The sequence below is a fragment of the Mustelus asterias genome, chromosome 16 (genome assembly GCF_964213995.1).
Source record: "Mustelus asterias chromosome 16, sMusAst1.hap1.1, whole genome shotgun sequence".
Classification (NCBI taxonomy): Eukaryota; Metazoa; Chordata; class Chondrichthyes; order Carcharhiniformes; family Triakidae; genus Mustelus; species Mustelus asterias.
Window position 1 is genome coordinate 50,291,758 of NC_135816.1, and position 144,179 is coordinate 50,435,936.

The 144,179-nt window shown below is 43.4% G+C and overlaps 2 protein-coding genes across 9 annotated transcripts; one reads left to right on the forward strand and one right to left on the reverse strand.

Moving 5' to 3' along the window:
• Positions 1–3,691: 3,691 nt before the first annotated feature.
• pde6a (phosphodiesterase 6A, cGMP-specific, rod, alpha) lies at positions 3,692–57,544 on the reverse strand. Its single transcript, XM_078231094.1, has 22 exons — positions 57,068–57,544; positions 49,074–49,226; positions 46,472–46,561; positions 41,039–41,179; positions 40,859–40,933; positions 40,704–40,768; positions 35,076–35,142; positions 34,885–34,932; positions 33,353–33,502; positions 33,128–33,271; positions 32,953–33,018; positions 31,806–31,952; positions 29,822–29,929; positions 26,424–26,533; positions 26,229–26,316; positions 19,710–19,810; positions 19,469–19,576; positions 19,125–19,188; positions 11,999–12,073; positions 11,702–11,785; positions 5,526–5,682; positions 3,692–4,636 (listed from the first exon to the last, which is right to left on the reverse strand). Exons 1-22 carry the CDS (start codon positions 57,542–57,544, stop codon positions 4,578–4,580), a joined length of 2,577 nt encoding a protein of 858 aa, XP_078087220.1. The 3' UTR covers positions 3,692–4,577.
• A 13,467-nt stretch (positions 57,545–71,011) lies between these two features.
• On the forward strand, positions 71,012–115,567 carry slc26a2 (solute carrier family 26 member 2). Of its 8 annotated transcripts, none has more exons than XM_078231098.1 (5): positions 84,797–84,926; positions 88,004–88,053; positions 88,725–88,800; positions 102,879–103,505; positions 105,642–115,567. In XM_078231098.1, exons 4-5 carry the CDS (start codon positions 102,891–102,893, stop codon positions 107,169–107,171), a joined length of 2,145 nt encoding a protein of 714 aa, XP_078087224.1. In that variant the 5' UTR covers positions 84,797–84,926; positions 88,004–88,053; positions 88,725–88,800; positions 102,879–102,890; the 3' UTR covers positions 107,172–115,567. The 8 variants fall into 8 exon arrangements, 7 of the variants coding, with proteins under 7 accessions (XP_078087221.1, XP_078087225.1, XP_078087224.1 ...); XM_078231097.1 differs by lacking the exon at positions 88,725–88,800 and adding an exon at positions 94,456–94,539; XR_013499786.1 differs by lacking the exons at positions 84,797–84,926; positions 88,004–88,053; positions 88,725–88,800 and adding an exon at positions 71,012–71,607 and having other exon boundaries at positions 105,642–107,523; positions 114,445–115,567.
• The last annotated feature ends 28,612 nt before the right edge of the window (positions 115,568–144,179 follow it).

Sequence of the window (144,179 nt, forward strand, 5' to 3'; positions counted from 1 at the left end):
AGGACTAATTACCAATGGATATTTAAATAAGCTGACCCTACAGTTTACAATGAGGTCAGCGTTGAAGCATTTGCAAATCCTGGCTCTGGGGGTCTGGGGGTGGAGGGGGGTGGTGTAGGCGGGGTGGGGGGGGGGCATACTTACAACACTGGAGTAAAGATGCCCATTAAACTCTTAAAATATTGAAAAGTCGATGATCTCATGGTCCGTATGCCAATCAATAGGCTACTGAAGCAAATCCACTATTCACCAATTAAGGATGGAATCTGACCTCAAGGAAGACTGAAATAAGATTTTAAAGACACTCTGAAGGATTCGTCGAAAAGGGGACAAACTGACATTGGCGCATGGGCGGACCTTCCCGCAAATCTTGCCGTGTGGCATCGCCTCATCCAGCAAGATGCAACACATTCCAAAACTGACCACATAAACTCTGGCCAGGATTTTCCAGCCCTTCCCATTAGTGGGATCTTCTACTCCCATTGAGGGTGACCTCCCACAGCCGGTTCCCCAGCAGCATGACTGGCGAGCAACTTAAATGGCCATTGACTTCGGCGGGACTGGAAAAGATTCTGCTGGCGGACAATGACGAGCTGCTCCTGTCACCAGGAAACACGCCACTGAGGGAGGGGTGGGGATGGAGGGGGCAAAATCCCCAGAGTCTGCTGCAGAGAAACAACAAAAGCAGAAGGAGAGAGAAGAGAAACTGGGCTTGAGAACGCCCATGCTGCAGGACAGCTCTTGCCCTCTCTGCACAATGACCTGTGGTTCCAGGGCTGGCCTGCAAGTTCGGCCAAGGGTTACACAAACTCTGAGGCCTGGCCAAAGTCATCATCATTTCAAAGGACTGATGAAGACGGCGACAACAATACAAGTTCCGTCTAACTGCACCTTTAACAGATATGGCACAGCTCAATCTTACCTTCTCAAAGAGGTTGACAATCTCCAAAACGAGTTCGAGCTCATATAAACCAATAAATAGCCCACAACTTATAAGTCTAAATTGTATTTATTACCACAGAAAGAAACAAATCCAAATCTGAATGTACATTAATCACATTTGTTGTATTAATTCATATATTAAGTTTTAAATTACCACAATGAGCAGAACATTAATCAATATTTTTAGAGATTTTCATTGGAATATAAATATGAAATCCTAATGGGTCAAAGTTCTTTACACCAATACCATCACCATTAGTTTCATGAGAATTAGAAATGCATCAGAACAACACTACAGGGAAGGTATTCTTTTCAAATACTTTCAATTTAATCAATAAACTATGGAGCCAATATTCCCCTTGTTTGCCCAGGGATGTTCAATACATCACAATACAGAGAAGGAAGAAAAGGAGAAATATTACACCTGGTCTCTACTCTTGCTGCAAGATTTCCTTACGCTCCCATGATAGTGGCAGGGAGGTTATGGGCAGAATTGTCCCCCAAAAAAGCTAAAGTGCCATGACGGCAAAAATACCGGAGCGATCCACGCCAGTCTGGCAGACATGCTCTGGACGGCAATCAGCCCACACTCAGTCACGTTTTAGAAAGTGGTAAGTTGCACACTAGTACTAAGGTGGGGGGCAGGGGGGTGATGGGGGGGGGGGGGGGGGGGGGGGGAGGTCAGGCCTAAACACACTGGTGAACCTGACTGCAGAGAGCTCAGGCACTGTAGCACAAGGGCGCTCCGATCTCATAGTGTACTGGCCTCCTGGCACTGCCCAATGGACAAAGTGGCAATGCCCAAGGGGCATCTTGGCAGTGCCAAGGGACAGGGCCTAATGGGGGTGGGGCATCTGGTGGGGTGCACAGAATGTGGGAGATTCATTTTGAAACTCCCACTGAATAAAACAGTGGGATTTACTCCAGTTTTTACGTGAATTCGATACTTAGAATTTATTTGGGAGAATCACCCCCTAGATCTTTGACATAACCTGAAAAAGAACACAAATTTTGTTTACTGACAGATTAAGTCAGTAAATATTATGACAAAAATTTACAGCACTGAAATAGGCCATTTGACCCAACAGGTCCATGCCCGCATTTATGCCACAGACAAGCCACCCCACCACCAACATCCCCCCCCCCTACTTATCAAACAATATTAGCATCCACAAGCTACACGATCTGGGGAGTTGATAAGAAATTCTTTAGTACTAGGATTGAAAACAACACAAATATGATACTATGTTCAGTGATAGATTTGATGGAAAGCATATAGAACAGCCCATGCTGCAAGGATACTCGAGTGAACTACATGATCTATAACATGTAGAAAATAGATGCCTTAAGAACCTCCTTACTGTCACAAGACAAAAATGGATTTGGTCAATCCTGCCATCTTGAGTTATATTCATCAGAAAAGGGTTTCACAAGAAGCTACAATGACTTTCTTTCTGGTATGAACTAACATGTCAGTATGACAAATTAGAAAACAATTTGGGCAAGATTTTCCAGTTGCACGCGCCCCAAGACTGGAAATTCCCGCCCGAGCTCAATGGACCATTGCATGTTCCACCAAAATTTCTGTCCCACCCACTACGATTCCCGTGGCGGGCGGGATAGGAAAATTCTGCCCTTGGTGTCTCATTTGATCCTTGACCTTTGGTACTCTGAACAAGAGAGAACAAAGACAACTGTTGGTTATGTTTGTCCAAACATATGTAACATGGGGGTTAAAATAAACTTCACAACAGAGCAATAATATACATACACAAGATAAATACACCAGTTCACAGGAAATAAATTTTCCTGTGGGATTTTTCAAGGAAAATGCATGATCAGGATGCTCCAGTTCTGGTCAATTTAAAAATGAAGATACCATGAAGATAAATTAGTAGAAGGGCAACTTTTTATCCAAAGATTAGAGGATTCAAAAACTTGCATAATTAAAATGCTCAAAATTCAGATTATTGGATAATTTGCATTAATTGATTGTGAATTAACAGTGGAGCATAACATTTTTTCTATCAGATGTCAGATCTGAATAGTTACTCAGATTAACTTAAACTGGAGAATTGAGCACATTTAACAACACAGGTGTGTTCAGCACCATCCCTGAACCACTTAGGGAGTGATTTAGATCTCTGCATGTAACTTGGCCCCGTAGTGCTTCCTCCAGAATGAGGAGAATCCGGTGAACAGCCAGCAGCTTGCAAAGAACACTATGCAGCAACCATTCACCACTCTCCCTGCCGCCAACCTGGAACAAACCAATAAATTTAAGCACACAACACAAATGTAGCTTATGATGTTGATAAAAAAGCACAGGATGAGGCACAGAGCACTGGTGTGCAAGGATCTATCAAAAGAACTGCAGTCGATGATTGAAGAACCCCCATGGAAATTCTGCTTCATGCACAATAAAACACTCCAACTGAGCGAAATTAATATATTTTTAATCCAAGTCACACAGTCTTTCATTATTTCATATTTCAGTCATAGAATCCTCAACAGTAGCATCCTACTCCTCTGCCAAGCCCAGATGGCTGACTTCATTGCAGTTGGTCTGCACTATAGATGATAGATTTTGCAAATTTGTGTCCCCACGACACTCTTTTCTCCTGTCCTAGTGAGACATAACCACCATTGGTATTGGGCAAGGTGCTATATACTATGTTGCAGGGCAGAAGACGGTTCTGTACTACTTACTTTTTTTTCATAGAATTCATAAAAACCCTACAGTGCAGAAATAGGCCATTGACCCCATCGAGTCTGCACCAACAACAATCCTACCCAAGTCCTATCCCTGTAACCCCACATATTTAGCCCGCTAATCCCGCTAACCTACACATCCCGGGATACTAAGGGGCAATTTAGCATGGCCAATGCACCTAACCCGCACGTCTTTGGAGTGTGGGAGGAAACCAGGGCACCCAGAGGAAACCCACACAGGACGTGCAAACTTCCCACAGACGGTGACCCAAGTCAGGAATCAAACCCAGGTCCCTGGAGCTGTGAGGCAGCAGTACTAACCACTGTGCCATCGTGTTGCCTTCCACTATCTCTCGCTTTTTTTTCCTTTCGTTTACCTCTGTTCCAAATATTTCACTGCAGCAATAACTTCAAGCCTCACCTGGACTAAGGTGCTCATTTTTAACCAGGATCATTGAAGAAAGATTGGACCTTCACTCTCATTTGTAAACACAGTAATGCAAGGACTAATTGAACACTGATTGTATCAATGCAACTATAGACTGAAGCTCCAAATTTCATCTCACATTGCTGCATATTCTAACGCCCTCAATATAAGATCAAAATAATTTATTTATCCATTTCTAAAACAGGTTTTTATTTTCTTTCTCACATTTAATTTTATACAATAATTCATAAGGTGAAATAATAAATTCTTCACAGTGGATGTTAACCTGATATTTCAAACTTTTTTTTCTAATATGTAACATGAGGCTCTTGTAACTAAGGAAGCTTAAAGGGTTTAATTTAACTGACATGCTTGCTTTTCTGACCTCAATTTTAAAGATGCAATTAACTTTGAAAAGTTGCCTATTTTTCTCCACGTCTGTATTACAATGCCAGTGACGATTCCAAAATTGTTATCGATTTCTTCTTGCTGTAGTTTATAAGAGCAAACATGTCTTAGACTGAGAACCTTGCGCTTTTTGTGAAACGTCATTAGCTGCAATTTGAAAGGAGAAAGAAAATGCACATTAAATGAAGTCAGGTTTGATTATAAAACTATTGATCTAATTCATATTATCATAGATTCACAGAATCACTACAATACAGAAGGAAGCCATTTGGCCCATTGAGTCTGTACTGACTCTCCGACAGAGCATTCCACCCCAGCCCTATCCCCCTAACTTACACATTTTGGGACACTAAGGGGCAATTTAGCATGGCCAATCCACCTAACCTGCACATCTTTGGATAATAAGGGACAGTTTAGCATGGCCAATTTGCCTAACCTGCACATCTTTGGACAATGAGGGGCAATTTAGCATAGCATAACCAGCACATCTTTGGACTGTCAGAAGAAACTGGAGCACAGGGAGGAAACCCACGCAGACATGGGGAAACAGTCATCCAAGGCTGGAATCAAACCTGGGTCCCTGGCGGTGTGTGACAGCCATGCTAACTAACCACTGTGTCACCATGCTGCATAATGTTTTAAATCATAGTCTATAAATTACTCCAAGCAGAAATTTATATATGGGTACATCAGCTCTTGGCAGGAGTCTAAATATCTTGATTGTTTCTTATTTTTAATTTACTTATATCTTTAACCTGTCATAGGATGAATTTTTGAGTGGTCTCACTTGACAGATATGCAGCAGTAACACCCCAGAAATGGCGAATAATGACCTAGTAAGGCTGTATAATAATTCATCAGGGATCTACTGCTAGTTTAAAATGTACATTTTAAGCAAAGACAGGTGAGTCCCCATCCCCACCCCCACCTGAGTTCTCCTCCTAGAATTCCATCCTGGACAGCTCTCAAACTCAAACCTCCTCCCGCCCTGTTTTTATTAGACGTATCCTTCTACTTTCATCCTCAGATGTCTAACCTTGTTTTGCTGCAAGTTCTTCCTCCTTTTTCTGCTTCTCTTCCTCAATTGCTTTCACTTTTGCCTCATGTTCATCAGCCAGTGCTTTCCACTCCTTTCTGTTGTTAAGAATGCCACTGAGCATAGGCTGAATTTCAGAATGAAATCTGGTGAATTCCTAATAGAACAGAAATATTATTGTTAGTGCAAAGGCATATTGACAACAATCAGATCTTCTCAATATAGATACATGTGAAGTGGTGCATGTTGGTGGGAAAAGTAAGGAGGCTGCTGCATTTGTTTTAGAATTTGAAGACCAGTCCTGTTCACAGTATTCTTAGCAGGGTCTAATCATGATTGTATACAAGTTTAACATAACTTTTTAACATTTAAATTAACCCTGGGCTTTATTTATGGCCTAGTAACCCGCACGCTACTTTGGTGATTTGTGCATCTGTATCCCCAGATCCCCTTGTTTCTCTACCTCATTTGAACACTTGTCTGCCAAGGGGTACATGGTCTCTTTACTATTCCTACTGCAACGCATCTTAACTCCTTACAATCACCCTTATCTTTGCACTATTTCACACTGATGTCTTTGTCATCTTCTGCACATTTTCATCCTTCCATCTCTCTGCATAATTCATTTTGCACATTCACAGCTTTTTCTTTCTCCTCCTAGAGTGGAAAACTTCAGGAGAGGCACAAAATGGGGGCAGAAACCTCCCATGACAAATACCATCCTCTGGCAATCTATCTCTATCTGGTCCATTGGGAAGGAGGTCTTGTGCTAAGAGCTGCAGGGGTCAGCAATGATCTGTTGTGAAAGCCTGAGTCCCATGATGCACTGGCACTCAGACATGTTGAGAGAGCTGATTGACTGCCAGTAGATGCTGTGTTGGAGCTCTCGCTTCCCTCAAGATGAATCTCCATGTCCATTTCTTCATCTTGTTCCTGAGAAGTCCAAAGTAGCCCTGCATTAGCTGCACCCACGCTGTAGTGAAGGATCACAGCAGGGAAGTGCAGATCAAGGTGGGTGAAGTCCAAGACAGATGATCTGACTTCCAAGAGATTAGAAACCATCCATCTAGCAGTGAAACCACTCAGGTGAAGTATTATGAACAGCAGCTGCTCAATTAGGCATGGCTGCAATTATTCAGTTCCATTCTTGGAAGGCTTCCCAATCTGTCCGTTTCACTGAAGAAGCTGTGTTGAATTCTCACATTTTGCCAAGTTCCACACAGCTTGGAAAAGCTGACTGTTAAATTCAAAATGCTAGGTTCAATCTTTAGTTAATTGAGTATTTAACTTACAGCCGCGCTGGGAGCGGGGAGGGGTGGGTGGTCCCATTCATCTTAAAACTGCAAGAGTTAAGCTGAGAAAACATATCATGTTTATCTACGCCTTAACTCGACATGTCCCTGACCCTGAGCCGCACGAAAATCCCTGTGCTGTATTCCATTGGCAAATGGAATCCTCTGATTGCCAGCATCTTTGATTATCTGACACCACCCATTCCACTCACTAACTCGATAAAGAATACTTTACAATTATACTTCTTCCCACTGGCACCTTAAAATCATTTCAAAATTACAAAAGTCAAGAAACCAAAATAGTTCTTGTAATCTTGGCCCATACATTATTGAAATTAGTTTTTAATGGAGGAAGATTACTCTGACTCCTTTGCTTGCCTCTGGCCTGATAGTGACATGGTAACAAGGAAGATAATGATACAATAACAAGGGAGCTAAGAGCACAGGACATAGCTGGTTTCTCCATTGCTTTTAACATTGGGCTGATTCAAAGAAGCTTATCTTCACAGGTAATCAGAACTATTAATCAAGGGTACATTTCAAAAGGCCTTTCAGAAGTCTGACAATCTGAAGCATGGCTTCAAGAAGAGACAATACCGCAATCCTTAAATCCCAGACGAGACAATTTTAAACATTGTAAATGCAAGGGGGTAAAAGTCTTGTAATCAGTATAAATTAGTTTAACTGATGGGCCAGTTTGTTATTTAGCACCCTCTGTTAGGCAATATTGTGATCAGCTCAATCCTAAATGCCACAAAGTATCTCCCAAAACAAGCAACTATTTTCTTTGAATGAAGAGTTGAGGCCACCCATAACTCTGCTGCCAATGTTCTAACTTGCACCTAGTACCAGTCACCTATCATCCCTATGTTCCCTGACCTACATTTATTTCTGGTTAAGCAGTAAAACAACACCTTGATTTAATAATTAAAATTCTCACCTTCATTTTCAAATCCCTCCAGGCCCTTCCCCCCCCTATCTCTGTAGTTTCCTCCAGCCCTACAACCTCCTGAGATAACTGCATCATATAATTCTGCCCTTCTGAGCCTCCCCAGTTACAGGGCTACCCACCACCATTGGTGGTCACACTTTATTGCTTTGGCCCTAAATTCTAGAATATTCTCCTTACATCTATGCATCCACCTACCTCTTTCCTCCTCTAAATCCTACCTCTTTGTCCAAGCTTTTAGTCATCTGACCAGTATTGCCTTATGTGGCTTGGTATAATTTTGCTTTATAACAAATCTGAAGCATCTTGAGACATTTACATAATGGCACTATACAAGATTATCTATTACAATGAGCATTTCCTTTTAAGAATTGAAGAGTATTTTGTGTTTTCTTTAATTTCTTTGGTTCAGGAAAACACAGCAACATCCTCAGAGACAATTTAAAAATTATCATAATATTGGCAAGCTATAAATTTTGTAAATCCCCTACTCAGTTGTTGGAGTAAACTCAAAATTAAAAGATACAAGATGGTTACCTGGCACAAAATGGACTCTGGGAAAAGACATTAAGATGTGCTGACTTGGGCACAGACATTGTACAACAAGTTAAAACCTGTTAGTGTCTAAATTACTGCAGGAAATAGATCAGACCTTGAGGCACCTTAGCTTGAGGTAAAGCAGAACCAAAACAATGAGTTTTGGTAACGAGATCAGTCATTGATGGGAGACATAAATGCATAAATGTATCTACTCTATGTATAACGATGTGCTAATGGCTAATGTCCATACTTGTCTATTATTTGAAAATGTATAAAAGATGCTCAACTGCCATTGTAAAGTTGAGAAGGTGACTGCGTGCACTGCGGAGAGTCCAGCGCTTCTCCCAAAGCTTTGTCCGATAAAACTGCGTGTTGAATCTTTAAGTCTGATTCCGAGTGGTGGTTTTCCCACAACATCAGTCAGCAGAGCCTTATATGCAAATTAATCATAAGCATATCATAGCATCATAAAATCCCTACAATGCAGAAGGAGGCCATTCAGCCCATCGAGCCTGCACCAACAACATTCACACCAAGGCCCTATTCCCATAACCCCACATATTTACCCTGCTAATCCCCTGACACTAAGGGTCAATTTAGCATGGCCTTTCAACCTAACCTGCACATATTTGGAATGTGGGAGGAAACCGGAGCACCCAGAGAAAACTGACACAAACATGGGGAAGATGTGTAAACTCCACACAGAACAGTCGCCCAAGGCTGCAACTGAACCCAGGTCCCTGGCTTGTGAGGCAGCAGTGCTACCATGCCGCCCAAATTGATTGAGAAAGAGGTACAATATAATATGTCTGTGATTATCCATATGTGCTGGCTCTCTGACTTCCCATCTGTAATTTAGTTTTGATTTATTGTGTAGTGATTCAATCTATCTGAAACGGAACCAATGGGTTTGTCACAATAATTGGGCTTTTGTGTCAGTAAGGATTGCAATAAACCATTTCTTTGGAGGGGAAGTGCTGTCAGTGAAAGTATTCTACCCAGAAAAGTTATGTAAAATGTCAAATGTTATAGGCTAGAGGAAATGTATTCCCATTTACCAGTGAAAAAGTAATCTTCAGCAAATATACCATTTTGGATTTTCTCGCCAGAAAAATTTTCTTGGGCGACATAGAATCATGGAATCATAGAAACCCTACAGTGCAGAAAGAGGCCATTTGGCCCATTGAGTCTGCACCAACCACAATCCCACCCAGGCCCTACCCCCATATCCCTACATATTTTACCCGCTAATCCCTCTAACCAACGCATCTCAGGACACTAAGGGGCAATTTTAGCACGGCCAATCAACGTAACGCGCACATCTTTGGACTGTGGGAGGAAACCGGAGCACCCGGAGGAAACCCACGCAGACACAAGGAGAATGTGCAAACTCCACACAGACAGTGACCCAAGCTGGGAATCGAACCCAGGTCCCTGGAGCTGTGAAGCAGCAGTGCTAACCACTGTGCTACCGTGCCATACCCAAAACAGTTCCTTTGACTTTTTTTCCATTAAGCTTTGCAGGATATGCAGCACTCCTCATTATGAAAAATTAATTCTAATATTCAATCTTAATAGTGTAGTTGGCAAGCTTTAGTCTACTTCAAAATGGCTAAGCAAAGAAAGGTCACCACCAAGGCCTGATGGGGAGTATGGCTAACTTCAGAAAATAATATGTTAACCCTAGGCTGAGTATTTGGACTGCTCTGTTTACTTGTGACAAATGTTTTTTGGTTTTATGATGGTTAATAAAGTCAGCAAGATATTGGATAATGGTTGTTTTCAAGGGAAAGTTTGACCATGACAAATCGGCAGGATAGAAACAACATAGTCTTGATAATAAGCTCATTCTAATTGAGCAAATGGACAGGAACCAGATACAAGATGTAGCCAGAAGACTGACTTTGAGTGCTAAGATAGCTGAGGACAATTGCCCTCAGGTCAGATAGCTGCAATAAACCAATTTAAATGATATGCCTATGGTCAGTGCCTAGTTTGGAAATGTATATGTTTCAGCCAGACTCAAAATGGTAAATATTGAAGTTTTGAAGAACAGAATTGGAAGAGAAGAACAGAAGCAAGACAGGAACTTTAAGCTGTAGACTTGATGAAGTCTGTCCCTTTCCATGCCTGACCAGCATGAGTGGGTAGAGATACCCCTACAGGTGCATTAGATAAGTATAGGTCATTGAAATCTATATTTGTCAAGATATTATAGTAGATTTATCGGGGAATAGGGGCATTTATTTGTGATACAGTTTAAAGGAATCAGTCTTGTAGCAGTGATAAGTATTTAAGGTTTTTTTTACATTTTCTTAATAAAGACGTGATTTGATTTAAAGATAAAGGCCGGAATTCTCTGGTCGTTCATGCCTCGCCACCACTGCCAGCGTGAACAGAGAATCTGGCACTCAGCCAAACCTACACTGCAGCAGGACCAGAGAATCCCAGCTGCAAGCGAGATCAGAGAACCTGGTCCAAATCTTTTGTATCTGTCAGTTAACTGGAGTAAGGGTCTCGGTTAACAATGCAATGTCAATGTTTATAATAGTTGTGCTTAACTGTTTACTGCACTAAAAAGTAGTTACAGTGCAGTTTGGGATGTATGCTTGTAAATGTCAAACTAGGTAAGCAACTAGTAAGATAATCTTACCACTTAAGACAGAGTGGTCAAAATAGACATGCATGTACACAAAAAAGTCAGAAAAGATCATCACACCAATCAGTATCATACTATTTGTTAAAAAGGTACAACATATTCATCACAATGCCCAATCACTAGTAATGTTAACTTCTGACAAAACAAATATACGGAAAACAAAGCACTTGGGCCAAGTTCAGGAAATAAATAGGAAATTTCCCTAACTCCGTTTAGCAAATGCTTCATGAGGCCATAATGGTACTATAATGCATCACTGGACATCTTTGACTGCCCTTCTCTCTTCCTCTATCACCCAAGTCCCAGGAAATGTTCATAAATTGTAAAGGTGCAGGGAAGGTCATTTCATTACACTGGCCCCAAATATCTCAGACATCTTTTCAAACCCCATTTCCCACATTCCCTGCCTTTTCCAATAATACTTTTCCATCACCCTTCTAAAACCTATACCTTCATTTCTACTGTCTTCTTAGATAACAATTCACAGAGTAACTACCCTCTGCATATAGAAGTTACATTTTTACTATGCATTCATTTAAATGTGAACATTTTTTGCCTTAATGTGGAGCTTAACATTCAATGTCTCTGGGGCCGGTGGAGAAGGGAAATAGGTCACAAAACCTGTTGCTTGGAGGGCATTTTCACACTTGCGTATAAATTAAATTCACATGTTCCAAACATTTCAGTAATCATATGGCAAAGCAGTCCTCAAATATTTTACTTCTTATATTCTTACCTTGTATACAAATGTGCACACAAAGTCAATGAAACCAACTTGAAGTTTTGGAAGTTCAGCAGCCTTGTTTCTGTCCATCATGGGCTAAAAGAGTCATGAAGAGACTAAGTAAAACTTCAAAATACCCAGAAACAGTGTGCAGTTCAAACTATATCAATTGACATTTGTCGCTCATTATTCTCAAGTTACTTATCGAATTACGATCTGTTAAATACATTGCAACAAAAAAGTACAGTTATTTTTAGGTTCAAGATATTATGTTCTAATTTTGCTTTAAGTCATTGTATCAGTACTTACTATAGGTTGCTGTTCTAATACAGTTCGTTCCAAGTCACCCTGTTCCCAGAATTCAGCTGCTACAGAAAGAGCTACCTTAAATAGAAGGAACAGATATCAGATCTGAGACAGTGTACCAGCAAAGAATTGGCTGCCATCAATTTTAATGTAGGGATACAGGGCTTCTCATAATTGTAACACATCCTGACAACATGCAAGAAATGTTGTTCAGTTTTTCTAAATTAATAATTGGTTATTATTGCAATAATTGAGTCACTGGGGGCAATAACCGACTTCATTCAGTCATTTCAAGGAAATGTCTGGTGAGAGTAGTTGATGATAACCATGGAGATATAGAACATAGAACATAGAACAGTACAGCACAGAACAGGCCCTTCGGCCCACGATGTTGTGCCGAGCTTTATCTGAAACCCAAATCAAGCTATTTCCTCCCTATCATCCTGAAGTACTCCATGTGCCTGTCGAATAGCTTCTTAAATGTTCCTAAAGTTTCTGACTCCACTATCCCTGCAGGCAGTCCATTCCACACCCCAACCACTCTCTGAGTAAAAAACTTACCTCGGACATCCTTCCTATATCTCCCACCATGAACCCTATAGTTATGCCCCCTAGTTACGGCAAACAAATGGGAAACATGTCTCCGGTAATTTAACAAACATTATTCAAAGTGCAGTTGGGGTACTGGATCACATTGGGTGGATTTCTCTTTATAGTTTTAGGATAACAATGATGGTGTAATGGAAATCCAGAGTCAAAGATCTGTGAAAATGGAGGAAATGGCCGTAGACAAGAAGTCCCACCCCCAAACATGGCATCTACCATTTTCACAGGGGTGGGAAAGGGCCTGGGTTGAGATTTGTGCATGCAGGTTTCATGGAGGCTGCAGCCCATATAAATAAGCAGCTGCCTCCAGTCATGTCTAATTTTGGTGACCCAGGTGTGTGAAACACGATATGTATAGATTAGACCTGGTACAAGTGGGTCTAAACTTTCTGGAGTCCTTTGGAGAGGTAGGATATCCTTTTGGACATGGTTTCAGGATACCTTTGGGAGCAGTCAGGTGCAGTTTGGGATCGTTAAAATAGGCATGTGTGTAAAAAGTACATAAAATCATTGGGCGGGATTTTCCAGCTGAGCTCCCCGCAAAACCAGAAAATCCCACCCAAGGTCAGTGGACCTTTGCATGGTCTGCCCCCTACAATTCCTGTGGCAGGCGGGATGGGAAAATTCCCCCCATTAACCGCCAAGTTCGTTTGAACTATTAAAAGGCAACTGTTAAAAACAACAGTCAAGCTGTGAAGGAAATTGCAACTCCTGCCCTTTAAATCTTTGAAGAGAAGTGTCAGAAGTGTTTTTAAAAATATATAATTGTCACTATTTAACTCAGTTTACATGAGCCTGAGGGCTACCAATACTAGGTGAGTGCTACATGGCCGATTTCACAACCTTCCATTATCACAGTAAGGTGTCTATCATTTCCCAATTTGATTGATGGTTCCACGTCGTTATTGATTCTGAAGTGGGAATATGATTTCCAATATTTGAGCTCATAAGGGATTATGTCGTTGAAGGAATGCAAATGCCATGAATGGGTTTTTATGAATGAGAGGATTTTTTTTTGAAAAGGTGGTGGACATAGGTTGGCAGACAGGTATAGGGTGGTATGCAGGGCCATGGGTGGGGTCATTGCATGAGGTGGCATGGTGGGAACATGGGTAATGTTTGGGGATGAGAGCTTCCTTTTAAACTAAAACCCAGTGCTCGAGTACAGAGGCAGGCCTTCTGCCCAGCCCCCCTCCATACTTGGCAGCTTCTGTATTCATTCCAGTCCAACTCCCAGAGAATCCTGCCACCCCGGGATGAAAATTCAAACTTCCAGGGCACTTATTCCCAGGAGAAACAGTGGAGCTGGAAAATGTCTGAACTCTGGGTTCCCAACACAGGAACCAAAATCCAGCCTTAATTACTGCAGCCTTTCACTTTTCTGATAGGGAAACTTTCAATGGAAGGTTGTTTGCTTTTAATGCTTTTCAGAGGAGAAAAGGAACAACAAAGATTTCTCTTGTGCTTTTTGCCTCTCCTTCCTGGCTGGACCATTTTTCTCAATTTCATCTAGCCTTGGCTGAATTTTGTTCGTCTTTTCCATTTTTCTTTCTAAACAAAAATATAATGTTCTCCCCTGACCTTTTTTTTCCTATATCAGCTGGTTTTAACATGGTATCTGACAAAGGAGGAGAGGATAAGTTACTAATTGTAGTGTATAAGTGTCATGAGGAAGCTTGTAAAGGGAAAATACTTTTAGAAACTATTAAGTTCATCAGATAAAATTTGTCATTTGTAAATTCATGCTGGCTGTTCTCAATTAATCCATGCCTTTCCAAGTGAGTATTAATTTTATCCTATTGTACAAATCTGAAAAGGTAATCAAGCCTAAATGGTCTGTAGTTAACTAGTTTCTCCCTTTCCTTTTTCTTTAAGAGGTGTTAGGCTGCTAATTCTCCAATTCTCCTGCATGATTTCCATCACTAAGAATACTTGAAAGATTGTATAGACTAGGATTCTCTGGTCTCACTGTTGTGAATGGAGATTTGGCTGACTGTCAAATTCTCCATTCTCGCTGGCTGCAGAAATGGGGCATTCCCAGTGAATTACAGCCAGTTCCTTGATTAACAAGGGAGCAAAAGGTTATTGGGGGTAGGCAGAAATGTGTTGTGTCTTTTTGTGGAGATGCCGGCATTGGACTGGGGTAAACACAGTAAGAAGTCTCACAACACCAGGTTAAAGTCCAACAGGTCTATTTGGTAGCAAACGCCACTAGTTTTTGGAGCGCGACTCCTTCGTCAGGTGAGTGGGAGATCTGCTAACAAACAGCAAACAGGGCATATAAAGACACAAACTCAAGTTACAGAATAATGAATAATGATTGGAATGTGAGTCTTTACAGCTAATCAAGTCTTAAAGGTACAGACAATGTGAGTGGAGAGAGCATTAAGCACAGGTTAAAGAGATGTGTATTGTCTCCAGACAGGACAGTCAATGAGATTTTGCAAGTCCAGGCAAGTTGTGGGGGTTACAGATAGTGTGACATGAACCCAAGATCCTAGTTGAGGCCATCCTCATGTGTGCAGAACCTGGCTATCAGTCTCTGCTCAGCGACTCTGCGCTGTCGTGTGTCGTGAAGGTCGCCTTGGAGAACGCTTACCTGAATATCAGAGGCCGAATGCCCGTGACCGCTGAAGTGCTCCCCAACAGGAAGAGAACAGTCTTGCCTGGTGATTGTCGAGCGGTGTTCATTCATCCGTTGTCGTAGCGTCTGCATGGTTTCCCCAATGCACCATGCCTCGGGACATCCTTTCCTGCAGCGTAGCAGGTAGACAACGTTGGCCGAGTTGCAAGAGTATGTACCGTGTACCTGGTGGATGGTGTTCTCACGTGAGATGATGGCATCCGTGTCGATGAACTGGCACGTCTTGCAGCAGTTGCTGTGGCAGGGTTGTGTGGTGTCGTGGTCACTGTTCTCCTGAAGGCTGGGTAGTTTGCTGCGGACAATGGTCTGTTTGAGGTTGTGCGGTTGTTTGAAGGCAAGAAGTGGGAGTGTGGGGATGGCCTTGGCGAGATGTTCGTCTTCATCAATGACATGTTGAAGGCTCCAGAGGAGATGTCGTAGCTTCTCCGCTCCAGGGAAGTACTGGACGACGAAGGGTACTCTGTCCACCGTGTCCCGTATCTGTCTTCTGAGGAGGTCGGTGCGGTTTTTCGCAGTGGCGCGTTGGAACTGTCGATCGATAAGTCGAGCACCATATCCTGTTCTTATGAGGGCATCTTTCAGCGTCTGGAGGTGTCTGTTGCGATCCTCCTCATCCGAGCAGATCCTGTGTATACGGAGGGCTTGTCCGTAGGGGATGGCTTCTTTAATGTGTTCAGGGTGGAAGCTGGAGAAGTGGAGCATCGTGAGGTTATCTGTGGGCTTGCGGTACAGTGAGGTGCTGAGGTGACCATCCTTAATGGAGATGCGTGTGTCCAAGAATGCAACCAATTCCGGAGAATAGTCCATGGTGAATCTGATGGTGGGATGGAACTTGTTGATATCATCATAGAGTTGTTTCAGTGACTGTTCACCCTGAGTCCAAAGGAAGAAAATGTCATCGATGTATCCACTGTGTAGCATGGGTTGAAGGTCCTGTGCGGTGAAGAAGTCTTGTTCGAACCTGTGCATGAAGATGTTGGCATATTGAGGTGCGAATTTGGTCCCCATGGCTGTTCCGTGTGTCTGGATGAAGAACTGGTTGTTGAAGGTGAAGACATTGTGGTCCAGGATGAAGTGGATGAGTTGTAAAATTGCATCTGGAAACTGGCCGTTGTTGGCGTTGAGTACTGAGGCAGTTGCAGCAATGCCATCATCGTGGGGGATGCTGGTGTAGAGTGCCAAGACATCCATTGTGACGAGGAGTGCTCCTGGTTCAACTGCTCCATGTGTGTTGAGTTTCTGTAGGAAGTCCGTAGTGTCACGACAAAAGCTGGGGGTTCTTTGTACAATGGGTTTCAGGATGCCCTCGACATAGCCGCAGAGGTTCTCGCACAGGGTTCCATTGCCCGATACGATGGGACAGCCGGGTGTGTTTGCCTTGTGTATCTTTGGGAGGCAGTAGAGATCTCCAACGCGGGGAGTATGTGGGATGAGAGCACGGAGGGTGTTCTGAAGATCCGGATCAAAGGTCTTGATCAGAGTGTTGAGTTGACGGTGTGTTCTTTGGTCGGATCTGCGGGTAACTGTCTGTAGTGTTCCTCGTTGTTCAGTTGTCAGTACACTTCTTTGCAGTAATCCATTCTGTTCAGTATGGCGATGGCCCCTCCTTTGTCTGCTGGTTTGATGACAATGTTGCGGTTGGTCTTGAGAGCGTAGATGGCATTGCGTTGTGCTTGGGTGATGTTCGGGGCTGACTTGTGAGTGCGGCTGATGAATTTGGTGTTGACACACCTTCATCGTCCAGTACTTCCCCGGAGTGGAGAAGCTACAACATCTCCCCCGGAGCCTTCAACATGTCATTGACGAAGACGAACATCTCGCCAAGGCCATCCCCACACCCCCACTTCTTGCCTTCAAACAACCGCACAACCTCAAACAGACCATTGTCCGCAGCAAACTACCCAGCCTTCAGGAGAACAGTGACCACGACACCACACAACCCTGCCACAGCAACTGCTGCAAGACGTGCCGGATCATCGACACGGATGCCATCATCTCACGTGAGAACACCCGGTATGCGGTACTTACTCTTGCAACTCGGCCAACGTTGTCTACCTGATACGCTGCAGGAAAGGATGTCCCGAGGCATGGTACATTGGGGAAACCATGCAGACGCTACGACAACGGATGAATGAACACTGCTCGACAATCACCAGGCAAGACTGTTCTCTTCCTGTTGGGGAGCACTTCAGCGGTCACGGGCATTCGGCCTCTGATATTCAGGTAAGCATTCTCCAAGGCGACCTTCACGACACACGACAGCGCAGAGTCGCTGAGCAGAGACTGATAGCCAGGTTCTGCACACATGAGGACGGCCTCAACTGGGATCTTGGGTTCATGTCACACTATCTGTAACCCCCACAACTTGCCTGGACTTGCAAAATCTCATTGGCTGTCCTGTCTGAAGACAATACACATCTCTTTAACCTGTGCTTAATGCTCTCTCCACTCACATTGTCTGTACCTTTAAGACTTGATTAGTTGTTACGACTCGCATTCCAATCATTATTCATTATTCTGTAACTTGAGCTTGTGTCTTTATATGCCTTGTTTGCTGTTTGTTAGCAGATCTCCCACTCACCTGACGAAGGAGCAGCGCTCCGAAAGCTAGTGCCGTTTGCTACCAAATAAACCTGTTGGACTTTAACCTGGTGTTGTTAGACTCCTTATTGTATCTTTTTGGCATTGACGGTTGAGCAGTCACATAATTATACATTACAGTCTGCTGTGTTAAAATGATGATTAGTGGCCATGGTGAGGTTACAATCAGATCAGCCATGAAATTATTAAATGGCGGAGCAGGCTCGAGGGACTGATGCGAGGGACAAATGTGAGGTAATGCATTTGGAAAGGTCTAATACAGATAGGAAATATACCGTAAATGGCAGAACCCTTCAGAGTATTGATAGGCAAAGGGATCTGGGTGTACAGGTACACAGGTCACTGAAAGTGCAATGCAGGTGGATAAGGTAGTCAAGAAAGCATACGGCATGCTTGCCTTCATCGGCCGGGGCATTGAGTTTAAAAATTGGCAAGTCATGTTCCAGCTTTATAGAACCTTAGTTAGGCCGCATTTGGAATATAATGTTCAATTCTGGTCACCACACTACCAGAAGGATGTGGAGGCTTTGGACAGGGTACAGAAAAGATTTACCAGAATGTTGCCTGGTATGGAGGGCACTAGCTATGAGGAGAGGTTGGAGAAACTTGGTTTGTTCTCACTGGAACGATGGAGTTTGAGGGGTGGCCTGATATAAGTCTACAAGATTATGAGAGGCATGGACAGAGTGGACAGTCAGAAAGTTTTTCCCAGGGTGGAAGAGTCAATTACTAGGGGGCACAGGTTTAAGGTGCGAGGGGTAAGGTTTAAAGGAGATGTACAAGGCAGATTTATTTACACAGAGTAGTGGCTGCCTGGAACTCGTTGCCAGGGGAGGTAGTGGAAGCGGATGCGGTAGTTAATTTTAAGGGACATCTTGACAAATACATGAATAGGATGGGAATAGAGGGATATGGTCCCCGGAAGGGTAGAGGATTTTAGTTAAGCCAGATAGCATGGTCGGTGCGGGCTTGGAGGGCCGAAGGGTCTGTTCCTGTGTTGTAATTTTCTTTGTTCTTTGACTGAGTGGCCTACACCTGTCCCGAATTCACAAACATGGAAACTAGAAGCAGGAGCAGGCCATTTGGCACTTGGAGCCTGAAAACTCAAATTACTGTAATTTTGCCCATTACTAAGTAAGGCAGATCAATAGAAATGGTCACAATAAATTAAATGGAGAATTATTCCAATTCATAATGATGCAATCAATCCCTCAGGCAACTGTTCACAGCAAGAAAACTAAAGCAGGAATAAAGCTGAAATTGACATAACATTTTTACCTTGCTCTGCACTTCCCATGGTTTTGTGATGGCAGATAAATCACATGCTGTCATCATCATGGCCCTAAATTAATAATGTTCAGGATTATATATAGATAAGATATTAAACTTTACGATAATCACACTGATAATTACTACCGTGATTACAAGTAACTATGGTATCAGAGCTGCAGCAAGCACCTTGAATGGAATCATAGCGTAAGTAATGTTGAACTGAACATTCTCAAGCTAAAAAACATTATGATTGTACAAGATAAAGTTAAGTTTCTGCAGCACATTGTAAAATCCAATTGCACACGTGAATTTCAAAGAGATTCCATTAAAATAATTGGAAGGGCACTTGCATGATAATTTCTTTCCTGGTTGTTTCCAGTATCATAAACTGCACCCATTCTTCATCACTTTCATATGTTTCTGACAGGTCCACTATCTTTTGGAACATTGTTCTTTTCCTGTCATGAAATAGAAATAATAATAGGATGCACCAGTTGAATAATAATCAGTTAACTGCAAACTTTATTGGCTTATATTTAATGTAAATTAGGTAAAACTCCAATCTGTGTTTAAGGAATTTGAAAAACATACTTGAAATAAAGTGCCAAATCTGTAGCAACGATGGCAATGTCCATCAGATGGAATACGTGTTCATACTGTCTTCTGTTGAGATTTTGGTAGATATTTAAGTCCTGTTTCAAAAGAAATCAAATAACACTCACTAGGCAAAAAGAAATCAGTCTAAAATCAGCTGCGTTAGAGTAAAAAACAAGAGAAGGAAAATATCTTGGAGCAAAGTATTAACAATTTTCAACATTCATTCTAATCTACCTTCATTTTTTCATAAGATTCTCCATTATTATCTTCACCATGGGGGCGATTGTCCCACCCTGCTGTGTTAGTTTTTTAGCAATGTGTGGTGGGAGAACCTTGCGTCCGGGTATGCATGCGATTCATGCATGTGTTCCCACCGCGCACACATTTCACAGAGCCATCAAATCTGCGCTAGAAACCAGCGGGAACACCAGGTAAATAATTTACATCCATTTTTAATGTCATTTTAATGTGATTGGCAGGCCCAGACTGAATTCTCCGGGCCCGCTTGCCTCTCCCACCCCACTAGAGTATTTCACTCTAGCGGGGTTTACAGTAGGTCCCCACTTTTGGGGAACTATCGGGACAACTCCGCTGAAGTGAGGGCAGGCAATCGGGGCCTCACAGGGGGTCGAGCGCTGTTGGGGGGGGGGGGATGGTGCCCCCTGGGCATGGGCACCCTGGCATGCCAGCCTGTGTCCCTGGCACTGCCCTAGGTGCAAAGTGCCAATGCCCAGAGGACACCTGGACACTGCCCATCAGGCATGGGGCAGTGCCAAGGGGGCAGGATTTATAACAACGGGGCCTGGTGGGGGAGGGGCTTTGGGACAATCAGTGGGGGTGCGGGGAGTCCTGCTGCCACTCTGCATGGGGATCGATGGGGGCGGGAGCGAGGCCAGCAATCGGTGGGGGGGTAGGTGGGGTGTCTGCCTTTGGTTGGTGGGGGGGGCGGGATGGTCAGCTTGGACGGAGTTGGAGATTGGGATGGGCCAGGACTGTGGGGGGACGGGGGGGGGGGAGTCAGGGCTGAGCCTGGAATGGTCGGAGGGGTACGATCAGACCGTGGGAGGGTTGGGGGGCAGCTCTGCAGGGGTCCAAAAGGGAGGCTGTCAGTTCGGGGCCACTGCGCATGTGCAGAGGCCCGCTAGTTTCAGCCTCTCCAACATGAATAGGCCCCAACCCCTGAAATCTAATGACATTTACACTGGTGGCCTCTGCATTGCATAGAGTGTGGGAGATTCTAGTCTGAATTCCCACTGAAAAAAAACAATGTGAATTACTCCAGTTCTCCTGCGAATTTGACACTTAAAAAATGTTTTGGGGAGAATCGCCTCCCTCCACATGTTTCCTGTGGCACTAGGGTAAGAAAATGATTTGATTCTGTGTGAAAGGATTAAAAATCACACAAGTTTAAAAATCACATAAGCTACAAGCTGAACCTCAGTCACACAGGGAAAGCTATGTGCAAATGACAGGTTTTGATTAAAGTAAGCCCAGATAAGGCTCAAGGACTCTAATCGAATGATGTGCAGCTGCAGTTCATGTCTACCCATTAGAACAAGGAACAATGGAAAGGGAGGTTAAGATACCATTGGACAGAGAAGTAGCTATCATTTCTTGGCGATATAACATGTACAAGTTTTAATTGGACATTACACCATTATGTATGTATGATGTAACCATAACTATTACTGGGTAGAGATAACTCCTATTCTGTTATTGGTATTTGCTAATTACTTGTAATCAAAGCCGAGTCTTTAATTGCCTTTGTATTCCTGAATTTTTCACTCTGAATGGACTTTCAAGGTCCTTTAGCTAGCTATAGTTGATTGAAATCATCTTGAAACCACTCCATTACTTTGTATGGCTACTTGAGGGGAACGATGGTTTTTAAATACAACAAGAAAACCATCGTAACAGCCCCTAACACTGTGCTTCAAAGGAAGCTGTTAATTGGATCCTGAACCAGGTGGTGAAATATAAAACCAAACAGCCCTTCCTTTGCCTTGATAATAAGTTTATTTACAGAATTCAGCATTACATATGTCTGCCCCGTTTACTAACACCCAATGTCCTAGCAATCACTATTTACATGTGCTCTATGTACTCAATTAAATGATGTCCTTCACCTTTGTCTCCTTAACCTTGGTAACATACAATTAATGAAAACAGAAAATGCTGGATAAACTCAGCAGGTCTGGCAGCATCCGTGGAGGGAATCAGAGTTAGCGGGTGGGACTTTACGGCCTTGCTCATCCCGAAACCGTAAAATCCCAACCGAGGTCAACGGACCTTCCCATTTTCCGCCCCTCGCCTGCTCTGATTCCTGCGGTGGGTGGGTTAGTAAAATTCCAGCCAACATTTTGAGTCTGAATGACCTTCCCACAGAACTGAAGAAAGATAGAAAAGTAAAGAATTTTATAGTTGGAAAGGGGTGGAAGATGTGGAGAAGAAGAGAAGAACAGGCCTCCATCATGGCGAGGGAGATATTGACAAATGTGTCATAGACATAAGGCAAAAGGGCATGTTAATGATGCCACTAAGTGTTGAAGAGTGCTAATAGTGGCAAAACGTGAGATAACAGAATGTGTTAATAGGAGCAATTGAACAGCAAAGGGTGGGTGACTGTGTGAGGGAGGGGTAGGGTTCAATTGGGGCAGGCCAGGGAACTGAAAAATAACTAACAACAAACTACAAAAGTGGGAGGGGAAGTTAAGATGAAGAGGGAAATTTACTGTCTAAAATTGTTGAAGTTAATGTTGAGTCCAGAAGGCTGTAACGTGCTAATCGGAAAATGAGGTTTTGTCCTTCCAGTTTGCATTGGGCTTCATTGAAACATTGCAACAGGCCTAAGACAGACATATGGGCACAACAAGAAAATGCTGAGTAGAAAATGCCAAGTAGAAATGGCACACAATCGGATGTTGGGGTCATGCTTGCAGACAGAGCAAAGGTGTTATGCAAAACTATTGCCCAGTTTGGTCTCCTCAGTGTAGAGGAGACCACATTGGGAGCAGCAAATACAGCCTACGCCTATCCCCATTCTTCTATTCTTCACCTTCTCTGCCCCCTTTCCAACTATAAAATTCTTTACATTTCTACTTTACTGCTGTTCTGTAGAAGGGTCATTAAGACTTTAGTTAATTCTGTTCATCTCCACAGATGCTGTCAGCTGAGTTTATCCAGCATATTCTGTATTTATTTCAGATTTCCAGTATTTTGCTTTTATTATACTATCAATAAAAGACTGTCTTAAACCATTTTGCAGTTTCATCCTGGTGAGCTGCACCCCTTGATTTTTCTTACCTTCCAATAAAAAATATCTACTCTCTGGTGACCACCTTCCCTCATAACATGACAGAATCGGATGTAGTTCCAGGTAGATGATTAAACATCTGCCCTGACAATCAATCAGGCTGTGAATTGGTGTTACAAAGAACTATGCCCCTTGACAATTATGTCCTTTCTAAAGATAAATATTTTGTTTATCAAGTTGAAAGATGTCAGTGCTGCATACCTCCTGAACTTTGTGGCCAACACTTAACATTCCCGGATGAGATATAACAAAAGATTACCTAAAATTGTGCCCAGGTTACACCAACCGATCACTAGCACTTAATTAATAATGATGGTGTTCATTTTAATTTAACTCTCAAAGTAGTAAACATTGACTGAATATTTTGCATCCTTCCCTATATCATTTTCCATTGTGAGAAATAAAATCAGATGGTGTATAAAATGGACAGCTAACCTGAACCCATCAGTTTTTTATTGAACTGAAATTGAAATGATCAATATTATCATTTCCAACATCAATCATTCCATTATTCTTCCTTAAACTCTTCCAGTGCCGTAACAACAATAATGAAACTAATATATCCGTCCTGCTAAAATCAAAAAGATAGAATTTCATAATGGGTGATGGAACAAAATGGGTGCCTGCTGTCTGCAATACCTGACATTCATTACAACCCATTAATGCTTTTGAAGTGTAATCACTATTGTAATCTAGGGAACCATGCTAATCAATTTCTACAACAGCAAAGTTCCACAAATAACAATGTGATGAAGGACCAAGTAATCTGTTGAAATGGTTTAGGTTGAGAAGTAAATATTAGGCTAGACAATTGGACAACTACATTATGATGGAATTTTTTTTGCATCCACCACAGAGGGCAGATGGAGTCTTTGTTTGCTAACTTATCAGAAAGTTCTGACAAAAAAATCTGACACTGCAGCACAGCCTCAGTGGCAGCACCATGGCACAGTGGTTAGCACTGCTGCCTCACAGTGCCAGAGACCCGGGTTCGATTCCCAGCTTGGGTCACTGTCTGTGCAGAGTTTGCATGTTCTCCCTGTGTCTGCGTGAGTTTCCTCCGGTTGCTCCAGTTTCCTCCCACAGTCTGAAATATATGTTGGTTAGGTGCATTGACCATGCTAAATTCTGCCTCAGTGTACCTGAACAGGCATGGAGTGTGGCGACTCGGGGATTTTCACAGCAACTTCATTGCAGTGTTAATGTAAGTCTACATGCGACACTAATAAATAAACTTTATTACATGGCAGTGTCAGCCTAAATTATGTGTCCAAGTTGTTAGGAATGGGTTAACTACTACTTTCCACTTGAGACCTAATTGGTATGCTAATTGTTTAATCATACTCACCGGGAAATATAAAGGGGTTACAGGTGGCATTGGAGGTTGGATGTGTGTGTGGAGTTGAAACATAAAATAAAGTGAGTTTGTGAAGAAGCAGGACTTGTGTTTCCTTTCCTGGACTGCGGCCGATCGGCTCAAACACAAGTATCCAGAATTATGCATAATACCACTAACCACCTGACTCTGAAGTCAAAGTACTACAATTGAACCAATGCTCACTCCTTAGTGCAGTCGTCATATTTCATAGGAGGCAAAAGAAGAGGGAATCCTTCAAACATTGATCTTCAGGGTCAGCTCGTGGATATGGAAACAATGAAGACTATTATACTGTTTAGACAGCTTCAACTACATAGACAATTGAAATTAAGATTGCTGGAGGATAGAAACTAAAAGGTTTCTGTGGGGAAATCTGGAATAAATGTGCAATGCTATGTTAATGATGGAGGTTAGAATCATACAAGGGTGCACTTATTTGTTTCTGACATCTTTGCTTAGATAATGATGATTGGCATGGCAATGATAAAGTAAGCTAATGGCGGGATTTTACTGCCTCGCTCGGGCGAGACCGGAAATTCCCGCCCGAGGTCAATGGAGATTTCTGTTGTTGGACCCTCGCCCACTCTGATTCCATGGTGGGTGAGGTGGTAGAGTTCTGGCCAATGTTTTTTCTGGGCAAAAACAAAAAAACAACCCCAAACGATTCCTACTTTTCTTAACTCTTTCATCAGATGTGGGTATCACTAACAATGCCAGCACTTATTTCCCAACCCTAATTGCCCTCGAAGGTGTTGGTGGTGAACTGCTGCAGTTCATCTGGTGCAGCAAAATCCAGAGTGCTGCTAGGAAATGCGTTCCAGGATTTTGTTCCAGCGACAGTGAAGGAACGGTGATATAGTCCCAAGTAGGTTGGTGTATGGCTTGAAGGAGAACTCTGCTGAGCTGACAAGGGGATTTATTATTATTTATTAGTGTCACAAGTAGGCTTACATCAACACTGCAATGAAGTTACTGTGAAAATTCACCACCCCAGTCTAAACAGAAAGTGGAGAAAGAACAGAGGAGGACTGTTACTTTAGCCAATACGCAACCATGTCCTTCAGGTAGTCTTGCTTACATCAAAGATTCCAAAATTAGGCTCAGCACAAAGGCAGTGAAAATAACGTGGCTTTGATGCCAAAATGTGTGGGCACAGTAGGAAGTTTCACAGGTTAAAGTCCAATAGGTTTATTTGGTATCATGAGCTTTTGGAGCACTGCTCCTTCATCAGGTGACTCACTGCTCCTTTACCAGGTGACTCACTGATGAAGGAGCAGCGCTCCGAAAGCTCGTGATTCCAAATAAACCTATTGGACTTTAACCTGGTGTTGTGAAACTTCTTACTGTGCCCACACATTTTGGCATCAAAGCCACGTTATTGGACTTTGGTGTTGTGAGACTTCTTACCATGCCCACCCCAGTCTAACACCGGCATCTCCACATCAAAATGTGTGGTGTTCTGAATGCATCAAGTGAGAAATAGCTTACACTGACGGTATAATTATAAGCAAACATAACAAGACTTTCCCTCTATTTTTGTGCATGCCACTGATTAGTATTGAAACTGTTAATGAAAATAACCAAAGAAATAACAGCTACCTAAAATCTTCATCAATTCATGTTCTTGCCATTTGTAAAATCGTATGTAATCTTATTCTCTGATCGCTTTTTCTACTGTTTTGATATACGAATCACTTAATATGCATACAATATCTTGAATTTGTAAAACATATTCAACTTCTTTGTTAGGACCACAATTTTCTTCTTCACAACTTCATGCCTTTCCGTTCGTTTTCCGAAGATGAACATAGTTGTGACATACCTCATCTTCGAGCAGGGTTTTGCTGAACTCCAAGTGATGACGTTCCATAATGGACGAGCCATGTAGTTTTGCCAATGGATCCTGTGACCTATTGGATTCATGGAATGTTATCAATAGGACTGTTTCTTAAAATAGTATCGTGGTCAAAATAAGTGCAACAACACATGACAACTGCTTTTAGTAATGGTCACTCACTTCATTTGATAGAGGTTGTTTGTCCCTCTATGATCAATGTCATGGCAAAATGCAGCCGTCACCATGGCTAAAGTCTCCAGATCTGTGTAGTAGCGCTTTAGGTTTCCAGTCTAAAAAGAAGTTCACAGGGTAGTGTTAATGGTCCAGAATTCTTTAGCACAGGACAGCTCGCGTCTTGCCCCATTAGTAAGATGTCTTTCCCCTCACACTTCAAGCTCAGAAAAATGTATTGCAAGGACAACAGAGCATCTATTAACTTGATGAATGAATGGACAAATAGTCTTTTCCCCAGATATTGAAGGATAGTGAAAGCAACAGAATGCAGAGGGAAATGTACTGAATTAAAGTCAAACTAGATACAGAAACAGAAACTAAGACAGGGAAAGAAAGATTGGATGAAGAGAGAGAGAGAGAAAAGAGACAAGGAAGGAAAATAAAAGCAATACTTTTTAAAAGTCTAGAACAATTTATTACCTGAAGGAATAACGTACCACAGCTTGATTGCTTCCCATTCTGGACCAAAGATATCATAGAGATAGGGGTGGCATGGTGGCACAGTGGTTAGCACTGCTGCCTCACAGCGCCAGGGACCCGGGTTCAATTCCCAGCTTGGGTCACTGTCTGTGTGGAGTTTGCACATTCTCCCCATGTCTGCGTGGGTTTCCTCCGGGTCCTCCGGTTTCCTCCCACAGTCCAAAAATGTGAGGGTTAGGTGGATTGGCAATGCTAAATTGTCCTTTAGTGTCAGGGGGACTAGCTAGGGTAAATGCATGGGCTTATGGGGATAGGGCCTGGGTGGGATTGTGGTCGGTGCAGACTAGATGGTCGAATGGCCTCCTTCTGCACTGTAGGATTCTGTGATTCTATGATAGAGCGCTTTGCGGGAACATTCATTTTTTCATGTGCCAGGCTGGCACTGCCCAGGGGGATCCCTCCTTACCCCTGACCTCCCGGGGGGGGGCCTCCATAGCCGCTGTTCCCTCCAGTGGGGTTGAGCCGCCTGTTCCCCATTCATGGGAGCAGTAGCAAAACCCCGCTGGAGTGGACCCCTCCTGGCAGGGTGGAGGGGGGCTGGATTCGAGTGGGCCCGGAGACTTCAGTCTCAGGCATGCTAATGGGATGTAAATTTAAATATTTAAATCAGCTCTGTGCCAATTTCCAGCACGGAACTGATGGCGCTAAATATCTTGGGCCAGGAGAATTGCGGAGGCCGTGACCCAGCAGGAAGCCCACGAAATGGCCTCTGCTAATGTCTCCCGGCCCATTACACTGCTATAGCTCCGCAGCCATCTGGGAGAATCACTCCCATTATTTTTTTTCATAACAACCAAACAATACTAATAAAAGATTGCACTAGGTAGCATCTGCATCACCACCACTGATACATATTTAAGGAAAATTTAGCTGAAAGTGAAAATGCTTTGTAATCAAAATCCTTCCCAGTGGTTTTAAATGGGTGCTTATTTGAGTACCAGCAATTTCACTTTGTTTATTCAATTATGGGACGTGGGTAATGCTGACAAAATCAGCACTTATTGCACAGAGGGTGGTGAATCTTTGGATTCTCTACCCCAGTAGGTTATAGGAACTCAAACATTGAGCAAGTTCCATCAGAAATCGATAGATTTTTGGATACAAATGACATCGAGGGTCATGGGGATCAGGCAGGAAAATTATATTGAAGTAGATGATCGGCCATGATCTAATTGAATGGCAGAATAGGCTCAATAGGCTGAATGGCCTACTCACGTTCCTGTGTTCCTACATCCTTAATTCCTCTCAATAGGATAGTGGTGAGTTGCCTCTTGAACTGCTGCAGGTACACCTACAACGCTATTTTGAAAAGGGAGCTCCAGAGTTTTGACCCAGAGAAAACAAAGGCATGGCAATATAGTTATGTTGGTGTGTGACTTGGGAGGTAGATGCCAGTCTCACAGCTATAATGCAGCAGCTTGGCGAGAGGCATGGCCAGTTCTGGAGCACTAGCCCATAGTACTGGAGCCAGAATGTTCATGGAGCCCATAGCCTTTGCTAATACTGTTTGCTGAGCTGTCACTTAAAATTGATGAAGGTAGGTTTCTGGGATGCCAGCGAGGAGGAGGCCAAGATGGATCATCCACTTGACACTTCAGTCTGAAAATGGTTCCAAATGATTCAGCCTTGTTATTTGCACTAGCATGTATATTCCACCATCATTGAGAGTAGGGGTGTTCAAGGAGCTTCTTCCTCCCAACTGATGTTTAATTGTCCATCACCATTCATGGCCAGATGTGGTTGGTTCATGAGGTCAACCTCCTGCTCCCTCAATCCTATTTCTCACCAAACTGTTAACCAATCAACATCTCCTTCTGGATCCTGTATTAGCAAATATTGTTAACACTTCCCTCTCTTCAGGTACTGTCTCTCCATCTCATCTACCAACATCCATCCAAACTCTTGACCCCAGATCCATGCAAACTACCATCCATTCTCCAATCTTCCATTCTTCCCCTTGAATGTGTTGTCAATTACCAAATGTATGCCAATATTTCATAGAACTCTCTCTTATCAATTCACAAATGACATGCAATGTGACTCTGATTAAAGATAACTTATTACTCCTTTTCTTTCTCAGACTGCCTGCAGCCTTTGACATAGTTGGCCGTACCATCCTCCTCCATTGTTGGCAGCGGTTGTAGGAGGTAATCAGCAGGAGGTTTCATCACTCATGTTTGAATGAGACTTTATGGGGTCCGGGGCCAATAATGAGGACTCTCACAGCCACTTGCTCTCAGCTGTGCCACAACCTCTGGTGGGTTAGGACATCCCCAGGGATGGCAATGGGATGTTGACTCCAACGTATGATTCACTGAGTAGCCAATAAAAGTGTATCAGGAAATAACTAATTTTACACAATTCTAGCATGGGCTATAAATGTAATTTTGTACTGACTATGCATAATGGGACATTAAATCCTGCCCATGTTCCATTTAACAGATGTGGGTCAAGGGGTAGGCAGCCAAATTACACTCAGGAGGTGAGTTGGCTTTTAAGTATTATACTCAGGCTGGGCACCCCCTGTTTTACAGATTTAACCCTGGTTAAACAGGTTTCCAGGCCTCTGGAAATATGGCAGCTTGAAGGAGGCAAGGACAGCTTTGGGGAAAGGTTTTGGGGTGGCACGGTGGCGAGCACTGCTGCCTCACAGCGCTAGGGTCCCAGGTTCTAGTCTGGCCTCAGGTCACTGTCTATATGGAGTTTGCACTTTCTCCCCATGTCTGTGTGGGTTTCCTCTGGGTGCTCATCTTTCAGATAGCCAGTACAGATACAAAAGGGTCAAATGGCCTCATTCTGTGCCGTAACCACTGTGTGATACTACAACTGATTTCATCTGGAAAAACAACAAAGCAAATTCTTACCGTGAGCAGTGTAAACATGGTGTGCCCAACATTGAACCCGTGCCGCCAGTTGTGATAGGTGATTTTTCTGTATCCTTTACTCAGAGAATACATGAAACGGACCAATACCTGTAGTGTGGCAGAAGATTTTATCAACACTTTATTTGTAATAAAATGTTTTTGAGATAAGTTGATCTCCAAACTCACATCAGCTCGGTAATGTTTGCCATTATTTGTGATCATTTGTCCAAAACAACCAAGTTATTTCCTATTGAATTGTGTTTTTCTAAAGCAGCCCTTACATTAGAACAGTGATTCCAGGCCAGATTTTCATTGTCTCCATCTGTGTCAGAACTAAGACAGAAGGGCTTTAAAAAAAAATGGGTGGGATCCAATTCCAGGATTCCTACCTCCCTTCCCATTTCCAGCAATTTTCACTGGTGGTGGTAAGGGTGCAGGTAGTGATCGCGCACGTAGCATTTCCAATGTTGTTGGCTCTATTCTGGGATACATCAGACTTCTGCAATTTTGATGGCGTCATCCTGGCTTTTTCAGATGCAGTTTATAGCTCCTCAGAGGAGTCATTAACCTGTACAGAACCAATGAGCCATAAAATAACAATGGCAAGTTTTTGAAATGTCCTTGAAATTTTTAAGAAATGAAATATGAAAATCTCTTTGAACAACATTATCCTACTTATATTCTCATAGAACTGTCAAAACACAGGCAGTGGAAGTTCCATTGAAGAAAAATTTAATTCTCTTAGCACCTCCTAATCATGCACAAATAAACAAATAAGCATTGAAAAAAAACTTCAAATAATTGGAAACTTATTACAAGCTGATAAAACTCAAACAAAGCTAGTAGTCCCCTTCAAATTGTGTAAGTTGTTTCTCCCTGTTTCTCGTCATGACCTCTGTCTATCCCCTACTAACTGTATGCCAATTCTGGCTAAGTTTCCTGAGGGGACCAATATGTAATCATGGTAGGTTCCCAACCGATTCTCACCAGTTAGCCCCAGGAAAATCTAGCTGGTACAGAGACAGGACCACCTGTACAGCAGTAGGCCTCACTGTTTGGTTTCCCTGTTGTTTTCCTTGAAACCTTGCCCGATCTAAGGTTCAGAATAAAAAAAGGAAAATCCAGATCCATAATTGAACATGCTAGAAAATGTTTGGAGAAATAAAAAAATTACATTTTATTGCCACAACATTTGAAGTATATGAAGTATACAGAGCCATTGCCATAACCTCCATATCTGCAGATATTTTGAACTTTTTCTACTAATCTAAATAGTTATTGGGTTCTCCAACTAATCTCAATATCCAATGACATTAACTGGAGAACAGCCAATGCTAAAGCTCACCCATTTTTTCTCAGATTGAAAGAATTTTTTAAAATGATGATGTTTTGTCTATAATGGTTGGAAACTTCTGCCTCTGCAGCAGGTGATGAAGGGGGCTGGTGGGGCCTGAGAATTTGGTGGGTTGACATCAGGACTGATACCCAATGCCTTCCTGCCTCCTCTGGAAGTAAGCTTTGGGGAGGAAAACTCATGGTCGGCCTTCTTGCCCCACCTCCACTTGAGCCCCTTAAGTGGTCGATTAACGGTCTTTGATTAATGATTGCAATCTTCTGAGCCCCTGGTGGGCCAGCCAACATGTGACTTGCATGATTGGCAAAACTGTTCATTCCAGCTGGTGGCAGGGTGAGGGGTGTGTGACATCATCCTCCCTCTGGCTGCTGGCTCCTGTGGCCCTCCTCTCCCTATGGCCACCCCATCCTGCAGACAGTGAGATGGACATCTACTAAGAAAGGAAGCTCCCACCCAATATTGAAGTGGGAAGTTAGAATTATAAACTGCTTAAACACACATTCTTACGGAATTCATTGATTGTTTCCACATCAAACAAAATCCATAAATTGCGTATTAAGCAGCAAGCTACAACTCTTTTTCATTATCACCTTCAATTGGCATGCAGTATAGGCATACAATATTACTCACCGCTTGTGGTATGTGGAACTTATCAACAACACCAAGCTCATAATACATCTGTATTGCACATTTCACAAGATCTAATGGGGACCACTCAAAATCACAAAAGTGAAATTCATAGAGTTCTGATTCCTCAGCATTTGGAAGTTCTTCGAGCTTAAAAATAAAGATAGAATGAAGAGGTGAACAATAATAGACAATGGAGTGGAATTTCGACCAGCTCCTACCCTGACCTCTTTATTAATATTTTTGCGGAAACCAAGGAGAGATGACAGACCTTTGTTGATCTACTACCAAAATTGTAGGGGGAACGCGCAGAGTTCCAGGTATGCATTGCTTGATAAGCAAAACGGGGGTGGAGGGGGGTTAGGAAAGAAGGTTGGAATGGTGCAATCTGAGGGACAAGTCACCTCAAACTCTCCCATAAACCTTCAAGTGGCAAATTTGCAACAAGACCGGTGGGATCTGAGAGTAGGGGCTCGATTTTCACGAAGTTAGAATGATTCTGTGGACGTTTAAAAGTAGCAGGCGGGGGACCTGATTGCAGAAGAACCACCCCCCTTTACAAAAGATCCAAGTTTTTCATAGGGAAAAGGAGGAAGAGTGCGAATTACACAGGAAGGAAATCCAAAATCAGCAGAGCCAGTTGAACCTCGTGCTGAAATCAAACAGATCTCATTTTGGGTTGTAGCCAGGGTCTTACACAGCAGTGTGAGTGTCATGAATCAATGGAGTGGGCAGATGTGCTCTTGGAGGGTGGCTAAGGCCTGTATAACTGTGCTTTTCAGTGAGGCAGGCCCTGCAAGTCAGGAAATTACCCCACTCGAGCTAGCTGTCTTGGTAGACAAAATCCAGTCCCAGGCAATCCAAACTTTGTATCATTATATGGGGCTGGCTGTGGCAATGGGTGAGTTCTCAGAAAGGGTAGGGAGAAAATGCCTTTTTTTAAAATAAAGTACAGATAATCACCTCAGTCCATTATTTTTAATAATTATTGCAATCAGTTTTATCGCTGCATTTTTGCTCTGAGTATTTTGTTCAGTCTTATTTAGTCATTGCAGTATATATAAAAAATATATATGTTAAGATGACATCTTAAAGCATAACAAAAATATGAAATTGTTGTACAATCTTGACTTCAACTTGATCTACTCACCAATATGTCTTGAAGATCTTCTTCCTCACATTCATCTGGTTCTCTGTCATAGATTTCTCTGGTTTTCTGATAAATGAAATTGTATTTATTTTCAGAACCATGAAATTGAAGGAAATTTAATTTCAATATCACATAATATTATTAAGCAAAGTTCTTCAAAATTGCTCCAACATACCAGGATGTCTTGTATTTCATCTTTAGAGCATTTAACATGATAGTTCACCATGTCTTGGGCAATGTCTTTCCTATTTTCAAGTTTGTTCATTTTGTCATATGTATCGGTGTTCAAAACGGACCACCCGAGGAACTGTGTCAAGGCCTGCAAAAGATAAGGAGCGGTCAGTATGTAACTTTCTGTGGTTTAGGTTGGGATTCTAAAAGATACCTGATTGAACCTTACTTCCATCAGAGTTTCATCCATTTCATCAAATGGCTTCCCATCCTTCCTGTTATAAAAGGTGGCAACTCCAACAATTTCCTCTTTCTTGTTTACTATTGGCATTGACAGCACGTTCTTAATTGTCCATCCCAAAGCATCAAGTGGCTCTTTCTGTGAACATTACAGAATTTGATTAAGAGAGACATAAGGATTTGTGGCTAATGCCATCATGTAATAATAATGTATCTGAGAAACTGTATCTTCATTTCGGATCTATCCATCCATGTAGGCACAAATATGTTTATAAGGGAACACTAGGTTGGAGTTAGTCTGACCGTCACGTCACCAGCTGGCAGGCTGGAAGTCAATAGGGATCTGGCACAGCTCCATGGTGGTCATCTGAATGCTGAATGCATGATGGCAAGCTCATGAATATGGTTGACATGGACTTGCCACTGGATTACATGGCAGCAGCAGCTCTGACAAATTGGAATCCCCTAATGGTTGTGCAAAGAACAAAGAACAATACAGCATAGGAACAGGCCTTTTGGTCTATCAAGCCTGCGCCGATACGCAGTTTCTATCCCTCTGTTCGTCTCCCGTTCATGTGTCTATCAAGATACACCTTGAACGTTGCTAACGTGCCTGCTTCCACTACCTCCAGTGGCAGTGCATTTCAACTGGCATTGTTAGATTTGGAAAGTGTCTTGCAAGCTTTGGAAGGGAGCTTTGCGGTTTAAATCTCCAGCATCTGAACTTCTGTTTCTCCAGTACAAAAAAGATGTTCCAAAGTTGAGGGAGAAGATTCCTCTCCCTCACACAATTTAATTCAGAGACATAGACTGGTTCAACTGAGGTTTAAGATATTGCAATCGAGTCAGCACAACCTCTTCAGCACTCGAGGATGAAGAAAGACAAGGCAGATGACTCCCGTGCTGCCACTATCTCTTCTTTTTCTTGCATGTAGTCTCCCAAGTGTCCTCCCCTGAGGGACTCAGATCTGTGTTGCCACTTTAAGGGTTGGCCACTTTGCATCTCAGCCATGCATTGCCCCTTTGAATTTTGGACACAGTACTTCTAGGATCTGAATTTCGTGCCTGAGGCTCTGCCGCTCAGAGTGTCAGTGCAGCTAGACTTTACAGAGAGAAAATGTCTCCAAGACAATCCAGTGCCCTGTGACACATTCTCCTGGGTGTTCAAAGTGTTCTCACAGTGTGTCAAGGAAGCCACATGTAAGTCACCAGCTTTCATTGGGTGGGTTACTGAAGGCATGACAGACATGTGTGAGTTTCACTAAATTGAGGATGCAGCATTAAATCGCACCAAGTTGCATTTATATCATAAGCAAGTAGCCAATTAAGCATATCAATGAGCTAATAGGCGAGTTTCCTGTTTTAATGCCTTCCTGTCACTGACTTAATCGCTTACAGTTCTACCACGAGAGACTGACACACAGCCTCCTGCCCAATTCTCCGTGCCTGCCCAACCATCTTGCCTGCTCAGGTGGGCTTCAGAAAATCCAACCCATGTTTTTATTCTTTGCTGTTTCTTACCTGAAATTGAAAGAATTCGTCAGCGGCGGCATGCATAATGTTGCATATCTGGGAAAACATGAAACGTAGAAATTATTTCCTAATTCATTCTCCTGTATTAGACAAACTGCTTTGTGACAACAACTTGCATTTATGTAACGCCAAAACACAGCAAAGTGCTGTCGCACCTGCTCTAGGATTAAAACACTTACAAGACTGGTTTCTGCAACGTACGTTGGCAATCCACTAACTAGTGCCCAATGGTCTGCTGGTGGGCTCCTGAAGAAAATAAATCACCTAAATTAGATGTGAAGGTCGAGCTTGAAATGGTAAATGCAGTTATTTTTTTGTAATTACAGGCAAGTAAAAATCAAATAGGTCCAATATTTAATAAGAAAAAGAAAAGAAATTCTGATTGCAGGGTATCGGAAACAAAAACAAAATACAGACAGCATCTGCAATGAAAATGCCTCAAAAACTGTAAATCCCATTTCAAATTGGTATTATCGCTAGACTATTAACCCAGAAACTCAGCTAATTTTCTGAATCCTGCTACGACAGATGGTGGAATTTGAATTCAATTTTTAAAAATCTGGAAATAAGAATCTACTGATGACCATGAAACCATTGCCGATTGTTGGAAAAACCCATCTGGTTCACTAATGTTCTTTAGGGAAGGAAATCTGCTATCCTTACCTGGGTCTGGCCTACATGTGATTCCAGAGCCGCAGCAATGTGGTTAACTCTCAACTGCCCTTGGCTGGCCAGCATTTAGTGTTCAACTAAGGATGTTAGCCAGCCAGTGACGCCCATGTTCCACAAATGAATAAAATAAATCATTCTTTAATTTGCAGCTTTGCTGGTCCCAGAATTTGGAGGAACAAAGCTGGGGAGAAAGACAGTCCAGTCTCCTATCATCACCCCTTTCCATTCCCATTCACTTAGGAGGGACTTGATTATAAATAACTGATGAACAAATGTTTGTTTTGTGTTCATTTTTCTTTTCATTGTTACTATTTTGAAAATGCTACTCTTTTGGTTCAAATAAGTGAATTAGTTCATCAACTGGAAAACATGGCAATTACCTCATACTGAAGACATTTAAACTATTTCAATTGCATTTTGTCACTGGCACCTGAATTAGACATCTTCCAATTTTCTGGTATGCAACAAGTTTAAGTTAGTTGAATTAATAATGATTCCTCCTGAATTATTGACTTAACTATTCTCATCCGGAGGCAAGAGTCACTGCCCCCAAAATTGTTTCCTTATGAAACCTCTCCCAGTTTCAGCTATCATCAAATTCCATTTTCACATCGCACACACTTCCAAGTAACCAAAATCTAAATCTTTGGGATGAATTTAATGCCCTCTTCCAAGGTGGGTTTGGAGGTGTGGGGGGCATTTAATTGGGATTGAAGATGTGCCTCCCTACCTCTGCCCGATTAAGTCCGAGTCGGTAAGACTCATGGACGGCCTTCCTGCCACAATGCCAATTGAGATCCTTGAGGGCCAAAGGGGCCTCATCCTGCCTCTATTGGTATTCAACTGCTGGTGGCTGGGCAGTCACCATGCAGGGAGCCCGAAAGCAAAAGCTTCTCAGGCACTTAAGTGCTTGATTGAGGGACCTGGCGTTGGGAAGGGTTGAGCCACTGCTGAGAGCCACCTCCTGCCCTTTCTTCCAAAATGTAAGAAAAAATTGATCAGATCCCCCCAATCCTGCATCACTCTTGCCCCCAATCTATAACTAACATCCTGCCCTCACTCACGTGTGGTCTGGGTCCCTCACTGATCCTATGTCTCTGGCGGGTGCCTTCTCTGCAGCTACCACCTCTTCCACAGTGGCACTGATGGCAATGAGAAGCTTCTGGCCTCTGATTACCTGCTAGGTCTTGGAGTGAGGCATGGGATTTCTACCCCGGGGAAGGTCCACTGCAGGCCATCTAATTAGAATTGGAACATATTACAGTGAGCCTCCCCCAAAGGAGGCTTGGCTCTTGCTGGCTCTCTAGCCAGTGGGCAAGACACCCCACCCCCCCAATCACCTGGATTAAATTCTGAGATATGGAAGGGAGAGATAGATTGTAAAAGACACAGGACAATGGAACTGATTGAAATGAAGGAAGAGGGGAAAGGAAATACTGACACAGATCAACATTCTGCTTCCATTCTGGACTTGAACATATTGCGATATTCCCGGCTGTTCTTTTATTTCCAAAGATGAAAATGAGAGGGATAGAAGCAAATGGAAAGCAATAAAGACAATGGTGAAGGGACAAATGGATGGAATGAAATAAAACCAAGAACTGAATATTTATATGACAATTTTTACATCCTCAGGACATTTCAAAGTGCTTCACCAACCAGTCACTGTTGCAATATGGAGAGACATGGCAGCTAATTTACACACAAAGCTCCATGCACCACAGTTAGAAACGTGGCAAGATTCCTTGTTTTAGTGATATTAGCGGAGGAATAAATGATAGGCAGAACAGCAGGAAAACTCTCATTCTTTGCTTTAAAATAGGATCTTTTACTTCACCTGAGATTATAGTTGGAATCTCATTTTAACATCTACTTGAAGGACAGCCCCTCTCTCTCTCTGTGTTGCACTGAAGCACACCAACTCCCAGGAGTGGGAGTGAACCCACAATTTTCTGACTAAAAGTAAGGATGCTACTATTGAGCCAAAGCTAACACTTAAAACATTGACGACGAAAGGGAGAGGTGAGGGAATGTATGGCTAAGGAGGAGAATTGATAATTTCCTGCAATGTGCCTATTAATTGCAAGATATTAACGTCACTTTTACTTAAAGTAAATAAAATGTCCTTTGAAATTGAGGAACACAGAAATTTTACAGTCAATCAGATAATGTGGAACAATAACATCTTGTGTGTTTGCTTCGCGCTCTTAATGATACAAAATGTTCTAAAGTGCTTAACAAGAGCATTATAAAGGAAAATCTAACCCCAGATCAGATAAGCAGATATTGATGACTAAAATTTTGGTTAAAGAGGTAAGTTTTAAAGGAGTGCCTTGAAGCTGGGAGGAGAGGTAGTGAGGCAGAGGTAATTATCGAGGGAATTTTAAACCTGTTGCTTTGGCAGCTAAAGAAGTGGCCACTAGCAGAGTAGCGATTAAAATGGGGCGTGTTCAAGAGGCCAGTGTTAGGGGAGTGCAGCTATCTTTGAGGATTGTGGGACTGGAGGAGAGTTTGGGGATAGAGGAGAGTGAAGCCTTGAAGGTTTTTGAAACAAGAATGCAAATTTTAAAATTGAGGCGTTGCTTAACCAGGTTTCAATGTCAGTTAGTGAGTACAGGAGTGCCAGGATTTCGTGCAAGTTATGAGACAAGAATCAGACTTTTGGATGACCTCAAGTTTATGGATGGTAGAACTTTGGGCGTTGGCCAGGCATAGTTAAGCCTAGAGGTAACAAAAGATAATGGTTTCAGTGACGAACTGAGGCAGTGGCGATATAAGGTGGTGTAAAAATAGATGCTGGAGTCACATGTAGAACACCAACTAGGAATGCTAAGTTTCCTTCCCTGAAGGACATCCATGAACCAGTTTTGTGTTACATTTCAGCAGCATTTGAGTCCTTTTTCCTCGTGCCAGTCCATAAAGTAACAGCTTTATTACATTCATTACCATACTGGCCAAGGTGGGATTGTGACAGGACCTCGAGTTTACTGGTCTAGTATATAACCGCTCTGCTACAAGCTTATTTGGAATGTTCACTAATCCTCCTGCAGCTCTGAAAGTAAAAGCATGGCATAGACAAAAAGACAAAGTGAATATAGTGATGATAAAGGCTGAGAATGGTGCTAAGAGTGTCCATTTAGAGATCAGAATGTCTTTTTGTCTATGCCATTCCTATTAATTACAGCACCCCACCACCCCATCCTTACAATTTAAACCATGTCCGATTTTCCTTGTCTCCAGTTCTGACGAAGAGTCATCCTGACTCGGAACGTTGGCTCTATTCTTTCTCCACAGATGCTGTCAGACCTGCTGAGATTTTCCAGCATTTTCTGTTTTTGTTTCAGATTCCAGCATCCGCAGTATTTTGCTCTTATGGAAGATGACTTTAGTATATTTTACACTTGACGATTATAACTTCATGCTATTCTGTATAACAGCAACACATAGCAACAATTAAATTAGTCACTAATAACAATGTTTGAAAGCTGGATTTTGGCTCGAATTGGAAAATTTCCCACTTGCCAGACCTGCCTTGATCAAAAAGTACCCCGCAATGGGGATAGGGCAAGGGAGGGGGCCTGGGTGAGATATTCTCTCAGAAACTCAGTGCAGACTCGATGGGCTGAATAGCCTCCTTCTGCACTGTAGGGATTCTATGATTCTCTGAATGTGTGATTTTTGCTGTGGAAGGGCAGGTGCAAAATGGGGTTGGGCCCACTGACCTTGGATATAGAGCATTGGCAGCCACAGGCGAACCAAGGTGGGCTGGTTAGAAAGCCCCACCTGAGTTCTCTGGGGCCTAATCTCAGCTGTTTAAAAAGTTGTTAGGTCCAGTATCCCTTGCATCTCATACCATCCTCACTCTTCACCCATCCATCATGGGCCTTAATACCATCCATGCCAATTCATGCCCCCTACCCCTCCCTATTCCTTCCATGTTACTTCCATCATCTCTTGGGTAATGGGAATACTAATGTGACCTAAGACTGACAAGTCTCCTGGATCTGATTGTCTGCATCCTCGGGTCTCAAAAGAAATGGTTGCAGAAATAGAGGAAGCATTGGTTGCAAAATTCGTTGGATTCTAGTAAGATCATTTATGGGATCCGGGTGATGCTGGCTAGACTCGCATTTATTGCTCATCCGTAGTTGCCCTTGAGAAGGTGGTGGTGAGCTGCCTTCTTAAACTGCTGCAGTCCCTGAGGTGTAGGTACTCCTACAGTGCTGTTAGGGAGGAGAGTGTTCGAGGATTTTGACCTAGCGACAGTGAAGGAATGGCAATATATTTCCAAGTCAAAATGGTGAGTGACTCGGGGAGGAACCTCCAGGTGGTTGTGTTCCCTGCTAACTGCTGCACTTGTCCATCTAGATCGTAGTGGTCATGTGTTTGGAAAGTGCTGCCTAAGGAATCTTGGTGAGTTCTGCAGTGCATCTTGTACATGGTACACACGGCTGCTACTGTTCATTGGTGGTGGAGGGATTGAATGTCAGTGGAAGGGGTGGCTATCAAACAAGCTGCTTTGTCCTGGATGGTGTCAAGCTCTTGAGTGTTGTTGGAGCTGTACTCATCTAGGCAAGTAGAGGGTATTCATTACACTTCTGACTTGTGCCTTGTGGACAGGCTTTGCGGAGTCAAGAGGTGAATTACTCACTACAGGATTTTTAGCCTTTGACCTGTTGTAGTAGCCACAGTATTTATATGGCTAGTCCAGTTCAGTTTCTGATCAATGGTAAGCCCCAGCATGTTGATTGTAGGGGATTTAGCAATGGTAATTGCATTGAATGTCAAGAGACGATGATTAGATCCTCTCTTCTTGGAGAGGGACAGAACTTGTGAGGTGTGAATGTTATTTGCCACTTGTCTGACCAAGCCTAGAAATTGTTCAGGTCTTGCTGTATTTGGACATGGACTACAATTGTCTTTCTACTTGCTGGGTGGGCAAACGCATGTTCCAAAAACTGAAGGAAAATTCTAAATAATATTCCATTCTAAATATCCACATAGTCACATCCCTTTCTCCCAATGCATTTCTTCCCTTCCTTTGTTGGTGAACCAAAATGTGGACCCGACAAATAAGTTGCATTAACTCAGAGAAGTGTATCACTTTCTCGATCTTTTATTGAACACAGACTTACGGGATGACTTTAATTTCCTCTTTTCCATGAAGAATGTAATCAATTATTTTGTAGAAGTTTATTTCCTGTGGATAAAAGAAAACAAAGAATGTAAGAATAAAAATGTTGAAACAAAAGCAGTAACATTTACTTACGAAACGATTTGTAAAGCATACCCTTCCATCTGGTGTTTTTGGACCATCATATGGTGGTACCTCACCCATTTGTACTGGCCAAAGATCAAAAAATTCCTACAGTAGAAAGAACAAAACAAAATGAGTAGGAAGTTAGTTGGACATATTTCAGTCAAGTCAATGCCACCATATTTCAAGTACGGATGCAGAAAAATATCAAACCTTCTCCTTTGTCATGTCCAGGAGTGCAACTGAGTATCTGTCACAGTTCAAAAAGGCGCGTACTGTATACAGGGCTTTGTGAAACTGACGCTCAATATCAGTCAGCTCTTCAAATACTTTGCTTGCAGACCATAAGAGGACCTGTGGAATAAATGCATGTAGATTTAATTCTAACTGCAGGAGTGTTGTATGAGGAGAGATTGACTAGGTTCGGATTGTTTTCGCTGGAGTTCAGACAAATGACAAATGAGGGGGGATCTCATAGAGACTTATAAAATTCTAACAGGACTAGACAGGGTAGGTGCAGGGAGGATATTCCCGATGGTGGGGGAGTCCAGAACCAGGAGTCACAGTCTGAGGATCCAGGGTAGATCATTTAGGATGGAGGTAAGGAGACATTTCTTCACCCAAAGAGTGGCGAGCCTGTGGAATTCATTACCACAGGAAATAGTTGATGCCAAAACATTGAATATATTCAAGAGGCGGCTAGATACTTGGGGCAAATGGGATCAAACGTTAAGGGGAGAAAGCAGGATTAGGCTATTGAGTTGGACAATCAGCTATGATCGTGATGAATGGTAGAGCAGGCTAGAAGGGCTGAATGGCGTCCTCCTGCTCCTATCTTCTATGTTTCTATGTTAACATATTTCCTGTGATATTCAAACCTGAAAGATCATCAGATTTACCTTGCAAGACATAGACTTATTGTAATGCAAGGACCAGCTGCTTTCTGGCAGTGTAACAAACTGTCAATGGTGCTGATCTCTAGCCCTCTACATAATAATGTGGCACTCTTTTCTATGCATGTGCATGTAAAAATTGAGAAAGCAATATCAAAATTTTCTAATGACGTCAAATTGGAGGTATTGTAAATTGTGACAAAGATCAGAAATGACTGAGGATGATATACATTCATTAGTCCAACAGAATAGGAAGCAAAATGGCAGCTGCAGTTCATGATAGTGAAATGTTACATTAGACATTTTAGATATAATAATAGAGAACGACAGAACACCTGAAATGGAGTGGAGGAACAGTGGAACCAAGGCCGACAGATATACAAACCATCTACATGATGGACTGTAGCTACTCATCAAGGCTCCTTTGACAGCTCCATTCAAACCAAATCCCCAACTTCTCCCACCTAGAAGGACAAGGGCAGCAGACACAGGGGAACACCACCACTTCCAAGTTCCCCTCAAGTCACCCACCATCCTAATTTGGAACTATGGGCAGAATTTTATAAGAATGATTCGAAGTGTCCAGCTAGTGTGAAAATGGGAGAGTTGTAGGTCCGTTTTATGGGTGAGGTTTCACGCCCAATCTTGTGCACATAGTCCATGGAAAAATGGCCTAGACCATTTCTAGCTGCTGCAGGCAGTGGGCTGGGCTTAATTCACCAGGCAGCCTGCAGAGGGAGCTATTGCACCTGTTCAAACCTCTGATTCTGCACATGCGTAATGGCAGCAGCAGAGGTCTGACAGACTGAGAGAGAGCTGTCAGGCCACTGCTGCTGTAGGCATTCTGAACAAACATCACCTCATCTTGCAATCGTAGGGGCCTGCCACCTATCGCGAGCCTCACACCACCTGAAATGCAGCCCCACCTGCCCCACCATTGCCCAGACCGATCATGCCCCCCCCCCGCCCCCCGCAATGATCATGATGCTGAGCAGGTGCCCCTCCTTCCTCCCCACTGATCACCTGCAGAATTATAGTAGGCCCTTTCCCCCCATCTGATCACAGGTAGAATGCACAGTAGCTCCCCCCGCAATCGGGCTGCCCCTGGTGGGCAATGCCAAGGTGCCAGGCTGGCAGTGCCAGGCAGATACTGCCCAAGGGCCCCCCCTTGCCCTTGGCCTCCCCGGGGAGCCTCGATGGCCTCCAGTTCTACCGGCGAGGTCAATACAACTGTTCCCCATTCATGGGAGGCAGGTGTTTTCCTCACCGGAGAGAACCTCTCCAGACGAGGCCATAAAGGAAAGCGAACCCAGACCATTGAGCATCATGCTCGCTAATGCCATGTAAATTAATATTGTAATACATTTAAATAATTTACTCAGCCTCTTGCCCATTTCCGCCGAGAGGCTGACCTCGCCGGAATTCCGTATCTTGTAAGATCGCGAGAGGCGAGAAATCGGGTGTGATCCTGATTTCTCAGCTCTCGCGTGATTTTAACGGCTTGCTCCGCCCATCGATTGGCGCGCCGAGCCAATAAAATTTCAGCCCCTATTTCTCCACTATTCACTGTCACTGGGTCAATACTTGGAAACCCCTCTCTAACTGCATTGTGAGTGTAACTACACCAGATTGATTGCAGTGGTTCAAGAAATTGGGTCATGACACTTCTCAAGGGCAATTAGAAATGGACAATAAACGCTGGCCTAGCCAGTCATGTTCACACCCTATGAACGAATAATAAAAACGGATGGCAGCACAGGTAGATAACGTCATTAAGACAGGCATACAGAACTCTTGTTTTTGCATCTAAAGAATGGATTCCAAAACTGTGGTATACATATTCCTGAGTGTATCCTGGAGAAATAATGATGGATATTTTTGTTACTGTAAATTACAGCATATAAGTTGACCCCAATTTTCAGTCATAACATTTTATACTTATAGCAACAGTCAGCCTCAACTTTGCACCCACAAATACAACTTTTATCTACCTGCACCTTATAACTGGGTGCAAGGGACCAAGCAGATGATAAGGACTTTGTAGCTATGATGAATGGGAGTTTAAGAAACACCTGCTCTTTTCATTGGATACCAATGACATTTAAAAATTGCAACAACCCATACCCATGTTGGTGGTTCACGTTTAAACGCAGCATTTTTGTTTCATATCTAGTTCATGGTTCATGTTAAAATTGTAGCAGTAATTTTTATATCTCGCAATATTAAAGCTGTAGAAGGTAAGGTAAATAAAATGGTGGGCTTTAGAGATTGCCAGAACTCTAAAAAGAAAATGGCAGTTCAAAAGTTTACCCAAGTTTAACAGAGTCAGAATAGGAGATGGAACCATAAAATTGCAGATGGACTTACTTCGCTGGAGAAATTGTAAAGAAGGGATAATTGGCTTAGAGATGAGTTTGAGGATAGACAGGAACAAGCTATGTCATCATGGAGATTGGTGGAGCTTAATAAAATGGTTTTCAATTCATCTATGCGCTTGCTGGGAGAGGGGATTTGTTGCAGTTTGGACCGTGTGTGTTCTGAAGCTCATAGGGATGTCCTGGGAGTTGTTTTGTGCACTTAGGGCTCAGACAAAGTCCTGAGGAGCTGATGAGGCATTGGTGAAAGATAATTGCTTTGTGTTGGAGAGCATTAAAGTTCAGAAGAATCTCTGGGAGCCCTTTATGGCTTGGTGCAGCTGGGAGACTGGAGTTTGGAGACACTCTGGGCAGTCCAGCTTAGTGAAGATAAGGGAGCCACTTAAGTGGGGGGGAGAAAAGAGAAATGCCATCATAATCGGGGACAGCATAGTTAGAGGCATAGACACTGTTCTCTGTAGCTAGGGTGGAGAGTCCTGAAGGCTATGTTGCCTACTTCTGCAGATAGGATCAGTCTGGGATGGAGGGAGGGCAGCAATTGGGGCGGGCTGGTGGTCTGTCAGTGGGGGGGGGGGGGGGTGAGGGAGGATCAGGGAGGGGGTGGGTCTGCCGGGGTGAGGGGATCACCATTGCTGGGGGGTGTGGGCTGTACATCGGGACGCTCCGGGACGGGGGAGATCAAGGCTGTCCCGAGAATTGCTGTGAGGACCGCAATTGGGCCGTGGTGGGAGCTGGAGAGGCAGCACTGTGGGGTCCCGGGCTGGCCAGTGATTGAGCTGGCCAGCAAACAGGGAGACTGACAGATCGGGGACCACTGCGCATGTGCAGAGTTCCAGAACTGTCAAACTCCGGCGCAAATAGGCCACCCTCACCCCCGCCGGGATTTTAAAGAGATTCACGACTGGGACCTCTGCAGTTTACAGAGTGTGGAGATTTGAGTGAGAAGCTGAACTGACAGAACAGTCAGAATCTAAAAGTTATCCTGACAATTCGGCGTTTTTGGGAGAATCACGGCCATTGTTTCAAATATTATGTGCCTAAGCTTGAACAAACACTGGTCACATTAATGGCTCATGGTACCACTAAGATGTTTAAATGTATTTTATTTGGTACATTTTGTGCAACAAAGAAATTGACATGTTAAAACATTGTGCTGGCAGGGGTACGTAGGCAGCGGATTGATCTGGAAGCATCGAAGCAGTAACATTTGCTAAAATCTGATCTAGAGCATAGGGTTCAAAAGCAAAGTGATAATTTGAATTTCTAGATAAGTTTAATTAAGCTGTTGTTGGATTATTGTGTCCAAATTTGCTTCCCCCTTTAGAGGACAGATTAATAACTTGAGGATGTGATGTGAAATCAATAGAGCAATTGCTGTAGATTATCAAGGATGGTGTTACTGTTAAGAAAGCAGATGAAGGAAGTTCGAGATTTTTCTTTGGAGCTGCGACGGTTAAATAAAAATCCAATAGATCTTCAAGATAAAGACAAATAATGATAGATTGGTTTCATTGGCTGGTGAAAAGCCAACTCACAATTGAAGGTAATCACTAGAAAAATTAATAAGTTAGTTCAAAAACACTTTACACAAATGATGACTGGAATGTAGTATTCTCCAAAGCATCGTCAAAACAGATTCCATAATTAGCTTTAAAAGCAAATTATTTGCTGCTTGGAAAATGAATATTATGGGATATGTGAAACACGCAGCAGTAAAATTAGGTAGATAGTTCATGTAGATATGTAAAAACGCCAACAGGGACATGATCAGCCATATCTACACTTTAATGAATCCATTGAAGTCAATGGAGATGAAAATTGTGCATCAAAAAAGGAAAGTAGTGTAAAACAGACTGCCGGTCTGAGAGAAACACATTTCATGATATTGGTAATGATTCATTTTAATCGTTCTATGATTCGGATTACTTCCATTGTGTAATTACCAAACATTAAATACATGAGGGCCGATTCCATCTATTTGCTAAGTGCAGCGCTTTTGGAGACTTGTGTGCAGACAGTGGCTACATGGGATTTCTGCTTCCGCTTGCCAGCTCCTATTACCTTCTAGATTAAAATGGAAGGTGGAAAAATCATAACTGGTGTTTGAACGAGCAGAAAACTCTGACAGCATGTTTATACTTTCACTAAGAATAAAAGGAAATTCTCACCCAATTTGTTTCTATGATAATGATAAATCATTATTTAGGAATGATCTTAACTTTTGTCTAAAGGTATTGATTAAAAACAGTTCTATCATTGTTCAAACTTGTCATAGGTATGTTATTAAATTTAACCTGTAAAATATGTCAAATCTTATATTCAATAATTTACACAGAAATTTCCAATCCTTTATCAAGGAAGCCTTATTTTAGCTTTACCTGCCCTTTCCTGGTTTCACACCCATGGAGATAATTCAAATAGTAGATCTTGAGTGTTAAGTTGAGAAAACTGAGATACTTTAACAAAACCTGTAAGTAAAAAGAAATAATGGACTAAAATTAATAAACTTATGTCTCTAAACTTCACCAGTCTATTTGCCCTGATGTTAGGGCTCAAATGTTCGCAAAGCTGGAATGACTCCAGAGCCATTTAATAATGGCAATCGGGGCCCATTTCTGGGATTCCTAACTCCATTCTCAGTGCCCCAAATTTTTTTTTCTGTGGGATAAGGATGCAGGTAGGAGCTGGCACCTGCACTCCTGACCTTGCCAGTTTCATTGTGGGGGTCAGCGTCTCCTCACTCCTGCAATTTTCATGGTGTGGGCCAACTTCCCCATGATGAGTGGTTCACAGCCCCTTAGAGAAGTTACGAACCATAGTCTGGATTCGGGAACCTTTTGAAAGCTAAGTTCAATCTATCTCGATGTGTTGATTATGAGGAGAGACTGAGCAGATTGGGTTTGTATTCGTTGGAATTTAGAAGGCTGAGGGGGGATCTTATAGAGACCTATAAGGTAATGAAGGGGCTGGATAGGGTAGAGGTGGAGAGATTCTTTCCACTTAGAAAGGAAACTAGAACTAGAGGGCACAGCCTCAAAATAAAGGGGGGTCAGTTTAGGACAGAGTTGAGGAGGAACTTCTTCTCTCAGAGGGTGGTGAATCTCTGGAATTCTCTGCCCACAGAAGTGGTGGAGGCTACCTCGTTAAATATGTTTAAATCACGGATAGATGGATTCTTGATCGGTAAGGGAATTAGGGGTTATAGGGATCAGGCGGGTAAGTGGAACTGATCCACTTCAGATCAGCCATGATCTTATTGAATGGCGGGGCAGGCTCGAGGGGCTAGATGGCCTACTCCTGCTCCTATTTCCTATGTTCCTATGTTCCTAAAAAGGCTTACCCATGCCTTCATGCCCCTTCCATGACCCTCATGTCCCCTGCTTTACAACTCAGTGCCACCTGAAGCACTCCAACCAGTGACACCCACAAGTTCTTATACTCCCCATGCCAACTCATGTCCCCCACCCACTCCCCATGGCACTTGATACCTTTCATGCCAACTCACAGTCTTTCTAAGTCCATTTACCCAGAATGAACTATGTACATGACTAGTGAACTATATAATAACAATGGCAAGTTCGGAACTGTTAAGAGAAAAAAAAAAGCTGTTTTTGGAAAAAGTATTTGTATTCTGCTTTAACAGGGTGAAACCAATATACTTATGCATTTTGTACATCTCCACTTTTTTTAGATCAACATATATATATATATATATATATATATATATATATAAAAAACACACACACCTGGAGGATAACACCTCAAAAGTTAGCCTTTAGCTAATTCCCTCAATCTTGTTACAAAAGTAAGGTGCGCAAAATGAAAGGGTAAAAAGACTAGAGTCAGCAGTAAAGACCTCGAGAGCTGCATCCTTTAGAGAAGCAGATCCACAAGTATTTGGCATCATTTTTTCTGATAGAGCAGAATGATGGAAATTAGGAAGTGCATATTGAAGACAAGTCCATACAGGTGTCTTAGCATATATCGGTCTATACCTGAATGCAGGTTAGGTGGATTGGCCATGTTAAATTGCCCCTTAGTGTCCAACGATATGTAGGTTAGGTGGACTAGCCATGGTAAATGCGCAGGGTCAGGGGATAGGACGAAGGGGGTGGGTAGGGGGAGTGGTTGCAGCTGGATAAGATGCTCTTTCAGAGGATAAGATACTCTTTTGGAGAGTTGGTGCTGACTTGATGGGTCAAATGGCCTCCTTCTGCACTGTAGGAATTCCATGGATTCATGACTCAGTGGATATCAGATACCGGGAGTAGACAAACATAAAGCTGTCATTTCTCAGCCTCAGAGTATTAAGCAAATGATACACCAAAGGCAACACCTCTGTGTGAGGCAAGTTTCAAAGATACAGTCGGTGTCAGCTCCCAATACAAACTGCATGACAGTAAAACTATCTCGATCCCTTGAACCTTTCATACCACATGATCACTAAACCCTGAGCTTATATCTAGGAGCAGCTAGAATAAGTGAAAAAGACTATGGTAGACAGTTGGATAAAAGACAATGGCCAGAATCTTATCACTGTTCACACTGGTGCGATTTTCCCATTCTGCCACAGTGAACAGAGATTTGGCTGCCTGCTAAATTCTCCAACTTCACTGCAGCGGGAGCATGGCATGAACGGCAGGCAAGATCACACCCAATGCATTGAAGGAATAATTACCCTTGATGCTCTGGGGGAAACACTCATGGGTTTCCAGAACTCCAATGATTAAATAACCCTTTAAAAGCATAAGTTGAAGCATTATGAAAGGGCCCCAAACAACAGTGGAGATGCACCACTGTCATTGTAGGCCAGAAAACCAGCACAATTTTCATTCATCCTATTTTTCAGTCATCAAAATAAAAATCATTACTAAAATTGCACTGGAAAAGATGTGGAATTTCAATGCCTTAATTTTCAAAGTATACATGTAGACAAAAGTATATACAATATATTTGTCCAAAAATCTGAAAAATTATTACTTCTTCATCTGTTGTGGTGAAATAATCTCCATTTAATTTGTTTACGGCCATTACAACAGCAACTAAGTCTTTTCCATTCAGTATTGGGGTTGCCAGAACATTTTTTGTTTCATACTCTGTAAGAAGATCCACAAAGTCACAGAAACGGTCATCCTATAAAACAGAAAGCAGTCAGTCAATATAATGGAGTACAATGTTCAAAGATCATACCTCATTGTACTGATAATAGTTCATTAAATTTTGACAACTATATGTGAAAGTTGCAGACATTTGAACACTCTCAAAATATATCACAAAATCTATTACGGACATCTCCAGAAAGTATCATTACTGTATCAGATCCTAAATTCCAAAGAAGTTTTTCCTACTTTAATGTGTTAAACTACCTTTACCACTACGAAGAAGGTTAGTGGGAGGCAAATCACCAACTCCAGCTTTTCCAAGTCATACAGCATTTTGGCTGGAACATACAGCATTTAAATTAAATAGAGGAATCCCAGCATTAAAAGTGAGTATATGAACCTGTTTAGAGTTTATTCCCTAAAATATTTGTCAGCGGTCATTAAGACTTGCAGACCAATTAACCTCTAATGTACAGGGTTCTTTCAACTGTGTGAAAACTGGAGCAATTTTGAATCCTTGTGTTCTTTTTGGGAAATTTGGGAATTGAATCCCAACTTGGGCAACATTCCACTGCTGGCAGTTCACAGAATATCAAGTCTGGTGAAAGATGCAGGTGAATGGAAGTGGGCCAGTAGTGGTTTTTAGGCTATTCAACAGGCATCACTGAACTACTGAGTAGTCTTTAATAAAAATTCTCCTACAGGGAGTATTAATTAGTGCAATCATCTGTCATTAATGGACATTGGCATGTTTTTATCTATTGATATCAATTCAACACTATCATCAATAAGTATCTTAGTGCTGGCTGAATACAGAATTATTTAACATATCAAAATTTTGATTCAGCATTACATTTAACAAAAGGGAGAATTTGAACTCAAGAATGGAAAGCTGGTGCAATACACTTGCAGTGCAAGGCCCAGTCGATTTTAATATCCAGTCCCTCATTAAACTGACAAGCTGAGTGACCAAAGTGGGCCTCCAAAGCCAGGACCAGGCTTTGAACTTGCAATGATAGAAGGGCCAAATTGAATTTGGTTACGTTCCAGGGGGTTGGGGAGCAAAGAGATGTGTATGATGGTTTGAAGGGGGTAGGAGAAGGGGTGAGGTGGTGGTGCGGGTGCTGTTGGAGGGGCTAAAGACACCCATAATGACAATGGTCCAAATTTTCTTTGTGGGTCCATGTGTGTTAAGCTTGCCTCAAAGGGCTTTGCAGGGTGTTGTGTCAGGTTTTATTCGGTAAGCAGGCAATGATGGAGACTCCACTCAGCAGCCAATTAAAAATGAACTATACTCCAAATTAAATTATATGTGCCAATTTGCATTTATTCAAACAGCCACCTGAACTGTCCAAGGATCAATGGTATTGAAACAGCTGGACGGTGGGAAAAGAGCAAGAAGTCCATCACACTTCTGTTCTGAGGTCGGGTCTTCCTGTCTTGGGGTATAGGCATGAAACTTAGGACTGAGACAGACTGTAGATGTATTCTGGTATCAGCTCAACACTTCTTTTGGTACTGCTTCGAAACAGGTTATAGAGTAGGCACCTAACTTTTAGGCATGATTCCACCATTTCTTTCTATCTCTCGAAAGAGAGAGTCAAATACATGACTGGCTAGTGGTACATTATCATCTATGTCACACATTCACAGATCCAATCTGTTAACCCTTCATACCATACTGCCCTCAAACATGCTATCTTACTTCATAACATGAAACTATGACTGTGATTTTCTGGCCCCAGTGCGGCAAATTCCACCATGGCAAGCCTTTCAAACTTGCATTCACTTCGGCAGGAGGGGCCAAAAAGTTGCCTATGGGTGCAATCTTCCCAAAATTGCACAGTAATTAATAACGTGAGAGAAGTGGGGTGAAACTCATTGGCTTCACAGGCGCTTTTCTCACTGATTTAACAGTACTCTGTGCAATTTCAGAGTGCTGGCGAGGGTCAGACAGTCAGCTGGAGGGGCGGGGCCTAAATACACCAGTAACACCAGGATTCTGAGATTGGGCACACTGATCTCAAAGTTACATTCAAGGCCCTCCCTCCCCAGTGGTGCAAATCCCATTTTGAGAGATTTGCCAGATTTAGGGGCCATAACAGGATTTGCGCTGCTGAGATCTCGGTTTGAGATCTTCCCCTGCCCCTCTAAATGTTATCCGGTCCGTGCCCAGAAAGAGCATGAATCTGATTTCCATGTATTTGAATATATTTTAATATAATTAATCGGCTTTACGCCACCCACAACGTCTCCTCCCTGCCCTGGCAGCATGATGTCACGCCGGTGCAAATCACTACTGGTTTTTAAAAGCAGAAACCAGTCATGGTAACCATGCCAGGGACATAGAGGTGCATGGAGGTCCTGGGGGTTGGATGCCAAGGATGTGCATTGCACCCTGGCAGTATCCCTTGGCAGTGTCAGGGAACACTGCCAAGTGGGTAGTGCCAAGTAGGCGCATAAAGGGGGAAATGCCCAGGGGGCTCTGGCATGGGGGGAGAGTAACCCTCCTCTATGGGAATGGGTTCCCCTTACGTGTGATGGGGAGTGGTGGGGGTGAAAGGAAGAGTCCTGATGACAGAATGGGGGAGCAGGGGAAGGGAGAGTCCTGATGATAGAATGGGGTATCAATGGCTGTGAAGGAGGAGAGTGCCGTCCGAAACTTCCATAGTGGTGGGGGTGGGGAGGGGTGGGTGGATTCTCTTATCCTGGAGAGAGCCTAATACTTTGACAATTTTTGGTAAAATTCCATCTATTCCGCTTTCATTGTTACCATGTTGTGAGATTGGGCCCTTCTACCTTGGACATTAGTCATGGGACTTGGTGCTCAGACTGTAGACATACTCTGGTATCTGCTGAACACATGTTTATTGATACTATTTCTAAATGGGTTGCAGAGTAGACATGTTGCACTTAGGCATGGTTACAACATTTCTCTCTCTATCTTGAGAGGAGAAGAGAGAAAGAGAGTCTAACACATGACTGTCTAGTGTCAGTGATACATTATCATTTATATCATATATGGTGGCACAGTGATTAGCACTGCTGACTGACAGGGCTAGGGATCCAGGTTCAATTCCAGCCTTGGGTCACTGTCTGTGTGGAGTTTGCACTTTCTCCCCGTATCTGCATGAGTTTCCTCCGGGTGCTCCAGTTTCCTCCCACAGTCCAAAGATGTGCGGGTTAGGTTGATTAGGGTCAATTTAGCATGGCCAATGTCAGGGGGATTAACAGGGTAAATGTGTGAGGTTACGGGAATAGGGCCTGTGTGGCATTGTGGTCGGTACAGACTCGATGGGTCGAATGGCCTCCTTCTGCACTGTAGGGATTCTATGATTCTATGAGCATATCCCATCTGTTCACACTTTATAATGCAACTTCCATCTAGCAGTGGAATTAAACTTATTCCTGAAGTATTAGAATGTTTTTCTCAGCAGGTTAACAAATTTTTCATAACTTATATTGCTGCAAAGGTACTTCCCTACTGAAGAAAATAATTAGACTATGGAAAACATTCAGAATATATTCCAATTGCATATCCTATTAGTAGTGACGTCAAGTGTGTGTTATGACGAGATGATCACAAAATATTTTCTTTGCTTTACAGTCCTCTGTCACAGATTTGGGTTATACTACATTAAATATTAAGCAATAATAAATTTTTTGACAGCTATTCCATCAGCAGCAATGGAGTGACAATTCTTAACAATAGATTGAGACATACAAAATTAAATGTAGTTAGATACTGAAGTATCCTGTCATAACTACTGGAATGTTATATAATGTAATTGGACTTTGAGTACCACCACATGGTCTTTCATACAGGGATTCACATGCTCATTTCCTGACATAAAAATACTGGACCCAAAACTCTGATCCCGTAGTTGGGCCATTGCCATCACAGTCTCTTCTCTTTCCATGACCCCTACCATTATTAGGGGAGGCAATGGCTTAGTGGTATTATCGCTGGACCATTAATCCAGAAATTCAGCTAAGGTTCTGGGGACCTGGCTTCAAACCCCACCACGGCAGATGGTGGCATTTGAATTCAATAAAAAATGTCTGGAGTTAAATATCTACAGATGACCATGAAACCAATTGTCACTAATGTCCTTTAGGGAAGGAAATCAGCTGTCCTTACCTGGTCTGGCCTACATGTGGCTCCAGAGTCATAGCAATGTGGTTGATTCCCAACTACCCTCCTAACAAGAGCAACTAGGGATGAGCAATAAATGCTGGCCAGCCAGCAACACCCATGTCCCACGAATGAATTTAAAAAAAACAGTTTTACCTCATTAGACACTGTGCCAGCTCAAACATATCTACATCTAAAAAAACCTGTACCTGGAAATGTAGCAAACACATCTATCCTTCAAAATAATACAGGAATCACCTATGTCCCTCTCACAGAGTCAATTGCATCGGAAAACAATTTTGTACATAACCTGAATTCACAAAGTAAAACTAAAACAATGAATATGATAATAACTATCCTTAACTGAAACAAAAAAAAACATATAACTCCCAACTATACATGAAAATGATTGTATAAATCCCCGACCATATTGGAAAATATTAGCATATATGCTCAAGTATATAAGAAAGCACAATAGCGAATTATGAATCACAGAAAAATAAGTAAATATCCCTAATTATAACTATAAATATTAATAAAGAACATTCCTGTCACAAAAGATAGTGATTATCTCTAATACTTTAGAAAGCTTAAGGCTGGAATCTTATCACTGTTCATGCCGATGGGATTTTCCCCATCCTGCTGCAGTGAATGTAGATTTGACTGGACGTCAAATTCTCCAGCCTTGCTGCAGCAGAACATGGCATGAATAACCGGCAAGATCATGCCCTAAATGTTATAGGGAGCAAGCAACTTTTGTGTAGACCGATCATAGCATAGATTTGTTGGACCAACTGATTTTTTTTCTACGGCATGCTGTACCATTCTATGATTCAAAAGTGAGTTATTGATCTCACAATTAAAATAATTTGATCATAATACTAAGTAAGAAAATACCTGGGATATATGTACAACATTAGATTTAAGGCATAAAAGTATAAAGGTTTGGATTACATTTGCTTTTATTTTGAAAGTTTATTTTGAAAGTTTATTTTGAAATCAATAAATGATCAAGTATACTCGATCATGGTATTATGTAGTTTAATTTTCTGATTATAAAATGCAAAATGTTTTGAAAAATTACAATTTACAACCAGTAACTGTGCTGACAAAGATGTCCCGCTAAATCAGCTTGTAGAGTATGACCTACAAAGTAATCCATTCAGCTATAAATGTGACAGGATTAGTTAGGTTTGATAATTTCATTTTAATACTTAAGTCTTTATGAAGCAACTATAAAATCAATATAGCCTAGCACATTATGCAAATCTGAAATATAACTAAATAGCCTTATCTTTTTACAATTGCTGACCAACTGCTGTGTATTTCCAGTAGGTTTTCTTCCATCGCTAATCACCATGTAGTAATCACTGTAACTATTGATTAAATGGCTTTTTGGGGCCACTGACAATTTATATAAACCATTATCTTTCATTTGTAAAAAAGAATGCTACAGACCAATACTGAATATGCAAACTGCTGTCAGTGAGATTCACCTATTAATGTTTTGTTAAAATATATCCTCTTGCCTACTATTATAACGCATTTAAAATTATATTCAAATAAGCATAAAAGATGACATTATTGGAGCAAATTTCTGCAATATTTATTGTGAGTAATATTGTATCTACTACCTGTATCAAAGGGGAATAAAATATCCAATCAATCTGAAAGCTTGAACTCAAGTTTGGACTACAATATTTCCAAAAATGTTACAAGTTTATTCTCATTTTAGTCCATTGTATCTCTTCATAGAATCATAGAATCCCTACAGTGCAGAAGGAGGCCATTCAGCCTATCATGTCAGCACCGACCACAATCCCACCCAGGCCCCATCCCCATAACCCCACCTATTTACCCTGCTAATCCCCCTGACATTAAGGGGCAATTTAGCACGGCCAATCCATCTAACCTGCACATCTTTGGACTGTGGGAGGAAACTGGGGCACCCGGTGGAAACCCACGCATACACGGGGAGAATGTGCAAACTCCACACAGACAGTGACCTGAGGCTGGAATAGAACCCGGGTCCCTAGCACTGTGAGGCAGCAGTGCTAACCACTGTGCCACTGTGTCACCCATCTCTTGTCATTACATTGCAAAATTTAATTTTTATGTATTGCATCAGTTCTACATAATCTGCAGCTAGAATTAAAGAAATAAGCTCAGCAAACTACATTATTCTATTCCATTCTTATGTTGCTCTGGCAGGCATTACATGTCACAAACTCGTCTAGATAGAATCAGGTTTCTTTATACAATTGAATGGAGTTATGTAAATGAAGTATTTTCACCATGCTTTCTTAAAAACAAATTTTGTGATGCATTATATTTGTATAATCCTTTTACATGTGGAGTTGAGTCTAAAATGTAGACATATAAGCTAAAATATCTCACTTACAGGTGACGCTGCATTGGTTCTACAGTAGCTCTGTCAGTCCTAATTATTACCGATGAAGTACTGGTTTATTATTCATACATACAGTACCTGCTTGAAAACCAGTTGGTATTTGTTTTAGATCATCTGTATTTATAGGAAGAAATTTGTCCTTTGCAGATGTGATTAATTGGAAATAATTACAGATATCTTAAATCTATTTACATGACTATACAAATATAATGGGGAGACCTATAATGCACGAAGTAGTTTCTCCAGCGAATTAAGTTAAGCTTTTTTCTGCTGTGTATTTCCATATAATATTCTGCATCTTCACTGTTTGATTATTTAATGCAGTGTTCATGTAATTAAATCTACTGATTTTTTTTGGCCATATATCTTGATGTACTCTTACCCTGATTTGCATTTGAACAAAAATAGCTTCTCATAATGCCTTCTCCTCCCCAAAATAAATTGTGTAGGTCCTTTATGCTGCAAAATCTGCTGAAGTAGCATAAAAGAACTATGCAATGGGTGGGGTGTGGTGGGGAGGAGGGGGAGAGGTGTGGTTTATGAAGCACTCATTGCTGTTGAAAATAAAATTGGATTCTCATATTTGCTAATACATGAGAGCTCTCTGTCCAGTGCCAGCAGAAGCTTCATTATAGGTAATAATTGTGTTTAAGGATTCAGCAGATGAAGCCCTATTTGAACTTTTTTGAAAAATGCTGTACTAGTTATTCACTTCTGATAACAAAATTGCAGTTACATATTCATCACACTTTTCCCTTCAATTTTATTGCTTAAGTAAACACATCTACTTTTAATCCTTAAAAAAACTTAAATATTAATTCGTATTAGTTTACCTCTAATGACGTTCATAGATAATTTTGTGTATCTCTTTCCTGTAACTCTTTGTTTCTCTCACAATCGATAACTCTATTTCTTATTGCTTTTGCACTCTGAAAAAATGAGCGAGATACTCATTATTTGCCTTCACATGATTTTCCTTATCATAACTTTTATATAATGCTGCTAACCCTGTCTTTCTGTCAGCTTCTTCGTTCTTCTTCAGGTCCATTTTATCCTGCCTTTTCTTTACATCTACTTCCTCAGTATGGCTTTCATACCTTATTCCTTTACTCAATTTGAATATTTTGTTTTCTCTTGCTAACTCACATTCAATGGTTTTGAGGAGTATAAACAATGAAAAATAAATATGCGGGTAAATTCCTTTGCTTGGCAATGGAGTTTCTATAAACATTGTAATGCAAAGTATATGGATAAACTTATGCCATTATATTAAATGCATTTAGAGCATCATTCATAATAGAGCATCATTGAAATTTTAAAAAAATACATCCAGTACCGTTTTTTTATCCTGGACATTTATTGTTTTCTTAGTCTGAGCCACATATCCAACGATCCCAGTGTCAAGAGGAAAAACTATTTCACAATCTGGCGAAACAAAACAATCTTCGAAAGTAGAATCTTTCTGAATATTGAACAGCCTGGTGGCAAGTTCAGGGGTGCCATTCCTGGATCTGTACAGGAACAAACTCATGCGATCTGCTTGAAGGAGAAATGTCATCCTCCTGAGTATATTAAACAATGTTTTTTCCATATTAACATCCTGCAGGTCTCGAACCAGCTCAAAAATGATTTCACTTTCCTCAACACAGTTTACCTTCTGGTTAGTATTGACATCTATACATGTTTGATGAGATCCCAGCAAGTTAGCAACATGTAAAGATCGCAGTCTTGAGTCGTAGTATTCTTTGGCAAAGGCAGGATTACTGTCCAGGAATTTCTCCACTTCTTCTTTGGTCGCACTCATTTTGGAATGTATATTTCCTTTCCTTTTTCACGCACGGTAACAAAATAAATTTTCCGAAATAAACTAATAACATACGATTATTCCTTCCATTCCAGAGTTTATGGAGTAACAGTGCTTCATGGAAACAGCAAGCTTACTAACACCACTCAGATCCAAGGCAAGTTGCACCACTTAACAGCTTTCAGTGATGCTGAAGGTGAAAGTAGGATTACAATTTATGATCACATGACATTGATTAAGCCTGAACTAATCAAAAGAAGCTATATTTCAATTTAAGAAATGAGCAATTGTATATGTCAAATCTTAACTACTAATCCCCAATGTTTATTTAATTATGCAAAGAACTGAAATAATTCTATGTAGCCTTGCATAGTAAAATGTATTCAGTTAATAAGTAGTAAGCTCCTGTAGCATAAGGTAACCTTTTAATCAATCCTGTTTGAATTGGAACAAACACAGGAATTTCTATTCCTGCATGTTGCATTATTTATGTAAGGATGCACTTTCAAATTCTGTTCACATTTTACTTGAATTAAAACCTGAATCATTTCCCACAAAATAAAGAATAGAAACCTTTTGGATTGGGTTTGAATAGAAAATCCTCCTGTCATCCCTTGTTGATCTAAATGCTTATAATGGGATGAAGACATCTTTATCTGCGGATTATCTGTGTGGGCCTTACAGGTACAAGGTTATTCTTGTAATGGTAGCAGTGAGTAGATATAATGGCTGACATTATTTTAGAAATGTATTTTGAAACAATTGACATTAACACAGAGCAACACAAGTTATTAAAAATGCAGTTTTGAACATAGAACTCTACAGTGCAGAAGGAGGCCATTCGGCCCATCGAGGCAGCACTGGCAACAATCTCACCCAGGCCCTATTACCGTACCATGTATTTACTCTGCTAATCCCCCTGACACTTGGGGGCAATTTTGCATGGCCAATCAACCTAACCTGTACATCTTTGAACTGTGAGAGGAAACCGGAGCCCCAGGAGGAAACCCACGCAGACACAGGGAGAACGTGCAGACTCCACACAGACAATCACCTAAGGAATTGAACCTGGGTCCTTAGTGCTGTGTGGCAGCAGTGCTAACCATTGTGCCACTGTGTCACTACAGAGTAGATTATCCCACCAGGCATAAATGGTATCACACTGTCCAAAAGCGTAAGGGAGATGCTTTTAAGGTGTACAAGTGTTTGGGTGGACACATTAGGAACTCAGGTAGATAAGCTGCTTTCCAACTATTTAAAAATTGATTATCATAAAATCATGTGTGGTTCATGTCCAAAAGTATGTTTTCAACTATTGAGTGCCCAAGTCAGAAGTACAAAGTACCAGAATAACCCTGTAGGCCCGGGAGGTCAGTTTCAAACTTACCTATGAATGGCAGGAAATCATATGCTGCTTCACGATTTAAATTTCTGCACAGCTTAGAATATCAGGGCCGAGATTCTCCCAAAAGAATTCTCAGTCCCCAACGTGCGGGAAAGTGAGAGTAAATCTCGCTAGTTTTTTTTAACGTGATTTCCAGAATGAATCTCTGATACTCTGTGCATCACAGAGTGCCTCAGCTTGATTCAGTCCAGAAATCTGGGGGCGGGGCTTATTCCCGCCCAAGAGGCCGGCAGCATTAGCGCTAAGTGGGCCATTGTGCATGCGCCAATTTACCAGCGTGGAGATCGGTGTATGCACAGGCATTGCCGGCCTCCAGGTCGCTGGCCAGCTCGATTGCTACTAGAACAGTGCAGCGGGCTTGGAGAATTGTCCCCCCAGAAATTCCAACCAAGGGCAAACCTGCTGAATTGGCTTCACAAACTGACTGACATGACTGGAACTGGATTTAAAGGGGTATTCACTTGTAGCACCATAATCACTCGGACCCTATGCACTATATTGAGTGATGTATTTCCACAACAATTTTGAGCATCCAGATTGCTGCTTTCTGATGTTCCCCAGCTCCCTACCTTACCCTATCTGAATGCTCAGGGGTAAAGTTTCTGCTTTGGGCATAATTGGGAAGAGTGGAAAATTTGGGATGAATTTTACGCTCCTCCGAGGGTTGGATGGCAGGAGGGAGGGGCATGAAATTAGATACCATGGGAGTTGCTGTGCTTGATGCTTGCCCACCCCTGCCCGCTACCAAGGGCAGAGGAGGGGGCACTTAACTGCTCCTCCTGCCATTGCTGGGGTTTGGCTCATAATGGAGAGGCTGACGCCAAGTGTTTGACTGGAATTATGCATGCACCAGGGTGTTATGATTTAAAGTTGTTGAATTCAATATTGAGTTCAGGATGCTGCAGAGTTCCGGGGTGAAAGATGAAGTGCTGTTCCTCGAGCTTGCACTGAGCTTCATTGGAACACTGTAGCAAGCCAAGGATAGAAAGGTGGGAGCAAATGAAGAATTAAAATGACAAGCGACAGGAAGCTCGGGGTTATGCTTGCATCCTGAACGGAGGCGTTCTCCAAAACCATCACCCAGTCTACATTAAAACCCTATCAATGCTCCTAAGGGTTCTACCATTTACTGTATAATTCCTACATGCATTGGACCTTCCAAAATGCATGATCTCACATTTGTTTGGGTTAAACTCCATCTGCCATTTCTCCGCCCAAGTCTTCAATCGGTCTATATCTTGTTGTATCCTCTGACAATCCTCTTCACTATCCACAACTCCATCAATTTTTGTGTCATCTGTGAATTTACTAATCAGACCAGCTATATTTTCCTCCAAATCATTTATATATACTACAAACATCAAAGGCCCCAGAACGGATCCCTGTGGAATACTGCTAGTCACAGCCTTCCATTCAGAAAAGCACCCCTCTGCTGCTACCATCTGTCTTCTATGCCCAAGCCAGTTCTGAATCCATTTTGCCAACTGTTCTCTGATCCCTTTCGTAACTTCACCTTTCGTACCAGTCTACCATGAGGCTTTACTGAAGTCCATGTTTACAACACCCACTGTCTTTCTTTCATCTATCATCTTCGTCACTTCCTTGAAAAACTCATTCAAGTTCATGAGGCACAACCTCCCCCTCACAAAACCATGTTGTCTATTATTAATAAGTCCATTTGTTTCCAAATGTGAGTGAAGTTTTCAGCAGCACATCAATTGAGGCAAGTTTGACATCAAGCAATGCTACTGAGATGAAAACAGGTGGTCTTAGTGATGGTGAAGATATGTATTAGGAACTCCATTTCTGGATCAGTCTTTAAACTTCTTTCATGGATGCGGGCGTCACTGACAAGACCAGCATTTGTTCCCTTTCCTTAGCTTTCCTTCAGATAGTAGTGGTGAGCCACCATCTTGAACTACTGCAGTCCATCTGGAATAGCTGCATCTACAGTGCTGTTAGGAACAAAGTTCCAGGATTTTGATCCTGCAAAAGTAAAGGAATGCCAATAAAGATCCAAGTCAGGATGGTACATTGCTTGAAGGTCAAGTTGTAGGTGTTCTCATCTGTTGCCATTGTACTTCTAGGTGACAGGGTTGGAAGGTGCGTTCAAAGGCGCCTTCGTGAGTTGCTGCAGTGAATCTGTAGATGGTACACATTGCTGTCATTGTGCATCAGTGGTGGAGGGAGTGAATGTTTAAGATTGTGGATCAGGTGCCAATCAAACGGACTGCTTTGTCCTGAATGGTTTGGAGATTCGAGTGTTGTTGGAGTTGCACTCATCCAGGCAAGTGGAAAATATTCCATCATACAGCTGATCTGTATCTTGTAGACGGTGAACAGGTTTTGGGGAGTCAGGAGGTGGGTTACACACTGCAGAATTCCTAGTCACTGACCTGTTCTTGTAGCCACAGTATTATGGCTGGTATAGTTCGGTTTTTGATCAATGGTAACCCTCCAGATGATTTCACAACACTCCTCACATTTACGAAGCATTTAGATAATAGGTTCTTGTTAGAGGAGGATTCAATGAATGTCATGCGATTATGGTTAGAAATGGAATCTTGTTGGAAATGGTCATTGCATGGCACTTGCGTAGCACATATGTAACTTGCCATTTATCAGTCTGGATATCGTCCAGGTCTTGTTGCACATAGACTGCATCAGTATCTGATGATTTGCAAATGGCACTGAACATTACAGTCAAGATAGTCATTGCCTAACACCTGTGTGGTTTATCAGCAGCACAGTAGCACAATGGTTAGCACAGCTGCCTCACAATGCAAGGGACCCAGGATCAATTCCCAGCTTGACTCACTGTCTGTGCGGAGTCTGCAGGTTCTCCCCATGTCTGTGTGGGTTTCGCCTGGGTACTTTAGCCATGCGAAATTCCCCCACAGTGTACCCAAACAGGTGCCAGAGCGTAGAGACTAGGGGATTTTCACAGTAACTTCATTGCAGTGTTAATGTAAGCCTACCTGTGACACTAATAAATAAACTTATACTTAAAACTTATTGTCTAAGTCTTTCTTTATGCTTAATTATCTTACAAATTATGAATGGAAGTGAATACTGCAATCATCAGCAATATTCTCTACTTTTGCCTACATGTTAACTGTGTGTAATTCAAATATAAGGTTATCCAGATTCTTCTGAATGCCGACATCTCCCAGTATCTCATCATCTAAGAAATATTCAACTTTTCTATTTTTACTATCAAAATGAATAACTTAAAATTTCTCCATGACAGCAAGAAGCCCTTTGGCCCATCATGTCTGCACAAGCCTTCAAGCACCTGTCTATTCTAATCCCATTTTCCAGCACTTGGTCTGTTGGCTTGTATGCAATAGTGTTTCAAGTGCTCATCTAAATGCTTCCTAAATGTGAAGAATGTTATGAAATCATCAGTGAACTTCTGACATTATGAGGGAGAGGAAGTCGTTGATAAAGCAGCTGTATATAACTGGATATAGGACACTACCCTGAGGAACTCCTGCATCAATGTCCAGGGAATGAGATGATTGATGTTCAACAACTACAACCATTTTCCCTCATGCTAGGTATGACTCCAACCAATAGCAAGGGGAGAGTTCTACCCTGAGTCTCATTGGTTCAGTTTTCCTCAGGCTCTTTGTGGCCACACTTGGTGAAACATTGCCTTGATGAAACATAGAAACATAGAAAATAGAAGCAGGAGTAGGCCATTGGGCCCTTCGAGCTTGCTCTGCCATTAATTTTGATCATGGCTGATCATCAAATTCAATATCCTGATCCCACCTTCCCCCCATATCCCTTCATCCCATTAGCCCCAAGAGCTGTATCTAATTTCTTCTTGAAATCACACAACATTTTGGCTTCAACCACTTTCTGTGGTAGTGAATTCCACACATTCATCACTCCCTGGGTGAATACATTTCTCCTCACTATCACTGCACTCCCTCTATAGCAAGGACATCCTTCCTCAGCTAAGGACACAAAATTGCACACAACACTCCAGGTATGGCCTTACCAATCTCTGAACAATTGCAGCAAATATCCCTACTCCTATATTCAAATCCTTTCGTATGAAGGCCAGTTGTCTTCTTTACTGCCTGCTGTACCTATGCACTTATTTTCAGCGGCTGATGCACGAGGCCACCAAGGTCTCGCTGAGTATCCACCTCTCTCAATTCACACCCATTCAAATAATAATATGCCTTCCTTTTATTGCTACCAAAATGGATCACCTCACATTTATCCACATTATACTGCATCTGCCATGCATATGCCCACTCAAATCACACTGAAGGATCTCTGCATCCTCTTCACAGCTCACCCTCTCACCCAACTTTGTATCATTTGCAAATTTGGAGATAATACAATTAGTTCCCTCTTCCAAATCATTAATATATAATGTGAACAGTTGGGGTCCTAGCACAATTACCTGCGGCACCCAACTAGTCACTGCCTGCCAACCTAGAGTCCCAGGCTACCCACACGGACTCCCATCAACTATGGCAAGGTCTGCAAGACATAATAGGCTACAAGATGAAGGATGTAGAATTGTCAGCACCCATGCACCCTTCCCCAATGAGCTGAATGCATTCTATGCCCATTTTGAGCAAGAGGTCAGCGAGAGCATGCCTTCCACCTCGGAAGCCTCAGCCAAACTGGTATCCGAGGTCGCCATTGCAGATGTCAGAGTAGCCTTCTCGAAAGTCAACCCATGGAAAGCGACTGACCTGGTTGGGTACCGGGACGAGCACTCTGATCCTGCGTGGACAGCTGGCAGGGTATTCGCAGATGTCTTTAACCTCTCTTTACAGCAATTTGAGGTCCCTATCTGCTTCAAGAAGATAACCATCATCCCTGTACCAAAGAAATGCCAGGCATCGTGCCTTAATATTATTGCCCAGTGGCTCTGACATCCATCATTATGAAGTGCTTCGAAAGATTGGTCACGGCACAGGTCAATACCGGCCACACAGATTGCCTGCAACCATTAGAGTTCGCCTTTCGCCACAACAGGTCCAGACGGCATCTCCCTGGCCCTACACTCAACTCTGGAACACCTGGATAGCAAAGGCACTTATGTCAGACTCCTATTTATTGACTACAGCTCAGCCTTCAACATCATTATTCCTATAAAACCAATCTCCAAACTCCATGGCCTAGGGCTCGGCTCCTCCCTCTGCGACTGGATCCTAGACTTCCTAATCCACAGACCGCAATCAGTAAGGATAGGCAACAACACCTCCTCCACGATCATCCTCAACACCGGTGCTCCACAAGGCTGAGTCCTCAGCTCCTTACTATACTCCTTATACACCTATGACCTGTGTGGCCAAATTCCCCCCCAGCTCAATTTTCAGGTTTGCAGATGGCACCACTGTAGTGGGTCAGACTTCAAATAATGATGAGACAGAGTACAGGGAAGAGATAGAGAATCTGGTGAACTGGTGATGACAATAATCTCTCCCTCAATGTCAATACATTGACAGAGATAGTCATCATCTTCAGGAAGCATAGTGGAGAACATGCCCCTGTCTACATCAACGGGGATGAAGTGGAAATGGTGGAGAGCTTAAGTTTCTAGTGTTCAGATCACCAACAGCCTGTCCTGGTCCCTCCACACTGACACTATAGTTTAGAAAGCCCACCAACCCTCTACTTTCTCAGAGGCTAAGGAAATTTGGCATGTCCATTATGACTCTCACCAACTTTTACAGAAGCACCATAGAAAGTATCCTTTCACAATCACAGCTTGGTATGGCTCTTTTGTCCAAGACAACAAAAAACTAAAAGGGTTGTGAACGAAGCCCAGTCCACCACTCAAACCAGCCTCTCATCCATTGACTCTGTCTACACTTCCTGCTGCCTGGGAAAAGCCCCATGTACCATGGACATACTCTCTTCCACCTTCTTCCATCGGGAAAAAGATACAAAAGTCTGAGATCACGTACCAACCGCTCTAGAACAGTTTCTTTGTTGCTGCCATCAGACTTTTGGACTTTGTATTAAGTTGATCTTTCTCTACACTCTAGCTATGACTGTTAAACTATATTCTGCACCTTCTCCTTTCCTTCTCTATGTACGATATGCTTTGTCTGTATTGCTCGCAAGAAATAATATTTTTCACTGTATACTAATACATGTGACAATAATAAATCAAATCAAATCAAATCAAACCAATCAGAAAAAGACCTAAAGGAGAGTCATGGAGAAATTTTAAGTTATCCATTTTGCTAGTAAAAATAGAAAAGTAGAATATATCTTAGATTATGAGATACTGGAAGATGTCAGCATTCATAAGAATCAGGATATCATTATATTTGAATTACAGACAGGCAGACTTCTATTGGGCACACATCAGCATGTCAGCTGATCTGTATAGACGGGGACCTGAGTAACGATAAAGATAGTGAATCCTTGCATCAGTATAATCTTGCCACATGTTGAAGCCAGATAAGAAACCATTCCTCTTTTATATAAAGGATGAAATTTCTACAGCAGAAGTCTGATCATTAGCAGTTACTATGACTACAAGATCCACACCTCTAAGGACTCTGCTAGATGTAACGCAGGAGTTGCCCGTAGTGTGCAGTATAGGAAATCCTTTGACTACAGATATATGGCTAATGAATTCCTGCATACTCTTCACCAGTCCTTGCATAGACACAAGTGACTCACGTAGACAGGTCTGCTTAGGCAGAAAGTATTTTTATACACAGGTCCTGTGAGGCCTGAATCTTTAAGCTCTGTAGCAGAGGAACCAATCTGGCCTTTAGAGCAACAAGTGCCTGCACTTCAGCTACCACCACCACCTACTCCTCATGGGAAACTCAAACTTATTGGGGTTACTCCTGATTTTGTGCCGTAGTGAAAATTGGGTATTGGCAAATTACAATGTTGAAAAATATAAGTTTCAGACCAAAGGATTTATGAGTTCATGAACATTAAAACTGCTACAATTGTTTTTTTAGTTTGGTCATCTGTTTAAAGGCATAGCCAATTTTAAAGTTTTGGAATAAATGAATTATTGAGTAGATTCCCAATCTTTCAAATTCTGACTCATTAGACTTTGAGACATGAACTAAGCCATTCCATTTCCTTACAAAAATACAAACTGAAACCTGGAGTCGCTCCAAGGTTGCAATCCTGTTCGCATTTTTAACTCCCAAACATGTTTTTCCAAGTTATTGAATAAGTTCTGATTTCACAGTACTCAGTACAGAATGTTCATTGTCAATTAATATGTTTATTGGCAGTAGAAAATATATTCCATAGATTTCTACTTTTGCTCTTTAGGATTCTGACAAAACATCATAATTTGTAAACATGCCAATATTAAATACCGGTAATGTAAAACATTCCACATCCCAACTCACTTTCCTTTGCATCCTAATTGTAAACTTACAGGTTTAAAGGAAATTAACTATCTTTAGGACATTTGTCCCTCTGTCTTACAACTGTGATAAAATGAAGAGTGCAGTACTTTATAAATAAACTGGTTTTAAGTGTGACAAGGCAATGCATTTACCTGCTGGTAATAAGAACCATGAATCAATGTGTTTCCATTTCAATCAATCATAAACCAAAAGAACCCATGTGTTTCGTCTGATTCACGATAAGAAGTGGAACTGTAAGGACTCTTGTAGCAAAGCAGCCTTGAATTGAAGGCTTGTGACCAACATAAACCATGACTCTGACTGACTCTTTTATAATTTTCTCATGCCAAGAAAGCCAATGTCTGCAACATCTATGCTATACTTGAATTAATTTACTGTATTCAGTGTCTGCCCTGTAACATTACACTTTTTGTTAGAAAAGCTAACTTACTATATTGTAATCAATCCATAAACCAGGCATTATCTCACATTTGTTTACATTTATCCATCATTTAATGCTGCATAAATTAAAAGTAAAAATTTAGCAGTGACCAAGATACTAAGATTGCCACAAACTCTCGAGCCAGGAAGAAAAGGCTGCAGGTCAGAAGAGGAATGATGCACAGACAATTTTGAGTAACTGCTTTCCGCAAAGGGTGAATTGCCCAGGTAGACAGTGGAGACACATAGCATAGATATATTTAATGGTGAGTTAGGTTGCTTTTTGCAGGAGGGTTGGTGAAAATATTTTTTTTTGTGATTGGCCAAACAGACTAATAAGGGAGGAAATTTGATAGCCCCCGTAAACAAATTTGAGGATTGCACTAAGCAACTAAATCATGCCGGTTGCTACTGGTACAAGCAGAACAAGGCAGAGCTAAATCCATTAAAGATGACAACATATTCATGGCAAATCCTCCTCTCACATCCTACTAAATTGCATGAAATCTCTTTGCAGCTGTCTGACTTAATTGGAAGCACGATTAACTCATGGTAAGGCTGGCACCACTTAAAACTCTGATCTCTGACGAGCTCTGACAAAGGGTCATTCTTACTCAAACATTGGCTCAATTCTCGCTCCATAGATGCTGTGAGACCTGCTGAGAGTTTCCAGCATTTTCTGTTTTTGTACCACTTAAAGGGGATGTTTATTCTGACTACAGCAGGTACTGGAACTGCTATTGGAGTAGTCCACGTAGGTAAAAAAGTGAACTATGGCACAACAAGGGAGAGAGCGTGCATCTTGGTGTCTGATGCTGCATTAGCTGACCTGCTAGAGGAGGTGAAAAGGAGGAAATATGTGATCTAATCAAAAGGGATGTGGATTCCTCCAGACAAGCTCTCAGATGGCAGTGAGTCAAGCTGGCCATGGAGGTCAAGTCCAGTAGTTTGCATCGATAGGAAGAGCAATTGTCTCACAGACATAGGCAATGTGAGTGAACGTATCTTCACAAGTCATATCCACAAGTTGCACAAGTGACCCCAAATATTGCTCAATGCATTACACTTACCAACAATCTTTATCACAGTACATACCTAACATTCATTTGCCATATCGCACTATCACATATTTAGCACTGCAGCAAGTCTCTAATCCACAAACTTTCATATACTGATAGGTATTCAACCATGACATCCACATCATCCAAATACATTGTGCCACCCTCACTGGCAAGCTCACCTCTCTCTTGCATGACAAGGATATGCATAACTGGAGGTAGGACAAAGTAATTGGAGGGAGGTTGATGAATATGCAAGATTTAACCGCATAGAGAAGATGGTGTCATAATTGGAGTAGTCATTGCTGAGGCTGTGACCAGTGGTAGAGCTAAATCCATTAAAGATGACAACATATTCATGGCAAATCCTCCTCTCACATCCCACAGCCCCCTCAACCCATTATCTGATTTACAATCTGCATCGGTGTAAGCATGCATTGGTTACGTTTCTCCCTGTCCCTTCACCTCAAACAAACCCTTGTGTCTTTCTTCATTCAGAAACCTAAGAAAGTTCAAAGACTGTGGGCCCTGACAATATTCTGACAATAGTCCTGAAGAGGTGCTCCAGAACTTGCTGTGCTCTTAGCCGAGCTGCTCCAGTACATCTATAACACTGACATCTACCCAGCAATGTGGAAAATTGTGCAGGTATGTCCTGTACACAAGAAACAGAATAAATCTAACCTGGCCAATTACCGCCCCTTCATCATCAGTAAAGTGATGGAAGGGGTCATCAACAGTGTAATCAAGTGGCACTTACTCAGCAATAACCTGTTCATGGATGCTCAATTTGGATTCTGCCAAGATCACTCAGCTCCTTACCTCATTACAGCTTGGTCCCAAACATGGACAAAAGAGCTGAATGTCAGAGGTGAGGTGAGAGTGACTGCCCTTGACACAAGGCAGCATTTGACCGAATGTGGCAATGAGACCTAGCACAATGGGAATCGGGGGAAACTCTCCACTGGTTGGAGTCAGACCTGGCACAAAGGAAGATGGTTGTGGTGGTTGGATGTCAATCATCTCAGCTGTAGGATTTCACTGCAGGAGTTCCTCAGGGTTGTGTCCTAGGCCCAAAAATCTTCAGCTGCTTCATCAATGATGCCAACATGCAAGACGTTCATATAATGCAAATGTTGGGATTCATCTGAACAATGCCTGGGGCTGCCTCCAGTGTTAAAAATGGAGACAGCCCCAACCCTGGAACACCACAACAATGGGTCAGATTGACATCTGCAGCTGGAACTTCCAGATTTAGTGTCCTAGAGGTTGTCCATCTTCCAGCCTCAGAATGTTCCTGGAGATCCATTGTCTTTCTCAGAAGATCCATCTCCCAGTCTCATAGTGTTCCTAGAGATCTATCCTCATTTTCAGGAGGTCCATCTTCTTTCTTCAATAGTGGGTTGGTGGAGTTGGGTGCCTTTCCAACATTGAACCTCAACATGATGGCTGATAATGCATCATCCACGTTAGCCCCACCATTGAATACAGAGCAAAATCCCTAGGTGCATAATTTTGAGCTTGGGGGATGGAAGATTTGACGTGTTTTCCCATCAGCTGACACTCTACATTCCCGCTACGGTTGGTCTCAAAATTTAAGAATTCCTCCCTCTGTATTAAGATTCTAATGTAGCTCCAATATTATTTTTAAAAATCCAGTCCATTATAATCTATGAACACTGCAATGAAGTTACTGTGAAAATCCTCTAGTTGCCACACTCCACCATTTTACACTTATCGGTGTAAACTCATCCTGCACTGTACTGGTTTTCTGCAGTGTGGATGCTCTTGCACAGCATGATGGCACAGTGGTCAGCACTATTGCCGCACAGTGCCAGGGACCCGGGTTTGATTCCCGCCTTCACTGTCTGCAAGGAGACAGCACGTTGTCTGTGTGGGTTTCCTCCAGGTGCTCCGGTTTTCTCCCTCGGTGTACTCGAACAGGTGCTGGAGTGAGGCGACTAGGGGATTTTCACAGTAACTTCATTGCAGTGTTCATTGCATATAAGCCTAGTTGTGATGCTAATAAATCAACTCACTTACCAGGGATTTTCTTACTGCTGTAACAAGACCCAATTCACTCCATGCAGAGTCCTGTGGCAGGTATCATGAACTTTGCCATTGTCATAACAATAGTTTCCCACTGGTAACCACTTGAGTAAAGGGCCAGAAACTTTAAGGGAGAAGCTCAGTCGGGAAGGGGGAACAAACTTGAGTATCAAAATATAGGTTTACGAAGAAATAAATTGCAGGCAAATACCATCAACTACTGGGAACCCAACCCTTTTAATTTAAATACAATTACATAGCATAGAGCTGGTAAATGTCACAATAACCAAATGTCATATGATCATATGTCATATGATCAAACCATTGTATCCATTAATGTTAGCCTGTTTTTTTTTACAGTGGTATTTGCCATAAGAAAAACTATTTTGTGAGATTTTGTGAGATTTGGTAGTTTTTAATTTGAAAACTCTGAACAATGCTTTCTCCCTAGCTCCTTCAATCAAAGTTTATTTATTGGCCACAAGTAAGGCTTACATTAACACTGCAATAAAGTTACTGTGAAATTCCCCTAGTCGCCACATACTGGCACCTGTTCAAGGCGATGCACCTAACCAGCACGTCTTTCAGACTGTGGGAGGAAACCGGAGCACCCGGAGGAAACCCACGCAGACATGGGCAGAACGTGCAAACTCAACACAGACAGTGATGTGAGCCGGGAATCGAACCCGGGCCCCTGGCCCTGTGAGGCAGCAGTGCTAACCACTGTGCCACCGTGCCACCCACCATATTTCGCAATATTTCACAATATTACAATCACCATATTTCGTGACCCCAGTTCAAAACATGACTATACTGAACTTCATAAAAGAGCCCAGACCACCTTTGCAAAGCAATGGGAGATCAGCTATAGTAAATTGAATTGTTGATGCTGGTGACTAAAATCAGATTGATTTAGATTTTGATTTAATGCTGGGTGTAACAGTTATATCCTGTGAATCGAGCAAACAGCTTCATCAAAAAATGAATAATTGATGTTTGAAAAAATTGATTGAATTGTAATGACTTTGAAGAGAAATTTTGAAAATTGAAGGAATTGAATTTTTCAAGGTAACTTTGGTCTGAAGCATACGTATCTAATTATAAAATAGTAATGACCTAATCCTGTGCAAACAAACAAGGAAACCTTATTATTGCTGAGATGTCTGCAAAGCAATTTCCCCTATTACAACTACAGTATTGGACACTGGAAAGATACATTGAATAGAGACTGGTGAAAAGCATTTTTGGAGGACTGTCTCAGAGGTGGATTGAATTCTTTCAGGACACACCACTGAGATTTATAATTAATGTCGACAATTTTAAACTGGGTCTCTTCTCTTCTGTTCCAGTTAATTACAGAGTGAGAGTGTCAGCAGCCAATCAGATACATCATGGGAGCCTTGCATGAGAAGTCTGTGTGGTAATTCCATATTTCCATGAATAACACCTTCAGTGTATTCCTACCACTAAAGAATGCAACATTACTAACTGAAAATCCTCTAGACGCCACACTCCAGCACCTCCACAGATACAGTGAGGGAGATGCACCTAACCAGCACGTCTTTCGAACTGTGGGAGGAAACCGGAGCACCCAGAGGAAACCCACGCAGACATGGGGAGAATGTGCAGACTCCACACAGACAGTGATCCGAGACGGGGATTGAACCTCAGTCCCTGGCGCTGTGAGGCAGCAGTGCTAACCACTGTGCCACCATGCTGCTGACTGGAAGGATTTCACCTCTGGTAATTGAAATGGAAACTTTAATGTCACTTCCAGATCTGTATTTTTTTCGATCTGACAATTAATGACCTTCAGGACTAAAATGGCTTGATTTAAACAATGCGCTTTAAAAAAAATTATTTCCCAGAATGTCCGTATTGTTGGCTTTGTCAGCGCTTGTTACCCATTCGGGTTGTTACGTGATCTCTGCTGACACTTAAAAATATATTTCTATACCTGTGTAACTTGTCTTTCTGGTACTATTAGTCAACAATAGTACATTGAGACTTGGTGACATGATAATGTTTGCCTTGAGCTGTAAAGATACATTGTCAGGGTGATGAGATTTTGTCACGGAAACAGGGTGGGTGGAATTTCAATTTGCTACAGTAATAAAACAAGCATTGTGGATCAGCCTTGTGTTCTAGAAATAACCAATCTTCATTTTCAATGAAATCATTTCTTTATCTCAATTTAGCTCTTCCCAGATACAAGATACTAACAAATTTTCAGAGCCAACTTTTTGACTTCCTAATCCTCGGTATTCACAAATTAATAAAATATTGATTAACAAGATTCGTTTATCAGACTTAACACATGCCAATGGCAATTTATAAGGGGTTTTGTGTTTTTACTAATATCTTTGTACATGTTGTTGCCTTTGTAGATTATAGCTGTTTTGTCACTTTAGCTATTTTAATTCTGCTATTTCATACTTCTGAATTTTATTCTGATGAAGTTTGTTGTGGCACAAGAACTAGTTTGTTGGGAAATTCCTCCTTTGCCTGCATGTGTGTAAAGGGAGGTGGGGGGGGGGAGGGGGAGGAATCCTCCCAAAAGTGCTGAATTGGTGAGAAAACTGTTTTAAATCACAACTGTTTTTTCAGTGCAATTTCAGACCCGAATCTCCCCACTCTGTGCAATGCAGAGGTCACAATCATGAATATCACTAAAAACCTGGGGGGGGGGGGGGGTGCAAGGGGGGAGGGTGGATCCTAGCTGCGCTGGAGTCTGACAGTTCCAGAACTCTGCACACGCGCAGTAGCCCCTATCTGTTAGTCTCCCCGTTTGCTGGCCAGCTCAATCACTGGCCAGCCCGGGACCCCCACAGTGCTGCCCCTCCAGCACCCCCACAGCCTCTTCACTGCACAGCACCTTCAACCCCCACTCACCTGATGAAGGGGCAGCGCCCTGAAAACTCGTGATACCAGATAAACCTGTTGGACTTTAACCTGGTATTGTACGAAGTACATATACTGATCTTTTAATCATTTTTCTCCAAAAGACTGTATTGATTAAACTGAACGATCCATCGAGTAGGATTGTTTGATAATTAATCTTGCCTCTTTTCCTAGACGTGATACTGTAGATGGAAAAAAGTAACCAGAAATTAATTATTTCTGTTTATCATTTCTTTCATTCATTCGTGGGACATGGGCGTCGTTGGCTGGCTAGCATTTATTGCCCGTCCCTAGTTGCCCTTGAACTGAGTGGCTCACTAGGCCGTGGAGAGTCAACCACATTGGCTCTGAAGACATGTGTAGGCCAGACCAGGTGCACCACCCAATCCCAGAGTGGGTAAAAAAAATTGTGAGAATGCACTTTACCTGAATTCTGCACCTTTATGTTCACTGCAAAGTTGTCCTCATCAGCCTTTGCCTTCATTGATAAAAAAAACTATTCTTTAAAAAAACTTATCTTTGCATCAAGTAAAATATTTCATTGCCCAATGCTGAGAAAGTTATTTTTTTTACTGCTTGAATTTTCTTTGCTGCTGCTTGCTTTGTAAATCTTAAATGGAGCAATAGATTAATAATGCCATTCAAACTCATGGAGCTGAATTTTATTGGGGGTGGGGTGTATTGTTTGACCCCCCACCCCAAAAGAAAAGTTAATTGCGAAGTGGACTGACTTTAAACAAGGCCACCCCATAGTGATAACACGCTGCCAATGACCCAAACGAACTGAGGGTTGGACCTCCACCTTAAGAATGATCAGCAGCAGCTCTGACAGTCAGCAGCACCAGAACTCAGTAGTGGACACTGGGATTCCCACAAAGTGTCATAGACACCAGAGACAGGTAAGTTGGGCCTTTTAGGGTGGAAAGTGATCAGGGAGCCTAAGAGCAATGATAGGAGGGAAAGGGGGGTTATTTTGAGGGCCAGACAAGGGGGGTCACAATGTGAGGGTTATGATCTTAGGGGGCTTCCCCAGATGCGTACATGGCACCCCCCTTCCTGCCTATTTTTCTCTCAACTTTGGTGAATAGCATGGCCAATCTGCTCGCCTACCTTCCATTGCTCAGGATATTATGGCAGTGGAAGTGGGTTGAGGTCCTTAAGTAGTCATTAATTGGCCACTTCAGGACCTAAATTGGCCTAAATGTTGCGCCGGGGGGGGGGGGGGGGGGGGGGGGCGGTACTAGCAAGTGGGTATCTCCAGATTGATCTAAGGTAAATCTTTTGTTTTATGTAAATGTAACGCCAGCTGGCCCATATTGCTTTGAGACCAAGGTAGCTCACTTCCTATTTATAATGTAAATAGAGGAAATATGTAATGTAGCCACTATATTCAAATATATCAACCTGATAATTCACAATCTCCTAGATTGCAAGTGAGTTTTCAAAAATGCCACACCTTACAGATCCTCATTGTGTTTTCAATGAAGTGCTAAAAATTAAATCTCTCTTTTATCTTAATGATTGGCACCACATCCAGATACATCCACTCCCTCCACCACTAACACTCAGTAGCAGCGGTGTGTACTATCTACAAGATGCACTGCAGAAATTCACCAATGATCCTTAGACAACACCTTCCAGACCCACAACCACTTCCATCTAGAAGGACAAGGGCAACAGAACACCACCACCTGCAAATTCCCCTCCAAGCCACTCACTATCCTGACTTGGAAATATATCGTCGTTCCTTCGCAGTCGCTGGGTCAAAATCCTGGAATTCCCTCCCTAATAGCATTGTGGGTCAACCCACAGCACGTGGACTGCAGCATTTCAAGAACGCAGCTCACCACCACTTTCTCAAGGGCAACTAGGGATGGGCAATAAATGCTGGCCAGCCAGCGATGCCCATACCCCCCAATTGAATTTTAAAAAACTTTAAATGAAAGTAAATGCAGGATGACAGAGTAATTCTGGTGAGATCACTGTGAAGTTTTTCACAGTTATTCCTGTTCTAATGAAATATAGAAACATTAGGTTAGTATAAGTGGTATAATCAATGGTTCTTGATTTTTGTTTTTCAGATTACTGTTCATATTCCCTTATATCCAGTTCCACTGGTCCTGTTGCCTTGAAGGTCTGAATGAGGCCAGGCACTTGCTGTGTGTGGCACATGAACCATTGTCAATTGTTCTTAGACATAGAGCACTGATATCTCAGTGCTACACCACTAAGATCCCCAGAATAGAATATTTTGAATGGTTGAATTATGAATATTTTCCATGATTCATGTATAGAAATATTAAACCGAATTGTGTTCTTGCAGTTCAGCACCTTTCAGTGTAATAAACCTTCTTTTTTGTTGACGTAAATATGAATTGAAAGTACCTCCAATGATAGTTGCTTTCACAAAGCAGTGAAATAAATTACAGCCTTTGCTTTTCCTATTGAAGAATAATCATTAAATGTTAAATTAGTTTTATTGTTGTGGCTCAATCATCGAGTCACTTTCAGCTGTGAGAAGACTACATAGAGGATTAAAATTAAAATATCTCATCTTTATCTAGGAGGTGGCACGGTGGTGCAGTGGTTGCACTGGTGCCTCACAGTGCCAGGGACCCGGAGTCTGCACGTTCTTCCATGTCTGCATGGGCTTCCTCCAGGAGCTCTGGTTTCCTCCCACAGTCTGAAAGATGTGCTGGTTCGGTGCATTGGTCATGCTAAATTCTTCCTCAGTGTACCCGGACAGGTGCCGGAGTGTGGTGCCAAGGGATTTTCACAGTAACTTCACTGCAGTGTTAATATAAGCCTACTTGTGACAATAATAAATAACCTTTGGCAACAGATTTAATCAAGTTAATGTTATCATTCAGGTAAAATGTTATCATTCAGGTTACAGTGGTTAAGCACAGATCTTTACTGATTCTTAACAATCGTCAATTTAGATATTTTTTTCTTTAGACACATTATTAATTCACAGGCTATGGGCGTTACTGCTTGGCCAGCATTTATTCCTCCTCATCCTCCAAGTATGATGTCCGAAGAAGGTAGTGGTGACCATGGACTTCCTTGGGATTGGTCCATGATCATGTATGGCAAAGCACTGCAGTGGTTTGCCATGCTGTCTGCAGTTTGACTGGCCACTCATGCTCTTATGACCTGCCATCAGGCGTATTGACAGGATTTACAGGCAGATAATCAAACTGTTTGGCCATGTTATGAATGCACCTCCTGTGGCCATCAAGTCCTGAAGTGGGGCTTGGAACTGAAGCTTCTGGCTAGAGGTAGGGATGTTACCATTGTGCCGCAAGACTTCATGGCATTATTACTGATCCCTGATTGCCCTTGAGAAGATATTGGTGTGCTGACTTCTTGAATTGCTGTAATCCATGGGGTGGATTCCATCCCATTCCTAAGGCTGGAAATTATGTTGTCGACAACATTGTCAGTAAGGTATTCCTGAGTGTGACTATGTCAGGCTTCTGCTTGAATCGTCTGTGGGACAGGAATGAGCATTCGCAGATGGAGAGACTGGAGTTTCTAGGCAATCCAATGAACATACCTCCAGTCTGGTGTTCACAAATAAACATACAGGATTAACACCTCATACAATGTCGAGAAAAGGGATTGTGCATAACCATCAGCTAATGCCTTCTGTTCAGCATTGCAGGTTCTTGCAGCAAGAAGAGACATCTTTCCCCCACCTTCACTTCCACCTCGAGCTCTACCTGTGAGGATAATGTCTCAGAATCTCAGAGGAAGCACCATCACAGTATTCTCCTGCACCCTTTATCAGTGTAGGTACAGTCACTTCAGTGGCTGCAAGTTTTAGATTAAGCTCAGGGTCATCTGGTGAGCACATCACAGCCACATGCTTCCAGCTGATGAGGGAATGTGAAAGCTACTGTCTCTGACATTCGGAGGACTGCTGGACACCAGGCCCCTCCTGAACACAATGCAGATGGCTTGTCTCTGGGTTTGACCATTAGGGACCTGTTGGAGATGTAGAGACAGGTAGGGGAACATTCGGCAGAATTGCCAGAGGTCTTGCACAGACTGGCCAAAGGCTAGAAGAATCCACAAAAATCTGTCTGCTGTCATGGCTCCAATCTGTGGGTGCTTGGTTGCTCCAAGGAATTGGTGTTTGACATCCTGGAGGGCCAGTCCCAGATAGTGGCTGCCAAGTAATCACTCGGACCTGCACTCTATCATGCCAGGCTTAGGTACAGTGCAACAATGGGTAAGCAAGAGGAGAGATGGGATATCTCAACCTACCCCCAGGAGTTCCTTCTCCTCAATAAGTTAGGGAGGTCCTATTGTACACTGGCAGGGAGGAACAGTGCTACTAGGCACCCACTGGCTTCATCATAGGTCACTCCAAAAATGCCCTGCCACTTCACCTTGCCTCTGCCAGTGACCCCATTGCCTCCAGCAGGTCAGAAAGGGGAGTGCGCCTGCACCTGTGCAGGGGCCTGTCAGCAGGCTAGAACCCTCTCAGCCTCAGACCACCAGAGGACGGCTACCAAGGTCACCTCAGGCAACAGAGCATAGCAGTCAGCAGGCTGTGGATGTTGAGACTGCACCATTATATTTAGCACTAAATAGGAAAAGAAAGATGAAAAAATATAATGGCAACAAGATAGTACTTGTATCTTATCACTGAATATGTGCAGTTCAATTGTATTTATATGTTTAATTTCACTTTTTTCATGTACTTTTATTATGTTGCTAATTGCTGCAGCAGTCGTGTGCATTTAAGTTCCTGTTCAGTCTCGGATGGTGTGCGCCTTTGAATACAACATTCATTGTTTGTAGTGGAATCTATGAGCGCCCTGACATGTGTAGGATTCAACCTTGGGCTTCATTTGTAAAGTCAAGGGCTTGGGATGCATCTGGTAATCCAGCAGGTGGTGTTAACCCTCTGTGGCTGCTCTCAACAGCCTGATTACTGTGAATCTAGTGGGTGTCTACATGACAGCATTCTTTGCAAGGCATTGTCCCCGTTTGGAGAATGTATCATTGAAACATCTATGACTTCCTGCCAAATAACCAGTGCATGTAGCTTCCAATATATTATGCATGTTGGCTTGCTTGTGCCAAGGGCCTGCAGCATTTTTCCTTCCAGGTGTCAGAGATGGTGGGAACATACAGTAATAAACAGGTACTGCCCTGGTCCTGTTGGCAGGGACGTGGCAATTGATCAGCACAACTAACGGCACGTACACAGGATCACAGTGCTAAGGTGAAAACGCCAATTTTAATGCAGCCACTAAAACAAAAGTACAATGCAATGAAGCAAAGATGTCTACTCCCATGAGAGAATCCCACGCTCCCACCTACCAGAGATCGATAATCTATAGTGACGTAGTCACTCGGCCTGGAATGTGGTGGCGATGGGGATGTCACGGGCTTGTCTGCTATGTTGCTCCAGCATCCTAGCTTTGCCCGCTGCATCCACTCCATCATAAGCAGCATTGTCTTTCCCTTCCTCCTCATCATGGGAGGCATCCGGCTCCTCCTTCTCCCCCCTCTGCAAATTCCTCCTTCCTTTGCTGAGTGAGGTTGTGCAGAGTGCAGCAGTCCACAATAATCCTGGACACTCTTTCACAGCAGCACTCCACTTGAGTGGTCCAAGCAGCAGAACCTCATATCTACCAGTCAAATAGTCTGCTCTATTGTTACCCTTGTTGAATCATGTACCTCTCCTTTGGGACATTTTGTGGGTTCTGTAATGGTGTTGCTAGCCACATCTCTCATGGGTATCCCCTGTCACCAGGTATCACCCGCAGCTGATTAGGGGGAAATAAACACTTGTGGTGCCTGCGAGTTGGTGAGGATGTATGAATGTTCAGAGTTCCCTGAGTAGCACACCTACTCAAACATTGAAGGATTTGTTTCCGGTGATTACATTCAAAGAGAGAAAACCCTTTTGGTTTATAAGGGCCGCTGTCTGATCCCAGGGAGGTCTCAGTGGCACATGTATGCAATCATTTGCCCCTTGTACCTGTGGAAAACCAGTGATGGCAGCGAAATCCACACATTGCCAGGATGCAAATGAGATTCACACCAACCGGTGGGGGTTTTCCAACTCCCCACCCCCCATTGCAGGTACCAGCAGAAGATCCTGCTGTAAATTCACAGCAGTGTGAAACCGATTTCTGCCATCATATTCTCTCCCCCAGGTGCACATTGAACCCGCTGGCAGGGGCTTGGGAGAATTCCACCCATAATGTCTTTCCGTATTGAAATGCCTCATGTATTTCACACATTAAATCACTGAGTGCAATGAGGAACCAACATGAGTATAATAGCTGCAGTACCACACAATAGTTAACTATAAATGTGTGTAGATATAAAGTTATACTTTATAGCCAATCGAAGGAAAATATGTCTCCCACAAGCTAACAAATATGAGCGATGCATATTGGGTGTTACAGTGGATTAGAACACTGTCCTTTTATCTTTGGGACATTGGCATGATTAGGAAGAATTGAAGGAGAAACATGAGTTGGAAATTTAGTTGGGGTGGTGGCGCAAAATGGGCGGTGTCGGATCTGTGCAGCAACAGATATGCAATTGAATTGAATATTAAGCACTGTGTACAATGGCCTGTCTATGTGATACAGCCTGCTTTGTTATACTAGAGCCTCAGACGAATTTCTATCCCTTTTCATTTACACAACACCCCCATCTAACTTGAGCACACTCAAAACTACAGTTGATGAAGTGCTTTTTTGAAGCTTAGAGCAGGATTTTTGCCCTCAGATAGGGTAAGTATAGTGGCAGCCATATGAGGCCCATTTTCCAGGAGGCGGAATGCAGCGGCGGTAGGGCTACCTGCCCACAAGCAGTGACTAGCCAATTAAAGTAGGTTTATGGCTAATTAAGGCCAATTATCAGAATGTGTCAGGAACAGGCCATCTGTTTGGACACGGACCCCCAGCACCAGACCAGGGGTCCAGTGCTCCAGGCAGACTTCGAGACCCTGCTCACCTTTCTGACCGGAGCAGCCCATTAGAGGGTTTCTCCTTCCATGTTGGTGACCAAGCAGCTGGTGCCTTTTTTAATATATTTTTTTAATTACTGAGAAGACCCCAAAACATGAAGGCATTCTTGCTTTCCCTTACCTGCAAAGGCAGGCCCAGTTTCTTCCATAATGGAGGGCCTTGAGAAACCATCCACCATTAACTGGACAACAAACCTGCCCTCTGATCCTGAATTGCCCATTCTGGAAAAATCACTGTCAAGTGCCTGCTCCCAGTGTATTGAAGGATTGAGGCCCATTTTAAATCCTGTTGTTGGGATCCCGAATCAAAATGTAAAAATTTGTCCATAGTCACTGTTCTAATGCAGGGAAATAGAGCAACTGACTTGCACACAAACAGCAACGAGGTGTTGGTTGATGGAGAGATATTAATCAGGACATCTCTCCTGGTCCATTTTAAATATCCTTACTTCCAACTGCAAGGGCAGAGGGGGTCTCAATGTCTCATCCAAAACCTCAGCGTTTCAAACAGTGAAATACTCCTCAGTACTGAAGTATGCTAGTACTGGAATGAAGGAACAGCAACTTGAATAAGTTCAAGTCTCTCCAGTGGGTGCTGATCTCATAACCTTCTGACCCAGAGTGGAGAGTGTTATCACTCAGAGAGGGTTGACAGTAAAAGCATCTCTTAAATGCGTGTGGTTCTGCTCCTATCCTCCTTTCCTCCTCCTAAGATTGCCCCATCCCTGCACCACCAGCACACACACCACTCCCCCTCCCCACCCCACCACCCCCAACCTCAATACATTCATATTAATGAAACTTGATTCATTTAAATTTCAACCTGGCTTCTGTGTGATCCATACAAAGTGATTTTATTTTCACAATGGTAACAGCTATGGGGAAAGAGCTGATAAAAACAAGCTGCCAGTGATTGAAGTTTGCATTCTATTGAATGTTCTCATTCTACTTTTTTTATCTAAATGTTAAGCAAATAAATGTTAGTTATTTTGTGCGGAATTATATAATGAAATTACTGGCGGGGAGCTTGAGAAAGAGACAAATAATTTAATCTCAGTTTCAGTGATTAGATCTTCATTAGTATAAAAGAGTTTTCCCTTTCTCCCAAGTGTAGCCAGATTGACATTTACTGGGAAAAAAACTAGAACATGCTGGAAATATTCAGCAGGTCAAGTAGGATTTTTGAGGAGGACAGATGTGTTAATTTTTCATAAGTGGACCCTTCAGCATAACCACTGGAAGTGGTTAGCACTGCTGCCTCACAGTGTTAGGGACCAGAGTTTGATTCCCAACTTGGGTCACTGTCTGTGCAGAGTCTGCATGTTCTCCTTGCGTCTGCATGGGTTTCTGCCCACAGTCTGAAAGACGTGCTGGTTAGGTGCATTGGCCATGCTAAATTTTCCCTCAGTGTACCCGAACAGGCGCTGGAGTGTGGTGACTAGGGGATTTTCACAGGAACTTAATTGCAGTGTTAATGTAAGCCTACCTGTGACTAATAAATAAACTTTTACTTTACTTTTAAATATAAAGGATCTTGGGAAAGGGGGGGGGGAAATCAGACAGACGATGCACCAATGCATAAGGATTGGCAAATATGACTGGACATATTTCTGGCCATTTGTTCATATGAAACTGGTCCACAATCTACAAGTGTCATTGTAGTCACCTTAGGGAGATTGGCTTCCTTGTAGTTATGTGTCTTCATTTGTGGTTTATTTCTTAGGAAACAAATAATCAAGTTGGCTTCTTGGAAAGCCTAATCATTCCAGCTACACTTCATAAGAAGGATGGGTTTTAAGGCTGGAATTCTCCCTGCCCAGCAAGAGAGCTGCTGCCACATTGGAAGAGGCAACTGTGAAGACTGGGAGTGGAAAATTCATTTTAGGCCTCTGTTGAGACTGAAACCTAAAAGAAAAAGAATCAACTTCAGAATTCTTGAGGTTTTGGGCAGCAAAAATGTTTAGGGACCCTCCATACATCTCCCAACAGAGCACCTCATTCAATTAAGCAGAAATATATGGTATAAAACATGAAGAAATAGACCCTTGAATGTTTATGTACTGCATTAATAAAAAAGAAAATCAGCAGTAGTAGAAGATTGAGGAAGGATGACCCATGGTATTGTTGAAGACATTCTTGTGAAATTTCAATTCACTCAGAACTTGTTTACTTAAAATAGTTAAGCTTGGGCCCATAGCACTGCTCTTCTCTAGGAGACTAAAATCGTTCTAGGACTCCCAGGACACGTGTATTTTCTGCAGTCTAGAGGAGTCCATGTTTTACATATACTTAGGTTGCCCAAGATTGCAGCCCCTATTTTATTATTTGAGGGAGCTTCAATCTTGAAGTTTTATTTCACTTCAGCCCCACACTCCTGATCTTTGGTCACCCAGTGTGCAGGGAGGGGGAGATGGGCAGGACGGTCGATCTCTTTGTTAGCCTGCTCCTGGGCCTGGTCAATGTAAACCATTGGCATGTCCAGGTAGTGGATGGTTGAGGGGGTTGCTTGGCTCAACACTATCTGCCTCTGTTTCGCAGCTATGTTTGTGCCCAGGTGTCTCTGGAGAGAGAGCATGCAGTGTCCACAAGTACACTTGGTCAATTGGGGCAGTGGGCTGACGAATGGTAGATGGAGTTTAATTTAGGTAAATGCAAGGTGATGCATTTTGGTAGATTGAACCAGGGCAGGACTTACTCAGTTAATGGTAGGGCATTGGGGAGAGTTACAGAGCAAAGAGATCTAGGGGTACATGTTCATAGCTCCTTGAAAGTGGAGTCACAAGTGGACAGAGTGATGAAGAAGACATTCAGCATGCTTGGTTTCATTGGTCAGAACATTGAATGCAGGAGTTGGGACGTCTTGTTGAAGTTCTACAAGACATTGGTAAGGCCACACTTGGAATACTGTGTACAGTTCTGGTCACCCTATTATAGAAAGGATATTATTAAACTAGAAAGAATACAGAAAAGATTTACTAGGATGCTACCGGGACTTGATGGTTTGACTTTTAAGGAGAGGCTGAATAGACTGGGACTTCTTTCTCTGGAGCGTAGAAGGTTGAGGGGTGATCTTATAGAGGTCTATAAAATAATGAGGGGCATAAATCAGCTAGTCAATATCTTTTCCAAAAGGTAGGGGAGTCTAAAACTAGAGGACATGGATTTAAGGTGAGAGAGAGATACAAAAGTCACCAGAGGGGCAATTTTTTCACACAGAGGATGGTGAGTGTCTGGAACAAACTGCCAGAGGTAGTAGTAAAGGCAGGTACAATTTTGTCTTTTAGATAGTTACATGGGTAAGATGGGTATAGAGGGATATGGACCAAATGCAGGCAATTGGGACTAGCTTAGAGGTTTAAGAAAAAAGAGCGGCATGGGCAAGTTGGGCCGAAGGGCCTGTTTCCATGCTGTAAACCTCTATGACTCTATGATTTGAGACCTTCCAGACCCAGGAATGCCATTTGAAATTAATAAGTTTCTGTTGAATTTTTTGATTTTTGTTACATTAGAGGCTGTTAATTTATGAGTTAATTTGTGTATTTGATTTTTACTCAAAAGGGTGTGAATGCTGGTAGCCTGATGGTTCAATGTAAATGTGATCTGCCCATGGAAATTATATGGTCTCTTTACAAATGCATTGTGTAAGCATAGTGGCCAGAGCTGACCGACCACTTTATGTGTGCCTAAATCCAAAATTGTATCCCTTTAATCAAAGACTGTGATCTTTAAAACTCCAGTGTCAATCCAAGATGGCGCCGGAGCGAGGCGACTTCTTGCAAGCTGTGCCCAGCATATCTTCTAATTCCATCTTTTACACTCGTTCTATCCTTCTAAAACTTCATTCTAACTCTTTTAAACTCTCTAACAATGCTTTAATGCAATTTCTTGCTATAACACTACATTCTGCACTCTCTCGTTTCCTTCTCTATGAATGGTATGTTTTGTCTGTATAGCACGTACAAAACAATACTTTTCACTGTATGTTAATACATGTGGCAATAAATCAAATCAAAATCAAAAACTGTACGTCAGTGACTGAAATAGATGGTCGCCTCCTGTATGAATCCTTATACAAAACAGACTGGCATTTATATAGCGCTATTCATGACCACCGGACTTTCTCAAAGTCTTTTGCAGCCAATGAAATGAAGTATGTAGTCACTGCTGGAATGGAGGACTGAGCTGATGTTCAATTCTGTGCAACAACGATGAATAAGTCCCCAGAATTTCAAAGATAATTTTATTACTAATGTAGCAATGACTCCAAACTCTTAATGTTCCTTCTAGATTTGTCAACATTGATTCAACAATATTTATGACTGGCAACAGATTGAAAACTCATTTAAACATATACACTTGTTTTTGAGCGTATAATGGCATGCAGACAAACAGATCAGATTTCTTAACGTAACTGGGTAAGATATTGGTTTACAGCCGAGCAAAAGTCCTTAGTGGGAAACGCGTGCTCAAATTCCTGACATGCATACAAGTTCCATGTTAGGATTCAAGTACTACAAATTGTGCACTTAAGAGTATCGCTAAGGAAATGTTTTTTAAAATTTTTACTCCATCCTTAAATTACAAAACCAACGCTCAGGATGCACCACCGGGCAACCCCAAATCCATTCCTTGCTTGTTCCAAAATACCAAATTCAAATTGAATCCGATTCAAGGTCCCCATAAAATGGACAAACAAGATCCAAAGCTGACAAGATAAGGCACTGCTTGGGCTTGATCTTAGTCGGAAGAGAGATGACAAAGGGGGGGAGAAATCTCCGGGCACTCAGTGCATGTAGCAGCAGAGGAGTCAGTGCTGCAGGAACAAGCAGACCGGTTACAGTGACAGTCAGTGGGCCGGGCTCTGAGCCAAGCACTGCAGGCCTCATACAGGTCCGCTTGGCAGCACATGGTCAGGGCTCTGGCCAATCAGAGGGCGGAACCGGCGCCAGGGGGGCGGGCTCTCTTCAGCCACGCCCAATGGAATGGCCCGGTGGCGCTGACGTTGCGCGGGGGCGCCGTACGTGGCCAATGGCCCGCTGGGTGATATCAGCTGGAAGGAATATTGCTACAATTTATCATTCCATTTCAGGCCAGGCTGGAGTGTGATTACCTGTTACAGTGTGATCATTGCTAACCAGGAGCCTGGCTCAGCACTGAGGTGAGTGAGTTCATTGTGCAGCGAGGCAGAGCAATTTAGCTGCAATGGAATTGACTGAGCAGCACCGCGATCGCGCCTTCTGTTTCCCATGTTGTAAATTACTCAACAGTTTCATTGTGTTCTTTTTAAAATGTGATCTAATCCACTCCTGTGGCTCTGAAAGTAGATTGAGTTACATTTCTGCTTGTTGTCAGAGGCTGCTGTATTGCAAGCTAAGGACAATTTGGGTTTCTCCCTGATCCACACCACTGAGGTGGTGACTTGTGACATTTAACAGTAGATTCCTTTGTGAGGTGGCAGGTTACCTGCTCAAGAGGAAAAGTTTTTTGAAACATCCATTGCATGCTGCACGAAATCGACCTCTGACATAGTTGTTGTTATGATGTGGAGATGCCGGCGTTGGACTGGGGTAAGCACAGTAAGAAGTCTCACAACACCAGGTTAAAGTCCAACAGGTTTATTTGGTAGCAAATACCATAAGCTTTCGGAGCACTGCTCCTTCGTCAGATGGAGTGGATATCTGCTCTCAAACAGTGCACAGACACAGGAATCAAGTTACAGAATACTAATTAGAATGCGAATCTCTAAAGCCAGCCAGGTCTTAAGGTACAGACAATTCTGTACCTTTAAGACCTGACTGGCTTTAGAGATTCGCATTCTAATTAGTATTCTGTAACTTGATTTCTGTGTCTGTGCACTGTTTGAGAGCAGATATCCACTCCATCTGACGAAGGAGCAGTGCTCCGAAAGCTTATGGTATTTGCGACCAAATAAACCTGTTGGACTTTAACCTGGTGTTGTGAGACTTCTTACTATAGTTGTTGTTTACAGCTCCTTCTCAAAGAAAAAATAGATGGACATTCCGAACTAACTTTGTGCCGGCTTCTGTGAAATTAAAACTAACTGGGGTGGGGGGGGGGGGGGGATCTTAAAATTGAACAAAACCGAAAATGCTGCAAATACTCAGCAGTTGTGGCAGCATCCGTGGGGAGAGGTAACCTTTCAGGTCGATTACCTTTCGTCAGAGTTGGCCTTTTAGGCATTTCCTTTGTAAGTCAGTTGAAACTAGGTATGCAAGTTATGTTCTTTTACCATCTTGGGAACGTTAGGAACAAGCTAGAGCAGAGTACGATTCTTTAAATACACACTTAAAACAGGGGCGATACTAGGTTTCCATCAAGGTATTGCAGTTTTGTTGTCGCATGCACCCTTGAGATAACCGAAACATTATAGCAACCCAAATGTTGCTTTTATTTTTTAAGGGGTGCATAGCAATTATTGGTCTTCCATAGGATGGTACTAAACTTATATTTAGTAAGCATTTTAAACGTGATTTTTATTCTAGGAAGAGTCTGGTTTCAGCTGAATACTTGTTGGTCAGCTGAATACTTGTTGGTCATGGAGAATAACGTCCCTACAGTATGAACTGTATCTTACAAATAATATTAATACAATTGGCGTTTATTTAAGGGGAGGAGCTGTTGCCTTGGTGTACTCACTTACAAAAGAAATGCCTAAAAGGCCAACTCTGATGAAAGGTCATGGTGTAACTTTCTGCAAAGGCTAGCAGTTGCCCATGTTTGCAGGGCTGCTCTGTTGTGCACAGACATACAAGAGAAAAAAAGACCTGTCTTTATCACATTTCATGACCCCATGACCGGCATAGTCACTTTACAGCCATTGAAGTATTTTTGAAGTGTGGGGACTGTTGTAATATAGGAAACATGGCAGTTAATGTGTGCAGAGTAAACACCCTCAAACCGCAATCTGATAATGACCAGATAATCTATTTTTGTCATGTTGATTGAGGATAAATATTGGCCAGGGCACTGGGGATAAAACCCCTGCTCTCCTTTGAAATAGTGCCTTGGGATGGATCTTTTACGTCCACCTGAGCAGGCAAATTTAATGTCCCATCCAAACGATGGCACCTCCAATGGTGCAGTACTCCCTCTACTGCACTGGAACATCAGCCTTGATTCTTGCGTGCTCATTTCCTGGAGTGTGCCTTGAACCTGGAAGAGTAGTCAGGCTAGTTGAGATAAGTGAAATGTGATCAGATCATTTTTTTTGTGAAGTTAATTTGAGGGATAACTATTGGCCAGCACACTGGGGATAATTTACCCTGCCCTTCTTTGAAATAGGGCCATGAAATCTTTTGCATATACCTGATTGGACAGATGGGTCTAGGTTTAAGATCTCTTTAACACTTCTGACAGTACAGCACTCCCTCAGTATTGCACTGAACAGTTGGCCTTCATTTTTGTGCTTATGGTCGAGAATGGAGTTTAGAATCATAAAATCCCTACAATGCAGAAGGAAGTCATGCACCGACTCTCCGACGAAGCATCCTCCCCAGGCCCTATCCTCATAATGATACATATTTACACTGCTACTCCCCACTAACCTACACATCTTGGAGCACTTAAGGGACAATTTAGTATGGCCAATTCACCTAACCTGCATATCTTTGGACTGTGGGAGGTTACCGGTGGAAACACATGCAGGCACAGAGGGAATGTGCAAACTCCACACTCTCACCCAAGGTTGGAATCGAACCCGGGTCCTTGGTGCTGTGAGGCAGCAGTGCAAACCACTCTGCTGCCCTAGTACCTAGACGGCATGGTGGCACAGTAGTTAGTACTGTTGCCTCGCAGCATCAGGGATCTGGGTTTGATTCCTGGCTTGGGTCACTATCTATGTGGATTTTGCACATTCTCCCTGTGTCTGCATGGGTTTCCTCCAGGTGCTTGGTTTCCTCCCACAGTCTGAAAGCTGTGCTGGTTAGGTGCATTGGCCATGCTAAATTCTCCCTCAGCGTACCCAAACAGGTGACTAGGGGATTTTCAAAGTAACTTCATTGCAGTGTTAATGTAAACCTACGGGTGACACTAATAAATAAACTTTATAAATTTTTTAAAATCTCATGACTCAACAGAGAGAATGTTACCAGCTGAGCTAATAACTTTATGTTGCTCCAAATTATATGTTTAATTCAATTATTGTATTGCTAATTTTCTTAATATTGTCATGGTAGACAGGTTCACCCTTATCGTTACCATTTTTTAAATTTTCAGACCTGCTAATGTCCTATTAATGCCACAACATTTGTGTAATCCAAAAGAATGTAAGTATGTGCCATCAAAGCATCTGTTGTTTAGTACTGTAAAAGACAACTGATCGTGGCTTCACAAAATCAGGCTAGACCAATATTTTCTGTTGGGATGGTGGAAGAGTTTTCAACCTTTCGATTAGTTTATAGAATATATGAATTCTGCAAATCTTTGAAGTTCTGTTTTTGATATGTTTTAATCAAATAACTTCAGTCTTTAATTTTTTGCAGTTGCATGTGTAAGAGAGAATCTTGCCATTAAAGGATATTCTTTTTCTCGAGTTCTTGGCCCAAGTTCTCTTGGCAATTATTTTCTGAATTGCGGCAAGTGGTGAGATCTGTTTTTAACTCTGGGTAGGGTGGGAAGGCAGATCCCAAGTCCACGTTACCCAGAATGAAAATCAAAGCCAGTGTGATGGCGTTAACTTAATCCGCATGCATATCTAGCTAAATAAGATAACCAACAACACCACTTCCCCCGCCCCCCCCCATCAAAGGATATAATCTCACAATATATATATTATTTTGCCAATCTTGCGGTTTACTGTAAATTTATCTTGCATATCTGTTGCTATGATTCCCCTTGAAATATTCTTAATCATTTGCTAACGTTTTGGGAATTTTGCAACCGAAATGTTAGATAAAATGTAACAAGGTAATCTTTTGATTAATTTTTTTCCAAACAGTGGACCAGAATGATGCAAGAAGACAAGGTAGCAGGGTCATGCTTGGACGCCTGGTTCAGAATAGTAAGCTAATAAGGTGGTGTTTCTGTCTCTTGAGGGGTGCTGGACCCACCTGAAGCAATATTTTCTGTCAGCTTCTCATGAGGCCGCAATATCCAGAGTAGCAACAGAATTAATTTTGCTGGTGGCAGATGGGATGTACAGCCAAGAATGCACTTCCCAAGCGCAGTTCCATATGGATCATTTCAGCTATTAATAAAGGTTTAGTAAACATAAAATAAATTTGTGACTGTCAAGCATTGGGTGTGTCCAGCTGTTTGCCTATTGCCATGGGTATGACGAAAACAGCCTGCAGTATAAATGGGGTGGACCCACAGCACTGGGAGCCAAGGCTGTGCTACTCTGTGCACTGTTTGAGAGCACATTTCCACTCCATCTGATGAAGGAGCAGCGCTCCGAAAGCTTAAGGTATTTGCTACCAGATAAACCTGTTGGACTTTAACCTGGTGTTGTGAAACTTCTTACTGTGTTCACCCCAGTCCAACGCCGGCATCTCCACATCAAGCCAAGGCTGCCCCAGTGCTGCTGCTTAGAGGTTCTGTAATCTGGTTAGAGCATTATTTTTTGATTAAATTAAAATACAGTTGTAACCTACTGAATTCATTTTAACATTTGAATATTAAAACTAATTTTAAACTGAGGCAGCAACCCCACCATAACCAGCTACAGTTCTAATATGGTATTGCCACCTTGTGATGACTGCAGCCAACTTTTACTGTGTATGGTATATACAACTGCCATGTTTTGATAATTTCAGTAAGTAAGCTGGTTTGTAATTGAATTTCTTGTGATATGTAAAACTTGTTAGTGCGTCAAAATGAACTACCTTACTGTGTCCCAGTAAACCCAATTAAGCCATAATTAAACTTTTCTTCCTGTAACTAGATGCTAAAGGTGCGTGTCAGCTTGGTTCAGTTGGTAGAGCTCTTGGCTCAGAAGATTGTGATTTCAAGTCTGATACCAGGACTTGGCACAAAGTCAAGGCATTATGAGGGTCTCTTGCATTATTGGATGACCATTAACCAATGTCCCAAATGACCTGTTTTGTTGGTTTAGGTATTTATGGCAGGGAAAAGTCATTGGTATTTAACCAACAGGATCAAATAACAGAATGAATTAATAATCAAAGTGTTGGTCAAGAGATCTAAGTGAACCTATATTGGCTGCTGTGTTCACCTAATATAACAATAGTAACTACTTGTAAACTGGTTTTATGTAATCATGAGGCATTAACTTCTCTAGGATTATCTAGAAAGTAAGCTAATCCCAGGTTCTTTCTGCATTACTGACTGTTGTCTTCAATCCAGGTCCTCTGCTTTCCAACAAGCATAAGGAGTTACATATATCTCTATTATGAAGATTGATTTTATCACCCGTGCCTTTTGTCAGTATAATTTTGAGTTATCACATTTATACCTTTACGATTAGTGTTTTCTTTTGAAGGGGGGGGAACGGTGGCAGGAATGTTTCTGTTTGTATTTCCTTTACTGATTTGTGTCACTACACATATAGACCTGGCTTCCGTGATCAGTGGCAAAGGGACAGCACTCACTACTGACCTTGCAAGAAAAAAGCTCTATTCTGATGTGGCTTTATACTTGGTCCAATCTCTGGCATCCATCAATAGTGATGCGCCAATCAGGTTGAAGAATTTTCACAGACTGCAAAACAGGGCTTATAATTCATACTTTGACCATTGCAAAGAAAAAGTAAAACACAGGTTTAGACATACACATTGGTTAAAGTTATGAACTGAAATATCATATGATTTTTATTTTTTGTTTTAATTAATATTCTGAGAGAATGAGACACCATGCTTGTAAAATTAGTTTTTCAGGGCCAAAGAGGTTGTTCAGAAGTTTAGAAACTCAGTAACACCTGATAAAACAATGTTTTTAACTGTGAAAATAATGCAAAAAGAACAAAAATGAACTTAATATTAATTCACTGGTTCTGTACTGATTGCATCTATGAAGACATAAATGGCTGTTAACTTCTAAACTTCCACTTTTAACCACATGAGTAGATGTCAGAAATTGCAGTTCACTGGATATTACAATGGCAGTGAGTGCTGAGAATTTTGCCATCATTACAAATCCAAATTTCAGACCTATATAAAAGGGAAATTTGCAAATGTTTGCAAGATTTGTAACTTGACATTGCTAATCTTGCTACTTGAGTATAGTCAACCATAAATTCACAATCTCATGTTATCACTCAGCATAAAAGATGCAAGATACAATTACTAAACTGGAGGATTATTCTGTGAATGCGTTAGATCTTTTACGCTGAAAAACTCATAATCTCAAGAAAGTCATAATTCTATTAATGTACACTTACTGAAGTGCTCTGTAATCTTATATGTATAATCGTCCAGGTTGAACTTATTTCATGGTTAATTGTCCATTGCTAACTTGCTTTAATCATTGATTTTTCTACTGACGTGCTGTCAGATTGATAAGACATTTTATCCCTATATAAAACTGTCAAATTAACTAGGTCAAATGCATTAACTGAAATGATTGTTGGAGTTGGATCTAAAATGATTAACTGCTCTGAAAAGAATGACTTTGAATTTGGCACCCAAATGATTAGGTCTATATGAAAGTGAAGAATGCAGGTATCTGCAATACATGTCATCAAAGTACAGCGATCAGACTGTGGTAATAAAGTAAAATATTAACTTGTACTGGTCCATGTCCAAAACTCAATCAACATTACTGAATGTTCTTGGCTTGAATATTTTCACAGGAAGATATAACTGAAGGTAAAACACTAGGGCAGTGTTAGATTTGTTTCTCCAGCCAGGAACATTTGGTAACATGGACGCTTGCCAGAATCTCTCAGTAAATGTTTTTTTTATTCATTCGAGGGACATGGGTGTTGCTGGCCAGCCAGCATGTATTGCCCATCCCAAGATGCTCTTGTTCAGAGGGCAGCTGAAAGTCAACCACATTGCTGGGACCCTGGAGTCACATATAGGCCAGACCAGATAAGGATGGCAGATTTATTTCCCTAAAGGACATTAGTGAACCAGATGGTTTTTTTCCGACAATTAACAATGGCTTTATGGTCATCAGTGGATTCTTAATTCCAGATTTTTAAATTGAATTCAAATTCCACCAACTGCCATGGTGGGATTTGAACCCGGATCCCCAGAATATTAGTTGCGTTTCTGGATTAATAGTCTAGCGATAATACCACCAGGCCATCGCCTCCCCAAATGTCTGCGATTATTACTACTGCCTCTTGGCAATTTATGCAAAATGGTGACATTTGTTTCAGGAGAAATGTTGATCAGGACCCTGGGCAATGCTACCTGCTGTTATTTGAGTTGTTACACGAGCTCTTTACCATCCATCTAAACTGTTTGTGTGGAGAGTAGGGGCTGAAGGATAGGTTTTCCAGCAATGCAATATTCTGATTTTTGCACAAGTGTAAGACCTGATTTTTAGTGTCTGGATCTTGGGTGGAAGCTTGACCCACAAGCTTCTGATTGAGATGAGGGAGCTACCTACCATGTGCCTCAAAGTATTTAGATCTTATTGGGCATGACCAATTGAAAGGTTATTTGTCCTAATGCTCGAGTATAGTTCAATCCAAGCTTTCTCACAAGAACATTTAAGAATTGGGAGCAGAGCTAGGCCATTCAGCCCGACATCCCTGCACTGCCAATCAATACCATCATGGCTGACCTGATTGTGGCCTCAACTCTACTTTCCTGTCTGTACCCTACCTTCCCCTGCCCCTGAATCCTCTCACTTCCTGCACCCCCACCACCACCAAAAGCCCTTGAACGCCCTTGTTGGTCAAAATTCTATCTGACTATGCCTTGAATATATTCAGTAACCCAGCCTGCACTGCTTTCTGGGGATAGGAATTCCATAGATTAACGACCCTCTGAGAGAAAAATAGATCTTCACCTCTCAATTTTAAAATCTTGTCTTTAAAGCCGAGTTCTAGACTTGTCCCAGAAGGGAAAACATTCTCTCAGCATCCACTCTGTCAAGTGCCCTCAGGACCTTGTATGTTTCAATAAGATCACCTCTCAATCTTCTAAATACTAATGGAGACAGGTCTTACCTGATTGAAAGGTTATTTGTCCTAATTTGTCCTAATGCTCGAGTATAGTTCAATCCAAGCTTTCTCACAAGAACATTTAAGAATTGGGAGCAGAGCTAGGCCATTCAGCCCGACATCCCTGCACTGCCAAACAATACCATCAGGTCTTACCTGTCTCTCATAAGACAAGCAGTTTGCCCCAGGAATCAGTTGAGCGAACCTTCTCTGAACTGTTCCTCATGCAATTATATCCTTTCTTACATGCAACAATTTCATTTCAATTGTGTTAAATTCCTGCCACCTAAATCCTGTATGCTTATAATATTTTATTTATCAGTTGTAGCTACATTTCTTCTGTTGTGTTCTAATTTGATAATCAGTGCAGGTCTGATTCCTTGGCCAAATGGCAGCTGGTTACCCATTTTCTAATAAGTGGATGGTAGTTCAGCTTCTAATAAGTGACTTTTTTATATTTATTTCAAAATTAAAGGAACTGCATAAGGTTTTTCAATGGCTGAGTGGCCTGTCTCTGCCTCTACCTGAGCCAGTGGTTCAATGGTATCAATAAAGCAGTGCTGATGATCGATAGGATGCCCAGTCCAGAGTCAGTGAGGATTCAAGAATGGCCAGGGTTCAGCCTAAAGGGTGTAGCTTGGCTGGTGAGGGGGCAGGATCTGTAACTGGGACCAAAGGCAATGGTGTTGATTTTCCTGATGAAACTTGTGCTTCATCCAAGAATTGATAAGAGATGCTGAGTCAGTAGCCAGTGGGTTGAGAGAAGAGCTTGGTATCATCACCGTAAAGGCGAAAGTTGACCTCCAGTTGCAAGTGACATTACTAAGGTGCAGTTTATTAATTAGTGTCACAAGTAGGCTTACATTAACACTGCTATGAAGAAGTTACTGTGAAAACCCCCTACTTGTCACACTCCCGCGCCTGTTCGGGAACACTGAGGGAGAATTTAACATGGCCAATCCACCTAACCAGCACAGCTTTCGGACTGTCTAAGGAAACCGGGCCACCCAAAGGAAACCCACGCAGATACTGGGAGAACATGCAAACTCCACACAGACGGTGACCCAAGCTGGGAATTGAACCTGGGTCCACCAGGAATGGAAAAATAGTACAATTAGAAATATTGATGTGCCAGAACTGTGCTAACTTAATTTTCTATTATGATTTTCAAGATCAGTTTGATTGGGTAAGCTGATAGTTATAAATTACTGTCTGTTGCGTTAGGTTTCTTGGGAATGCATCCTTCAGTAAATATTGTGATAGCTTCTAAATCTGTTTCTCCAAGGGCTTTTAGATATTCTGTTCTTACTTCATCCATGCCAGGATTTTTCCTGTACTTGTCAATTTCAAAGCATTCTATACCTCTGATATCATCATGCGTGGCCCATCGTTTGCCACCAAATCTTGAAGAATGCTTTACTTTGGACCATTGTACAATTCACATCTGTCCATCTTTTTGCTACTGCATCCCTTTCAAACAATTTTTTTACCATCTGTGCCTCTTCTGCACCCACTATCTGTTGTTATCCCTTTCTTTATCTGTCGAAGATTTCACTTCCTGGTGCGTAATTCTCATTTTGTGATTCCTTTGCAGCTCTAATACCACATCAGACATCTCATTATACCATTTCTCTTTAGCCTGTGTTCTTTAATTTCTCTTCAATCTCATCATACTCAGGTGGGTTTATTTTCTCTTTATGGCATTATTGCTAGGATTTAATCTGTCATTCACTCCTTGTCTCTTTTTTTTCCTTTCCGCTTTGGCAATATTTCTTTTGGATACTTTCTTTCATGTTTTTCCATTTGTTTTCTGGTTCTGAGGCCTCTGTGTTTAATCTTTACAGTCAATATGTAATTGCCTAAATTGACCCTAGTGTCAGGGGGATTAGTAGGGAAAATGTGTGGGGTTATGGGGGTAGGGCCTGGGTGGAATTGTGTTCAGTACAGACTCGATGGGCCAAATGGCCTCTTTCTGTACTGTAGGGATTCTATGATTCTATGTTGGACCATAACAGCTAATACCTATACATCACAATACAGAGAAGGGCTGATTGTGACTGTTGTACATCTGATCAGTTTCTAGATAGGCCACTCAAAAGCTGGGCAGTTCTTCAACTAGAAGATCTGGCAAAGCCCCACCTGTAGATGTCTCCATAGGCAACATGACTCCCTCTCTCTGATTCATTTTTTTTACTTCACCATGAGAGATGCTGAAGATATGCGCAAAGGGATTATTTTTCTTTCTTTACAAGTGAAAAAGTTTAGGAAATACCCCTTCAGTCATGAGCAAATAAGCAAATAGAATGAGGACTTCAGTTCCAATTTTAATAACTTAAAACCAGAAGCTACTTTTTAAAGATGGCAGATTTAAAAACAATGAACTGGATGAACCACTTGAATTTGAGATTGGTTGTTCCCATCAGAGTATGCATCATATCTAGATTGTTTAAGCATATTTATGCTTGATAGAAAACTTGATGCATTTTAAACGTTTGTCAAAGGGGCATGCTTAAGTGAGACAAAAACCTATTTGGAGATTTATCCCAGCCATGTAATGTAAGAGATTTCATCTCGATAATAACCGATCTCAGAGAGTCAGAGGGTGCGATGTTTCTGAATAACGTGGAGGAAAATCTGTTAGAGAAAATGTTCGGGGAAGTCAGTATGCATAATATACTAAGCTGCTCATTCAAATGCCAACCCTACTACAACTGAAGCCAATATTAAAAGAGAACTTTGTAGGCATTAGCACTGACCCATAAAGTCTGATCTCCAGAGCATCATACTCTGTAGGTACCCCAAAGATTAGCTGAGACCCCCACCCACCGGAACTCTGAGTAAGAATTGCCGGGCAGTTGCCTGGGGAGTTCAAATACCTCTGGGGCATTTATCCTGCACTGGGAATCATCCAAAACTCTGATTTTGAAATCATGAGTCTTCAGATGACTCTGATCGTCATACAGAAATAGTTGCCCAGGCAAAGTTATAAGAATTAAAAGCACTTCTAACTTCTGGTCTACTAGAGTATTGAACCCCTCCCATGTGTACCCTCCCTCCCAAAAACTCTTATCCGAGAGTACCCTCCTGGCACCTGGCCTGGTTACCCACCCCAACCCTTTACCCCATTCTACCCACTTACCTAGGGATATATTTTTACTTTCCCCGACTCTTCTCAGCCTCCCAACACCTGACCCTCACCCACCGACCCACCCACCTCCATATTTGGACGGCACAGTGGTTAACACTGCTGCCTCACAGCGCCAGGGACTCAGGTTCAGTTCCCAGCTTGGGTCACTGTCTGTGCAGAGTTTGCATGTTCTCCCCGTGTCTGAATGGGTTTCCTCCGGTTACCTCCCACAGTCCGAAAAACGTGCTGGTTAAGTGTATTGGGCCATGCTAAATTCTCCCTCAGTGTATCTGAACAGGCGCCGGAGAGTGACAACAGGGTATTTTCACAGTAACTTCATTGCAATGTTAATGTAAACCTACTTGTGACACTAATAAATAAACTTTTAAAAACCTTCCTCCACTTGACTGAAGGACACTAGAAATCATAGAAACCCTACAGTGCAGAAGGAGGCCATTCGGCCCATCGAGTCCGCACCGACCACAATCCCACCCAGGCCCCACCCCCACATATTTTACGCACTAATCCCTCTAACCTACACATCCCAGGACTCTAAGGGGCAATTTTTTAACCTGGCCAATCAACCTAACCTGCACATCTTTGGACTGTGGGAGGAAACCGGAGCACCCGGAGGAAACCCACGCAGACACGAGGAGAATGTGCAAACTCCACACAGACAGTGACCCGAGCCGGGAATCGAACCCGGGACCCTGGAGCTGTGAAGCAGCAGTGCTAACCACTATGCTACCGTGCCGCCCTGGAACCCACTGAACTACACTTAGAACATAGAACATAGAAAGCCACAGCACAAACAGGCCCTTCGGCCCACAAGTTGCGCCGATCACATCCCCACCTCTAGGCCTATCTATAGCCCTCAATCCCATTAAATCCCATGTACTCATCCAGAAGTCTCTTAAAAGACCCCAACGAGTTTGCCTCCACCACCACCGACGTCAGCCGATTCCACTCACCCACCACCCTCTGAGTGAAAAACTTACCCCTGACATCTCCTCTGTACCTACCCCCCAGCACCTTAAACCTGTGTCCTCTCGTAGCAACCATTTCAGCCCTTGGAAATAGCCTCTGAGAGTCTACCCTATCCAGACCTCTCAACATCTTGTAAACCTCTATCAGGTCACCTCTCATCCTTCGTCTCTCCAGGGAGAAGAGACCAAGCTCCCTCAACCTATCCTCATAAGGCATGCCCCCCAATCCAGGCAACATCCTTGTAAATCTCCTCTGCACCCTTTCAATGGCTTCAACATCTTTCCTGTAATGAGGTGACCAGAACTGCGCGCAGTACTCCAAGTGGGGTCTAACCAGGGTCCTATAAAGCTGCAGCATTATCTCCCGACTCCGAAACTCAATCCCTCGATTAATGAAGGCCAGTACGCCGTACGCCTTCTTGACCGCATCCTCCACCTGCGAGGCCGATTTAAGAGTCCTATGGACCCGGACCCCAAGGTCCTTCTGATCCTCTACACTGCTAAGAATGGTACCCTTCATATTATACTGCTGCTTCATCCCATTGGATCTGCCAAAATGGATCACCACACACTTATCCGGGTTGAAGTCCATCTGCCACTTCTCCGCCCAGTCTTGCATTCTATCTATGTCTCGCTGCAACTTCTGACATCCCTCCAAACTATCCACAACACCACCTACCTTGGTGTCGTCAGCAAACTTACCAACCCATCCCTCCACTTCCTCATCCAGGTCATTTATGAAAATGACAAACAGCAAGGGTCCCAGAACAGATCCCTGGGGCACTCCACTGGTCACTGACCTCCATGCAGAGAAAGACCCCTCCACAGCCACTCTCTGCCTTCTGCAGGCAAGCCAGTTCTGGATCCACAAGGCAACAGCCCCTTGGATCCCATGCCCTCTCACTTTCTCAAGAAGTCTTGCATGGGGGACCTTATCGAATGCCTTGCTGAAGTCCATATAGACCACATCCACCGCTCTTCCTTCGTCAATGTGTTTGGTCACATTTTCAAAGAACTCAACCAGGCTCGTAAGGCACGACCTGCCCTTGACAAAGCCGTGCTGACTACTTTTGATCATACTAAACTTCTCTAGATGATCATAAATCCTGTCTCTCAGGATCCTCTCCATCAACTTACCAACCACTGAGGTTAGACTCACCGGTCGGTAATTTCCCGGGCTGTCCCTGTTCCCTTTCTTGAATATAGGGACCACATCTGCAATCCTCCAATCCTCCGGAACCTCTCCCGTCTCCATCGACGATGCAAAGATCATCGCCAAAGGCTCCGCAATCTCCTCCCTCGCCTCCCACAGTAACCTGGGGTACATCCCATCCGGTCCCGGCGACTTACCAACCTTGATGCCATTCAATAGTTCCAACACATCCTCTTTCTTTATGTCCACATGCTCGATCCTTTCTGTCCACCGCAAACCAGCAGTACAACCACCCAGATCCCTTTCCACCGTGAATACCGAGGTAAAGTATTCATTGAGCAGCTCCGCCATTTCTAACGGTTCCGCACAAACTTTTCTCCCTTCACCTTTTAAGGGTCCTATGCCTTCACATCTCATCCTTTTACTCTTGACATATTTGTAGAAAGCCTTGGGATTCTCCTTAATCTTACCCGCCAAGGCCTTCTCATGACCCCTTCTCGCTCTCCTAATTTCCTTCTTAAGCTCCTTCCTACATCCCGTATACTCCTCTAAATCCTTAACACCTCCTAGCTCTCTGAACCTTCTGTATGCCTCTCTTTTCTTATTCACCAGGTTCATCACAACCTTCGTGCACCACGGTTCCCGTACCCTACCAACACCCCCCTGTCTCATCGGAACGTTGTCATGCAGAGCTCCAGACAAACATTCCTTGAAAATCCTCCACTTTCCTTCGGTACTTTTCCCCAAGAATGCCTCCTTCCAATTTACCCGTCTAATTTCCTCCCTGATGACACTGTATTTCCCTTTACTCCAGAGAAACACTTTCCTAGCCTGCCTGATCCTATCTCTTTCCAATGCTATCGTGAAGGAGATAGAATTATGATCGCTATCCCCAAGATGCTCACCCACCGAGAGATCCTCCACCTGTCCAGGTTCATTAGCCAGCACCAGATCAAGTACAGCCTCTCCTCTAGTAGGCTTATCCACATACTGTGTCAGGAAACTCTCCTGGACACACCTAACAAACTCCTCTCCATCCAAACCCCTAGCCCTAGGGATATTCCAATCTATGTTTGGGAAATTAAAATCTCCCATCATGACAACTCTGTTATTCCTACATCTCTCCAGGATCTGTTTCCCCATCTGCTCCTCAACATCTCTGTTACTATTGGGCGGCCTATAGAAAACACCCAGCAACGTTACCGACCCCTTCCTGTTCCTAACCTCCACCCACAGAGACTCCGTAGTCATTCCCTCCACGGCGTCCACCTTCTCTACAGCCGTGACACTATCCCTGATCAACAGTGCCACTCCCCCCCCCCTCTCTTGCCTCCCTCCCTGTCCTTCCTGAAACATCTAAAACCTGGCACCTGAAGCACCCAGTCCTGTCCCTGAGACATCCAAGTCTCCGTAATGGCCACCACATCACAATTCGAAGCAGCAATCCACGCTCTAAGCTCATCCACTTTATTCACTACACTCCTGGCATTAAAATAGACACATCTCAGACCTTCAGCCTGAGCACTTCTCTTCTCCATCACTCGTCTAACCTCCCTCTTACCCTGTTTACATTTCTTATCTATTTGCGAGCTAACCTCCTCGCTCTCAGTCCCCTCATTTCGATTCCCTCCCCCCAACCTTTCTAGTTTAAAGTCTCTCCAGTAGCCTTAGCCAACCTTCCCGCCAGGATATTGGTCCCCCTGGGATTCAAGTGCCACCCGTCTTTTTTAAACAGGTCACACCTGCCCCTAAAGAGGTCCCAATGATCCAAGTACCCAAATCCTTGTCCCTTGCTCCAGTCCCTCAGCCATGCATTCATTCTCCACCGATTCCTGTTCTCACTCTCCCGCGGCACAGGCAGCAATCCCGAGATTACTACCTTTGCATTCCTCTTTCTCAGCTGTCTACCTAACTCCCTATATTCTCTTTTCATGACCCCTTCCCTCTTCCTACCTATGTCAGCAGTACCTATATGCATCACGACCTTCGGCTCCTCTCCCTCCCCCTTCAGGATTTCTGGGACTCGACCAGAGACATCCCGGACCCCTGCACCAGGGAGACAAACCACCATCCGAGAGTCCCGTCTGTGTCCGCAAAAACGCCTATCTGACCCCCTCACTGTAGAGTCCCCAATTAGCACTACCCTCCTTTCCTTACCCTTTTGCACTACTGGGCCAGGCTCAGCTCCAGAGACACTGCCACCGCTGCTTCCCCCAGGTGGGCTGTCCACCCCAGTAGTACTCAGACAGGAGTACTTATTATTAAGGGGCACATCCACCGGGGTGCTCACCATCAACTGAGCTTTCTCTTTCCTCACTGTTACCCAGTTACCCTCTTCCCGTGGTCCCGGTGTGACCACCTGCTGATAGCTCCTGTCAATGACCTCCTCACTATCCCTAACCCGGCGAAGGTCCTCGAGCTGCAATTCCAGTTCCCTAACATGGTCCCTTAGGAACCGCAGCTCAACACACCCAGCACAGATATGGTCGTCCGGGAGGCTAGGAGCCTCCAGGACCTCCCACATCCTACATTGGGAACAACATACTGGCCTCACACTCATAATTGCCCCTTTAAACACACAGGGAAAAAAAAAAGTGAATGAAAATTTTAAACTTACCTTTCCTCCTCCTGTTTTCTCCAAAGCCCTGCTCTCACTGGGTCTTTTTTTTTAGGTTAGAGGAGGAGGGAGGGTGGGATACTCTACAAGTGTAGAGTATCGGGATTCCTCTCTGTTCCAATTTATTGGGGAAAAAAAAAATCTCTCTCTCCCAGACCTCCCTGCGCGACCACTTCCGGGTTTAGATATTTTTAAAGAAAAAACCCACGAAAAAGTAAGTTAAAAATAACAGCGCTTACCCGCAGCACTCCTCTCGCGAATCTCTCCCTCTCTGCTGCACTTCCTCACCCGGCCCAAGTTGGGAGATTAGGTAAGAAAGGTATGGCTGTGTTTCAATCTAAGGAAATAGGAGCAGAGATGCAATCCGACTGTGATGGATACTCCATGGAAGTTCTGGCCCAATATTTGGCATCTCAGGAACTTGGCTGTAATTTGCACTTGTTTTTTTTTCTAAATTTCGCATTGTTGCAAAATAAACAGCAACTCCAGGAATGGAATGCTGCAACATTTAAATACCCTTTAACAAGTGAGTACTGGGAAATGGGGACTGTATTGTGAAATTCTGCTCGATAAATAGACGCTTCTCACTGACTCCTGCTCGGCATTCACAAACTGGAGACTGTTGTAAGGTGAGGAAATTAGATAACTTCAGAGCAAAGAAAGCACGGGAGACTGTCATTCATTTACTGCTTTGTTTTTCCCTCCCACTGTTAATTGTCAGATTTTTAAATTGTTCCTAAATGATTTTCAAGATTTGTTTATTCAAGCAATTTCATGAGGTTTGTTTCAGGAATTTGGGGTGAAGAAATATGGTAAAGTAAAACTTGTGTTGGGATCGTATTTTCTGTGGTGGCAATGACCAAAGGATTGTAATAATTTGTAGATTTGTGGTTATATATGCTGTACCTGAAGTGTTTATCATAATTTTTAAAAAGTATTATATGCATTATTGGGGCAATTTTCTGGCCACATTGCGCGGATGAGGGTGGATGGGGGGAGATGGGTGGGTGAGGGTTGAGGTCTGTGAGGGTCAGGTGTTGGGCGGCTGATAAGTGGCAGGGAGTGTATTAATGGTGACATTCCAGGAGTGACAGAGAGGATTGATGCCAGGAGGAGACATGAGGTCATTCATTTTTTTCTCTGACATTGGATACTTTGTCAGGCTCCTGGCAATGACTGTAGCTGCCGTTTCATCTCAGGTGGGGCTTAGCCTGGCTAGCTCTAGCACTTCTATCAAATCTAGTGGTCCACCTCTCCTCCACTGCATCCTGTTGGGATCTGCCTCCTGGAAACATTGAGCTGGTCTTCTTGCAGCCATCATCTTGGCTTAACTGAGCGTGAGTGCAGAGGGAATGTTTAAATGTAGCTCCGCCTCGTTAACAATGCATAGCTGAGCCCCACTTCAGGCGAATTGTATGCCTGTGGACTCCAACAGAGTGGGGGGGATATTGAGTGTCTTGGGGCATATTGCAAATCACCGTGTTTGCTCTAGTCAAAGGATAGAAATTTATTTGTCACCACATTCATGCATCCATTCTGCTTCTGTTATGTCTGCATAACAGACTAACATCTGTATTCTGTCAACTTTACAAATGTACTTGACCACGTGATAATGACTAGACAATCTGCTTTGTGATGTTGATTTGAGGGAAATATATCAATCAGGACATGAGGGATAATTCCCCTGCTCTTCTTTGAAGATGGGCCATGGGACCTTTTACAGCCTACCAAACAGGCAAGTGGATCCTTGGTTTAACGTCAAAGGATAGCACCTTCAGCAGTGCAGTGCTCCCTCTACTGCTCCGGAGTGTCAGCTTTGATTTTGTTTTTCAATGCACTCAAGCCCTGGAGTGGGTCTTGAACCCGGAATCTTGAGTTTCAGAGGTGCGAGTGCTACCAACTGAGCCACGTCATTTGCTCCTTTTTTGGTTGCAGGGATAAGCAGGCTAGTTGAGATAAGCTAAATAATTCTAAGGGACACGGTTTCCTTTATAAATGATTCAAACTTGTTTGGTCTAGTTGATCTAGGATACAATATTGGTAAAGTCATTCAAAATGCTTGATCTTGCTACAAATGTCATTTACTACATCAGTTATTGTAATCATGACTGACCAGCTTCTTCTGTTTGTTTAGACGGATTGCAGGATGGCTTCCACAGAAGCTAACAATGCTGATGGCATGTTGGCACTCAGTACCATGGCCTCTCCTGCTTTGAAGAACAGGAAATATTCTCCCATTATTTTAGAAGAGCAAGAAAAGAATACGTTAGATGTGAAGAAGATTGCGGTGAAAAGGCTGAAAAAGTGTTGTTCTTGCACCCCAACCAGAGCAAAAGACTTCTTTGTTGACTTCTTTCCTGCCATACGATGGTTTCCAAAATACAAATGGAAAGAATGGATTTTGGGTGATATTATGTCCGGTCTGTTAGTGGGCATCCTACTCGTTCCACAGTCAATAGCCTATTCATTGCTCGCAGGGCAGGAGCCAATATATGGGCTGTACACCTCATTCTTTGCCTGCATCATCTACTTCCTGATGGGAACATCAAAGCACATTTCAGTTGGTATCTTTGGTGTGCTTTGCCTAATGATTGGTCAGGTGGTGGATCGGGAACTACAGTTGGCTGGGTTTGACATCTATGATGATGGTAATAGCACTTCCCAATCAGAAATGTTCAATCAGTCTGCTGGTCTATGTGGTCGAAGTTGTTTTGCCATTCGCATTGGCTCAACATTGACTTTTATGGCTGGGGTCTATCAGGTAAGGTGAACACTTAGCCAACCATTTTAAATCCTGAATCAATGCAGTGATGAATTTACAAACCCGGAAGTTTCTCAGTGAGGGCAATCTGAGATTCATAATGAACCCATTCTGTTGATTAATCTCAGCAGGTCTGATAGCATCTGTGAAGAGAGAATAGAGCAAACATTTCGAGTCAGGATGAGCTTTCATCAGAGCTCTGATGAAGGGTCATCCAGACTCTCAATACTGGCTCTCTTCTCTCTCAGTAAGAAGTTTAACAACACCAGGTTAAAGTCCAGCAGGTTTATTTGGTAGCAAAAACCATAAGCTTTCGGAGCCTTAAGCCCCTTCTTCAGGTGAGTGGGAATTCTGTTCACAAACAGGGCATATAAAGACACAAACTCAATTTACAGAATAATGTTCGGCCTCTGATATTCGGGTAAGCGTTCTCCAAGGCGGCCTTCACGACACACGATGGCGCAGAGTCGCTGAGCAGAAACTGATAGCCAAGTTCCGCACACATGAGGACGGCCTCAACTGGGATATTGGGTTCATGTCACACTATCTGTAATCCCCACAGCTTGCCTGGACTTGCAGAATCTCACTGGCTGTCCTGTCTGGAGACAATACACATCTCTTTAACCTGTCTTAATGCTCTCTCCACTCACATTGTTTGTATCTTAAAGACTTGATTAGCTGTAAGTATTCGCATTCCAACCATTGTTCTGTAAATTGAGTTTGTGTCTTTATATGCCCTGTTTGTGAACAGAATTCCCACTCACCTGAAGAAGGGGCTTCGATTTCCTCCCACACTCTAAATATGTGCAGGTTGGGTTGCTTGGCCACGCTTAATTGCCCCTTAGTGTCCTAAGATGTGTAGTTTAGGTGGTTTAGCATGGTAAATGCACAGGGTTACAAGGATATGGTCACTGGGGGGTGGGGGGTTGCGGGGCTAGGGGCTGAGTACGATACTCTTTTGGAGAGTTGCTGAAGACTTGATGGACAAAATGGCCTCCTATACTGTAGGAATTCTATGGAATGTAAGCACTGTTGACAGGGCCAACATTTATTGCTTGTAACGAGTTTCCTTTGGTACAACTGAATGGCTTGTTCAAGCATTTAAGAGTCAACCATGTTAGTTTGGGACTGTGCAGGGCTGGAGTCACATAGGCCAATCCAAATAAGGGCCACCTAAAAGACAGTTACAGGATACCTGAAATATTGATTGCCGTTAATTCCATTCATCATTTTATTTTTCTAAATCTATCTCATGATTTGTAGAAAAAGCCACTAGAACATTGTTATCTTATATGACTTAAATCTCAGTTCAAGGTATCACAATAAATGATGGCCTAGTACTTGTCGCTGTAATGCTCTGGTGCCAGACAGAAATAATAGTGTTTCGGAAGTTAAGAATGTGAAGTCCAATGCAGTCAAATAAAGGGCTTGCCTAGTTGTCCTAATTATAGCCACAATTCCATATGTCAGGGAAATTTCAATGCATTATTGCTTCACAAAGATCACATCAGGGGCCTGGGTTCGATTCCCAGCTTGCGTCCCTGTCTGTGCGGAGTCTATATGTTCTCCCCGTGTCTGCATGGGTTTCCTCTGGATGCTCTGGTTTTCTCCTACAGTCTGAAAGACGTGCTGGTTAGGTGCATTGGCTATGCTGAATTCTCCCTCCGTGTACCCGAACAGGCACTGGAGTGTGACGACTCGGGAATTTTCACAGTAACTTCATCGCAGTGTTAATGTAGGCCTACTTGTGACGTTAATAAATAAACTCAATTTCTTTGACTCTTATTAGAAGACCAGTCCAGTTCAATAATTTCTGATAGAGGGTGCAGACCTGAAGTGCCAACTCATCTTTTTTCCAAATATTAATTGATCTCTGAGCACTTGCAACATTTTCTTCTTCTTGTTCATTTCCAGCATCTACTTGCTTTTCATTTATACACTTGAATAACAAGGTTTTAACAACATATCTTGCTTGGTTATTTAATTTAATTGTTATGTTAAGACTTTTGAAGAATGCAACATGTGCAAAACTAAAGGGGATTAAGTGTCAACCACCACGTGAACATAGTCAGTCAACAATTTCTATCTCTCTGACCTTTGTGTTATTTACAGTGGTTTTCTTCACATTGTTTGCAGGTGGCCATGGGCATCTTCCAAGTGGGCTTTATATCAGTGTACCTGTCTGACTCCTTACTTAGCGGATTTGCCACTGGAGCATCGTTCACTATACTCACCTCACAAGTTAAGTACCTTCTGGGGATCAGCATTCCACGCGCCCATGGTCCCGGTTCACTTGTGAAAACCTGGGTTTACATCTTCAAAAATATCCACACTACTAACATCTGCGATCTAGTCACCAGCCTGGTGTGCCTTCTGGTGCTAGTGCCTTTAAAAGAAATAAATGAATGCTATAAATCCAAGTTGAAAGTACCGATTCCAGGCGAGCTTCTGGTTGTAGTCTTAGCTACTCTGGTCTCTCATTACGGACACTTGAGTACCAAGTTTAATTCTACCATTGCTGGAAACATTCCCACTGGATTTATGGCCCCCGCCCCACCAGACTGGAGCTTGATACCTCGAATTGCCGCAGATGCCCTGCCAATTTCTATAATCGGTTTTGCAATTACCGTTTCTCTTTCAGAGATGTTTGCCAAGAAGCATGGGTATCTGGTGAGAGCCAATCAAGAAATGTTTGCCATTGGGACCTGTAACATTATACCGGCATTTTTTCATTGCTTCACAACCAGTGCTGCTCTTGCCAAATCCCTCGTGAAAGAGTCCACGGGTTGCCGGACCCAATTCTCAAGTATAGTGACTGCTTTAGTGCTTCTCCTTGTGCTTCTTGTGATTGCACCTCTTTTCTACTCTCTTCAAAAGTGTGTATTGGGTGTCATAACCATTGTGAATCTCCGCGGTGCTTTGAGAAAATTTATTGAGTTGCCCAGAATGTGGAAGGTGAGCAAGGTGGACACTGTCATATGGTTTGTCACAATGTTATCTTCAGCCTTAGTCAGCACAGAGTTAGGACTGTTAATTGGGGTTAGCTTTTCTGTGATCTGTGTCATTGCACGAACGCAAGTGCCAAGAGCCGCTCTGCTCGGCCATCTGGAGGGGACAGAAATTTACGAAGATGTGGGAAGATATAAGAATCTTCAAAATTTGTCTGGTGTCAAAATATTTAGATTTGAGGCCCCGTTGTACTACGCAAACAAAGAGTTCTTCAAAAAATACCTCTACAAACAGACAGGAGTTAACCCAACTCTCATAATCGTAGCGAGGAAAAAAGCAGAAAGGAAAATAATCCGGGAAATGAAACAGAAGGCGACGGTGAATTCTTGCACTTCCGTGAAGACTGAGGTTACGGTGCAGCTCTCCAAGCAAGAGTTTGAATTCCATACAGTTATCATTGATTTCTCAGTCATTCAATTCCTGGATATGGCAGGTATAGCGACAGTGAAGGAAGTCTATAAAGATTACAAACAGATTGGAATCCAAGTTCTTCTGTCAAACTGTAATGCGTCAGTTATTGATAGTCTTCACAACGGAGGCTATTTTGAAAATGGTGACATCCACACATTGGTATTTTACAGTGTTCATGATGCAGTCATGTTTGCTTCAAATGTACGCCAAAAGAATGGTGATTGGGAAGCAAACAACTTCTGTTAATGTTCGACTGTGACCAAATACAGGAATACTGCCCAGCATTGTTAGCTTGAGAAACTTGAACATGTAGTTTCAAAGCAACCTGAAATAATTTCTTCACCTGATATTTTACTGGCAGCTGCAAAATGTTTGTTTTCACGTGTGCTTCTGTATATTTCTGGTCAGGATGCTTATTATGAGACGGGATTAGAAAATGCAGAGATTTCTAAGCAATAATATTTAATAGTATTTGTTTAAATTAAATTCATTTTTCTTTTCAGGGGAGGCTTCTGGTTCTTAAATGCTTAACATTGGTGAAGTTTAATTTTTGAACCGGTTGTTAGCCATGTTTTTCTGGAGGCTGCTGAGTTGACAAGTGAGTTTTGAGAAAGATAATATGAAAAAACGCCTTCCTTGTCCATAGTCAATGTCAAGCAGACTGAAATAAATAGATCTGCCCTTTTCAAGCAGGCTAATGATGGAGTACTGCTTAAACTGTATTTTGCTTTTCAACTCAAATGTGCTTATGCCTTTTATCATACTCGCAAGTGTTTAACTTCGGGGCGCAGTTTCAATTTTACATAGTTTTTAGGGATTCTCGGTTTTAGTCTTTTAATTGTGAATTCCAGGCACAGAAACAAATGTAATTACAACTACTTTTACCATGCATCAACAGGGAAAATGTGTCAAGATAAAAGAAATATATGCTGTGGTGTCTCTGTGCTGGCATAGATCAAAGACAGCAGTTGTTTTGGAGATAAATGATTCTTTTTTTTAAAAATAGAAAATGGAAATGTATAAATTTGTAATTTATTCTGAACTTTTCTTCCATGTTTCACTCCTGATCTCTTCATTTCCCTCCCATCTAAAGAAAAGGTGCTAACTCTTGGTGAGATATCTTTTATTTCCCACCTCGCCCTTGCTGCTGTTTTTTCCTTTTGTGGTGCCTGAGTGTCAGCTTGACATCGACTTTGGAACAGTGCAGAGCTGAGCCTGATTTCCAGTTTATAGTCACACGTACATTCTGCCGTAAAGCAATAAAGTGAAGGCGACCTGACTGACTTGATGTCATCTCCCCTCCTTAGCCCAGGAATGCTAGTGCCAAATGATTTGCGCTGGCACAGATCGCCATACTTTGGCACAGCTGACCCCGAAACCAAACACTGCACATTCTGGATGATGCGCAGGCAACTCGATGCTTTACTGACCTAACCAGTGGGATGACTACATTAGTCATTTATTTTGTTTTATTTTTGTTAAAGTTAAACCAAGAAGACATTCAATTTTAACTTTGGAAACCCACTAGTGACTTTATATAATAAAATTTACTTTTAAGTACAGTCGCAAATTCAGTCCATCATGATCCTAGCATTAAGAATACGCCTTTCATTAAAATACTTAGTTCTTTATTACTGACTAACTAAGTCTGCAGGCTAACTTGAAGAGATGGTTACTAAATATACCCTATAATGTAAAGGACCATGCTTTATAATGTATATATTTTTGTAGTATTCCAATAACTTGTAAATCATTAGATTCCATTTAGAAAATTATAGAAGAATTACTTCATTATTTTTACTTGTTAGTTTTCCTCTCATTCCATTGGGTTTTTAATTGAAAAATCTGGTTTAATCTATTGATTTTTGTTTTGATGTGTATAATTCCACCAACAATGGGGAGCTGTAGTTCAGTTTGCAAATGCAGTAGTCTTTCTGCAATGTGCCTTGAACAGTAATTAGTTCTGCACTAATGATGGGTGTTATGAAGGATAATCAAGCTGCTACATTTAAACATTTTCATTGTAAAGCAATGTGAAAGAGCCAGACAGCTTAGCTGGTGAATTAATCCAACAGTAAGTAGCATTGACAGCATGGAAGTACTCCCATTGCTCGAAACAATAGACTCAAATGCTAATACACAGCACAGAAACTCATTGTAAGGGGCCTAGACAAACATCTGAAATCTGAACCTCTTATCGAGTGCAGAGAACTTCCATATTGCAAATTATGACAAAACAGAGACCATAACTTTGCATAACTGCTTATTTTTATTGGAGGTTGCATGAGTTCGGATGACATATCCTACCTTATAAGTGCACTTGTGGCATTCGAAAATTCCTTTTTTACAAGGATAAGAGCTTTTGATTCTTTTTCAGTTAAAATTGTGTGTATGTTTCAAAAATATTCCTTCCTACGCCTCTGCATAGTTCTAGATAAATATCAATTTTTGGATTTGTGAAGGTATCTGGAAAATGGTGATTCTTTTTAGTAATTGCCTTTGTTAAAGTAAAACACTGACAAAATGAGGGTACTCACTGTTTCGAAATAGCCTATACGGTCTGATTGGGAAATCTGTTTTAGATTTTTACACAATTTAAATTCAAGTTGTTTGACAGATGTGGACAGAAAACAAGATGTCCATTTGTTCCATTTTGCAGCCTTTTTTTTATATTCTACATTTCAATATGTAAACAGGGTGGAATTTTCCCAAAATTTGTCCAAGTGTCAGGCTTCTCTCCAGAAGCACAGCCAAGTTTTCAGACCAGGTTTTCTGGCATTTAGTGCACAAACGTCTGGGGGCATGGTTTATGGCGTCACTCTGATGCGCCTGATCAAGCCTGCTCCATAGAAATTGAGGCAACATCTTTAAAGGACACTTCAACCTGCATTTAAAATAGAATTTCCCTAAATCCACCCCCCCCCACTCCATGGACAAGGAAGAGCACTCCCAAAAGCATCCAGGTGACACCCCCCCACCAGGGCAGTATCGTGGGCACCCAACCCCTTCACAGCCATCACACTCTCCCCTCTCCCTGCAGGCACTGGGGCTCTCCCCTTCCACCACACATAAGGGAAACCAACCCCCCTCTCCAATGGAGGAGGGTTAAGCCTCTTGCCAGAGCCCTGTTGACACTGCCCACTTGGCACTGCCTGAGGGCACAGTGGGTGCCTGGGACAATGCTCAACCTTCTCCCTCAACCCGGGTCTCCAGGCACTTCTGCCCCCCCCCCCCCCCACCCCAACCCCCCAACATGGCCATCACAATTGGTTTTCTCTTTTGAAAACCAGTAGTGATTCGCGTCAGGGTGGGATGGGGGGGGGGGGGGGGGGGGAGAGCGGGGGGGAGCGGGGAGGAGGATGCGTCATGGGTGGAAGCTACGGCATAAAGCCATTAAATTATAGCTCATTAAATTGATGGAAATCAAGTTCACTCCATTTCTGAGCATGAACCTGATCATGCCACCAGTGGAGAGGTGTGGAAGATCTCAAGCTGAGATCACGCTGGTGCAAATCCCATTTTTGGCTGCTCGTGAGATTTGGTGTCCATACCGTGATTTGTATCCGTGGTGAAAGGAGCTGCTAGAGCTCGTTCATGTTTTTTAAAGAGAAGTGATTGGCACAACTAAGGTAACCCATTGTGACTATGAACTTTTAAATTGTGCAATGTGACATAGTTAAAGCATTCATTTAAAAAATAGCATAAATTTCTATATATTTATCACCCAAACTGATTATGAATATTTCAATCCATTTAATTGTTTATTCTTGTGTTTATTAATTGCAGTCCTTACTGCAAATTGCTCATTTGCCTTTATGAAAACTTCCAGTTTTGGCTTTTACTGTCATACAGCATCTTTTCTCCTTTACTTTTGACATGTTTTCCCTGACACTTTGCCATTTGCAATGAGCTGGCAGATCATCAGAGGTGTGCATTTCAAGGCAGAACAGGTTTCCCTGCTGAGCCTTTTGCTTTTCCCTGTCTGTTCCTATTTTTCTTCCCTTTCTGTTTCCTCCATGATGATTTTCATTACCTTGAAGCTGCATACAGTCTCATTTATAATGATATAAGGCCTTATTTTTATTTTGAATATCAAATAGTTCAAGCTACGTTATCACACTTAGCAACCTTGAATTTTTAGGCCAAGGTACAACATAACACCGTTGTGAGGAGAAATGGCACAAACAGCTTGTCTCTGCTCCTGCGAAGAGATCATTTAGCAATCCCATTTAGGATTGGGTAGGTTCATGGTGCCTGCATGCTGACGTTTTGAGATTCAACACCCCAATGTGATGGTGGAGCAAGCAGAGAACTGGAATAAGTGACTGCTACTTTGTCAGATGCATACTTTATAATGGCCGAGATTCTCCGATCTCGTTCATCCCGCCACTGCTGCCAGCGAGAACAGAGAATTTGGTGATCAGTCAAAATTCCATTCACTGCAGCAGGGCGGGAGAATCCCAGCCGTGGATGAGGTTGTAGAATTCAGGCCAGTGTTTCTTTTTTAAAAGTTTGTATTGTATATTTAGTTTTTAAAAAAACACAATTCTACACTCTTGATGCTGCTCTTTCTATTTGTGATTCAGTTAAGTTCAGGGATTCCCAAGAAACATAATATACCAGAAATTTAGATTGCCAACCTCAGTAGTTTCTCAGGCAAAAATATTATTCTACAGATTGTACAAGCACACGGAGATGCTCCAAATTGTAAAGTATTCTGGAAAAAAAGACTTGACTCATTGTTACATTTTACATTGCAAAACCAAGAGCTACATTTCACGCAACATTTTACTCACTTTCATCTTCATCTGCAGCCAATTTTGATTGAATTACGTTTGGCTAATAACAATGCGAGAAATATTCTAGTTGATTTTTCAACAACAACTTTCATTTGTGTAGCCTCCAGAATGGATTAAAACATTGCAGCGTGCTTCACAGGAGTGCAGTCAAACAACAGCAAAACAAAAGTCAAAGGAGAGATTAGATTATGGGTGGTCGAAAGCTTCGTCGAAGAATTGGGTTTTATGGAGCATGTTAAAGGCGGAATAGGAGTTAAGATGTTTAGGGAGGGGAATTCAGAGTTTAAGGCCTAGACAGCTGACAACATAATGGTCAGGCAAAGGGAGTTGGCAGTGCACAAGAAACGAATTGAAGGAGTGCAGTTGACCTTAGAAGGAATTGACTATTTAAGTTTGATACCCATAACACTGATCAATAGAAATTTTTTGAAAGATGCAATATTTTTATATTGCCTACAGCCTGGTTGCAAATATTTTGTTGTATTTGCTGTGTGCCTCCTGAATAAAGACGATAATGCCTTATGATATTGTAAAACTGCTTCTGTTGTAATAATCAATACCTACTGCTTTCCTCCCAATCTATCAGTGGGAAAAATGACATTTGTGTGTGCATAGTGCTAAAGTATTAATATTAAAATGTACTGTACCGTTACTGTGAATACTGCTTAATTCTATACCCAATTTGCAATATTTATTTTTGAATGGGGAAATCATAGTTTCAAAGTTTTTCCTAAATTGGCTAAAGATTACAAATTTGAAGTGGTAGAGAGGAATTTTCTGTCTACTTTCTCAAAGATGTTTTTGATGGTGTAAGGTTGCCAGTGATTTTGGGATATAGTTCACGCAGCTAATTTTGATAATTCATGGAATATATTTTCCAAATTAACAACAAACTGAATAATTGAAGTTTTGAATGTGTTTAATGTTTGAGATTTAGAAATGCAGTCTTTATAGCAAGAGATGAATAAATATATATCCATTTTAAAGAAACATTTTCTTATTTTATTGCCTTTTGTTCTCCTATTCATTGATTTTTGTTTTCTTTTCAGGAGATAACCTATACTTAGCATTAATTATCCCTGCTGTTTTGTTTAGTAGACTCTTGCTTTTTGACTTTTGGCTAGTTCAGATTGCCAGCTCATGGTGTTATATAATCTTGTTTACTCTGGTTTACCACCGTTACTCGCTGTGCCAAGGACCAGTATGTCCCCTCCCATTGTCAGCTACAGATTTGCATTCTTTTTAACATTAGTCCGTTCCATTACTTTGTGTTTGGCATATTTTATCAAGCTAAGTACCAAACTCATTGGGTGGGATCCTCCAGCCACGCTCGCCCCAGAACTGGAGAATCCCGCTCGAGGTCAATGGACCTTTGTGAGGTCTCCCCCCTCCCCCCCCACCCGCCCCGCCCCCCCATCCGCTATAATTCCCGTGGCAGACAGGACGGGAGATATCCCCCCATTAATTCAGTTTCCAGTCTCCATGAGGGCATGCCTTTAATGTACCTTATTAGAATTAGGGGTGAAACGGTGGCACAGTGGTCAACACTGCTGCCTCACAGTGCCAGGGACACGGGTTCAATTCCAGCCTTGGGTCACTGTCTGTGCAGAGTCTGCACATTCTTCCCGTGTCCATGTGGGTTTCCTCCAGCTGCTCCGGTTTCCTCCCACAGTCCAAAAGAGGTGCGGGTTAGGTTGATTGGTCATGCTAAATTGCCCCTTGGTGTCAAGGGGGCTAGCAGGGTAGATACTTGGTGATACGGGCATAGGGCCTGGGTGGGATTGTGGTCTGTGCAGACTCGATGGGCCAAATGTTCTCCTTCTGCACTGTAATGATTCTATGGGGCAGGATGGTGGTACAGTGGTTAGCATTGCCGCCTCACAGCGCCAGTGTGCCGGGTTCAATTCCGGCCTCGGGTCACTGTGCAGAGTCTGCACATTCTCCCCGTGTCTGTGTGGGTTTCCTCCAACACTCGAAAGATGTGCGGGTTAGGTTGATCGATCATGCTAAATTATCCCTTAGTCTCAGGGGGACTAGCTGGGTAAATGTGTGGGGTTAGGGGAATAGGGCCTGGGTGGAATGTGGTCAGTACAGCCTTGATGGGCTGAATGGCCTCCTTTATTGTAGGGATTCTATGGATCCTATTTTTGTTGTTGTAGAATTGAAGGAACGGGCTAATTCTTTTATCAATATCTTTGTTATTCGGTGCCTAATGTTGATTCATCTGAAGATGTGCTTGAAACTTCATTTGTATACTTTTTGATGTTCAACAAAATTAATGCAGAACTGTTTTTTAAAAAAGGTCCCTACGCCCAAGGGTTTGAACCATGTTTGCAGAAAAAAATCAAACAACTGGATTTGAAATGGGGCTCTTTAATCATAGCTTGGTTTCAAACCTTTTGAATGTTTATTTGTAACATCCCCTGTGAATGATGCAGTCCTTAAGATGTATTACTGAAATGTTTTTAACATCAGAATCCTGTGTTTGTATCAAATTATAACATGTGATGTGTATAAAATAGTCCTGTGTTATTGATAGTTTCAATACAAATTGAATGAAGTTGCATGGAAACTTAATTGTAAGGTTTGTTGTTTTTAAATGCATTAAGAATGAGACCTTGTGGGATGATTTTGAGCACAGCACTGCACTGGTGTGTATGTATCAACGGGAAGGTGTAATGAATTTTCAGTTAAAAGTTAAACACTTTTTGTATTCACAGGCATCAGACTGAAATTTTGCAAGCCAAGGTTTGTCCAAGTACAAAGTTCTAGTTGCCTCATATCCTGCCTAAATGTTCTGAAGAATCTCTGTCAGATAATATATTGAACTTTAGCATTAAGCACAATATAAGTTAAATGTTTACAATAGGTTTTAAATCTACCAGAAAATTTCTTATGGCATTGTTCAAGGCAGAGTGAATTTAATTGAAAACTCTCAAGGCTACTCTTTGCTTTTCATTACAAATTGGACCATGACTAACAATATGACTGTGCACAATGGCTGAAACCTTCCAGGCCCCTTGGGGATATGCTTGAAGGCATTCCTGCCTCTGGGCGACCTTGCCAGAGACAGGTCATCACCAGCAATGGCTTTCCACAAGGCAGTGGCAGATAATCAATTTGAACAGTTAACTGCCCATTTGTGGGTCAATTGGATTCGTTGAAGTGATTCTCCAGAGGAAGCTTGTAGTGGCTGGCCTGGTGGCCCTGCAAGGCCTTCTGTTGTTAAGCCATCCATACCTCCACTCTCAGAAGCCACAGTTCTGAGCAGGCGACTGTTGTAGCACAATTTCCCTGCCACAGGAGCGGCCTACCAGCTATGGTCACCTGTTTATTTTATTCAGTTGAATACCTCTTCAGAGCACACTTGAAGATGGAAGAGCCCTCACAAGCCCCATCATGCAGTGGGGCTGCTATCCTCCCAAGCTTGCAGATCCACTGGGCCTTTAGCCTGGGGATCAAGTCCACCAATGTAAATTGGGCACTGCACAACCAAACAATTGGCCACCTCCAGAAAGATCTCCCACACAATCAGTGTAAGATCTGCACCTGGAAATGGTCCTGCTCCTCCCTTTCTTTTTAAAGGGCACAAGATTCAGCCCAGTGTTAGTATGGCTCAATCAAAAGGGAGAGAGATTTTGCTTTACAACATGCTTGTATTCATTCATACGGTCAAAATACTTTGTAAATAAGTCTTTTTTATCGTCAAATATCTTACCAACTTAATGTTTTGTAAAGAATATTTGATAGAGGATTGTTAATTATTTATAAATGTTTTATTGTTACTTTGATTAGTTTGATTACATTCCATTGACCTAATTAAATAAAAAATGTATTATGATACTGATTTGTTTTTTCTTTATTAATATTTGCTTTATTGTTTAGGAATATTCTTTATAATAATGATCAAAAGCTGAAAATAATTCTCACTTTTGACAATTGGAATAGAGCTGCTGTGAAGTTCATGGGCCAATTTAAGAAAGCACTCCCTTCTACATCAATGTGAACATTTTCCACGCTAACCACCTTTTATATTAAGTGAGCAACACTACTGTTGGGGCCAGATTAACACGAGTTTGTGCTATAGGCTCATGATTCAAGGAAATGGATTGATACAACTCAAACCCATTGCCCAACAGACCTTTCTAGGCATTACATGGCATACTTCGAGCTGTCAAATTGAGCTCTGCCTGATTTGGGGCAAGGTCCCAGAGAGGAAAGGTCATTATCTGCTCCACTAAACTGTGTAGCTTCTGAAATGATGAACTTGCATCTTGCCAATGGCCCTGGGTGGGCTTTTAATTGGGGTGATGCTCTCTCACTGACTAGGAGATATTTTAATTGTAGGACATTGTAACAAGTATTGTCATGACTTCATTATCTTTCAATTGAGTTTAATTTAACTCATCTGATCATTTTATCTGGTGAGATTAAAGATTTACAATCTCACTGAAATAACCCTCAGTGTCATTGACTCCAATGTTTTGGGTAATGTGAAAGTTAGAATTTAACTGGCAAGATTTACATGGAGGAGGGAAGATTGCGTCAGGAAACCTCTGACTCTGTAAACATGTTCTTTATATAAACATAGAACATAGAACAGTACAGCACAGAATAGGCCCTTCGGCCCACGATGTTGTGCCGAGCTTTGTCTGAAACCCAGATCAAGCTATTTCCTCCCTATCATCCCGAAGTACTCCATGTGCCTATCCAATAGCTTCTTAAATGTTCCTAAAGTTTCTGACTCCACTATCCCTGCAGGCAGTCCATTCCACACCCCAACCACTCTCTGAGTAAAAAACCTACCTCAGACATCCTTCCTATATCTCCCACCATGAACCCTATAGTTATGCCACCTAGTTACCGCTCCATTCACCCGAGGAAATAGTCTTTGAACGTTCACTCTATCTATCCCCCTCATCACCTTATAAACCCCTATCAAGTCTCCTCTCAACCTCCTCCGCTCCAAAGAGAAAAGCCCAAGTTCCCTCAACCTTTCCTCATAAGGCCTACCCTCCAAACCAGGCAGCATCCTGGTTAATCTCCTTTGCACTCTTTCCAATGTCTCCACATCCTTCTTGTAGTGAGGTGACCAGAACTGCACACAATATTCCAAATGTGGTCTCACCAAGGTCCTGTACAGTTGCAGCATAACCCCACGGCTCTTAAACTCAAACCCCCTGTTAATGTACGCCAACACACTATAGGCCTTCTTCACGGCTCTATCCACTTGAGTGGCAACCTTCAGAGATCTATGGATATGAACCCCAAGATCTCTCTGTTCCTCCACATTCTTCAGAACCCTACCTTTGAACCTGTAATCCACATTTAAATTTGTCCTACCAAAATGAATCACCTCGCATTTGTCAGGGTTAAACTCCATTTGCCATTTTTCAGCCCAGCTCTGCATCCTATCTATATCTCTTTGCAGCCTACAACAGCCCTCCACCTCATCCACTACTCCACCAATCTTGGTGTCATCAGCAAATTTACTGATCCACCCTTCAGCCCCCTCCTCCAAGTCATTTATGAAAATGACAAATAGCAGAGGACCAAGCACTGATCCCTGTGGCACTCCGCTGGTAACCGGTTTCCAGTCCAAAAATTTTCCATCCACCACCACCTTCTGTCTTCTGTTAGATAGCCAGTTACCTATCCAATCGGCCAAACTTCCCTCTATCCCACACATCCTTACTTTCCTCATAAGCCGACCGTGGGGGACTTTATCAAACGCCTTACTAAAATCCATGTATATGACATCAACTGTACTACCTTCATCTATATACTTAGTTACCTCCTCAAAAAATTCTATCAAATTTGTGAGGCCCTTCACAAATCCGTGCTATCCCGGATTAAGCTGCATCTTTCTAAATGGTCGTAAATCCTATCCCTAAGGACCTTTTCCATCAACGTACCGACCACCGAAGTAAGACTAACCGGTCTATAATTACCAGGGTCATTTCTATTCCCTTTCTTAAACAGAGGAACCACATTCGCCACTCTCCAGTCCTCTGGCACCACCCCCGTGGACAGTGAGGACGCAAAGATCAAAGCCAAAGGCTCTGCTATCTCATCCCTTGCCTCCCAAAGAATCCTAGGATATATTTCATCAGGCCCAGGGGACTTATCAACCTTCAGTTTATTCAAAATTGCTAGTACACCTTCCCTCCGAACATCTACTTCCTCCAGCCTATCAGCCTGTGACACCCTCTCTTCCTCAACAACATGGCCCCTCTCCTTGGTGAACACCGAAGAAAAGTATTCATTCATCACCTCTCCTATCTCTTCTGATTCCATGCACAAATTCCCACTGCCGTCCTTGACCGGCCCCAGCCTCACCCTGGTCATTCTTTTATTCCTCACATAAGAGTAAAAAGCCTTGGGGTTTTCCTTGATTCGACCCGCCAAGGACTTCTCATGCTCCCTCCGAGCTCTCCTAAGCCCCTTTTTCAGCTCATTTCTTGCTAACTTGTAACCCTCCATCGAGCCATCTGAACCTTGTTTTCTCAACCTAACATACGCTTCCTTCTTCCTCTTGACAAGACATTCCACCTCTTTTGTGAACCATGGTTCCCTCACTCGGCCATTTCCTCTCTGCCTGGCAGGGACATACCTATCAAGGACACGCAGTATTTGTTCCTTGAAAAAGTTCCACTTATCATTAGTGCCTTTGCCTGACAATTTTTGTTCCCATCCTATGCTTCCTAATTCCCGCCTGATTGCATCATAATTACCTCTCCCCCAATTGTAAACTATGCCCTACCATATGGCCCTCTCCCTCTCCATTGCAATAACAAAAGACACCGAATTGTGGTCACTATCTCCAAAGTGCTCTCCCACAACCAAATCCAACACTTGGCCCGGTTCATTTCCCATTACCAAATCCAATGTGGCCCCACCTCTTGTCGGCTTATCCATATATTGTGTCAGGAACCCCTCCTGCACACACTGCATAAAAACTGCCCCATCTGAACTATTCGACCTATAAAGGTTCCAATCAATATTTGGAAGGTTAAAGTCCCCCATGCCAACTACCCTGTCACCTCCACACCTATCCATAATCTTCTTAGCAATTTCTTGCTCCACATCTCTATTACTATTTGGGGGCCTATAGTAAACTCCTAACAACGTGACCGCTCCTTCCCTATTCCTAACCTCAGCCCATATTACCTCTGTAGGCAGATCCCCTTCGAAATGCCTTTCTGCAGCCGTTACACTCTCCTTGATTAACAGTGCCACTCCTCCACCTCTTTTACCAGCTACCCTACACTTACTGAAACATCCATACCCCGGAACTTCCAACAACCATTCCTGTCCTTGTTCTACCCATGTCTCCGTAATGGCCACAACATCGTAGTCCCAAGTGCCAATCCACGCCCCAAGTTCACCTACCTTATTTCGGATGCTCCTTGCATTGAAGTAGACACACTTCAACCCACCTTCTTGTCTGCTGGTACCCACCTTTGACCATGATACCCTTCCCAGTACCTCACTACACTCACTGACCTCCGGACTACAACTCCTTTTCCCATCCCCCTGACAAATTAGCTTAAACCCCCCCGAAGAGCCATAGCAAATTTCCCTCCCAGGATATTGGTGCCCCTCTGGTTCAGGTGCACCCCGTCCTGTTGGTACAGGTCCCACCTTCCCCAGAAAGTGTTCCAATTATCCACATAGCTGAAACCCTCCCTCCTACACCATCCCTGCATCCATGTGTTTAGCTGCACTCTCTCCCTGTTCCTCAACTCGCTATCCCGTGGCACCGGCAACAACCTGTTTTGTCCTGGCTCTCAGCTTCCACCCTTGCTCCCTGAATTCCTGTTTTAAATCCCCGTCCCCTCTCTTACCTATGTCTTTGGTGCCGACGTGCACCACGACTTGTGACTGTTCCCCCTCCCCCTTTAGAATCCTGAAGACACGGTCGGAGATGTCACGGACCCTGGCCTCCGGGAGGCAACATACCTCCCATATCATGATTGATTTAAGAGTAAATTTTACAAATGTATTCGCCTTGTGCTGGAGGAAGGCTCGAGGTGGCGGTGGAGGTGGGCAATCAAGGCCTGCCTCCATTTACTGGAACATTGGCCCAGTTGTACGACCCACAGTGGGCATCACGGTGGCACAGTGGCTAGCACTGCTGCCTCACAGCACCAGGGACCCAGATTCAATTTCCAGCTTAGGTCACTGTCTGTGCAGAGTCTGCATGTTCTCCCTGTGTCTACGTGAGTTTCCTCCGGGTGCTCTGGTTTTCCTCCCACAGTCTGAAAGATGTGCTGGTTAGGTTCATTGGCCATGCTTAGTTCTCCCTCAGTGTACCCGAACGGGAGTGTGGTGACTAGGGGATTTTCACTGTAACTTCATTGCAGTGTTAATGTAAGCTTAGTTGTGACTAATGAATACGTTTTACATGTCTGCTCCACTTTCCATCGATGTTTCCTCCAGAGCCAATCACTCAGCCTCCACTTGGGACAGACATCAGGAGATGCGTGGTAGCAATGGGAAGGATTTTAATTGGTGAGCAAAACATAACTCAAACACACACTATCCTGGAATAAATAAACTTAAAGCAAAGTTAAATTCTTTCAACTAGGCAATCAGTTACAGAAACAAACAAACACCTACTTAGAACCACGTCAAAGAAAAATAATCCTTTTAAAATGTTAGGGACCAGATCAGAAGCCCCAAGGTAGATTATAAAGTTAGACTGGACCCAATTATTTTTTGATTTTGGCATTAGTATGAGGAAAAGATGTTCCACCCTCGGTGTGATTCCATTGACCCACGAGGAAACTTTTATCAAAACAAACTTTAACAATACGGTTTAACTATAACAAAATGAATTAGCTTAAATTTTACCAATTGAAATCTTTAAACATGGCAAGATAAAATTCTTAACTGCTATCTAGCCCTCTTAATTCCAATTTAAGTAATATTCCTCAGAGACTTAAACCCCTCAAGCAAACAACAATCTTACATTCTGGTATGTGGGCCACCAGTCCTCAAGCCATTGAACACTTCTGGAGATATACACCTGTCCTCTGACAGTCAGCCTCCAGAGAGAGAAACACTTCTTGCTTCTTTCAGGATCAAGCAGAAACTAAAACATTTTCTCCTGTAAGCTTAGCTCTGCCTATTCGCATGACCTTCTCTTGTCAATCAACCTAATTAAACCTTACTCTGAAACCCAAGGGGAAAAACCAAAAAAGAAACAAAAATGCCTTAGTTCAAATTTAAACAAGTACCCATTATCTAGGATCAGTTATTCACCTGCATTCCCAGCATGGAGCTGCTTGATTTACAGACAGATGGGCGCCAGGTAAACAAGAGCTGACTTTTATACATACCCCTCTAAATACATTACATTTCTTAAAGGCACAGTATCATCACAAATAACTGAAAAATGTCAATCAAACTGTCTACATAAGTTACTGCTGAGAGATTTTTCAGGACTTTTGAAACACAGGCAAGCATCCATGATGGGTTTAGTTGGTAAAAACAATTGCAAACATAACAATGAAACTGAAACAACATATGATTAGTTTTTCTTTTTAAGCTACATCCAAGGGCCGTCAATCAATGTAATCGAGGAGCATATGTCTGTTTGTTTTTCTCTAAGTGAAAGCAACAGAGAAGTTTGTTTTTGGATTTAAAGCACCAGAGACATCAGCACACTGTTTTCTTCAGTTTTGAACACATAATAGCATTTTTCCAAATGTACAATGTACTCCAATGCATCTTAACATTTACACAAAAGAGACCCCCTAAGAGAATGAGAAAAACTCCATCAGAATAGCAGAGGGGTTTGAAGTGCCCACTCTCACAATTAATTTGACTATGGCAGGAGCGCTGCTTTCATGTTGGCTCCTCACACACACCCTGACCCTGTGACAGAAAAATTGGCATTAGGTAAATAAGATCAGAGAGTTGAAAGTGTAACTCAAGAGATTGGTGAAGGTGAAATTATTCTCAATTTGTGGAGCATTGGCACCAGTACTGGAGAAATAATTGTATCTTTGGGACTATCTTCACCTGAACTGTTTTGAGGCCATTGTCCTTGTGTGTAGTATAATGAGGGCTTTAAACTAAATAATGGGGGGAGAGTTCACCTGAGTGGAGATTTGGGAAGTTGAATAGAAAGGACAAGGCAAAAGTGCAGGGTATTGATGTGGGTAACAGTAATCAGATTGTGACAGGAAGAATCAGTGTCTACAAACATGAGATTGCACCAACAAATATAGTCAGATTTAAGCTAACAGAGGGGGAGGAGTGTTTAGGTGAGGGGAGATTTTGAAATCAAAAGATAAAACTTGAAGCAAAAGAAAGGTATACTAACAGGAGTAAAAAACTGAATGGGACAGAAAGGTTTAATAGTAATACTGCATCAGAGAGCAAGGTGAATAATAATTGAAAATAAAATTGAATTCACTTTATCTGAATGCATTGATTATCTGGAATAAGAAGATTAACTCATGACACAAAAACCTCTGACCTCGTCTGCGGCAGGGATTCTCCAGTGTTGCTGCAGTGAATGAACTTTTGGCTGAATGCCAAACTCTCTGTTCTTGCTGGCAGTCAGGCGGGTACGGGTAAGGTCGGAGAATCCCGCCCATTGTTACAAAGTGACCTTGGTTAGGAAATAAATATTTCAGGGTGCACAGCATTTTGAAAGGACAGGCAAAGTGGAAAAAGGAGGAGGGGTTGTCCTGATAATAAATGATGACGTAAGGACATTAGTGAGAAAAGACCGGGGCTGGCATGTTCCCACCATTCACCTCAGCGGGATTTGGCTGGGCGCCAAATTCTCAGACTTCGCTGCAAAGAACCGTAGCATGAATGGCCAGTAAGATTGCGCCCTGTGGCTCAGAAAATCAAGGCGTGGAGTCCTTATGGGGTGGCGATAGATCTAACAAGGGTCAGAAACTATTGGTGGGAATAGTTTCTAGGCACCCTAACAGTTGGACAAAACATTAAGTAAGATACCCCATTAAGGGCATTTAACTTGTTTTGGAGTCCATTAATTCCAGTGTGAAGCGTGTTTTGAATAATTGCAATTTGATTGTTTAAAACTTTTTTTTGCTCACCGTTTAACATCCTTCCTGGAATTTGTCAGAATGGCAATGTAATTATGTGTGGGACTTTAATCTTCATATACACCAGACCAAAAAAATTCCAAAGGTGCTCAGGAAGATGAGTTTGTAGGTTGCTTTTATGACATTTTCTTGGAGCGATATGTTGTGAAGCTAAAAGTGGATAAAGCTATTTTGGATCTAGCATTGTGCAATGAAGCAGGGTTAATTGGCTATGTCATATTAAATGATCCACTGGAATATAGTGATTACAATTGATTTCCACATTAAGTTGGAAAAGGACATACCTCTAATCACAGACAAGAATTGTGTATTTGTGTAGTAACCTATGTTTGAGGGGAGAGCTGATTAAGGTTGATTGGGTAAATAGAATAAATGATATGGTGGTAAAGAAACCGTGGGAAACATTTAAAGAAGCAATTCAAAATGCTGAACAAAAATACATTTTATTAAAAAGCAAAAGCTCAGCCAAAACAATCCACCCGTGGTTCTCTAAGGAGATTAAGGATAGCATGACATTAAAAGAAGAGACTTTTAATGTTACAAAAAATAGTAATAAGACAGGATTAGGAACATTTTAAAAACCAGCAAAGTGTCCCAAAAAATTGATAGAAATGGAGAAAAATAAAATGTGCATAAACTAGCCAATATAAAAAACATTGTAAGAGCTCTACAAATAAACAAAATGGAAGAGAGTAGCTAAAGTAATTGTTGGTCCATTTGAAACAGAGGCAGGAAAACATGTCATGGGTAATGAGGAAATGGCAGGGACATTGAACAAATATTTTGTCTTCATAGTAGAAGCATTAGGTTTCGTAACAGGAAGAGAGGGCTAATAAGAATGAGGAAATTAAGGTAACTAATAGTGGCAGAGAAAAAAGCACTAAATGACTGAAATCTGGCCAATCCCTGGGACACAATGACTTACATCCTAGTGTTCTAAAAATGGTAGCTGCAGAGATGGTAGATGTGCTTTCTATGATTTTCCAAACTTTCTGAGATTCTGGAGCGGACTCAGTAGATTAGAAGTTAGCAAATATAATGCTGCTATTCAAGAAAGGAGAGTGAAAGAAAGCAAGGGGACTGCAGGCCAGTTCACCTGATTAGTCATCGGGGAAATGCTGGAATATATTATTAAGGAAGTTTTATGATACAAACTTTGGTGGAAAGGTAAGCTGTGGGAAGGATACTGCGAAGTTGGAAAGAGATATAGACAAGATGAGCAAGTGGACAACAAAATTGCAAATTGAGAATAATCTAGGGAAGTGTGAGGTTACTTATTTTGCTCGTAAGAACAGCAAAGCAAAATATTTTTTGTAAGGTGTGATATTTGTAAACATTGATGTTCAGAGAGACATGGGTCACACGAACGTAAAAGGTTCACATAAAGGTATGGCAAGCAATTGGTAAAGCAAATACAAGAGAATGGGAGTATAAAAATAAACAAGATTTGCTATACTTGTACAGGACTTTGGTTTAAGTTTAAGTTTGTTTATTAGTGTCACAAATAGGTTTACATTAAGTTGAAGTTACTATGAAAATCCCCTAGTCGTCACACTCCGGCGCCTGTTTGGGTACACTGAGGGAGAACTTAGCATGGCCAATGCACCTAACCAACATGTCTTTTGGACTGTGGGAGGAAACTGGAGCACCCGGAGGAAACCCATGCAGACATAGGGAGAACATGCAGACTCCACGCAGACAATGATCCAAGCCGGGAATCAAACCTGAGTCCTTGGTGCAGTGAGGCAGCAGTGCTAACCACTGTGCCACTTGCCGCCACCATGGGACCACACTTGGAATACTGTGCAATTTTGGACCCAATATTTTGCAGAGGATATACTTGCATTGGAGGTAGGACAACAAAGGTTCACCAGATATATTTGTAGGGTGAGAGGTTGTCCTAAAATGAGATGCAGAATAAATTGGGTTTATTCTCTCTGACGTTTAGAAGAATGAGAGGTGATGTCATTGAAACATTGATGATTATACAACAGCTTGACAGGGTACAAACTGTAAGATTGTTTCCTCTGGCTGAGTAATCTAGAACAAAGGGGCACAGTTTCAGGATAAGGGTTCAATCATTTAGGACAAAGATGAACAATTCCTTCACCGAAAGGATGATGAATCTTTTGAATTCTCTACCCCAGAGGTTTATGGATGTGCCTGATGCGCGATATAACACACGAGAGGCTGGATGTACTCGGGAAATAAAGGCTTTTATTGCCAACAATAACAGAGCTACCATATACAGTATACGATCCCAGACTAAAGGGTCACCAGGCAGAGCAGTGACCTTTATACCTCTCCCAGGAGGCGGAGCCGACTGGGGTGTACCATAGGACTATATTAACAGGTAGAACAGCCCAACCCTAACCCCAACAGTAACATATCTACAGACTCATAGTACTGGCCAGACCATGGCTCAGCACCACCTGGTGGGAACCAACAATGGTTCACCACATTCACCCCTCCTTTGAAAACAAAGGCCGGCAGGGTACAAAACACAGAACAATTGTTCATCTGTCTAGAAGTTCAAACGGTCTGGGGGACCGCACCGTCGCTGTGACCTCCTCAACACCGGCGATGACACCGGTTCAGGCAATCGCGGTGACGTTCTCTCCAAGGCGGTGTCCAGCGACTCCTCCAGTGCCTCACGGGCCGGTGGACCCCGAGGTGGTGACAATCCGCTGAACTCGGGCACGCCTTGAAGTGGCAACCATCTCCTGGACTCAGGCAAGCTGTACACAGGAATAAGAGGGTTAAGTGGTGGTCCCGATACTGCCCGCGCCGTGTCAGGAGGGGAAATAATGGTTGGGGGGTCCCTAACAGGAGGTGTGGGAGCGACAGGGATTTCCAAGCCCCCTGCTGGCGCCAGATCTCGAATCGAGACCGTGTCCTCTCGCCCGTCAGGATATGCCACGTAGGCATACTGAGGGTTGGCGTGGAGGAGATGGACCTGTTCAACCAAAGGGTCGGACTTGCGGGTCCTAACATGCCGCCGCAGGAGGACAGGTCCTGAGTACGTCAACCAAGACGGTAATGAGGTCCCAGAGGAAGACTTCCTAGGGAATGAAAACATTCTCTCATGAGGAGTAGCGTTGGTTGCCGTACACAGGAGTGAGCGTATGGAGTGGAGCGCATCAGGGAGTACCTCTTGCCAACGGGAGACTGGAAGACCTTTAGGCCTCAACGCCAGTAAGACAGCCTTCCAGACTGTAGCATTCTCTCGTTCGACCTGTCCGTTACCCCTTGGGTTGTAGCTCGTGGTTCTACTAGAGGCAATCCCATATGAGAGCAGGTATTGCCTCAAGTCATCGCTCATGAACGACGAGCCCCTATCGCTGTGGATATAACAGGGGTAACCGAACAGGGTGAAAAGATCAAGAAATGCCTTGATAACCGTGGCCGCGGTCATATCAGAACAGGGAATGACAAAAGGGAATCGTGAGTACTCATCAACCACATTGAGGAAGTACACGTTCCGATCTGTCGAGGGAAGGGGCCCTTAAAGTCCACACTCAGTCTTTCGAAGGGACGAGTGGCCTTAACGAGTTGTGCCCTGTCAGGTCGGTAGAAGTGCGGTTTGCATTCCGCGCACACCCGCCAGCTTCTGGTTATGGACCTGACATCCTCCACCGAGTAGGGTAGATTCCGGGCTTTTATGAAGTGGAAGAGCCGAGTGACCCCCGGATGGCAGATGTCATTGTGGAGAGCCTGCAATTGATTCTCCTGCACACTAGCACATGTTCCACGCGACAGGGCATCCGAGGGCTCGTTGAGCTTCCCTGGACGATACATGATATCATAATTGTAGGTGGAGAGTTCGATTCTCCACCTCAAGATCTTATCATTCTTGATCTTACCCCGTAACGTGTTGTTGAACATGAACGCCACGGACCGCTGGTCCGTGAGCAGAGTGAACCGTTTTCCCGCCAAGTAATGGCGCCAATGCCGAACGGCCTCCACAATGGCCTGGACCTCCTTTTCCACCGCCGAATGTCGAATTTCAGGGCCTTGGAGGGTGCGAGAGAAAAAGGCGATGGGCCTGCCCGCCTGGTTAAGTGTGGCGGCCAGGGCGAAATCAGATGCATCACTCTCCACCTGGAAGGGGATGGACTCATCGATAGCGTGCATCGTGGCTTTCGCGATGTCGGCTTTTATTCTTGCAAAGGCTAAGCGAGCCTCTGTTGCTAGGGGAAAAGGGGTAGACTTGATGAGCGGACGGGCTTTGTCCGCGTAATTGGGAACCCACTGTGCGTAGTATGAGAAGAAGCCTAAACATCTTCTCAGTGCTTTGATGCTAGTGGGCAGGGGAAGTTCAAGGAGAGGACGCATACGGTCTGGATCAGGGCCAAGGACCCCGTTTTCCACCACGTATCCAAGGATAGCTAGGCGGCGCGTGCGAAATACACACTTCTCCCTATTGTAGGTCAGATTCAGGCGAGATGCAGTGCGTAAGAATCTAAGAAGGTTGGCATCGTGGTCCTCCTGGTCATGGCCGCAGATGGTGACGTTATCCAGGTACGGGAAGGTAGCCCGCAGTCCGTTCTGGTCCACCATTCGGTCCGTAGCACGCTGGAAGACCGAGACCCCATTCGTGACACCAAAAGGAACCCTTAAAAAATGGTACAGGTGACCATCCGCCTCAAAGGCCGTGTATTGTCGGTCCTCTGGGTGAATGGGGAGCTGGTGGTAAGCAGATTTTAAGTCGATGGTGGAGAACACCCGGTACTGCGCAATCTGATTGACCATCCAGCTGCGTGTATCTGTTAATGGTCTGACTATAGTCTATGACCATCCGGGGTTTGTTCCCATTCTTAACCACCACGACTTGCGCTCTCCAAGGACTAGCGCTAGGTTGGATGATCCCTTCCTTGAGGAGCCGCTGAACTTCAGATCGAATGAAGATCCGATCCTTAGCGCTGTAACGCCTGCTCTTTGTTGCGATGGGCTTGCAGCCTGGCACAAGATTCTGGAATAGGGAGGGTGTGGTAATGCTCAGTGTTGAGAGATTACATGTGGAGCGCGGTGGGCAATTTAGAGGCTGCGGGTCTCCCACTGAAAGCGGACGGAGTGGCCCATCGTACTGCAGGGTTACACTCTTCAAGTGGACCATAAAATCTAGTCCTAGGAGTATTGGCGCGCAAAGGTGCGGTAACACAAGGAGCCTGAAGTTCTCATAAACCGTGCCCTGCACCGTCAGATTGACCACGCAACTCCCTAGCACGGTGACAGACCGGGACCTTGACGCCATCGAAATTGTCTGCTTGACAGTCCGAATCTGGAGACCACACCGCTTCACGGTGTCTGGGTGAATGAAGCTCTCCGTGCTCCCGCTGTCAAACAAACAATAAATTGGGCGTTTGTTTACCTGTATGTCCATCATGGACTTGTCGAGTCTGTGAGGCTTGGCCTGGTCCAGGATGATCGACACCACCGTTGGTTCGTGGGTGCAACTGCAGGCAGCTGAGATGGTTGATGACAACCCCTGCTGGACATTCGCGGTCGGTGCCGACCAAAATGGCTGCCCCCATAGGTCGCACGTGGACGATGGTGCCAAGACCTGCGGCCCCTGCAGGTCGCACGTGTCTTGCGACTCCGTCGTTTGGAATGGCGACGTCCTGGAATCGCATGTGGTAGAAGACCTTGAAGATGCAGAAGACAAGGAGGCCGGCTCCAGGGAGTCACACGCCGCACTGCTGTTCCTGGATGGAAGTTTGGACCAGCATACCTTGGAATAGTGCCCCTTCTTGCCGCAGGCGGAGCACAACACCGCTTTAGCTGGACATCGCTGCTGAGGGTGTTTCGCCCCCCCACAGAAGTAACACCGCGGGCCACCAGGAGCTGCTGCCGTCGTCAGGTCCAAGGCTGGGAACGCAATCGCGCAGTTTTTCGGTCCCGCTGAATGAAGTGGAGTCTGCGACTGCCCCTGCCACGCTGTCTCCACGTGGTCGTCGGGGTACATCGCCAGGCTTTTGGAGGCCGTTTCTAGAGCGTCAGCTAACTCTATGGTTTTAGTGAGGTCGAGGTTACCTTGCTCCAACAGCCGAAGGCGGATGTACGACGAGCCGATTCTCGCCACGAACGCATCTCGAGCGAGGTCGTTCATGTACTGGTCTGCCGACACTGCCTTGCAGTTGCAGGCTCTGGCTAGCTGCTGAAGCTCGCACGCGTACTGTTCTGTCGTTTCGCCCGGCTGCCGCCGTCGAGTGGCTAGAAGGTGTCGAGCATGCATCTCATTCGGCGGTTTGTTGTATCGCTTCTTGAGAAGCTCGAGGGCCCCTTTGTAGTCGGTGGCCCCACGGATCACTAGGTATACAGCGTCGCTTACTCTCGCGTGGAGGACCCGGAGTCTGTCGGCGTCGTCGGTGACCGCTGTGGAGGCGTCGAGGTAATCTTGGAAACACTTCAACCAGTGGTCGAAAGTGTTCGATGCTCCCGCCGCACGTGGGTCCAACATAAGCCGTTCGGGTTTAAGCATTTGCTCCATGTTTTCTTTTGTCGTTTTTTCAAAAAAAAGAATTTACTTGTTGGCAATAAAATTGATGCGCGATATAACACACGAGAGGCTGGATGTACTCGGGAAATAAAGGCTTTTATTGCCAACAATAACAGAGCTACCATATACAGTATACGATCCCAGACTAAAGGGTCACCAGGCAGAGCAGTGACCTTTATACCTCTCCCAGGAGGCGGAGCCGACTGGGGTGTACCATAGGACTATATTAACAGGTAGAACAGCCCAACCCTAACCCCAACAGTAACATATCTACAGACTCATAGTACTGGCCAGACCATGGCTCAGCACTACCTGGTGGGAACCAACAATGGTTCACCACAGTGCCGTAATTAAATATTTAAGGCTGGGATAGACAGCTTTTTGGTCTCTCAAGGGAATTAAGAGGTGTGGGCAGGACAGCGTAGTGGAGCCCAACATCAGGCATGATCATACTGAATGACCGAGCAGGCTTGACAGACCACATGTTCCTCATTCTTATATTCTTAACCTCGAATTGGGACTCATCAGCCATTTATTAGTGTGTCCTCAGTTGCTTCAACTCGGTGAAAAAGGTCTGTTGCATTTCATTTAATTTTGGAGCCTTTAACATTCATTTTCAATTTTGGTCGAGTGAAATGATAATTTTAAGACAATTACCCCCCTCTCTCTCCTCCTGGTCTTTTGAACCTTTTCCACTTCTCTATTAAATACTCATGTAGTCAGCCTGGTGTCAAGCAGTACTCAACTACACGAGGCTGCTTGGAAGAATGAATCATTAAAATTACAGGCTAGAAAATGTTTATTTTGAGAACAAAGCAGAAATTGAAGGATGTTTTTTTCTTTGTTAGGATGCTGAAATCTGAGGGGGATTGAAAATGGGGCTTCTCCACATCGTAGGTCAGATCAGAGAATTTTGGAGGATAGACTGTATGCTGTCCGTTGTCTGAAGTGAAACTTTTCCAAATATGGTTTATTCTTCTAAGCTCTGCTCCCTGAATGTTGCTCTTGTGGGCAGAAAGCGAAGGATGTGTGGGGTATGGATATTGGAAGATTGTGAATTAATTGCATTCTGTGTTTGTTTTCTTCAATTTTGCTTAACATTACCTTCCTCTTCAGCCTCCTTTTCCCTCTTTTCATTTTTTTACTTCTAGACATCAGTTAAGTGTACAGACTACTTTTTGTGGCTTTTTTTGCACATTGGTTTGTACTTGGTCTGGACCTCATCATTGTTCCTTGTAATTCTGGTGTAACCTCTGTAATGTGAGCTTTTATTCATTTATAGATTGTGGGTGTTGCTGGCAAGACCATTCATTGACCATTCTTAATGTTGAAGTGTGGAAACTGTAAATTGCACCACACAAACTTGGATGTGACAAGCTTGTATCGCTTTAAAAGAACTCCAAGGATCCCTGGCATCAACAGATCACTGTCCCTTGGAGAGGCGAGTGGCTGACAAGTGGTTTTGCTGCCACCAATTTATTGAATAGCATTTCTCAGACACAGTCTGTTAATCTATGATTCCTGCTGGGCTCACTGGGCACTGCGCCAAGATAGCAGGCAAAAGAAACCCAACTGGCTGATGACCATCTCCTACTTAAATCAAAGAAGGGTAAGATCCCAGGGCCTCACGTTGCTGGGTCTGTCATTCACTAAACCTAGGCACATGCATCAGTTTGTGCTACCTGCTGGCATTGTCACAGAACAAAATGCAAGTGTAGCCCACTCTCCCAGTCCACTCTTCGCCATCCGAGGCACTTTCTTAAAGCAACATCCTCATTACTATCCTTTCTAGTATTGCACTTTGGGTAAGGGTGCTTGATGCACCAACCGCTTTCCACAACTCCAAAACACTTTCATCCTCTCTAAGTTAAAGCAAAATACTGCAGATCCTGGAATTTGAAACAAAAACAGTGTGGTGAACCATCGTTGGTTCCCACTAGATAGTACTGAGCCAGGGTCTGGCCAGTACTACAAGTATGTATATATGTTGCTGTTGGGGTTAGGGATGGGTTGTTCTATTTGTTGCTGTTGGGGTTACGGTTGGGCTGTTACACCTTGTATTATAGTTATTGTGGTACATCCCAGTCGGGCTCCGCCTCGTGGGAGAGGTATAAAGGTCACTGCTCTGTCTGGGACCCCTCAGTCTGGGATCGTGTATATAATTAGTAGCTTCGTTGTAACAGCAAATAAAAGCCTTTATTTCCTGAGCATCACAAGCCTCGTGTGTGATAACGCGCATCAATTTTATTTGCTGTTAAGTAAACTCTCGTCGAAGGAAAAAAAACGATACAGACAGTATGGAGCAGATATTGAAACCTGAACGTCTTACACTGGATCCACGTGCGGCGGGCGCCTCTAACACCTTCGACCACTGGTTGAAATGTTTTGAGGACTACCTGGCAGCCTCCGCAGCGGTCACCACAGATGATGACAGACTCCGGGTCCTCCATGCGAGGGTAAGCAACACCGTATACCTCGCGATCCGTGCGGCCACCGACTACACAAAGGCCCTCGAGCTTCTTAAGAAGCGTTACATTAAACCGCCAAACGAAATGCATGCTCGATACCTCTTAGCCACTCGACGATGGCAGCCCGGCGAAACGACGGAAGAATACGCGAACGAGCTCCTACAGCTAGCCAGGGGCTGTAACTGCAAAGCAGTGTCGGCAGATCAGAATATGAACGACCTCGCTCGAGATGCGTTTGTGGCAGGAATCGGATCATCTTACATCCGACTCAGACTACTGGAGAAAGGTAATCTTGACCTCACTAAGGCAATAGAACTAGCGGATATGTTGGAGACGGCCTCCAAAAGCCTAGTAGTGTATCCTGAAGACCACGTGGAGACAACGTGGCAGGAGTAGTCGCTGATCCCTCCTCGTCCCTCGGGTTCGAAAAGCTGCGTGATGGCGTGCCCACACTCGGGCCTGACGACGGCAGCAGCTCCGGGCGGCCCGCGGTGTTACTTCTGTGGGGGAGCGAAGCATACTCGGCAACGGTGTCCCGCTAAAGCTGTGTTGTGCTCCGCCTGCGGTAAGAAGGGGCACTATTCGAAAGTATGCCGATCTAAACCTGCTTCTCGGAACAGCAGTGCGGCCTGCGATTCCTCGGAGCCCGGTTCTTCGTCGTCGGCATCGTCGAGGGTTTCGTCCACGTGCAAGGCCAGGACGACGCCATTACGGTCGGCGGAGTAGGAGATGTGTGACCACCAGGGGTCGCTGAGTTTGGCGCCATCACCCACGTGCGACCTATGGGAGTGGCCATGTTGGTCGGCACCGACCGCGAACGACCAGCAGGGGTCATCCTCGTCAATCTCAGCTGCCTGCAGTGGCGCTCATGAACCAACGGTGGCGTCGATCATCCTGGACCAGGCCAAGCCTCATAGACTTGACAAGTCTATGATGGACATTCAGGTAAATGACCACTTGATTTATTGTCTGTTTGACAGCGGGAGCACTGAGAGTTTTATCCACCCAGACGCTGTGAAGCGGTGTGGACTCCGGATTCAACCTGTCAAACAGACTATTTCTATGGCATCAAGGTCCCGGTCTGTCACCGTGCTAGGGAGTTGCGTGGTAACTTTAACGGTGCAAGGCACGGTTTACGAGCGTTTCAAGCTCCTGGTGTTGCCACACCTTTGCGCGCCAATACTTCTCGGACTAAACTTCATGGTCCACTTGAGGAGTGTAACCCTACAGTACAGTGGGCCACTCCCTTCGCTTTCAGTGGGAGAACAGCAGCCTCCAAATTGCCCAACGTGCCCCGCCTGTGGCCTCTCGACGCTGAAGATTACCACACCCTCCCTGTTCCAGAATCTTGTGCCAGGCTGCAAGCCCACTGCAACTAAGAGTAGGCGTTACAGCGCTGAGGATCGGATCTTCATTCGATCTGAAGTTCAGCGGCTCCTCAAGGAAAGGATCATACAACCTAGCGCTAGTCCGTGGAGAGCGCAGGTCGTGGTGGTTAAGAGTGGGAACAAACCCCGGATGGTCATTGACTATAGTCAGACCATTAATAGATACACGCAGTTGGATGCGTTTCCCCTCCCGCGCATATCTGACATGGTCAATCAGATTGCGCAGTACCGGGTGTTCTCCACCATAGACCTCAGGTCTGCCTACCACCAACTCCCCATTCGCCCAGAGGACCGACAATACACAGCTTTTGAGGCGGATGGTCGCTTGTATCACTTTCTCAGGGATCCCTTTGGTGTCACCAATGGGGTCTCGGTCTTCCAGCGTGCTATGGATCGAATGGTGGACCAGAACGGGCTGCGGGCTACCTTCCCGTACCTGGATAACGTCACCATCTGCGGCCATGACCAGCAGGACCACGACACAAATCTCCTGAATTTCCTACGCACTGCATCTCGCCTGAACCTGACCTACAACAGGGAGTAGTATGTGTTTCGTACGTGCCGTTTAGCCATCCTCGGATACATGGTGGAAAACGGGGTCATTGGCCCTGATCCAGACCGTCTGCGTCCCCTCTTTGAACTTCCCCTGCCCATAGTGCAAAAGCACTGAGAAGATGCTTAGGCTTCTTCTCTTATTATGCACAGTGGGTTCCCAATTACGTGGACAAAGCCCGTCCGCTCATCAAGTCCACTTCTTTTCCCCTAACACCAGAGGCTCGATTGGCCTTTGATAAACTAAAAGCCGACATCGTGAAAGCTACGATGCACGCTGTTGATGAGTCCATCCCCTTTCAGGTGGAGAGCGATGCATCTGATTTCGCCCTGGCCGCCACACTTAACCAGGCGGGCAGGCCCGTTGTCTTTTTTTCCCGCACCCTCCAAGGCCCCGAAATTCGGCATTCAGCGGTGGAAAAGGTGGCCCAGGCCATTGTGGAGGCCGTCAGGCATTGGTGCCATTACTTGGTGGAAAACGGTTCACTCTGATCACGGACCAGCGGTCCGTGGCGTTCATCTTTAATAACACGCTGAGGAGCAAGATCAAGAACGACAAGATCTTGCGGTGGAGAATTGAACTCTGTACCTATAACTATGACATCATGTATCGTCCAGGGAAACTCAATGAGCCCTCGGATGCCCTCTCGCGTGGAACATGCGCCAGTATACAGGAGGACCGTTTGCAGGCTCTCCATAATGACCTATGCCATCCTGGGGTCACTCGGCTCTACCACTTTATAAAAGCCCGCAATCTGCCCTACTCGGTGGAGGATGTCAGGTCCGTAACAAGAAGCTGTCGGGTATGCGCGGAATGCAAACCGCACTTTTACCGACCTGACCGGGCACAATTAGTCAAGGCCACTCGTCCCTTCGAAAGACTGAGTGTCGATTTTAAGGGCCCCCTTCCCTCAACAGATCGGAATGTGTACTTCCTCAACATCATTGATGAGTACTCGAGATTCCCTTTTGTTATTCCCTGCTCTGATACATCCACTGCCACGGTTATCAAGGTATTCGTGATCTTTTCACCCTGTTCGGGTACCCCAGCTACATTCACAGCGACAGGGGCTCGTCGTTCATGAGCGATGACTTGAGGCAATACCTGCTCTCATACGGGATTGCCTCTAGTAGAACCATGAGCTACAACCCTAGGGGTAACGGACAGGTGGAACGTGAGAATGCTACAGTCTGGAAGGCTGTCTTACAGGCGTTGAAGTCAAAAAGCCTTCCAGTCTCCCGTTGGCAAGAGGTGCTCCCTGATGCGCTCCATTCCATACGCTCACTCCTGTGTACGGCAACCAACGCTACTCCCCATGAGAGGCTGTTTTCATTCCCTCGGAAGTCTTCCTCTGGGACCTCATTACTGTCTTGGTTGACGTACTCAGGACCTGTCCTCCTGCGGCGACATGTTAGGGCCCGCAAGTCCGACCCGTTGGTCGAACAGGTCCATCTCCTCCACGCCAACCCTCAGTATGCCTATGTGGCATACCCTGACGGGCGAGAGGACACGGTCTCGATCCGAGACCTGGTGCCAGCAGGGGACGTAGAAACCCCTGTCGCTCCCATACCCCCTGTTAGAAACCCCATAACTATTATTTCCCCTCCGGACACGGCGCGGGCAGCATCGGGACCATTACTTAACCCTTTTACTCCCGTGTACAGCTTGCCTGAGTCCAGAGGATGGTCGCCACTTCAGGGCGTGTCGGAACTACTCAATGGATTACCATCATCTCGGGGTCAACCGGCCCGTGAGACTGTGGAGGAACAGTTGGACATCGCCTTGGGGAGAACGCCACCGCGAGTGCCTACTCCGGTGTCACCGCCGGTATTGAGGAGGTCACAACGACGGTGCGGTCCCCCTGACCGTCTGAACTTATAGACTGATGACAAATTATTCTGTTTTTTTTGTACCCCGCCGGCCTTTGTCTTCAAAGGAGGGGTGAATGTGGTGAAACATCGTTGGTTCCCACTAGATAGTACTGAGCCAGGGTCTGGCCAGTACTACAGGTATGTATATATGTTGCTGTTGGGGTTAGGGATGGGTTGTTCTACTTGTTGCTGTTGGGGTTAGGGTTGGGCTGTTACACCTTGTATTATAGTTATTGTGGTACATCCCAGTCGGGCTCCGCCTCGTGGGAGAGGTATAAAGGTCACTGCTCTGTCTGGGACCCCTCAGTCTGGGATCGTGTATATAATTAGTAGCTTCGTTGTAACAGCAAATAAAAGCCTTTATTTCCTGAGCATCACAAGCCTCGTGTGTGATAACGCGCATCAAACAGAAAATGCTGGAAAATCTCAGCAGGCCTGACAGCATCTGTGGGGAGAGAATCGAGCCAACATTTCAAGTCTAGATGACCCTTTGTCAGAGAACTCCACTCCAACATCTTCCTGCCTCTACCTCTCCCATCACAATTACCACCCAGTTTGTAATTAACACCCTTGACATTCTTATACACATTTGACTTCCTTAGCTTACATTTTAAATACACTGCGCACTTGTCTTATGATTTATTATTTATGTACATTATAGCAAGTCTGGCAATAGAGTTTAAATGTCAACATATTGGTAAAGTCTCCTGGCAAGGTCTTGCTGGGTGTCATCTGGATGAGCTCACAGAACCTTTGATGTCCCTTGCAGTAATGAATGAAGACAGAGTGTACTTTCCATATCAATGAGCTGAATATGCTTGGGGTGTGACCCCAATGTATCAATTCTTTCACAGCTGCCATTCTTTCCAGTTGTATCATAGCTTGGTATGGCTCCTGCTCTGCCCAAGACCGAAATAAACTACAAAAGGTCGTGAATGTAGCCCAATCCATCACGCAAACTAGCCTCCCATCCATTGACTCTGTCTACACTTCCCACTGCCTTGGCAAAGCAGCCAACATAATTAAGGACCCCACGCACCCCGGACATTCTCTCTTCCACCTTCTTCCGTCGGGAAAAAGATACAAAAGTCTGAGGTCACGTACCAACCGACTCAAGAATGGCTTCTTCTCTGCTGCCATTAGACTTTTGAATGGACCTACCTTGTATTAAGTTGATCTTTCTCTACATCCTAGCTATGATTGTAACACTACATTCTGCACTCTCTCATTTCCTTCTCTATGAACGGTATGTTTTTATCTGTATAGCGTGCAAGAAACAATACTTTTAATTGTACATTAATACATGTGACAATAATAAATCAAATCAAACATATTATAGCTATCACCTACCCCACTAGCTGTGGCACAAATTCCACCCCTCCTAATCAGCAAGTGACACCAGACCATACGTGCTGCAAAATGACTTCATACTGACCTCTAAGCTGTTATCAGGAACATTACAGACTTGAGAATACTGGTGGAATTTACCACCCACTCCCTTTCAAATGTTACTATTCAATTTCCTGTGCATATCTTCTGGTTTCTGAATATTTCAAAAATCATCTATCGAAACTGGGGAGTGGGGGAAGGGGGTCCTTTCTGCACAGCTGTGCGCTCAGCTGCAATGTATGCACACAGCTTTGCTTTGAAGTTTCTGAGGCTTCTTAGCAAGTTGGATTCTTTGAAACCCTTTCCATTTCAATACAACCCTTTGATTTCTAACAAGTTCAACGTTTAGTGCCTGGAAAAAGATTCAGCTGCCAGCTCAATGGATTTCTGCTCCAGCCACCTGCTTATTTTCATTTCCCTTTACGCTTGAATGGATCTCAAGTATCCCATTGATCCTGACTGCAATGTTGACAAGAGCCTAAGCCTGACTGACAGATTGTGATTTCTTCAAAATGATTGCAAAAAAGGAAGTGAAACCACAAGACCCCCTGGTGCTCCCCTGGACCCTTGGGATCCAACATGCCATGTCCCCGCTTATAGTTAGCAACTGCAAAGCCCACCCTGGTGCCTGGCGGCACGGTAGCACAGTGGTTAGCACTGCAGCTTCACAGCTCCAGGGTCCCGGGTTCGATTCCCGGCTCGGGTCACTGTCTGTGTGGAGTTTGCACATTCTCCTCGTGTCTGCGTGGGTTTCCTCCGGGTGCCCCGGTTTCCTCCCACAGTCCAAAGATGTGCGGGTTAGGTTGATTGGCCAGGTTAAAAATTGCCCCTTAGAGTCCTGAGATGCGTAGGTTAGAGGGATTAGCGGGTAAAATATGTGGGGGTAGGGCCTGGGTGGGATTGTGGTCGGTGCAGACTCGATGGGCCGAATGGCCTCCTTCTGCACTGTAGGGATTCTATGATTCTATGATTTCCACTTGTGAACCGAGTGAATGGTGGGAAGCTGGTGAATGGCCTGTCAAAACCACGAAAGACATTCAAATTAGCGGTTTTGCATAATTATCGAGTTGCTGTCCCCTGGACAGGAACCTGATCGGAGCCTGTGGGCCGGGTCAGCTGAATCCCAAGAGTCCTCAGCCAGTTGGGAATCCAAAATTTTGGCCAATACCCCATTCTCTGGGGCATCTGGATTCCTGCCGACTGTCTGATGAGGTTGGACAATTGTCCCATTAGTCACTGTCAGGTATGGCAGGATTTTCCCACTGCCAGGCTCAAATGGGAAATTCAAAAGGCTGCACTGTGCGGAGAACAGACGGGTGTGCCTCCTCAAGTACCTTCTCTCCCGATCAGAGGTCTTCTCTAAAGGTCTTCCCCTTTTGGGTGAACCATCCATGGCCTTTGTAATATGGCACCCCTGTCTCCTACCCCTTCTTGATTGCTTTCCATGCCCCATCAAGAGATCCACAGACTAAGCTGCATTCTGGACTCCTGATACTTTGGTCTGTGGGATTCTGTGTAGTCCCAAAGTCGCCATTCCATAGTCAGAGAGGTGCTGCTGGGATTAGTGAGCTGGCTGGCAGTTTTCCGAGGTGGCATTCCACCCCAGATGATGGGCATAAGGCCGCATTTCAGCATTAAATGTCCACAGGGATCTCTCAAGAGTGGGAGTACATCCTTTCTGACTTTTGTTTGTGGGGCTGGAAACACCTGCAACTGAAAACCTTTGCCATATGACGTTAGGATGGCATTTAAAACCCAGTTGTACCTCACTGAACAAGGTATAACAAGAATTCTTACAGTGACTTATCGTAACTGCACAAAAGTGCAAGTCCTTGTTAGTTCACTAATTGCTTAAGGATTATAGACTGGGGGCAACCTCAATCACTTCTTAGCCTTTTGGCTGGGATCAAGCGTCGTCGGATCAAGCCCAAGATGGGGTGCAGTGCCTCGTCTTGTCGGCTTGGATCTTGTTTGTCTTTGTCAAGGGGACCTTGAATTGGACTCAATTGGATTTTGAGTTTGGTTTTTGGAGCAAGCAGTGGATGAATTTGGATCCGCCCGGTCCACTCTGAGCATTGGCTTTGTAACTTTAAGGATGGATGAAAAAAAATTAAGAAGTGCTGTCCCCTGAAGAAACTTAGGATCACTGACTGCATTTTCTGTTTTTCCGAGCCATGTGCATGTGGAATAAAGTAACAATGACAGTTTTACCATCCTGCTAACTGCCAAACCTGAGCATATGATCTTCCAAAGAATGGATCAAGTTACATTATTCCAACAATGAATGGGAAACACGCAGTGTTGACAGCTTTTAATATTTCATTTGAGGTTTCTTTACTCTCACTTCCTCACTTTTATGCAGTCTGAATATAATTTTATGCATGGGTGAAGTGGATTGCAAATTTCTACTCATCTAATGTTGCATTATTGTTTATGCAAAGTGTACTTTTCTCCAAAATTCCTTTGAACAACATTTGTTTAAAGTTCTGGAACCTTTTATCATATAAGTTCCTGATGATAACTATTTTTATTTCTCATTCGCATTCACAGTGTCTTGACAAGACAAAGGGATTTGTCACATTTGACAATCCAGAACAAATTTCATAGCAACACCTATCAGCTTATTTTGAATGCTTAACATTGGACAAATATCCAGAAACAAACACAAGTACAAAGGAATTGCTATCTGAAGAAAAACAATACATATATTCAATTGCCATGCAAACTTATTGGATATCTGCTTTGACTCTTTCCCCTTATACAGGCTGCCAGATTACAAAATTAATGGTCGATTACCAGGAGGTTTTATGTCGGGAATATTTGTTTGACTTTACAATCGCTTCTTCAACAGCAAATATCCTTCCACCAATCAAGACCCCATCTATGGACTTTACACTGACTTCTTTACTAAGTAGATAATGTTTGCAGCAGTGACTTCCTACCATAATGGATGTTGGATGTTTTGTAATGCTGCCCCGACTGACCTGCAGTAAGCAAGCAGCTGGGTGCTGCTGGATTCAATGTTGATGACAGCTCTGGGTCACCCAGGCCTTCACAAATCTCATCATCCATTGGGAGGTGGGGGGAGAGCCTGGCAAATTATTAAAGTTGTTGCAGTCCTTGACGTTCTTGTGGGTATATTTTATTAGGTTTGTTTGTATTTTAAACTCATTAAGCTATTGTTATTCTGGAATCCAAAAAAATTACAGTTAAAAAATACTTTTTATAACATCCGCACCATTTGTTAACAAATAGCTTTATAAGCAGCCATTTCTGGTTGCAAAAATATTTGAGTTTAGTTTTGAGGTTACATTTATAATTAATAAAAAAAACCCTCCCCTCCCCCAGTTTTGTGTTTCGAGACGGAAGCACAAGATAGTTACTCTGATTCCTTTAGTGGTATCATCATTGGGGTGTTCGGGGGAGGGGATGCAAAGTGTGACAGTCCTTAAAACTGGGCACAGCTTTTGTGATACACTATTAACCTCTGTCCTTCTGCTGAAGCAGTCAGCAAGCCAACCTCTTGCTGTCAGCTAAATTGCATGATTGCTGTGTGCAAGCAGTGCTAAACATTACTGTTGAGTAACTGCATGCCTCAACAGGCAGCCCAGCTTTGTACAAGGCCAGCTTGCACTACTTTAAAGGGGAAGTGTGGTCTGGCAGGAAGAGATAGTGCAACATGGGAGAGAGCCTGCTCCCCTGTTCTCTGACACTGCACTGGACTCTTTGGTGGAAGAGTTGGTGGATGAGATGCAAAAGATGCAAGTCGTCAGACCAGATCACAGATCCACTCGAATCATAGCCAGCCTTTCCAGTTCAATTTTCTTATCAATTTTCATCCTAACCATCACCTCTACTATTTCCACCTTTCCCAATATTTTGTCAGCTTCCTCTTCCTGAGTAAAAGTATTCTAGCTTTGCCCTGCATCTTTAAGCATATGTCATCCTTTCTGTCCCTAATAGCAAATTACATAGAATCATATTATCCCTATGTGGTGAACCATTGTTGGTTCCCACTAGGTAGTGCTGAGCCATGGTCTGGCCAGTACTATGAGTCTGTATATATGTTACTGTTGGGGTTAGGGTTGGGCTGTTCTACCTGTTAATATAGTTGTTATGGTACACCCCAGTCGGCTCCGCCTCCTGGGAGAGGTATAAAGGTCACTGCTCTGCCTGGTGACCCTTTAGTCTGGGATCGTGTACTGTATATGGTAGCTCTGTTGTTGTTGTCAATAAAAGCCTTGATTTCCCGAGTACATCACGCCTCTCGTGTGTTAAATCGCGCATCAATTTTATTGACAACAATTAAATTCTTTTTTTTGGGGTGAAAAAAAAACGACAAAGAAAACATGGAGCAAATGCTTAAACCCGAACGGCTTACGTTGGACCCACGTGCGGCGGGCGCATCGAACACTTTCGACCACTGGTTGAAGTGTTTCCAGGATTACCTCGACGCCTCCACAGCGGTCAACAACGACGCCGACAGACTCCGGGTCCTCCACGCGAGGGTAAGCGACGCTGTATACCTAGCGATCCGTGCGGCCACCGACTACAAAGGGGCCCTCGAGCTTCTCAAGAAGCGATACAACAAACCGCCGAATGAGATGCATGCTCGATATCTTCTAGCCACTCGACGGCGGCAGCCCGGCGAAATGACGGAACAGTACGCGTGCGAGCTTCAACAGCTAGCCAGAGCCTGCAACTGCAAGGCAGTGTAGGCAGACCAGTACATGAACGACCTCGCTCGAGATGCGTTCGTGGCGGGAATCGGCTCGTCGTACATCCGCCTTCGGCTGTTGGAGCAAGGTAACCTCGATCTCACTAAATCCATAGAGTTAGCTGACGCTCTAGAAACGGCCTCCAAAAGTCTGGCGATGTACCCCGACGACCACGTGGAGACAGCATGGCAGGGGCAGTCACAGACCCCGGGACCGAAAAACTGCGCGATTACGTTCCCAGCCTCGGACCTGACGACAGCAGCAGCTCCAGGTGGTCCGCGGTGTTACTTCTGTGGGGGGTGAAACATCCTCGGCAGCGATGTCCAGCTAAAGCGGTGTTGTGCTCCGCCTGCGGCAAGAAGGGGCACTATTCCAAGGTATGCCGGTCCAAACTTTCGTCCAAGACCAGCAGTGCGGCGTGTGACTCCCCGGAGCCGGCCTCCTTGTCTTCTGCATCTTCAAGGTCTTCTGCCACGTGCGATTCCAGGACGTCGCCATTCCGAATGACGGAGTCACAAGACACGTGCGACCTGCAGGGGCCGCAGGTTTTGGCGCCATCGGCCATGTGCGACCTATGGGGGCAGCCATGTTGGTCGGCACCATCCGCAAATGACCAGCAGGGGTCCTCATCAACCATCTCAGATGCCTGCAGTTGCGCCCATGAACCAACGGTGGCGTCGATCATCCTGGACCAGGCCAAGCCTCACAGACTCGACAAGTCCATGATGGACATACAGGTAAACAAACGCCCGATTTATTGTCTGTTTGACAGCGGGAGCACGGAGAGCTTCATTCATCCAGACACCGTGAAGCGGTGTGGTCTCCAGATTCGGGCTGTCAAGCAGACAATTTCGATGGCGTCAAGGTCCCGGTCTGTCACCGTGCTAGGGAGTTGCGTGGTCAATCTGACGGTGCAGGGCACGGTTTATGAGAACTTCAGGCTCCTTGTGTTACCGCACCTTTGCGCGCCAATACTCCTAGGACTAGATTTTATGGTCCACTTGAAGAGTGTAACCCTGCAGTATGATGGGCCACTCCCTCCGCTTTCAGTGGGAGACCCGCAGCCTCTAAATTGCCCAACGCGCTCCACATGTAGCCTCTCAACGCTTAGGATTACCACACCCTCCCTATTCCAGAATCTCGTGCCCGGCTGCAAGCCCATCGCAACAAAGAGCAGGCGTTACAGCACTGAGGATTGGATCTTCATTCGATCTGAAGTTCAGCGGCTCCTCAAGGAAGGGATCATCCAACCTAGCGCTAGTCCCTGGAGAGCGCAAGTCGTGGTGGTTAAGAATGGGAACAAACCCCGGATGGTCATAGACTATAGTCAGACCAACAACAGATACACGCAGCTGGATGCGTATCCCCTCCCGCGCATATCTGACATGGTCAATCAGATTGCGCAGTACCGGGTGTTCTCCACCATCGACTTAAAATCTGCTTACCACCAACTCCCCATTCGACCAAAGGACCGACAATATACGGCCTTTGAGGCGGATGGTCGCCTGTACCATTTTGTAAGGGTTCCTTTTGGTGTCACGAATGGGGTCTCGGTCTTCCAGCGTGCTATGGACCGAATGGTGGACCAGAACGGGCTGCGGGCTACCTTCCCGTACCTGGATAACGTCACCATCTGCGGCCATGACCAGCAGGACCACGATGCCAACCTTTTTAGATTCCTACGCACTGCATCTCGCCTGAATCTGACCTACAACAGGGAGAAGTGTGTATTTTGCACGCGCCGCCTAGCTATCCTCGGATACGTGGTGGAAAACGGGGTCCTTGGCCCTGATCCAGACCGTATGCGTCCTCTCCTCGAACTTCCCCTGCCCATTAGCGTCAAAGCACTGAGAAGATGCTTAGGCTTCTTCTCATACTACGCACAGTGGGTTCCCAATTACGCGGACAAAGCCCGTCCGCTCATCAAGTCTACCTCTTTTCCCCTAGCAACAGAGGCTCGCATAGCCTTTGCAAGAATAAAAGCCGACATCGCGAAAGCCACGATGCACGCTATCGACGAGTCCATCCCCTTCCAGGTGGAGAGTGATGCATCTGTTTTCGCCCTGGCCGCCACACTTAACCAGGCGGGCAGGCCCGTCGTCTTTTTCTCTCGCACCCTCCAAGGCCCTGAAATTCGACACTCGGCGGTGGAAAAGGAGGCCCAGGCCATTGTGGAGGCCGTTCGGCATTGGCGTCATTACTTGGCGGGCAAACGGTTCACTCTGCTCACGGACCAGCAGTCCGTGGCGTTCATGTTCAACAACACTTACGGGGTAAGATCAAGAATGATAAGATCTTGAGGTGGAGAATCGAACTCTCCACCTACAATTATGATATCATGTATCGTCCAGGGAAGCTCAACGAGCCCTCGGATGCCCTGTCGCGTGGAACATGTGCTAGTATGCAGGAGAATCGATTGCAGGCTCTCCACAATGACCTCTGCCATCCGGGGGTTACTCGGCTCTTCTACTTCATAAAA

Bases quoted from the DNA above. Each gene is read 5' to 3' on its own strand.
- slc26a2 (XM_078231095.1), top strand. From the start codon at position 71,578: ATGCTGCTGACTGGAAGGATTTCACCTCTG. The intron at 71,608-102,878 runs GTAATTGAAATG...CTGTTTGTTTAG, and splicing joins CTGGAAGGATTTCACCTCTG to ACGGATTGCAGGATGGCTTC. The intron at 103,506-105,641 runs GTAAGGTGAACA...CATTGTTTGCAG, and splicing joins TTATGGCTGGGGTCTATCAG to GTGGCCATGGGCATCTTCCA.
- pde6a (XM_078231094.1), bottom strand. From the start codon at position 57,544: ATGAGTGCGACCAAAGAAGAAGTGGAGAAATTCCTGGACAGTAATCCT. The intron at 33,272-33,352 runs GTAAGGTTCAAT...TATCTTTTGCAG, and splicing joins TGGATGAAACTCTGATGGAA to GCCTTGACACAGTTCCTCGG. The intron at 5,683-11,701 runs GTAAGAATATAA...CTGTTCTATTAG, and splicing joins TGTGCACATTTGTATACAAG to GAATTCACCAGATTTCATTC.